This window comes from Pongo abelii, chromosome 13 (assembly GCF_028885655.2).
Source record: "Pongo abelii isolate AG06213 chromosome 13, NHGRI_mPonAbe1-v2.0_pri, whole genome shotgun sequence".
NCBI lineage: Eukaryota > Metazoa > Chordata > Mammalia > Primates > Hominidae > Pongo > Pongo abelii.
The window spans coordinates 119187996-119325582 of NC_071998.2; the positions used below are offsets into that span (position 1 = coordinate 119187996).

At 54.2% G+C, this 137587-nt stretch overlaps 6 protein-coding genes, 1 long non-coding RNA gene and 1 other non-coding gene across 31 annotated transcripts; 2 read left to right on the forward strand and 6 right to left on the reverse strand.

Moving 5' to 3' along the window:
• Window positions 1–1427: 1427 nt before the first annotated feature.
• AK1 (adenylate kinase 1) lies at window positions 1428–20632 on the reverse strand. 4 transcript variants are annotated; one of them, XM_063713836.1, is made up of 7 exons: window positions 20481–20632; window positions 9491–9529; window positions 7906–7941; window positions 7570–7733; window positions 6706–6822; window positions 3245–3436; window positions 1428–3002 (listed from the first exon to the last, which is right to left on the reverse strand). In XM_063713836.1, the coding sequence occupies exons 2-7, from the start codon at window positions 9495–9497 to the stop codon at window positions 2934–2936; spliced, it is 585 nt and encodes a 194-aa protein (XP_063569906.1). In that variant the 5' UTR covers window positions 9498–9529; window positions 20481–20632; the 3' UTR covers window positions 1428–2933.
• ST6GALNAC6 (ST6 N-acetylgalactosaminide alpha-2,6-sialyltransferase 6) lies at window positions 20615–43709 on the reverse strand. 9 transcript variants are annotated; one of them, XM_009244881.4, is made up of 7 exons: window positions 36603–36746; window positions 35044–35098; window positions 33345–33435; window positions 31622–31801; window positions 27722–28128; window positions 22764–22871; window positions 20615–22072 (listed from the first exon to the last, which is right to left on the reverse strand). In XM_009244881.4, exons 2-7 carry the CDS (start codon window positions 35067–35069, stop codon window positions 21760–21762), a joined length of 1125 nt encoding a protein of 374 aa, XP_009243156.3. In that variant the 5' UTR covers window positions 35070–35098; window positions 36603–36746; the 3' UTR covers window positions 20615–21759. The 9 variants fall into 9 exon arrangements, with proteins under 9 accessions (XP_009243156.3, XP_009243155.2, XP_054376676.2 ...); XM_009244880.4 differs by having other exon boundaries at window positions 20615–22076; window positions 36603–36740; XM_054520701.2 differs by lacking the exons at window positions 35044–35098; window positions 36603–36746 and adding an exon at window positions 42996–43709 and having other exon boundaries at window positions 20615–22076.
• Window positions 28942–30538, forward strand: LOC129048023 (uncharacterized). Of its 2 annotated transcripts, none has more exons than XR_008510023.2 (3): window positions 28942–29536; window positions 29868–29944; window positions 30161–30538. It is a non-coding gene; the product is annotated as an uncharacterized LOC129048023 (long non-coding RNA). The 2 variants fall into 2 exon arrangements; XR_008510022.2 differs by having other exon boundaries at window positions 28946–29536; window positions 30164–30538.
• A 1173-nt stretch (window positions 43710–44882) lies between the features above and the next one.
• ST6GALNAC4 (ST6 N-acetylgalactosaminide alpha-2,6-sialyltransferase 4) lies at window positions 44883–54152 on the reverse strand. Of its 8 annotated transcripts, none has more exons than XM_002820240.6 (6): window positions 53906–54152; window positions 53487–53573; window positions 51758–51940; window positions 49395–49807; window positions 47075–47182; window positions 44883–45578 (listed from the first exon to the last, which is right to left on the reverse strand). In XM_002820240.6, exons 2-6 carry the CDS (start codon window positions 53496–53498, stop codon window positions 45389–45391), a joined length of 906 nt encoding a protein of 301 aa, XP_002820286.2. In that variant the 5' UTR covers window positions 53499–53573; window positions 53906–54152; the 3' UTR covers window positions 44883–45388. The 8 variants fall into 8 exon arrangements, with proteins under 8 accessions (XP_002820286.2, XP_063570533.1, XP_063570532.1 ...); XM_063714463.1 differs by having other exon boundaries at window positions 54009–54145; XM_063714462.1 differs by having other exon boundaries at window positions 53290–53573; window positions 54009–54132.
• Window positions 54153–58592: 4440 nt separating this feature from the next.
• On the reverse strand, window positions 58593–67890 carry PIP5KL1 (phosphatidylinositol-4-phosphate 5-kinase like 1). Of its 3 annotated transcripts, XM_002820241.5 has the most exons (10): window positions 67831–67890; window positions 66796–66993; window positions 65566–65616; window positions 65198–65352; window positions 64785–64909; window positions 64433–64467; window positions 64289–64344; window positions 63000–63112; window positions 62235–62388; window positions 58593–59177 (listed from the first exon to the last, which is right to left on the reverse strand). In XM_002820241.5, the coding sequence occupies exons 1-10, from the start codon at window positions 67858–67860 to the stop codon at window positions 58910–58912; spliced, it is 1185 nt and encodes a 394-aa protein (XP_002820287.1). In that variant the 5' UTR covers window positions 67861–67890; the 3' UTR covers window positions 58593–58909. The 3 variants fall into 3 exon arrangements, with proteins under 3 accessions (XP_002820287.1, XP_054376682.2, XP_054376683.1); XM_054520707.2 differs by lacking the exon at window positions 62235–62388; XM_054520708.2 differs by lacking the exon at window positions 65566–65616 and having other exon boundaries at window positions 58760–59177.
• Window positions 67891–71886: 3996 nt separating this feature from the next.
• Window positions 71887–74756, reverse strand: DPM2 (dolichyl-phosphate mannosyltransferase subunit 2, regulatory). The gene is made up of 4 exons (XM_024252683.3): window positions 74617–74756; window positions 74233–74322; window positions 73353–73455; window positions 71887–72583 (listed from the first exon to the last, which is right to left on the reverse strand). The coding sequence occupies exons 1-4, from the start codon at window positions 74617–74619 to the stop codon at window positions 72525–72527; spliced, it is 255 nt and encodes an 84-aa protein (XP_024108451.1). The 5' UTR covers window positions 74620–74756; the 3' UTR covers window positions 71887–72524.
• A 2883-nt stretch (window positions 74757–77639) lies between these two features.
• EEIG1 (estrogen-induced osteoclastogenesis regulator 1) lies at window positions 77640–118020 on the reverse strand. Of its 3 annotated transcripts, none has more exons than XM_003777459.5 (11): window positions 117013–118020; window positions 90793–90913; window positions 90563–90592; window positions 87171–87287; window positions 85123–85169; window positions 84826–84980; window positions 82420–82524; window positions 82137–82332; window positions 81547–81668; window positions 81385–81454; window positions 77640–80010 (listed from the first exon to the last, which is right to left on the reverse strand). In XM_003777459.5, the coding sequence occupies exons 1-11, from the start codon at window positions 117156–117158 to the stop codon at window positions 79965–79967; spliced, it is 1155 nt and encodes a 384-aa protein (XP_003777507.2). In that variant the 5' UTR covers window positions 117159–118020; the 3' UTR covers window positions 77640–79964. The 3 variants fall into 3 exon arrangements, with proteins under 3 accessions (XP_003777507.2, XP_054376687.1, XP_054376686.1); XM_054520712.2 differs by lacking the exon at window positions 117013–118020 and adding an exon at window positions 92813–93329; XM_054520711.2 differs by lacking the exon at window positions 87171–87287 and having other exon boundaries at window positions 117013–117999.
• LOC112135087 (U6 spliceosomal RNA) lies at window positions 89458–89564 on the forward strand. The gene has a single exon (XR_002916385.2). It is a non-coding gene; the product is annotated as a U6 spliceosomal RNA (small nuclear RNA).
• Window positions 118021–137587: the final 19567 nt, after the last annotated feature.

A 137587-nucleotide genomic window follows, 5' to 3' on the forward strand; every position in this document is an offset into this window, starting at 1 on the left:
CCCCGTCTGCGGTCTCAGCTCTCCCCACACCCACACGTCCTTTGCACCTCTGTGGCCCTGCAGAGCTGTTCCCGCTGTCCTTCCTTGCCCTCTGTCTTGTGGTGAGCTCCCAGGTGTCTTCAGGGCCTTGCCCCAGAACTCTGGCTCAAGGAACCTCCCACCACTAGGTCTTCTCTGAGCTTGGTGCACTCAGCTGCCCAGAACTGGTCTTGGTTGAGTGGGTCTGATGGGATGTTGCGAACAAGCCCTCTCCTCGTGCTGGGAGCCATATCGCAGCAGGCCAGGGGCCTCTAAGCCTCTGTCTTGCTGGCCCGGCAGGTGCTCCAGCAATGTTTGCAGAACAAGCAAACATGCATGAAAGAAATTTCCGAAGGAAGGTTTACGGTGGCAAGGACGGGGTGGTGGTTCCCAGGACTTTAAAACTTTTTGTGTTTCCAAGTTTTCAGCAAAGAGGATATCTGCATCTAGACAGATGAGAGAGGGAGAGAGATGACAGGTAGGTATTGTTTACGTGGATAAAGTGATTCTGTGGTGAATCGTTTGACAATTTGAATCAGCTTAGGTTTCACAAACTGGAACTCACCCGGATGAATGAAGCTGTGATCAAAATAAAGATAAGGTAGATGATAAAAAACTAGGACCCACCCACCAAACCGCCTCCTTATCTTTATTACTTTGTCTTCATCCTGAGACAGAATGGATGTGTGAGACAGTGTGTGTACGTGTAAGAGTGAATGTGTGTGAATGGTTTGTGTGTGCACGTGTGTGTGGTGTGTGCACTGTGTGACTGTGAGTGTGCAGATGTGTGTGTGAATGTGAGTGGTTTGTGTGTGCACGTGTGCGAATGTGTGCATGTGTAAATGTGTGTGAATGTGTGTGCATGCAAGTGTGTTTGTGTGTGGGAGTGCAAGTGTGTGGGTGAATGTGTGTAAATGTGTGTGAATGTGTGTGCGTGCAAGTGTGTGAGTGTGGGGAGTGGGAGTGCAACTGTGTGGGTCAGTGTGTGTGAGTGCATGTGGGTGACTGTGTGTAAATGTGTGTGGTTGTGTGTATGAATGTGAGTGGTTTGTGTGCGCATGCGTGTAAATGTGTGTTTATGAGTGTGTGCATGCGTGTGCATGTGTGTGAGTGGGAGTGCAAGTGTGTGGGTCAGTGTGTATGTGTGAGTGCATGTGTGTGCGTGCATGTGTGTGAGTGTGTGAATCCGGTTTGACAGATGCAGGACCCAGGACAGGGAGCCTGCAGCGTCCCTGCGTGCCCCACGCTGCCGATGCGGAAAACTGAGGACCAGCTGCAGAGGCCTCCACACAGCCCCTACCCTCCACAACCCCCTTGGGACAGGATGGCTCCCCCTACATGCCTGTCTTCTGCTAGCTCCGCTGAACTCCTGTTTATTTCGTTCATGTTCTTCTTTCAATAGACTCACATTTTATAACTTAAAATCGTTTATTTTAAAGGAAACTTTAAATAACCAATGGAAACGAAAAACCAGCCCCACTTGCCATTAACAGCCCCAACTGTTCATTCGGGCAGATTTCATTCGGGCAGGCGGGGTCCACAGAGGCTCTCTTGGCTTTAAAGGGAGCCCAGCTTGGGCCAGATCAGGTGTTAAGGACACGTGAGCACCAAATTGAGCCTTTCTCAGTGATGAGGTCAAAAAATGAAAGCGCGCAGGAAGGGTTCTCCCCAGGGGATTCTGGGGTGTCCCCAAGTCATCCGGGGCCCTGCACGCTTCGAGCCAGGCTGTTCTGGTCTCCAGCCCTCATGGCCGTGGCAATGGACAGAGTACACTCCTCACTCAGTGTGTTCTCCTCCTGACCTTGAGGTGGGGGTGAGGGGGACTTTGAGTCTGTTTTAGAATTGGAAACGGCTCAGAGAGGGTGGGCTGTGTCCAGGGCCACACAGGGGGCGGTCCTTCAGGTCTCACCCCTGACCATGACTCCCCCAATTCAATTTCTTTTCTTTTTTTTTTTTTTTTTTTTTGAGACGGAGTCTTGCTCTGTCACCCCAGGCTGGAGTGCAGTGGCGCAATCTTGGCTCAATCGGGTTCAAGCGATTCTCCTGCCTCAGCCTCATGAGTAGCTGGGAATACAGGCACATGCCACCATGCCTGTCAAATTTTTGTATTTTTAGTAGATAAGGGGTTTTGCCATGTTGGCCAGGCTGCTCTCGAACTCCTGACCTCAGGTGATCCTCCTGCCTCAGCTTCCCAAAGTGCTGGGATTACAGGCATGAGCCACCTCGTTGGGTCTCCCCCATTCAATTTCAGTGACATGACTCCCCACCCACCCATGCCATTGAGATGCCCTTTTCAGACCCTCAGAGCCTCTTGCGTCAAGGAAGCCAATTCACTGCCCACTGGGCCGGCTGGCGTGGGCCGCCCCAACTGCCCAGGAAGCCCCACTCAGCCCATGACCTTGCTGCTTGCAGTCCAGGCCCCGGCAAGGGCCAGGCATGGAACATATGCTCAGAGCAATGGGGGTCAGGGCCAAGGCCACAGAGCAAGATGCAGAGGAGCCCAGGCTGGGACCGGACATGAGCCCCTCGGAGCAGGGGCCCCGCCACTCAGCGCCGGGTCCTCAGGCCAGACATGCCCTGTGCGAGGAAGGGCCCTGGGCCCCCCACCAGAGCTAGAGGAGGGGTGGCTGGCAAAGGGAGGCTGAGGAGGAATGGAGGGTTGAGGTGCTGGGGACTCCCGGCCAGGTGGGTACAAGCACATGAATCAACTCCAACTGGAAGCAGAGAAAAAGCAGTAAAACCAAATGTCCTTAGAAATTCCTTTAGTGCTCAGCTGTCCATGAAAACAGGATAAGCGGCTTCCTCCATCTGTGCTCAGCCAGGCAGGGTGGAGGCGCTGTGCTCAGGCCAGGAGGACCTCAAATCAGGACAGGGGTGGGGCGGGGCTCTGAGCTGGGGAAGCGGCTCCAGCGTTGCTACTTTAGGGCGTCCAGGTGGGTGCAGACCTGGGAGAAGACACTGTCCACGGAGCCCTCGGCGTTGACCTGTGGGGAGATGGGCCGTGAGGGCTGAGTCACTAGGTGGAGCGGGGTGGGCCTCACCATGGCAGGCCCCAGAGGCCAGGCCTGCCTCCCCCAGCCCAACCTAATTGACAGCAGCCCCTCATTGAACCAGTGGGGAAACCAACGCCCAGAGAGGGGCTGGCCTGAGGCCACACAGTGAGCTGAGGCTGAGCCACATAGGAACCCGTTTTTCCTGGAGCTCCCCCTGGGCCCGCGGGGCCCACCTTGCGCACAATGCCACGTTTCTCATAGAAGGCGATGACGGGTTCTGTGGCCTTGTAATAGGTCTGCAGCCGCTTTTTGATGGTCTCCTCATTGTCGTCCACACGCCCGCTGGTCTCTCCACGTTTCAAGAGCCGCTGGGTCATGGTCTCAGGGCCTGCGTCCACATACAGCAGCAGTGTGGGCTGTCCAATCTGCAGGCGGGCACCATGTCACAGGGACCCCATTCCTGCCCCCTAGGGCCATCTCCTCCCCATCTTCCCATCTATGAAGCCCCAATAGATACCCCCTCAGACCTTCAATCCCTTCCCCAAGGCAGCCTGAAAGACCTTCCTAAAACCAATCTTTCCTGCCACTCCCCTGCTCAAACCTATACCATGGCTCCCCAGTGCCCTCAGGAGAAAGTCCACACTACTTGCCAGACTTAGAGAGCCTGACTCTGTCTGTTCTAGGCTCTCATCAACCTCCTTCCATGCCAGACCTGTGCTCATGCTGTTCCCTCTGCTAGGAGCCCTCTCCCCCGAGCCTGATCCTAACTCGCCTTCACCTCAATACCAAGCATCAGGTTTCAGCTCGAAGCTTGCTTCTTCAGGGCAGTCTTTCTGATGCCACCCCCTGCCCCCCAGTACTCCCCGCCCCCTGCAACAGGCTCTTCCAGTGCCTTTATCTTTCCTTGAGCAGGTCTTCCAAGGGCCCCTGAGGGCAGGGAGGCACCTGTCTCACAATTTTGGGGTCCTTTGACAAAGGAACAAGGGATGAGGGAAGAGGTGAGCGGCTGCTGAGTTCTGGGGAGTTCTGAGCAATGTCTGTGTCCATTGGAACAGCATGTCATCCATGTCATCCATGGGACGCCTTGGAAAGGCAAGAGGAATAAGGTTCTGCAGCCCCTGCCTCACTGAATCCGGCCACCACAGCTGCCTGGCTGGCCGGCAGAGCCACCCCAGAGTCACCCATGACTGCCACAGCTTTAGGAATGGGATTGGGACCTTCAAGCCCTGTCTCCTGCTTCCAGCTGCCTGGGCCAGCCCCCAAGGGTTTCAGCACAGCTTTGGCCTTGGACCCCTGTCAAGGCCTTGGGGCGCTGCCTCTCAGGTCAGGCTGTTTCGTCCCTCTGTCCAGCTGTGTGACCAAGAGGCTTGTCCAAGGCCACACAGCTGGACAGAGGCGAGAAGCAGCCTGACCTCCGGCGTCAGACTGACCTGGACCCAGGCTCACGCCTGCCTCCGTGCAGCTGCGTGACCTGGGGCAAGCTCTTTGTCCTTGCCTGTGATACCCATCCTAATGCTCATCCCTAGCTCCTGCGTAGTTAAGGATTCAGGGTGACAGCGTCAGCTGCCTTCAGGGAGATGACCCGCACCACCCAGCAGCTGCTTCTATCTTGCAGATTACCATGGGGGCAAAGGCTGGGCCTGGATGCAGCAGTCTGACCTCAACTTCAAGGCCACCCACCCCCCCGTCATCATCCATCAGCTGCTGAGCTCCTCCAGGGCACAGACTCACAGTCTCTTGTTCATCTGGGTCTCCAGGACCAAGCACAGTAGGCTCTTTACACATCCCCAGCAGAGGTGGTAAATCTGGGAGAGCCAGCTCAGCCTCTGGGCTTGAGATTCTGGCTGTGGGGCCTCAGTCTCCCTGTCAGGACAATGGACATTTAGCCCGGGGAGTCCATAACGGGCACTGCCAGTCTCCAGAAAAGCTCTGGGTGTGAGCCAGCCACACTTCCAGGCTGACCCTCCCTCCTTCGGTGAAGCCCTGGCGCCCCCTGGTGTCCAGAGCCAAGAAGACCAGCTGCCCGGACACCTGGAGGCCACAGCAGGGATGGGACCAGGGCTGAGCCTGCGGCCCTCAGCGGCACCTACAACGGTTCTGGAAGGGTGGGGACTTTTTTTTTTTTCTTTTTTTGAGATGGAGTCTCATTCTGTCATTCAGGCTTGACTGCAGTGGCGTGATCTTGGCTCACTGCAACCTCCGTCCAGACGGGTTCAAGCGATTCTCATGTCTCAGCCTCCTGAGTAGCTGGGATTACAGGCGCCTGCCACCACGCCTGGCTAATTTTTGTATTTTTAGTACATGAGTTTTCGCCATGTTGGCCAGGCTGGTTTTGAACTCCTGACCTCAAGTGATCCGCCCTCTTCGGCCTCCCAAAGTGCTAGGATCTCAGGCGTTAGCCGCCGCACCCGGCCGACTTTCATTAACTCTATTTTCTAGATGTGGCCCTGAGGGTCACAGGTGATACCACACAGATGGTATGTGTGAGCCAGGCCAGGACATCCTTCAGAACTGTGGCACCTGACATAGGGTCAGGGGTCTGAGGTCTGAAGGAATCCAGCTAACCCCCATTTCAGATAGGGAAGGTGAGGGGCAGAGTGGGGAAGACACTTTCCTGAGGTCTTGCAGCCACTCATGCAGCCACTCAGAGATCAGAAAATATGGCCTCCTACCCCCAGATGAGGTTGGAAGCTACGGAAGCCCAGAAGGCCCCACGGAGACGGGGCATGGGAATGGGGCATGGGGATAGGAGTCTTATCTTGCCCTAGCCCACCGGGATGCTGGTTAGGCTCCCCCTAGCCCTTGCCGACCTCTCCCTCCTAGGCCTTGCAGTCCTGTTTGTTTCTCCCATACAGCCTTGTGACACCGAGGTAAAAGTGTATGTGTGTGCACAGGGCCATGTGTGCTGCGTCCATGTCATGCATGTGCAGGAGTGCAGCATCCACTGCCGTGTGTGTGCATGCGTGCACACGCCCCTGGCCTTGTGTGTATGAACTTGTGGGCCTTGTGCACGTGTATGTGCAAGTGTCCACCTGTGTGCGTGTGGGGGGTGCCCCGTCCTGGGGAAGGTGTGTCTGCAGGACGCTCGTGCTAGGAAGCTCAGGGCCATCATTTTCCAGGCCTACTCTTTCCAGCCAGGATCCTCATGACCCCTGGAAGGAGACTGATGTCCCTCCATGGCATTTGCAGCCTCCAGCCAGGCTGGAACCTCCCTTGTCGCCCTGCCCACATATTCTGTTCTCCCCACACTGGCCTGGCCTTTCCAGCCCTGCCAATTCTGTTCCCTGCCTCTCTGTGTGTTTATGGGGAGCCAAGGCCCACACTTGAAGGGCGCATCCTCTCCAGTCCCCACACTGCCCCTTAAGGCAGCTGTGACCTGGTACTCCCACTCCCTGTATTTTGCAGATGGGAAAACTGAGGTTCAGGAGGCAGAATGACTGGCCCAAGATCTCAAGCCGTTGAGCTGGAATCTGAGCCCAGGTTTGGCAACTCCCCCACCTGGTGCTTCCCCTTCTACACATTTTCTTCTACACTTCCAGAAAGTCTTCCTGGTTTTCCTCCTCACCCACACTCCATGAATCAGCCTCTGCTCAGAGCTCTGACCTGCATCACAGCCCCCGCAGGCCCGCCCATAGGGATGGGAGTCTTATCCTGCCCCAGCCCGCCAGAATCCCCACTTGGGTCAGTGCCTTACCCGTCGCTCAAACTCTTCTCCTTGCTGCACCTCCCGCGGGTAGCCATCAATCAGGAAGCCTTTGGAAGTATCGACTTTGGCCACCATGGCATCCCGGAGCATGTCCAACACTGTCTCCTGGGGCACAGCAAAGGAGGAAGGGGCCATGAGCCTCTCTTCCCCATCCCTTCTCCCAGCCTCTGTTCGCGCTGCTCCTGCCACCTGAAATGCCCTCTCCCCAACACAAATGTCCCAAACAAGCCTCCCCCTCCAGGAAGCCTCCTTGGAATTGTGGAGACCTGAACTGAGTGAAAGAATGAATGAATGATGCATTCACTCAACAGTATTCACTGAGCCCCTCCTTCCAGCCAGGTGCTATCCTGGGTCCCAAGGACACGGCCATGGACCAGTTAGGCCTTCCCTGCCCTGGGGAGCTCAGGGGCTGGTGAGGGGACAGACACATTCCACAGATGATTTCTCCATTTCCAAGCATGGCACAGGTTGTACGGGCAGAGAAGTGGGGCTTCTGGAGTAGAAAATTGGGGGGGGTCTTAGGCCAAATCTGGGGCGTTAGGGAAGTCTGAAAGCTGAAGAGGAAAGAATATTCCAGGCTGGAAGGAGTATGGCTAGTTTGAGGGGACAGAGGCCAGGGTGGCTGAAGGATGGAGGGAAGGGGGAGACGGGGGGGCAGGGCAGAGTCCTGCAAGGTCTTGGGAGCTTCTGGAAGGAACTTTCGGTCCAGGGCAATGGGGAACCACAGAAAGGTTTGGAGCCGGGGGCGGTTACGGTCAGCTTTGCCTGTGTGTCGTGGGCTTTGCTGCTGGTGGGACACCCACTCAGGGCTACTGTCATCCCCTGCCCCTCACCCCGCCAGGGCCCACTCACCAGCGGAACCAGCTGCCCCTTTTCCATGATTTCCGACAGCTTCTTGCCCCTGGCCGAGCCTGAGCTGACCTCGGCCCGCAGGAGGTCCCCGGTGGAGAGGTGTGTGTAGCCATACTTCTGCACGATCTTCTCACACTGGGTGCCCTTCCCTGAGCCAGGCCCACCTGCAAACGCCCGCCCATTCATAAACCCCGAGACACAGGGACCCAGGAGGGACAGGGGCTGCCAGGGTCTCCCAGAGAGGGAGGGGCAGAGCCCAGGGTGCAGCCCCAGGCCCGGGCTCCCTCCAGCGCCAGTGAAGACCCTTGCTGCACCGCCCGCCTGCCCGCAACTCACCCACCACAAAGATGATCTTGGTTTTCTTCAGCTTCTCTGCAGGAGAGAAAAGGGGAGCAGGGCTCAGTCACTCGCTGGACCCACAGCCAGAGGCACCTCTGGAGTCCCAGGCCTGTGCTGGGCCCCAGGCGGAGGGACAGACACTGCTGGCGCGCCTGTCAGGGAGGCAGACAAGTCACAGCCCAGAGTCAGCAGGGATGTGATGAGCTCGGGGCCTGGGAGAGGTCAGGGAAGGGAGGGCGCTCCAGGCAGCCAGATGGGCAGAAGCAAAAGCCTAAAGGCTAAGTACTCTCCGCACAGCCAGTAGGCTGGGCCGCCAGCCCTCATGGCGCCTCCCTGTGGGTGCCTGGACCCCAGGGGCCGGTCACCTCTGGCCCTCAGATCGTCTTCTCTGCGGGGGTCACTCGAGGAGCAGCAGCCCATGGTCCCGTCCTGCTGTGTCTCCTATGTGCCCTGCCCTTCCCCTCTCAGGCCCTGGGTCGGCCCATCACCCGCCTCCCCCGGCAGTGCCAATGTGGGCTTAGCAACCACAACAGATGTTGCCATGGAGACGGTTGCCGGGGTGGAGGGCTGTGGTGGGCATGTGGAACTCTTGCCCAGAGAGGGCGGCGAGCTTGGCTCCAACCTCTGTCTCGTCCTGCCTGCTGTTAGATCCCAGCAAGGCCACAGCCCCACTGGGCAGAGGGAAACTGAGCTAGAGAGAGGCAGGGCCTGCTCAAGGGATGTCAGAACCAAAACCGGAACCCAAGCTCCCCCCTGGGCTTTCAGGCTCCCCCGCTTCCCAGGGAAATAGAGGACCAGGCTGTATCCCACCTTGCTGTGTGACTTAGGAAAGGCCTGCCCCTCTCTGGTTCTCTGCCCCTTCCCCAGGGAGGAGGTGGGCTGGGCGGCTCCCAGGGGCCCTCCCAGCCATGAGGCTGGAGCTCTACAGGAGCTGTCAAGAAGGGCTCCTCCTGTGGGCTCCTGTCCCGGGGGTGGGGTGGCCGCAGCCCTGTGGCTGTTGATATTTGGAGCTCAGGCAGAGCAGCAGCAGCAGCAGGCCCGCTGAGCGTCTTTAAGAGCTGCCCAGGCCAAGGCACAGTGCCAGGGACTGGACGGATGGTGCTGCCAGCAGCTGAGGGCAGGCCCGTCCTGGACTCTCTGCCTGCCTGTGTCTCCCTCTAAGTCCCAGCCCATAGGAACCAGGAGGGTCCAAGACTTCCTCAAGGCCCACCCTCACTGGATGATAGGGAAACTGACTCCCAGAGAGGTACGGGGACTTGCCTTGTCCTCATTAGACCTGGTGTTTTGTGTATCTGTGGCCTCTCCATGGGGCAGGGTCTCAGCTCTATAAATCCAGCACAGGGGGTGTGCGCTGGGGCCCTCAGGAGCCTTGGGGAGGCCTCGTCACTTCTAAAATTAATCTTGGAGCTGGCACATTCCGTGAGAGGCCAGAGGAGGATACTGGAGGCTCCCAGCCAGGCCCCCTCTGGCAGCCCCAGAGCCTCCTCCAACCCCTCCCAGAATGTCTCCCTGAGAGCGCACCCCCTTAATAGTCAGGCACACTGAGGCCCAGGCAATGGGCAAAAGGAGAGGAGGCTCATACCTTCCATCCTGCCGAGGTCCTGGGAGCCGCGTCAGTGCTCTGCAAGACAAGGGCACAGGTTGGGGAGGGATTTTCCTCCTCACCCTGACTCACCTTCCGCTAAGCCACACCCAAGGCAACTGGTGTGTGCCAGGGCCGACATGCAGTCTGAGGGCAGAGGGGGCTGCTGGGGGCAGGGAAGGCCCAGGACCCCTTCCCTGAGAAAGCCACCTTGGGCAAGTGACCTTGGAAAAGTCACCTTTCCTCTCTGGCCTCCATGGCCTCACCTGTCACAGAAGGGCAGTAGCCCCCTCCCATCCACCTGGGTTCCCGCTGGAGGGGCTGGGACGGTGAGGATGGCACCGAGGGACATAAACAGCAGCCACACAACTGCAGAGCTGCTCCCCTCGAAACTCCCAGAAAACAGGGCGCAAGGCCAAGCGTCTGCCCAGACACCTTGACAACGCTCCCCAGGGCCAGAGGGAAGCTGCCAGGAGGCGGGAGGTGGCCAGGAACTATGTGTGTCTGGGATGAGGTTTGGATGGGGATCCTCTAAGGGACAGAGGCCTGGGGTGGAGGAATCTACAGGAGCCGCTCGCATGAACACAGCCCTTCACAGTTGTCAAAGTGAGGCGGTCCCAGGCTCTTCACCTCTACAGGCCCAGCACCCAGCCCCACGCATGGCCCCTGTACCCCCACCCTTTGAGGACCTGGCTTTACTGCCCCCACCTTGCCTTCAGCCTGCCCATGAGCCCAGTCATGCCTGCGACCCCACCTTGTGCTACCACAGCCCCCAGGACCTCCCCCACCTCCCCCCCCATCTCAGAACTGCCCTCTGGACAACTTTGGCCTCCACTTCTTCACTCCCAGCCACCAGCCCTCCCCAAGGCCACTCGCGACCACCACAGCCACACTCCCCTCCAGCCTTGACCTCCAGCCAGCGACCCCACCCGCACCGGGACCTCCACCCAAGGCACCCACAGCACCCCCTCTACTTGGCTTCAGGCTCCAAGGACCCCCATCCCTGTGCAGGCAGCCCAGGCCTCTCTCTCCAGCCCCAGACATCCATGTCCCCCAGACAGGCCCCAGAAGCCCCACAGGCTTCTCAGGCTCTGAACAGCCCTCCCCAAGTCCCAGCTCCAGGCCCCTAGGGCCAAGCCACAGGCTGAGTCAGTGTGAAGGCTCCCCTCTCCTCTCCACAGCCCTGCACACCCACTGCCCAAGCCTCCCCTCCCCAGGCTCTCTCCGTCTGTCTCCTCACCACTATGTCCTGTGCTAAGTAAGGGGCCTGGGCCACTGCCCCCGCCTCTACACGGGCCTTGAAGCCTCCACACCCTGCCAGGCAATTTGCAGGATTTTCTCTGGCAAGTATCAGACCACATCACACACCCGCTTACAACCTTGCATGTGTGGCCCTCTCGGCTCCCAGACAAAGCCTGGGCCCCTTGACATAGTGGATGGGTCCCAGTGAGCTGACCTCTGCTGCCCTCTGCAACCCTATCAGCTGCCACTGGCAGATGTTGTACCCAATGCCTGGATGCCTTTCCCCACCTTGCTATTGTGTGGGACTCAGCTCAGGTGCCGCCTCCTTCAGGAAGCCTTCCTGGACTCTGCCTTCCACTCCCACACTGGCAGGTGCCTCCTGGAAACCTGCCCTGCACTGCACAACCACGCTGTACTGGGCCCCTCTTCTGTGCTGCGGGCCTGGGGTCCCATTGACTGGGCCTGGCATGGGCTGAGCGCAGGGCTGGGGAGCCTCGTTCCATCCTCACTGCCATCTTGGGAGGAAACTGAGGCATGGGGAGGAGGACAGACTGGTTCGAGGGCCGGCTAGGGTCCAACTCAGCCCTGAGTTTCTGCTACTCTGGGCCTGGCACCCAGTAGGAGCTGAAGTGGCTTTGCTGATGCCCCTGCTGCACCAGGCAGGAGTGGCAGCCACTTTTCCTGCTGAGTGTGCTTCAGCGGGGGTAGGAGCTGCCAGGTGCCCCTCAGCAGCTGCCCATGGGAGGGGGAGCGCCCTGGGCCAGGGACAACCACAGTGAAGCCCTGAGAAGTGGCCTGGACCCCGCCCTGCCCCACCCCCCTCCTGGTAATCTAAGCCCCTCCGCCCTGCTGGCACCTGCCACTTCCTTGATCCAAAATAACTTGGGTTGTTAGGAGGCCTCACAGAGGACAGGGGTCTAGGATGGAGTTGGGTTACGGGCTAAGCACCCAGGCCTTATAAGGCCCCTGGGTCAAGGCCCCAGCAACTCCTAATATGACTGGATGGTCTGCTAAGGGGCCTGTGGGGCCAAAGCCCAGAGGGACGGTGACTTAACCCCAATCACAAGGCAAGGCCAAGGCAAGCCCAGGTCTCCCAGCTTCTGACCCAACCTAGTCGGTTCCCAGTGGGTGGCAACTGACTAGGGTTCGAATCCCAGCTCCATCACTCAGCTGTGTGACCTTGGGCAGTTGGTGTCCCCTCTCTGGGCCTGTCCTGCTGCTGCTGAGGAGTAGCAGGTGGCCACTGAGCAGTGCTGTGGGAAGGCCCCAAGCACTGGCCCTGGGGCTCCGGTCAGGAGGCTAGGGCAAGCTCTGAGCATCCAGGGGGTGTTCTCCAATGCAACCAGCACTAGAAGTGGCGTGACACGATAGCCCTACGGAGCACAGAGGCTGCCCCTGTCCAGGTCCTCTGGGGCAGGGAGCCGGGCCACAGCTCTCCCTCTCTGGGCCCCAGCTGGGACATGCCAAGGGCAGTGACCTGGAGCCCCAGGAGTGCCAGCCGGAACAAAGGGGTGACTATCTCGGAGACTGGAATGGGCTGCAACACACACAAACGCACACGCACACACACGCACGGATCCACAAAGGTACAGGCAGGGAGGCACAGATCCCCAGCGCCCGGGGAACACAGCCACGCAAACACACACGGATCACAACCACGGACACACAGCCGCACAGCCCCCAGGGAGCCCCGCACCAGCACGCCCCCGCCCTCCCTCGGTGCCGCTGCCCCTCCCCGCGGAGGCGCCCCCCAGACACGCGCGGGCACGCACTGACCTGGGGAGGGGTGCGGGTGGGCGCCGGGGCCAGTGCGTGCCCTGCCCGTCCTCGAGGCCGCCGGCAAAGGCGACTATTTATAAGGCTGTCAGCGCGCGGCATGCCGGGAGCCGGCGTTCCCGAAGGCAGGGAGGGCGGGAAGGAGGGAGGGAGAGCGGACCGGGGACCGGCAAGCGGGGCGGGACCGAGCCCGAGCCCGGGTGCGCGGCGACACCGCACCCGGCACCGTGCGCCCCGCACCGTGCACCCCCAGGTGGCTGTGCCCACACACGCGAACTACACTTTACAGTTTGCCAAGAGTTTCCCAATGCGGTACCCCCACTGTGCTCAAGGTACACTCCAGGGTACAAGGCCAGGCTTTCCCTATGATAGCTGGAGAAACTGAGGCTCAGAGAAGAGCGGCTCTTTGCGCAACATCCCACAGTGCATTGGTGCCAGAGAGAGGCCAGACCAGGGAGCGAGGGGACTGAGGCATGGACTCAGGGGCTTTGCTGGCCACAGTCCCCAAGCCCGCCCTCAGAGCCTGCCCAGAGGCCCTGGCCGAGACCCACCTGGGATTCCTCTTCCCCTGTTGGGAGGGACCCTTCGAGCTCCTCTGGGACTGGAACCCGCCAGGACCCCAAAGACCACCCAGTAAGGTAGAAGATTATAGAAAACCAGCCCTGCTCCCCTGGAGCTGCCGGGCAGCTCACTCATCCCAATGAGTGAGCGCTAGGGTGTGGGACATTCAGAAGGCTGTGGATAGCCAGAGAGGGGATTTGCGGTCTTGATAAGAAGAATAGCTCCCATAATGAGCACTCACTGTGCTAAGCAGCAGACTCCAGCCGCATTTGTGACTCCTTAGACACAGCAGAGCAACGGGAGGCGAGCATGTCAAATACCTTGCGCGAGGTTCCCTGGTAGAAAGCCACGTGTTTATCCAGCGTTTTGCAGGGAGACTGGCACATAGTAGTAGGTGCTCAGTGATGTAGCCGGGCAGGAATGGGAGTCCAGGCAGCAGCCCCAGATGGTGAGGTGGGTTGAATTTGGAATTTGTATTATAGGCCCTAGGGAGCCATAGAAGGTATTTGAGCAAGAGAGTGAGACTACCAGGAGACTGAGACCACCTTCAGTGGTGGTGCCTTAGCAACCACAGCAGCCAGGAGGCCCGGGTCTCTGCTACCTGTGATGTCAGATAAGTCCTTACTTCTTGGGACCTTAGTTTCCCCATCTGTGCGGGGGCAGGTGCAGTGGGGTCAGAGGTTCGGCTTTAGAAGCTGTTTGAAAGGCCCTCTCAAGGGTGTGTGCATTGGCACCTTTGGGGAAAGCAATTGACAAAGTAAATCAAAATTTCAAATGGACCGGGCATGATGGTCACTCCTGTTAACCCCAGCACTTCAGGAGGACGAGGTGGGAGGATCACTTGAGCTCACTTGAGCCCAGGAATTCTGAGACCAGCCTGGGAAACATAACGAGATCCCGTTTCTAAAAATAAAACACACACAAACACACACACACACACACACACACACATACACACATACACTCTCTCTCTCTCTTCAAATGCGCTCTTCTACTTTAAGAAATTTGTTTCAAGGAAACATGTGGGCACAAATTTGCATAGGAGGGTTTTAAAGTGCCAGCAGGGACTCACTGGGATGATGGCACAGCCAGGGTGGGTGAGGAGTTGGCAACTTTCCCATAGGGTCTGAGTGAGAAAGGAAGTCCAAGTTGTTTGTGGTTAATGGGACAAGAGGCTTCAGACACCCATAGCACTGGTAAGAAACAGGCAAAAAGGCTGGGCGCGTTGGCTCACACCTGTAATCCCAGCACTTTGGGAGCCTGAGGCGGGTGGATCACCTGAGGTCAGGAGTTCGAGACCAGCCTGGTCAACATGGTGAAACCCCATCTCTACTAAAAATACAAAAATTAACCAGGCGTGGTGGTGCATGCCTGCAGTCCCAGCTACTAGGGAGGCTGAGGCAGGAGAATAGCTTGAACCCAGGCGGCGGAGGTTGCGGTGAGCCGAGATCATGCCATTGCACTCCAGACCGGGCAACAGGGCAACAAGAGCGAAACTCTGTCTCAAAAAAAAAAAAAAAAGAAAAAGAAAAAGAAATAGGCAAAAAGCCCCACTGCACTCTTCTGATCCCACCTGCATAAAAATGACTTGAGGCTGGGAGTGGTGGCTCACACCTGTAATCCCAGTACTTTGGGAGGCCGACACAGGAGGATCACTTGAGGCCAGGAGTTCAAGACAGCCTGGGCAACATAGAGAGACACTGTCTCTATTTTTTTTTTTTTTTTTTTTTTTTTGAGACGGAATCTCACCCTGTCTCCCAGACTGGAGTGCAATGGTGTGATCTCGGGTCACTGCAACCTCCATCTCCCGGGTTCAAGCGATTCTCCTGCCTCAGCCTCCTGAGTAGCTAGGATTACAGCCATGCACCACCACACCCAGCTAACTTTTTGTATTTTTAGTAGAGACGGGGTTTCACCATGTTGGCCAGGCTGGTCTCAAATTCCTGACCTCATGATCCACCCGCCTCGGCCTCCCAAAGTGCTGGGATCACAGGCATGAGCCACCATGCCCGGCCTCTATTTTTTTTTTAATAAAAGAAGTAAATTTAAAAAAGACTCTAAACATGCAAATGTGTGTGTGTGTGTGTGTAAAATATATTCTCAGACTTTTTTTTTTTTTTTTGCATCTTAACTCTACAAAGTTAAAATTACATTGTCTTACAATCAAACTGACAACATCTTAGAGTGGGTGAAATGAAACAGGTCAGAGAGGGCAGGTGTGTGCCTATGACCACCTGGCTGGAGATGACACTTCCACTTCCTACTTAAAGGCTTCCCCAGGCTTTTTTTTTTTTCTGAGATGGAATTTCGCTCTTGTGGCCAAGGCTGGAATATAATGGCGTGATCTCCATTCGCCACAACCTCTGCCTCCCGGGTTCAAGCAATTCTCCTACCTCAGCCTTCCTGAGTAGCTGGGATTACAGGCATGTGCCACCACGCTTGGCTAATTTTGTATTTTTAGTAGAGATGGGGTTCCTCCATGTCGGTCAGGCTGGTCTGGAACTCCCGACCTCAGATGATCTGCCAGCCTCGGCCTCCCAAAGTGCTGGGATTACAGGCATGAGCCATCGCGCCCAGCCGGCATTTTATTATTATTATTATTTTATTTTATTTTATTTTATTTTATTTATTTTTTGAGACGGATACTTGCTCTGTTGCCCAGGCTGGAGTGCAGTGGCACAATCTTGGCTCACTGCAACCTCCGCCTCCTGGGCTCAAGCGATGATCTCAAGACCCCCCAGTAGCTGGGACTACAGGCACGTGCCACCACGCCCGGCTAAGTTTTGTATTTTTAGTAGAGACAGGGTTTCACCATATTGGCCAGGTTGGTCTCAAACTCCTGACCTCAAGTGATCCGCCTCGGCCTCCCAAAGTGCTGGGATTACAGGTGCGAGCCACTGCGCCCAGCCCCCCAGGCTTTTTTTTTTTAAAGAGACAGGGTCTCACTTTGTTGCCCAGGCTGGAGTGCTATGTCGGAATTATAGCTCACCGCAGCCTAAAATTCCTGGGCTCCAGCAATCCTCCTGCCTTGGCTTCCCAAAGCGCTGAGATTACAGGTGTGCACCACAGTGCCCAGCCACCCAAGCATTTTTGTTTTTCCATACAACAAGTGTCTATTACTTTATATATATTAAAAAACAACTTTAACATGGATAAATCTTGGGGACATTATGTAAGTGAAATAAGCCCGTCACAAAAAGGAAAATACCGTATGATTACTTTACACTGAAGTATCTAAAGGAGTCAAACTCATAGAAAAAAGTAGAATGGTGGTTGCCAGGCACTGGGGAGAATGAGGAAGGGAGAATTGCTGTTTAATGGGTAAAGTCTCAGATCTGCAAAATGACAAAGTTTTGGAGCTCTGCTATACAATAGTGTGAAAATTGTTAAGGTGATTAATTTTATGTTACATGTTTTTTACCACAATTTTTTAAATAAAATAATTTTTTAAATTAAAAAATCAATTTAAAGTATCTGTTTTATTTGCATGTGAACTATGGATTTTCTACCAATTCTGGAATATTAACGTTTCAGAATTTTATTTCCCAGGTATAACCTAAAGAAAGAAAAAAAAGAGAGGGAGAGAAAAACTGGAAGAGTGAAAGAAAAAAGAATTGCATGAAGCCCGGGCGCCGTGACTCACATCTGTAATCCCAGCACTTTGGGAGGCTGAGGCAGGAGGATCACTTGAGCCCAGGAGTTTGAGACCAGCCTGGGCAACATAGCAAGACCCTGTCTCTACCAAAAAAAAAAAAAAGTTTTAATTATCCAAGTATGGTGGTGCCTGCCTGTAGTCCCAGCTACTCGGGAGGCTGAGGCGGGAGGATTGCTCAAGTGCAGGAGGTCAAGGCTACAGTAAACCATGATCACACCAGTGTACTCCAGCCTGAGCCACAGAGCATGACCGTGTCTCAGAAAAAGAAAAAATTGCATGGAGGAAAGATCTGGAAGATTATACCCTAATAGGACTCGGCAATACCCTCCTTTTCTATCTTATATCATTTGCATTATTTGTTTTATGGTAAAAAAAATCTAAAAACAGAAACATATAGAAATGAAACTAATTTAAAATTTAAAAAAAAATATTTTGTAGCTTGTGACATTTAGGAACAAAATTAAAATGAAAATATTTTGGCTAAAGAAAAAACTCCAGCCAGGCTCAGTGGCTCATGCTTGTAATCCCAGCACTTTGGGAGGCCGAGGCGGGCAGCTCACTTGAGGTCAGGAGTGTGAGATCACCCTGGCCATCAAGGTGAAACCCCACCTCTACTAAAAATCTAAAAAGTAGCTGGCTGTGGTGGTGCACGCCTGTGATCCTAGTTGCTTGAACCTGGGGGGCAGAGGTTACAGTGAGCTGAGATCGTGCCACTGCACTCCAGTCTGGGTGACAGAGCAAGACACCATCTAAAAAGGAAAGAAAAGAAGGGTAAGAAAGGGAAGGGAAGGTGGGAAGGGGAGGAGAGGGGAGGGGAGGGGAGAGGGGGAGGGGAAGAAGGGGAAGGGAAGAAGGGAAGAAGGGAGGGGAAGAGGGAAGGGAAGAGGGAAGGAAAGAGGGGAAGGGAAGAAGGGAAGGAAAGAAGGGAAGGGAAGGGAAGAAGGGAAGGGAAGAAAGGAAGGGAAGGGAAGAGGGGGAGGGAAGAGGGAGAGGGAAGAGGGGAAGGGAAGAGGGGAAGGGAAAAAAGGAAGAGAAGAAGGGAAGGGAAAAAGGAAAGAAGGAAAGGGAAAAAGGAAAGAAGAGAAGGGAAGAAGGGAAGGGAAGAGAGGAAGGGAAGAGGGGAAGGGAAGAAGGGAAGGGTAGGGAAGAGAAGAAGGGAAGGAAAGAAGGGAAGGGAAGGGAAGGGAAAAAAATTCCAAGGCTTGAAAACAAGCTGGCATGGGGGTTGCAGGAGATGTGCCGGGGCCTCCTCACTCTGAAGTTCACATGTGGACCCACCCGTCAGCACGTAGTGGGATTGGGGATTGCCCCAGGGAGCCTGGCTGGTGGGGCTGAGCTCAGTGGGAACCATTGAGCATCCGCAGGAAACAAATGGATGCAGGAAACAGCTGGACAGGAAGCCCAGAGAGGAGCGGCTGCCACTCATAGGTTTGCAGCTGGTGGGAGGCGCCCCCTCCCAAGGAGGGGTGGGGGTAAGGCCCTCTGCACAGAGGTGAGGAAGCACCAGCCTCACTAAGGTACCCGGGAGAGGGGTGCAGGTGCAGATGGAGGTGCAGGAAGGCCTCAAACGCCAGACAAATCTATAAGTTTGGAGCTGGCCAGTGAATGGGGAGCCAGTGAAGGTTTCAGGGCAGAGGGCTGTGATGAAAGGGGCTTCAGGAAGCTCACTTTAGCAAGGAGTGGGCCAGTCTCCACTGGGTCCCACTGAGGGGGTGAGAGATTGAGGAGTTGGGGTCTAGGCCCACCAGAGGCCCACCTCCTGATGCTCCACTGAACATCCCCCTGGGGAACCGACCCCCTCTTGATGCACCTCTTACTGACCTCCCTCTCCCCAGTGGACAGACAGAAGAGCCACAGCATTCTGGGAGAAATTCTACCTCGAAACCTCTGCCGGGGCTGGGTGTGGTGGCTCACGCCTGTAATCCCAGCACTTTGGGAGACCAAGGTGGGTGGATCACTTGAGGCCAGGAGTTCAAGACCAACCTGGGCAACATGCTGAAACCCTGTCTCTACTAAAAATACAAAAATTAGCCAGGCGTGGTGGCAAGTGCCTGTAGTCCCAGCTACTCGGGAGGCTGAGGCACGAGAATCACTTGAATCCTTGAGGTCAGGAGTGGGAGATCACCCTGGCTCACACTCCTGAGGGGAGGCAGGGGTTGCAATGAGCCAAGATTGCACCACTGCACTCCAGCCTGGGTGACAGAGTGAGACTCCATCTCAAAAAAAAAACAAAAACAAGGAAGGCCAGATGTGGTGGCTCACACCTTCACACCTGAAATCCCAGCACGTTGTGAGGCCGAGGTGGGTGGATCATGAGGTCAGGAGTTTGAGACCAGCCTGACCAACTTGGTAAAACCCTGTCTCTACTAAAAATACAAAAATTAGCTGGGCATGGTGGTACGTGCCTGTAATCCCGGCTACTTAGGAGGCTGAGGCAGGAGAATCGCTTGAACCCACGAGGCAGAGGTTGCAGTGAGCCTAGATTGCACCACTGCACTGCAGCCTGGGTGACAGAGTAAGACTCTGTCTCAAAAAAAAAAAAAAACCTCTGCCTGGACCCAGGTTCCCAGAAGCCTTTGCATGGGGTTGGATGGGTGCCATATTCCCATATCCCCGTGCCCACGCACAGCTTTCTGCTCCCCATGTAGACTTTACACAGAGTCCCAGTCTTTCCAGCCCCCCAGCCCCACTGCCACCATTACTGTGTCTGGCGGCCCCTGGGCCCTGGGCCATGCCACCTGTCAGCCTCCTGCCCATCCTGCTGTGGTCCCATTTGACTTCTCTACGCAAGAAAGATCAAGGCTCTTGCCCCCCTCAGACTGACATTTACGGCCTTGCCTTGTGCCATCTGGCCCTGGGCAGTCTCATCTCTCACTGCTCCCTCCTGCTGTAGCCTCACTGCCTACTGGGTGAAGCTGGGGATCCCACCATGAGGCTTCTCTGTGGTCCACTCCTCCCACCAGACACTCTCGCTCTCATCAACTGTGCCTAATACAGTGCACGGCATGCGGCTGCTTACTGGCTACGTGAACTGAGAGGCAGATGCAAGGTGCCATTGATGCCTCTCAGCCCCGGTCACCACCATCCTGGCTGGCCCAGTGCCCAGAAGGGTTCTCTTTCCTGTCCCCAGCAGCTCGGGGGCCCTGGGAGATCCCAGCAGGCTGCCTGCCCATGTCTTACACAGTCACTCTTTGTTAGGCCTTGCCCCCGAGGGCGTCTTATCTGCCCAAACAGTTTGTAATCTCTGGAGTCACAGACCCCCTGCCTCCTGCCAACCTGGAGTATACAGCCCTTTTGCAGAGAGGCTGGCGGCAACTTGGAGACCACCGCTCACCACACCCCTGCCAGCATTGCAGCCCCGCCAGGCTCCCTCCTACTGGGTTTGACAGGAAATCTCAGCTCCCAGCCATCAGGTCCCCAGACCCTTAAGGAGCTGAGAGACCTCTGGCTCTGTGGCCTGGGATGTCTTCCCCCCACCCCTTCTGCACTCACTGCTCAAACTCTTCTCCCAGCTTCTGTGGGAATTCTTCCTAGTGCACCACGGGGCTCCTCCCTCCTGGAACCTGAGCTCCTTGAGGGCGGTGTCTGGTCCCCTTTTGCCCTTGAAGGAACTGGGGCTCTCAGAGGTGAAGTGACTTGCCCATGGTCACACAGGCAGGGTGAGGTGGGGACAGGAAAAGCCAGATGGGCCTGGCTCCACATGCCCCCACCATCCCCAGAGCCCCCAGGTCTCCACTCAAGACGCAAAATACACACCTCACTGGCCACTGGCTGCTGAAAAAGCTGAGGATCGCTTTACCGGGAGCCCCCAACCAGAAGACACGGTCCTGAGGCCGCATGCAGCATGGACCAGAAGGCTGTGCTCGACCCAGGAGACACAGGACACGAAGCCGGAGCGTAGGTGTGTTTATTCCTGTACAAATCATTACAAAACCAAGTCTGGGGCAGTCACCGCCCCCACCCATCACCCCAGTGTGCAATGGCTAGATGCTGGCCTCCTCCATCTGGTCCCTCCGGCCTCACAGCCTCCTCCTGAAGCCCTTCCCTTCCAGGCTCCAGAAGAGCAGGAGACGAACACACCCCACTGAGACCCAGCTTTAATAAAGTGCCTGATACAGAGCCAGGGGACAGAACCCAGGCGATACAGCTCCCGGCAGCCATCCCAGGACGACAGAGGGTCGAGGGAGACCCTCGGAAGCCCCCAGTGACTCCAGACAAAGGGGCAGCCCCAAAGGCACCTCCAACAGTTGGAAAACTTCCCTGCTAGAGGGCAAAAAAGGAGGCCTGGCCCTTTAAGAGCCAAGCTAATGGCAGCTGGCTGAGGGGCTAAGAAAACAGCTTAAGGTTTGTCCCGTTTCCTTCAGAGTCCCCCAACCCTGGAGGAGTTTGAGAAAAAAATACCCTAAAGTTTTCCAGGAGGTGGGGAGGTCACCCCAGACCCCCCAAAGAGCTGAGCCTTCCAACAAGGGATAGTGGCTGGGAGGGTCCAGACGGGGAGGACAGACCCTAGGGCACTTGTAGGGGAGGTGGAAAGGGTCTCAGACTCCGCACTGGAAACTGGTGTGGGCAGAAGGGGGGCCAGAGAGGGGGAAGGGTTTGTCCAAGGTCGCTCAGGGCAGAGCCAAGACCTGGATGCCAGCCTCCCACCCCTGGGACCTCCCCACCACCCCCACAACCTCCACAACCCTACAAATTCTCTGGCCGGGCCTCCAGACAGCTTCTACCCCCACACAATCTCTCTTTCCGGTGCTTGAAATTGAGGGGGCAACACCAAGTTCTCAGCTCCTTGGGACAGGACCCCATTATCCCAGCAGAGTGGGGAGTGATTGGGGGGTCCATTCCTGGGGCTCTGAACCAAGACCTCATGGGAAAGGATTAGCCTCAGATTGACTCAGAAATACCCCTCTACCCTGATTGACTGTGCGCAGACCCTGACTGCACAAGAAAGACACCCCTGATTAACCACATAGACTCCCAAATCCCTGATTGGCCAACAGATTCCCCAGGCCCTGATTGGCTGGAGGATGCATCCTCCTCAAGGCCCTGATTGGCTGGGAGACACTCCAGCGAGCCTTGATTGGCCAGAAGATGGTCCCTGGCCCAGCGGCTGGGCGGAGGCTGCTTCTCCTCTGACCCTCCTGAGGTCCCACAGGCTGGGTGGCCTAGGTCCAGGAGGGGTGGGAGAAGGTAATGCCATACAGCTGGGCCCAAGACGAGAAGACCTTTTTCTCGGTGATGAAGCGGTGGTGGTTGCCCTTGCGACTGTGCTCATTCTGGATGTAGGTGACACATTCGTCCGGCCCCTTGGGCTCGTAGTAGTGGTAGGGCATGCGCCGGAGGCGGGGCCGCTGGCTGGGACAGAGCAGACGGGTGTCATCAGGGCAGGGTGGGCGCTGGCAGGGTCCTTGCCCTTTCAGCCCCTCGCCTACTATAGGACCTCAATAGGAGAAATCCCCACGCCTCCTGGGGCCTCGGTTTCCCCATCCATAAAATGGGTGCAGGGTAGACTAGGTTTGTAACCACCAAACTTTTTTTTTTTTTCAATGCAGTGGCACTTTTTCCTTTCCCCAAGACGGCGGCAGTGTGGAGCAGTGGTGAGGGCTGTGAGCACTGGAGCCTGGCCCCTCTTCCTGCTGTTTGGAGGACCTCTGGCTACTCATAAAACATACTCCTCAGTTTTTCTCATTTAATAAATGGGAAGAATAACAGTTCTTATCCCGTAAGGTTGCTGTGAGGAGTAAGTGAGAGACTACATGTCTTGGTACCTGGTCAGTACTCAGTAAAGTACAGCTGTCCCCTAGTGGGCTTTTCATATAATGCTACTACTAATAGTTATTATTAATAAATAAACTCTGACTAAGCTTGGAGTGGAGGCCCCTGAGGAAGGAGAAGAAGCCTAGATCTCTGCAGAACAGTTTGAAAACAATGAAGCACAGGCCCTCAAAGGCACCTTCAGCCAAGGTTTCCAGCCCCCAGAGCTCCATCCTGCGGCCAGTGCCTGGGTGTTGTCCTGGGAGGGCGCTGGCAAGGAGGGCTCACCTGCAGTAGTTGGGGGGGACCATGCCATAGACGTGCACGTGGTCACACAACTCCACCGCGATCACCATGGTAAACCAGCCTGTGCTCAACCACGAATGAGACTTCTCCCTGGGGATGGAGAGGGGTCACGATGAGGGCTCATGCAGGGAGAGATGGGAGCAGGTGACCCCGGGTCACCCACGTGGAGTTCCCTGGAACTCCTCCCATCCACTCATCAGGGCCCCACTCCCACTTTGGTTACCCCAAGTCCAGCCTCGCTGTGGGAGCATGGCATGTGGCACCAGGCAGAGGTGAGGGGTGTGGAGGGAGCTCCTTTGAGGGGAAGAACGGGAACAGGGCATGCTAGAAATGAACTGTCTCCTGGGGAGCCAGGTCACAGTCGGGCAGGCTGAGTGGCTATGATCATAGAGCATGCTAAAAACAGTTGTGCCCATGCTAGAAGCAAACTCCTAAGGGGAGACTAATCAGATAAGTTCATGCTGGAGTGACTGCAGTTCAGAGCAAGGCCTGAAGGAGTAGCCCAGAACCAAGAGCTGTGCTCACACTACAGTGGCCACCAGCCATGTGTGATTGAGATGGGCTGTACGTGTAAATACACACTGCATTTCTTAGGTTGTATGGAAAAAAGAAGGGAGGCCAGGCGTGGTGGCTCATACCTGTAATCCCAGGACTTCAAGACCAGCCTGGGGAACATAGTGAGACCTCATCTCTACAAAAAATTAAAACTTAGCCAGGTGCGGTGGCTCATGCCTGTAATCCTAGCACTTTGGGAGGCCGAGGTGGGCGGATCACCTAAGGTCAGGAATTGGAGACCAGCCTGGGCAACATGGCGAAACCCGGTCTCTACTAAAAATACAAAAATTAGCCAGGCATGGTGGCATGTGCCTGTAGTCCCAGCTACATGGGAGACTGAGGCAGGAGAATTGCTTGAACCCAGGAGGTGGAGGTTGCAGTGAGCCGAGATCGCACCACTACACTCTAGCCTGGGCAACAGAGTGAGACTCCTTCTCAAAAAAAAAAAAAAAAAAAAAAAAAAAAAAAGGCCGGGCGCAGTGGCTCATGCCTGTAATCCCAGCACTTTGGGAGGCCAAGGCGGGTGGATCACAAGGTCAGGAGTTCGAGACCAGCCTGACCAACATGGTGAAACCCTGTCTCTACCAAAAATACAAAATTAGCAGGGCATGGTGGCGCGTGCCTGTAATCCCAGCTACTCAGGAGGCTGAGGCAGGAGAATTGCTTGAACCTGGGAGGCAGAGGTTGCAGTGAGCCGAGATCGTGCCATTGCACTCCAGCCTGGGCAACAGAGCGAGACTCCGTCTCAAAAAAAAAAAAAAATGTATATGTATATAAAATTAGCCAGGTGTGGTGGCACGTGCCTGTGGTCTCAGCTACCTGGGAGGCTGAGGTGGGAGGATTGCTTGAGCCTAGACGGTTGAGGCTGCAGTGATCTGTGATCATGCCACTGCACTCCAGCCTGGGTGACAGAGTGAGACTTTATCTCAAAAACAAAAACAAAATCCTCTGGCAAAATGACAAAGAAAAAGAGAGAGGACATAAATCATCAATATCGGAATAAAAGAGAGAAAATCACCACCATAGACCCTATAGACATTAAAAGGATAATAAGAAAATTCCACAACCACACACAGACATTTGACAACTTAGATAGAATGGGCCAATTCCCTAAAACCCATAAATGACCATAACTTACTCAAGATGAAATAGATAACCTGAATATCCTATAACTAATACAGAAATTGAGTTTACAGTTTAAAATCTTCTGAAGAAGAACTCTCCAGGCCAAGATACTGTCACTGGCAAATTCTACCAAACACTTAAAGAGAAGTAAGCACGATTCTACACAGTCTCTTCCAGAAAATAGAAGAAGGAACATTTCCCAATTCATTTTCTGAGGCCAGCATGACCCTGATACCAAAACCAAGCAAAGACAGCACCAAAAAAACCTACAGACCAATACCTCTCATGAACACGAACACAAAAATCTCTGATGGATATGATTTGCTAATATTTTTGTATATATATAAATACATCCCTTGGCCAGGCGTAGTGGCTCCCGCCTGTAATCCCAGCACTTTGGGATGCCGAGGCAGGTGGATCACCTGAGGTCAGGAGTTCGAGACAAGCCTGGCCAACATAGTGAAATCCTGTATCTACTAAAAAAATACAAAAATTAGCCAGGCATGGTAGCACGCACCTGCAGTCCCAGCTACTTGGGAGGCTGAGGCAGGAGAATCGCTTGAACCCAGGAGGCGGAGGTTACAGTGAGCCGAGATCACGCCACTGCACTCCAGCCTGGGCCACAGAATAAGACTTCATCTCAAAAATAAATAAATAAAATAAAAAATAAATACATACATCCCAAAGAAGTGATGTTTATTCCAGAAGTGCAGAGCCAATTCAATATTCAAAACTCTTAGCCTGAGCAACACAGTAAAACCCTGTCTCTACTAAAAATACAAAAATTAGCCAGGCATGGTGTTGCATGCCTGTACTCCCAGCTACTAGGGAGGCTGACGTGTGAGGATCACTTGAGCCTTAGAGGTGGAGGCTGCAGTGAGCCATGATCATGCCACTGCATTCCAGCCTGGGCCTCAGAGGGAGATCCTGTCTCAAATAAAACAAAACAGTCAATATAAGCCACCATAGTAATAGTCTTAAGAAAAACCACATGATCATATAAATTGCTGCAGAAAAACATTTCATAAAATTCAATATTCTGTAATAATAAAAATTCTCAGCAAACTAGTAAGAGAAGGGAACTTCCTCAGCCTGATAAAGGGAGCTACAAAAAACCTACAGCTAACATCATATTCAATGATGAAAGACTGAATACTGGCCGGGCACAGTGGCTCACGCCTGTAATCCCAGCACTTTGGGAGGCCAAGGCAGGTGGATCATGAGGTCAGGAGTTCGAGACCAGTCTGGTCAACATGGTGAAACCCCATCTCTACTAAAAATACAAAAATTAGCTGGGTGTGGTGGCACATGCCTGTGATTCCAGCTGCTCGGGAGGCTGAGGCAGGAGAATCACTTGAACTTGGGAGGCAGAGATTGCAGTGAGCTGAGATTGCGCCACTGCACTCCAGCCTGGGCGACAGGGCAAGACTCTATCTCAAAAAAAAAAAAAAAAAAAAAAAAGACTGAATACTTTCTCCCTAAGACTAGGACCAAGGCAAGGAAGTCCACTCTCACCATTTCCAATACAATTCAACATTGTACTGAAAATCCTAGCCAGTGTAATAAAGCAAAAAGAAGAAATAGGCATACAGATTAGAAAGGAAGAAATAAAATTGTCCTTATTTGCATGCCACATGATTATCTGCATGGAAAATCCCAAAGAGTCTACAAAAATCTCCTAAAATCAGGCTGGGCACGGTGGTTCACTCCTGTAATCCCAGCACTTTGGGAGGCCAAGGCGGGTGGATCGCCTGAGGTCAGGAGTTTGAGACCGGCCTGGCCAACACAGTGAAACCCTGTCTCTACCAAAAATACATAAATTAGCTGGGTGTGGTGGCGCACGCCTGTGGTCCCAGCTACTTGGGAGGCTGAGGCAGCAGAATCACTTGAACCCAGGAGGTGGAGGTGCAGTGAGCCAAGATCACGCCACCGCACTCCAGCCTGGGCAACAGAGCAAGACTCCCTCTCAAAAAAAAAAAAAAAAAAAAAAATCTCCTAGAACCAATAAGTGAGTTTAGCAAGGTTACAGGATACAGGATCAACACACAAAAATCAATTTCTCTTTTTTTTCTTTTTTTTTTCTTGAGATGGAGTCTCGCCTTGTTGCCCAGGCTGGAGTGCAATGGCAGGATGTCAGCTCACTGAAACCTCCACCTCCCGGGTTCAAGCAATTCTCTTGCTTCAGCCTCCCGAGTAGCCGGGATTATAGGCGCGCGCCACCACATCCAGCTAATTTTTTGTATCTTTACTAGAGATGGGGTTTCACCATGTTGGCCAGGCTGGTCTCAAACTCCTGACCTCGTGATCCGTCCACCTCAGCCTCCCAAAGTACTGGGATTACAGGCATGAGCTACCACGCCCAGCCACAAAAATCAATTTCTATATGCCATTTCTATATATTAGCAATTAACAATTGGGAACAAAAAAATATTAATACCATTTATAATAGCTCCAAAATTTTTTAAATATTTAGGTATAAATCTAACAAAATATGTACAGGAGCTATATGTTGAACATATTGGGTTAAAAATATATTAAAGTTGCTTTTACTACTTTTTTTCTTAAAGAGATGTAAGATGTAGTCTCATTCTGTCACCTAGGCTGGAGTGCAGTGGCACCATCATGGCTCACTGCAGCCTCGACCTCACGGGCTCAAGTGATCCTCCTGCCTCAGCCTCCTGAGTAGCTAGGACTACAGGTACAAGCCACCGCACACAGCTATTCACTAATTTTAAAATGTGATTACTATGAAAATAAATTACATATGTGGCTCACATAGATTTCTATTGGGCACCACTGGCCTAGCTTTCCTAGGGAGATTAGTCACAGCAGGGCATGCTGGGAGTGATGCATCCCTAGAGCAGAGCATGCCAGGAGCAACTGTGTGCTTAAGGCAAGACATGCTGGGAACAGTCAAGACTTTACGTTGGGTACACTATGGGGAGCTTCTCTCAGAAAGATGCTAGGAGCGACTGTGCAACCTCAGAGCAGAGCATGCTGGGTGGGGGCCCTTGTGCCCTCAGAGCAAGGTATGCCAGGAGAAAGCCCTCTTGGACAAACCAGGCCATGCAGAGCATGCTGGAAAGGACCCACGTGAACAGCTGGACATGAAGAGAACTCTCCTAGGAGGCCCAACCAGAGGACGGCAGGACTTGACTACCCCTCAGAGCAGTGCATGCTGGGAGCAACAGGCCCTCTGGACGGGGCATGCTGAGAAGGAGCACAGGGCTGGCCAGAGGGGGCAGGCGGGAGGCTGGTACCTGTCCTTGCCCGTCTCACCCCGGAAGAGGTCGTCAAATTGCCGCATGCGGCCGGGAGAGACGGCATATGCTTCCATGTTGGGGAACACCAGGCCCGCCCGCTGGATCACACGCACGAGGCTGCCCTGGGGCTTCTGCATCTTGCTTGGGGGCCCCCAGAAGATGAACACGGTTTCAGGGGTCCGGTTGACAAACTCCTGGGGCCTCCTCAGCACTCGGAACACACTGGAATGGGCCACGACGCGGTAGGTGGTCTTGTTGCCCACATCAGCTGAGTAGCCAGTGGTAGGTGCATCATTCATGCGGATTGTACACTCAGCCCGCTCGATCTCAGGGCCCAGCTTGGTGCCCAGCAGGTGGCTGGAGCTGCTGACAATCACACACTGGTGGCACCGAGAAGGCAGCGTCTGGGGGATAAGGAAAGTCAACATTATCACGGCCACTCTGTGCTGGCCCTGTGCTCCATACATCCAGGCCTCCAGGACCCAGGAATTGTTATGCCCATTTTAAAGACAGGGAAACTGAGCCCATTCATTCCACATTCAACACACATTGATAGCAAGCTGGTTAACGGCCAAGTCCTGGGGCAGAGCAAGGAGCAAAACAGACCGGGCTTCTGCCTTCAAGAAACAGGTGGGGGGACAGATAAGAATGCACATAATACATGCCAGGAAAAAAAAAGAAAATAGTGGCAAATGGCTAGGCACTGTAGCTCATGCCTGTAATCCCAGCACTTTGGGGAGGCTGAGGCAGGCGGATCACCTGAAGTCAGAAGTTCGAGACCAGCCTGGCCAATATGGTGAAATCCCATCTCTACCAAAAAAAACAAAACTTAGCCGGGCGTGGTGCTGAGTGCCTGTAATCACAGCTACTCAGGAGACTAAGGCACAAGAATTGCTTGAACCTGGAGGCAGAGGTTGCAGTGAACCTAGATTGTGCTACTGCATTCAAGCCTAGGTGACAGAGCAAGACTCTGTTGAAAGAAAGAAAGGTAAGAAGAAAGAAAGAAAAGAAACAAGGAAAGGAAAGAAGAAAGAAAAGAAAAAGGAAAGGAAAGGGGAAAAAGGAAAGGAAAGGAGAGGAGAGGGAGAAGGGGAGGGGGAGAGGAGGGGGAGAAGAGAGGGGGAGGGGGAGATGAGACGGGGAGGGGACAGAGAGGAGGGGAGAGGGAGGGGAGGGGAAGGGAGGGGAAACAGGGGCAAGTGACCAAAGAGCGACTGCAGCCGGGGCACTTTAGGAGTGGTGGCCTGGAAGTCCAGGTGCAGTGGCTCACGCCTGTAATCCTAGCACTTTGGGAGGCTGAGGTGGGCGGATCACCTGAGCTCAGGAGTTCGAGACCAGCCTGACCAACATGGAGAAAACCCGTCTCTACGAAAAATACAAAATTAGCAAGGTGTGGCGGCGCATGCCTGTAATCCCAGTTACTCGGGAGGCTGAGGCAGGAGAATCGCTTGAACCCAGGAGGCAGAGGTTGCGGTGAGCCGAGATCGCGCCATTGCACTCCAGCCTGGGCAACAAGAGCGAAACTCCATCTCAAAAATACAAAAGAATCTAATTTGTGAGAGGATTCTAACATAACTGACTCCATCCTGTTTCTGACCTCACAATCTAACCACCCTTGCTCATTCCTGTCCATAGGCTAAGCTAACTATGAGAGGAATTTACTTTATAGTTTAACTCTGAAGCAAAGATGATAACAGCCCCTTCCCAAAACTGAACTCCACCTTGTTTGGGGACTAAAACTGCCTTTGTAAAGTTAATAAAAGGGCACAAGGTAACAACTGAGACAGAGGCTTGGACTCTGCTAGGATACAGGTGTAGTAAAATCATTTGTTTTACTTATTTTCCTTTTCCTTCGGCCTTCTCTTCCTAGATGCATGATTGCCTGCATATAGTCAGTTCGATAGAAGGTAGTCACTAATAATTGATTATCTCACCCCCTGCACACCTTTCTGTCAAGCTGTAGGCATAAACTATAACCAGTCATTATCTCTTAGCTTGCTTTTCTGCTAAGATGTAGCTATAGTTGAATTATAACCAGTCATTGTTTCTTAGTTTGCTTTTTAAAATATAGATAACATCATCATTGTTTTTAACATAGATAACATTGTTATTGTAAAACCTGAGTGCTTGAGATATTTTTCAGACCTTGCAATCTGGTAGATCAATGGATGCCAACCAGACCAGTGACCCATGGCCCCCACCCAGGAACTGACTCTGCAGGTGAAGACAGTTTTAACACCCCTATGATTTCATCCCCAACCGTTCTCTAGTCCCCCTGCCTGCCAAACTATCCTTTAAAAACCGTGGCTTCCAAATTCTGGGGGAGGCAGATTTGAGAAATATCCCGCGTCTCCTCATTTGGCTGGCCCTGCAATTGTTAAACTCTTTCTCTGCTGCAACACCCGCAGTCTCAGTGTATTGACTTTTTCTGGGCAGCAGGCAAGAAGAAGCTGTCGGGCTGTAACAGAGATGCCTCCCTGAGCTGAGATGTGAAGGATGAAGAAGGACCACCTAGGGAAACATATTCAAGGCAGGAGAAACAGCCAGCACAAAGGCTCCAATGTGGAAATAAAGGTGGTACGTTGAAAACCAAAAGAAGGCCATTCAGTTGGGGCAGAGTCAACAAGTAGGAGAACAGAAGGTCACAAAGTCTATGTGACCACAGATCCCCAGCTCTCCAAAGAGGACATCTTCCAAAAAGCACCCATGACATTTCCACAGCACCCAGAAACCAGAACCACCTTGTTATTAAGGAAGGTGTGAAAGCCACTCTGGGCTTGTTTCTCCATGGCTGAAATGAATGGGTTGGAACCACATGCTCTCTGGGGTCTATTTTTTGCCCATGGAATTCCCATTCACCCTTTAAGGCTAAGCTCAAATGCTACCTCCCCCAAGGCAGCCTTCCCTGAGCCCTTACTCCAAGATCCAGCAACACATCCCACGTACCTCGACTGGCGCTCCCACTTTTCTGAGTGCTAGTTTTTCTGGCTTCCCCTGTGATGCTGGAAGCACTGCAAGCCAGGCTCTGTCTCTCCTTTCCACATCACCCACACGCAAGCTGTCCCATTTTTATTCCGCTTTCAAGGGTTCTTAGGGTAGAGAAAGACTCACTTAGGTGTTAACCTGTCTCCAGACACCTGCTAATGTGTCCTTTCCTAGTGAGGGTGTGTCCAGAGGCCGGGCTCTACACTCTGCATGCAAAGGCCTTGAAGAAAATATAGGAGGGTCAGTGAGGAAGGAGAAAGAGGTACTACAGTGTGAACTCCAGAAATATAACCTGAATTTCATGGCTACCCAAGGCCAACAGAAGTCCCCAGGAATGACTGTGGCCTCTCTGTGCAGCTGCATCTTAGCAGGGGGTAGGAAAATACCATCTTCTTCTTTCCCTCACTGTGTGGCCTTAGACATGTGACTTCACCTCTCTGAGACTTGGTTACTCCATCTCATCAAGGAAGATAATAATGCTGCCCTCACAGGGCTTGTCTGAGGATTACTGGTGATCAAAGTGCCTGGCACACACAGGCACTTGATAAAGGGCAGCCGGTATTATTACTGCTTTTGTGTTGTCAAATGTCCCAGTGCTCTGCTCCCAAGCCTGTGTGGGCTCCCCAGCAGAGACAGAGAGCAGTGAAAACAGAAACACATTTTCAAAAGGATTCTGATTCAGGAGATGGTAGGATATTAGCAATAAGGGTGGGGACTTGGAGAGAACTGAGGCCCAGACAGGGGCAGTGCACTTATCCAAGGTCACACAGCAAGCAGCGAGCTGAAATCACCGGAGGCAGGGCCTTGACTCCCAGGGTCCACCTTTCCTTTAGGAAAGAACAGGTGGAGGGAGTGGTGATGCTGGGCAGTAGGGAGGAGCTCCCAGGGAGCTCCCCAAAGCAGCTGCGCTACCTTGTTGCCGAGAATGGGGACATAGCCGTCAGTGATGCTCCACTTCTTGAGGTTGACAGGTCGGCGGCTACGGCCCCGCAGGGAGCCGTAATGGAAGACCTCACTGGCACTGTTGGAGCTGTAGAGGATGAGGATGGTGATGAGGGCAAAGAGGATCACGAACACTGCTGACCGCTGCTCCTGGAGAGAGGAGAGGTCAGTGAGGGCCCAGTTGCCGGGCAGGCTCAGCGCCCCACCTCCTTGCCACCTACCATGCCTGGTTAACTCCTGCTTTTTGTTGCAGACCAGTTCAGGCACTACTTCCTCCAGGAAGGCCTCCTTCAGCTGCCTCAGTCCCCCCATCACAACACTGATCATACTGCATTCAAACTCCCATCCCTCCAATTAGACCGTGAGCTCTGGGACTAGGTCAGCCTTGCTCCCCACTGTGTCCTAGATCCCAGGGCAGGGCCTGGAACATGGAAGGTTCTCCAGGAGGGTTTGCTGGACTGGATTGAATATGTCAGGATTCCCTATAGCTGCTGCTAAGAGGATGTCTAGAGACAGGTGGGACATCTGAGTGAGAGGGTCTAGGTCTTCCCCTAACAGTAACTCTCCAATGTATTGCCTCTAGCTCCAAATTTATCCTTTTTGTCTGCTCTGTGGAAATGGATCTGGGCCCTTTAAATATTTTCCCTTGTCAGTTAGCTGCATATTAAACTTTGTGAGTAGAGGGTGCTGGACAGACACTGCAGGAGGAAAAGCATTTGCTTCTTGGTTCTGGGAGGCTCCTTCAGTGCACACGGCCTCTCCAGTAAGGGCATCTTACCCACTGCCCAGAGGCCAGCAGTGCCAGCATTACCAGCAAGTCAGGCATATTGCCTCTGGCTCTTGCTGTGATCACAGCTTCTCCGAAGTCCAGCTCCTACAGTGCACTCAACCACCTGCAGCACCCGGAGGCTGGCAGCTTCCCCTCCCCAGGCCAGTTCTGTACTGGAGCCATCCAGGGGGCCATAGCTGGGCCTTCTTCAGCAAGGCCCGGATCTCAGCCTTTATGGGGGCAGGGGTGCTCCTTATATTAATATCTGCTATTCCTGTATTCCTCAAAATTCCAATCCCTTGTTACTCTAGTGTCCTATTATAGTCAATAATTTTTTGCATTAAACTTGTCCTGTTTAATCACTGTGTAGTTTCTTTCTCCTGATTAAACTCAAATTAATAAACCACCCCATCCCATTTCCAAACCTCAGGCTCCACCAAGGCTGCAGTGGATCCTAGGGAAGGGGCATGCAGGGCCAGTCATGTAGTAAGTGCTTAGGAAAGAATGAATGAATGAAAGAACGATGGGGAATCCTGATATTCTCAGGGTCATGCTCGGGCTGTATCACCTTTGACTCTGATCAGTGCACCCTCACCCCACTTCCCGCTCACCTCCACCTGCCCCCTCACCTCCTGCACAGCACTCCACAGTCACCTCGGCTAGTCCTTGACCATCACAGACGGGCCGTCAGGCCTGGGAAGGCAGAGCTGACCCTGGGCCCGGGAACAGGCAGGAACTTGCCCTAAGCCACTCAGAAGATCAGTGGCCAAACCAGGGCTTAAACCTGGGCCTCCCAGGCATGGGCGGCTTCTTGAGGGGAAGAAGAGACTTGTGGTGGCTGGGGTCTGAGACAGGTCCAAAGGAACCCGTTCCATGGAGGGAAGTGAAAGGCTCAATGGGGTTAAGAAATGAAGGGAGACTTACTTTGTTGCTACTCATTTCTCTCCGGCGTCTGCTGAGGGGTAGGTGTCCGCGTCCTGCAGGTGGCCCTGGGGGCAGGGACGTGGGTTCACACCTGCAAGCCACCAGAAAGGGTTATTATGGCTTCGGTGTCCTCCTTTGGGTCCAGCAAGCCAAAGGCTACACCTTCTCTGCCCCGCACTAGTTCTTCTATGCACCCAGAACTTTAAGGCTCAGGACTGTATCCCTTTTGCAGACGGAGACACTGAGGGCCAGAAAGGCCAGGAATCTGCCTGAGGTCACACAGCCTGGTGGCAGCAGAGCCCTGCCCATTCTCCTCCCTAAGCAGGGGACTTCCCACACCAAGGCAGCTGGCAGGGCCAAAGCTGGCTCCCCTGCTGGAGGACCTGACCTCCACACAGTAGGAGCCCCATTCACACCCTGCTCTAAACCCTGCCTTGGGTCCCTGTGGTGTCAGAATAAAACAACACCGCTTGTAGGCCCCCAAACTCCTCTGCTCTGGCTCCCTCTCAGGTTGGCCTGGAACGCTCTCCCTCCTATGGCCTCCTGACTCCCACTCATCCTCCAAGCCTGGCATGGACCAGGAACTCCCCTAGGTCCTCCCGTCCCCCCAGGCTAAGAGCTGCCTGAGGGGTACAGCCCACCCAGGTCCTCACTCAGTTTCCCCTGTGCCTCCACAGCCACGGAGATTCAGGAATATCGCTGAATGAACTAATGCATTAACAAGTAGGATCTCTCGGGGAGCTAAGGGCACAGACTCAAGTCTGAGAGGCTCGGTTCTAGTCCAGGCTTGGCAGTCTCTGCCAGGGCTGACTCCTCATCTGTCAAATGGCCGTAATCACAGTTTCAGGGGCTGGCTGGGGGGGCCTTTGGAAGACCTGGCAGTGAGGAGGCCGGCCCAGCTCTGCTCCGCACACCCCAATCGCTTCCTCTCCCACCACCAAAACCCAGCTCCTTTCCAGAGTTCCCCACCTGTGAAAGGGAAAATGTACTGTGTCCAGCCTACCTCCAGCAGACAGGCCAGGGGGCAGGGCGGGCAGGAGTGCAGAGGGAAGAAAATGGGGCTCAGGGGGCCCTCCTCAGCTCCGTCCCCTCCTCCAGGGGCCTCTCAGTTCCTGTCATTCTCTGAGCCCTTTGACCTAGCCGCTGTTTACTCCTACACGGCCACCAGGAATAGCCAGAGAACCGCGGGCCAGAGGAGGCTTGGCACACACTTCTCGCTCCTGATTGGTTAGATCATGGCCCCGCCCCTCCCCAACCCCGCCCCCTCCCCGTGGGAGCTCCCCTCATCCCGAGCTCGGCTTCGGGTTTCTCCAGCGGCGGCCCCTCACAGCCGGTCAAGGAGGCCCGGACTCCCATCTAGTCCAGGCCCTGCGATACACAGCAGAAAACGGGGCCTCATCAGAAGCAAGGAGCGGCCCGTTCTTGACCTCACAGACCGTTAGAGCAAAAGACAGGAGTCCAGAATCCTGGGGTGGCATTCAAGGTGCCCAGGGGTCCAGCCGCCTCTATCTTACTACGCGTGGCCACCCTTTCCTGCGGATGCCCCCTGCCCGCCCCCCACTTTCCCACCTTTGCCGGAGCTGTGCCCTCAGCCAGGACCACCGTCCCCCTGGTCCGCCCCGTCACAATCCTGCTCTGAGAAGGCCATGGTCAGTACAGCATGTCAGCTGCCAGTGCGAATCCCGGTTTCACCACTTACTGGCTGGGGGGCCTCGAGCAAGCCATGTGACCTCTCTGAGCCTCAGTTTCCTCATCTGTGAAATGGGAACAATAAGAGTCGGTAACTCAAGGGGTTGTTGGAAGGATTCAAGCAGATGTGGCAAGGGACACACGGGGCTTGAAAGTGCTCCCACATTGGCCGGGCGCGGTGGCTCACGCTTGTAATCCCAGCACTTTGGGAGGCCGAGGTGGGCAGACCAAGAGGTGAAGAGATCGAGACCATCCTGGCCAACATGGTGAAACCCCGTCTCCACTAAAAATACAAAAATTAGCTGGGCCTGGTGGGGTGCTCCTGTAGTCCCAGCTACTCCGGAGGCTGAGGCAGGAGAATTGCTTGAACCCGGGAGGCGGAAGTTGCAGTGAACCAAGATGGTGCCACTGCACTCCAGCCTGGCGACAGAGCGAGACTCCATTTCAAAAACAAAAACAAAAATAAATAAAAGAAAGAAAGAAAGAAAAGAAAGTACTCCCACAACGCCAACAGCTGTTAGTCTTGTGGTTAATCACTGTTCAAGGCCCGCCTCTCCAATGTGTCAGTGAAACACTCCTCCCCTAACCCCAGTGCGGCGACTTTCCCGGAATATCGAGGATTGTGTGGGAATACGTTCTAAGCATCACCCACGCACTGAATCCTCGCAATGCATGGTAGGAGCTCTTGTTGCCCATTTCACAGATAAGGAGACTGAGGTTCAGAGAGCCAAAGCGCCTTGCGGGGCCGCCCAGAGCCGGCTCCAGAGTCTTGTTTATTGTTTACAGGCTCGTTTACAGGGAGCAGCCCAGGGCTGAGCCCGACTTCGTCTCCCTGGAGGATCCCTCTCGGCTGGAACGGGTCAGAGGCCATGGAGTGTGTGCCCAGGACGTGGCTCGGCACCGGCACCGGCACCGGGGCGGGGGTCTAGGGGTGCCGGCCTGTTGGGGAGCGGCTTGCTCAGGCTGGGGAGGCGGCAGCCCCGAGCGCTGGGCCAGGAGCATGGACTCAGCCCAAGGCTGGACGTGCAGGAGAGCTGAGCAGGAGCCGAGGGTGGGGGCCACACCCTGCCCTCTGTTTGCGGGCTTTCCTTCTTCCAGCCTCGGGAGTCCTCCCGCAGATCGGGACGCCCCCACGAGCCCGCGTGGGAGGAGGGATCCAGGGAGAAGGGGGAGGGGGTGCTCCTAAATCCGAGACGATGAGGGACGCTGAGCCCGTGTGTCCACCTGGTGGGGGGCTCACCCAGCGCGCGCCTCGCGTCAACCCCCTCCCCAGCTCCTGCACCCCGGGGGTCCGGAGCCCTAACACCAGCTGGGAAGAAAAGAGTGGCGGGACCGCTGACGGGGTAGTCGGCGGCAAGAGGCCCAGCGGACCCCGCGACAGCCCCTGGGCGCGAGGACCGGAATCTCGGGGCGCGGCTACCAAGGGGGAAGGGTTCTAGGGGTGCCGCCGGGGAACCCGCATCCATTCCCATCCCCGGCGATTAGCAATCTCCTCTCCTGGCGCCCTCCGCCCCAGCCCCCGCCCCCGCCCCCGCCCCCGCGGCCCGCTCCCGCGCGGCGCCTGCTCACCTCCGGCGGGGAGCGCCCGGCCCCCCGCGGCCCCCGAGCCCCCTCACATGGCGCCGGGAGCCGAGCGCCGGGGTCCGCGCTCCTCAGGCCGCCCAGGCCTCGCCGCACCCGCGGCCCGCCGGGTCCTAGCGCCGCCGTCACGGCCCGGCCCAGGCCTGGGAGGTGGGCGGAGCCTCGGGGCCGCGGGTGGCTCCGCCCACGGGCGGCGCGGGCGGGGAAGAGAAAAGGGAGGCGAACCCGGGTGCCGCCGCCGCGTGAGCGCCTCGGTCACCCCACTGGGCAGCCCGGGGTGACCACCAAAATACAACAGCCTTTAGGCTCCCTGCAGTGTGGATCAGGCCCACTTCTAGCTCTCTTTATTGCCACCATGACCCCGGATGGGGAAACTGAGTTCCGGAGCACGCTGTGCTTGCACTCAGTGGAGTTTCTCCCTGGGCTCCCCACAGAGGGCCTCCAGCTCCCTGCCTTGCACCCTGTAGTCACCTGGGCAAACTCAGTGTTCACCCTCAGATTCAAGTTTCGCTCTGCCATTCGCCAGCTGCGCAGGCTTAGCGCATAACTTCCCTTCTCCTTGCCTCTGGAAAATAGGGAGAGGAACAACTTCACAGAGCTGGGAAAACTTAAGATGTTCCTTCTTGTAATTACCAGGACATCCATGACATCACTCTACGTGATAGGGAAAAATAACTTAAGTAGCCATTGCTAGGGGACTGCTTAAGTTAAGGCACAGCCTGCCGAAGCGCACGAGGAGGCTGTTAAAATGAAGGATGCGGGCCAGGCGGTGGCTCACGCCTGTAATCTCAACACTTTGGAAGGTCGAGGCAGGTGCATCACCTGAGGTCAGGAGTTTGAGACCAGCCTGGCCAACATGGAGAAACCCCGTCTCTACTAAAGATACAAAATTAGCCTGGCGTGGTGGCGCATGCCTGTAATCCCAGCTACTCGGGAGGCTGAGGCAGGAGAATCGCTTGAACCTAGGAGGCAGAGGTTGCGGTGAGCCAAGATCACGCCATTGCACTCCAGCCTGGGCAACAAGAGCGAAACTCCGTCTCAAAAAAAAAAAAAAAAAAAAAAAGAAGGATGCAGGTCAGTATGCCTTGGCAGGAAAGGATGGCCAGGATATTTATAGGATATTCACGTGAAGAAAGCAAGTTAAAGAACTGCCAGCCAGGCCCAGTGGCTGTAATCCCAGCACTTTGGGAGGCTGAGGTGGGTGGAACACCTGAGGTCAGGAGTTAGAGACCAGCCTGGCCCACATGGTGAAACCCCCTCCCCCAACCCCCCCATCCCACCCCGCCTCCAGTCTCTACTAAAAATACACAAATTAGCGTGGCGTTGTGGCGGGCACCTGTAATCCCAGCTACTCGGGAGGCTGAGGCAGGAGAATCGCTTGTACCCAGGAGGCAGAGATTGCAGTGAGCCGAGATCATGCCATTGCACTCCAACCTCCAGCCTGAGCAACAAGGGCTAAACTCCGTATCAAAAAAAAAAAAAAAAAAGGAACTGTCTTGGAAACAACGTTGTAAACATTTGCATTCCACAGCTGAGTAAACATGCCCTGGAGAAATTCTTGCAGATGTGCCCAAGGAGGTTCATAGCAGCATCGCTATGGGGAAAAACCCCAAATATCCATCAACAAGAGAATGGAAGTGTTTTATACAATGGAAGGTTCACACTGTGGAATAATATGTAACAGGGTAAAATGAATGATCTACAATTACATGGATGAATCTTAGAGACACAAGGAGTGAAAAAGAGGTCTTGGAAGATAAGTAAAAACTACACAATAGGGGCCGGGCACGGTGGCTCACGCCTGTAATCCCAGCACTTTAGGAGGCCGAGGCGGGCAGATCACTTGAGGTCAGGACTTCGAGACCAGCCTGGCTAACATGGTGAAACCCCGTCTCTACTAAAAATACAAATAAATTAGCCGGGCGTGGTGGTACATGCCTACTTGGAACATGCTACTTAATCCCAGCTACTTGGAAGGCTGAGGCAGGAGAATTGCTTCAACCTGGGAGGCGGGAGGCAGAGGCTGCAGTGAGCCGAGATCGTACCACTGCACTCCAGCCTGGGCGACAGAGAGAGACTCCGTCTCAAAAAAATAAAATAAAATAAATTAAAATTAAAATAGGCCGGGTGCGGTGGCTCATGCCTGTAATCCCAGCACTTTGGGAGGCCAAGGCAGGTGGATCACCTGAGGTCAGGAGTTTGAGACCAGCCAGACCAACATGGTGAAGCCCCGTCTCTACTAAAAAAATACAAAATTAGCCAGGTGTGGTGGCGCATGCCTGTAGTCCTAGCTACCCTGGAGGTTGAGGCAAGAGAATCGCTGGAACCTAGGATGCAGAGGTTGCAGTGACCGAGATCGCGCCACTGCACTCCAGCCTGGCAACAGTGCGAGACTCCGTCTCAAAAATAAATAAATAAATAAATAAATAAATAAATAAAAATAAAAGCAAAAGTCAAGAACAATGGCGGAGGAATCAAAGAGGTATGCAAGTTACAGTAACTGATCTTTAAGTGGGGACTGAGTTCAAGAGGTTCATGATATTTTTATGCTTTATCACTTTCAAATATGACACTGTATCACAATATTTTAAAAGATGCAAAAAAAAAATAAGGAAATGCCTTTTGCCTATCACGGTGATTAGTGTTTTTAGTTTTTTGTTTTTTATTGAGATAAAGTCTCGCTCTGTCACCCAGGCTGGAGTGCAATGGCTCAATCTTGGCTCACTGCAAGCTCCACCTCCTGGGTTCAAGCGATTCTCCTGCCTCAGCCTGCCGAGTAGCTGGGACTACAGGCGCAGGCCACCAGGCCCAGCTAATTTTTTTTGTATTTTTAGTAGAGATGGGGTTTTGCCATGTTGGCCAAGCTGGTCTCGAACTCTTGACCTAGGTGATCCGCCTGCCTCAGCCTTCCAAAGTGCTGGGATTACAGGTGTGAGCCACTGTGCCCGGCCAGTGTTTAGTGTTAATAGTGGTTATTTCTGGAATGATGGGATCTGGGGCTGCTTTTTTTCTTTTGGTTTAACTGTATTTTTCCAAAAATTTTAAGATAATGGTCACATTATTATTATTATTATTATTATTATTTTGAGACGGAGTTTCACTGTGTTGCCCAGGCTGGAGTGCAATGGCGCGATCTCGGCTCACTGCAACCTCTGCCTCCTGGGTTCAAGTGATTCTCCTGCTTCAGCCTCCTGAGTAGCTGGGACTACAGGTGTGTGCTACCACACCCAGCTAATTTTGTATTTTTAGTAGAGACGAGGTTTCACCATGTTGGTCAGGCTGACCTCAAACTCCTGACCTCAAATGATCCACCCCCCTTGGCCTCCCAAAGTGCTAGGATTACAGGCATGAGTCACCGCACCCAGCCCACACAATATTTTTATATATTTAAAAATGTATTTTTTAATTTCTAAAAACAAACTGCAATATATAGCATAATTTTTTTGCTTGCTTTTTTTTTTTTTTTTTTTTTGGAGATGGAGTCTCACTCTGTTGCTCAGGCTGGAGTGCAGTGGCATGATCTCGGCTCACTGCAAGCTCTGCCTCCCGGGTTCACGCCATTCTTCTGCCTCAGCCTCCCGAGTAGCTGGGACTACAGGCGCCTGCCACCACGCCTGGCTAATTTTTTGTATTTTTAGTAGAGACGGGGTTTCACTGTGTTAGCCAGGATGGTCTCCATCTCCTGACCTCGTGATCTGCCCGCCTCGGACTCCCAAAGTGCTGGGATTACAGGCATGAGCCATCGCACCCGGCCTTTGCTTGCCTTTTAAAAATATATAACTATGCATAATATTTGTAAATGCACACATAAAGTGTCTGGAAGGACCCACAAGGACCACCGGCAGTTGATTCCCTGTTAAAGTGAAGGTGGGGCAGGACGGTTGGGTGCTACCTTCACTTTTCCCTTTATAAACTTCTAGGTTGTTTGCACTGTACTTATATGGGAAGTTAATACCACTTTGTTTCCAATTAAAACAAAAGTCAGCAGTACCCCAGGGTCCCGCCTTTAGGCCATAAAGGCACTACCCACCAGACAGGGAGGGGGTGGCCCGCAAGGGTGGATTGGAGGCTTCCTGTCCCTGGTGCCCACCTCCATCCACTTCCTGAGCCTCAGACCAAGCTCCGCCCATGGCACTCTTAGGTCGATGACCCCGCCCTACAAGCGACAGGATGGAAAACCACGGAGTGAGGGCAGGGCGGTCAGGCAGGAGGCCTGATGAACTTGACTTCTAAGGACTCAGAGCCTCTAGCCCAAGGCCACCCAGGGGGTTGGGGGCTGCACCAGGGAAGGAAACATCCTGTCCCCAGCCCTTCCCACTAACCCAGGCCAGTGACCCGAATCAAACACCCAGAAGTGAGAGGGTGCTTTGGCCCTGCTCCTGGACGGTATCTGGACCTGGAGCTGCCTGTCCAGCCTGCCACGTCTCTGGGCCCAGGCTTACTCCAGCAGGATTTGCTTCAGGGCTGACTTCCCTTCTTGGGCCCCAAGAACGACAGCAACCATCTCAATAACAGTGATAACAAGGATGAGAAACAGAGCAGCTTACTCTTTGCCAGGCATTTTGCAAACACACCTCATTGAATCCTTATGGTGGCCTATGAGTTGGGTACTGCGGTTAACCCACTTTCCAGAGGAAGAAAATGAGGCTCAGAGAACACGCAGGTGGCAGGGTTGTTTCCACTAGGCCTGTGTGTTTAATAACCACAGACATATTCTACACGGAAGCCTTGGGCCTGTGAGAGCCAGGCCAGGCCACACCAGGATGTTCCTGCATGGTGGCTGCGGCCAGTCCTTGTGGGCCTCCCCCCCAGCCCTTCCCCCACAGTCTGGGAGAGCTGGCCTCTGCTTTGACCCTTCCTGCCTCCTATACGGGTAGGAGAGGCCTGTGTATCCCCTGCTTCCTGACCCTTAGCAAACTTCTTTGAGCTGTTAGGATTTTTCCCTTCCATGGTATTCTGGAAAGAGCTCTAAGGGACCCCTTCACTTGCCCCAGCTCCCAATCCAAAGAACAAGATCAATGGCCAGAGAGAGAATAGAACTTGCCCGACTCTGCAGCGGGTCCTGGGCAGAGCCAGGCTGCGAGCCAGGCCTAGGGACTCCGGCCTCTCTCCCTCGGGGCTTTTATCTAGGGGAGGGGCTTCTGGAGAGGGGAGGCCTGTGAGAGTGGCGGGCAGGTGGGGGCCTGCACACAGGGGCTGCTCCATAGCCCAAGACCTAGGCTCCTGGCCAGAGGGTCTGGAACGAGGAAGTACTGCCTCTTCCCCCACAGAGGCTGGAGAGGGCAGACAGGCCTAGATGAGCCTAGACACTGGGGCCCACCAGTCCCCCAAAGCCAGATATTCCTGTTCTCACCTGGGTGTTTGAGGTTTTTTGTTTCATTTTGTTCCTTACAAGGTGAAGGTGTGTGAACTGTGAGCGTGAGCTCTGGGCCTGGCTCCATGGCCCTTCTAAGGAAAAGGCCCCTTAGGACACCTCCGGGCTGTGAGGCTTACCTGGCTTCCCCTCTGGGCTTGGAGGAAGTAGGGTAGGTCCTCAGCTAGTCTGCTGAGGGGCAAAGGAACCAGGGTATGAACAGGAAAACAGAGGCCCAAAGAGTGGCTGCAGATTCAGGTGATCCCTGGGGCTGTGGGGAGGCTCCTGCCCTGGGCTCACCTCAAGGAAGCTGCAGGAACTGCTGTGGCAAAAGCGGAGAGTCTTCAGTTTCCTGGTCAAGACAGCCTTCAGCAGACCCCGAGCCAGCCACCAGACCTGTCAAGGATCATCTCCATCTGCCTGGAGGAAGTGACTGACGCATCACTCCTGCCAGGTCACCACCCCCAGAAAGACATACGATTTGGGCCAACCCAGCAGTAAATACCCCACCCGAGGGCAGGGCCAGGTTAGAGGAGCCTCTGTGTCCTGGGCCCAAGGGCTGGGTCAGCCTTTTCCCAGGTGATAGAGAGGGAAGAGGAGGCAGCCTCCCAGGAGGGAGTGGAGTTCAAATCCCATCAGAACCAGCAGACCCTGGGCCTTGAACACCCAGGATGAGGCAGGGAGTAGGGAGACAACTGATGGGGCAGGGGCTTCCTGCCATCTGTCACCACCAAGGAAGGGCAGGGCCAGCCGAGGGCAGATGAACCCCACGAAAAATGCTGGCTCCACATGTCAAGTGCCTGTTATGTCCTAAGCCACGGGGATAGTCCACTGTCTGAATCCATGAGGTGGGGACTATTTTAACCTTTTACAAATGACAAAACAGGCCCAGAGAGGGGCACTAATCTGCCAGGACCACAACAGCAGAAAGTGGGGCCAGAAAGAAGTCAGGCCTTGACTCCAGGGCCCTCCCTCTGAGCCCGGAAACCCCCTCCACCTCCGCCTACCAGACTCCATCCTGCCCTTACCTCTGCCTGACACCTGTTGAGAGCTCTTCGCTCTGTGCTATGGCTCCGCTGCCAGCCTGCTCCTTGCTTTGCCAGCTCGGGGCTCTCCTCCCCCATCCCATTCCTGCAGAAACTTCTGGGTCCACCTGGCACTGGGCAGGAGGAGGCCGGGCACAAAAGCGGTGCCGTGAACCAAGTGCCAGGTCTCAGCCCCCTTTGTGAAAGCCAAGGGCAGGAGGGAGAGTGCGCCGGGTCACCGAGAGCCCCCAGGACTACTGGCTACATAATTTCTGGGATCCAGTGCAAAATGAAAATGCAAGTCCTCTTGCAAAAAAAAACAAAAAACAAACAAACAAACAAAAAACCTAAGAATTTAAAGTTGGCAACAGCAGAGCATTAGCATAGGGCCCTGATCCCTGGAGCTGGCAGCTAGAACCCCAGGGCTGCATCCCAGCTGACAGCCCGAGGCCCTGGCCCAGTCCTCTGAGTCTTCCAGTCCCCAGATGAAGTAGTGATGCCTGGAAGGCAGACCTGGTATTGCACCCTGGCCCAGCCGCTCCACAGTTGTCCGGCTTCAGCTGAGTGGCCTCAGCTCATCTGTAAAACCGGCTAGCACCAGCCCTCCTCTGAGGATGGCAAGGTTCCGCTGGTGGGACTTTTTTTTCTCACTTTACAGGTGACGAAAGTAAGGCCTGAGCCAGGCTAGACTCCCTCACAGCAGCCACCCAGGGCTGCCCCCTCTGCCTTCCTGTTTTGCAGGGAAACCAAACCCACTTTCTTTCTTTTTTTTTTTTTTTTTTTTTTGAGATGGAGTCTCACTCTGTCGCCCAGGCTGGAGTGCAGTGGCATGATCTCAGCTCACAGCAACCTCCGCCTCCCGGGTTCAAGCAATTCTCCTGCCTCAGCCTACCGAGTAGCTGGGACTACAGGCACCTGCCACCACATCCTGCTAATTTTTTGTATTTTTAGTAGAGACGGGATTTCACCATGTTGGCCATGCTGGTGTCGAACTTCTGACTTCAAGTGATCTGCCCACCTCAGCTTCCCAAAGTGCTGGGATTATAGGAGTGAGCCACCGCGCCTGGCCCACTTCTTTTTTTTTTTTTTTTTTGTAGAGACTGGTTTTGTCACGTTGCTCAGGCTGGTCTCAAATTCCTGGTCTTAAGCAACACTCCGGCCTTAGCCCCTACTGTGCCAGGCCCAACCCCAGATTTAACAGCTAATTTGTCATTTGACCCAGGACCAGGGAAGCAATATGGGTGGAGGAATTTCCCTCCTACTCAGAGTCGCTTCCTCCTGGCCCTGGCTCTCCTCTCACTGGGTACAGAACGGGGTTCCCAAAGAAGCCTCCGACTTGGGGTCAGTTTCCTGGGCCAGAGCAGTGAAGGGACCAGCCCCCCGGAGGAGCCCTGACCTGCTGGGGAAGGGGCTGGGCTGGGGCCACCAGCAGGAGGTTGTTGGGGAAGAAATTGAAGCCCAGCCAATGTGGGCCCAGGTAGGGGCCTCAGGGATTCCAGTCAACAGCTTCTGGGACAGCCGGGTGCGGTGGATCACGGCTGTAACCCCAGCACTTTGGGAGGCCGAGGCAGGTGGATCGCCTGAGATCAGGAGTTCAAGACCAGCCTGGCCAACATGATGAAACCCCGTCTCTACTAAAAATACAAAAAATTAGCTGGCCGTGGTGGCACGCACCTGTAATACCAGCTACTTGGGAAGCCGAGGCAGGATAATTGCTTGAACCTGGGAGGCGGAGGTTGCAGTGAGCCGAGATCGCGCCACTGCACTCCAGCCTGGACAATAAGAGCAAAACTCCGTCTCAAAAAAAAAGCTTCTGGGACTGTGACAGGGAAAGAAGCCCTCGTCTCCACCCCTAGACACATTAGACACATGACCACGCTAGAGACAGTGTCCAGAAAACACATGTTTACCCGTACGTTCCTGATACGGCCCCGGCAGTCACAACTCCAAGGCCCCTTCACCAATGAACCCCAGGCTCTCGGCTGCCCCAACCAGGGCGGCCAGCCTGAGAAGTGTGGCACCAAAAGGTGGTAGGGGCGGCTGGGGAGGGAGGACCAGGACTGGCACAAGGTCATGATGCTGGTGAGTTGGGGGCCATCAGCCCCAGGGACAAAGGCCACTTGACAGACCTGGAGGTGGGGTGAGCCCCCAAATGCCATGAATTACTCAGGGAGTGGAGTGGGGAGACAGGGCTCCCCACTCCACTCCCCTTCAAGTCATGAGGCCTGAGATGGCTCCAAGTGTTGCCGGAATGGGGCGGGAAGGAACCTTAGGTCCACCCAGCACATGGCAGGAGGCAGGATCCATAAATTAAATGTTTTTGTGGAGTGTGATGGCTTGGGATGGGACATCCCGGAGGCCTCGCAACGGCATGGCGGCTGGCAGGGCGACGGAGGCTACTCAGTCCTCCAGGACGGATGGGCGAACACGATGGGCCTCTTCTTGGCCCAGCGGGAGAAGACCGCCTTCTCAGTGATGAAGCGGTGGGCGCTTCGGGGCGCCTGCTCGTGTGCCAGGTACATCTGACATTCATCCAGCCGGCCCTTCTCGAAGTAGTGGTAAGGCACTGAGGGGTGGCTCTTCTCCCTGCAGGGTGGGGAACAGGGCTGGGGTGGGACAGAACCCACTCGCCTCCGGCCATACCCTGCCGCTTACCTTGACCACCCCTCGCCAGGCCCATGGGCTCATAAAGACCCACGCCTGATCCCTGGGGAGGCCAAGACACACCCAGGAGTAGCAGATCCCAAAGGCCAGGGTTTGAGTCCTGGCTCTGCCTCTTGCAAGCTGGATGACTCTGGGCCAGAGATGGACCCTGTGAGCCTCAAGAGCCCATGTGTAAAATGCAGATGGTCACATCCACCTTCCAGAACAAATGCGTAGATCAAGAGATGGAGACTGCAGGCACCCTGCTAGTGGTCCTGGGCTCCTGGTGAGGGAGGAGCCCCTCATTCCCATGTCAAGAGCCACCAGCCCTGCACGCCCACCTCCCCATCAGCATCACGGGGGCCAGCCGTGTGGCCAGGGCCATGGCTGGGGCACAGGGACACCTGTCACCTGGGTGACCTGTTCTGAACTCGTTAGATTCCATAATATTGAAATATAATAATATAGGCCGGTGCAGTGGCTCACACCTGTAATCCCTGATCCCTGAGGAGGCCAAGGCAGGCAGATCACCTGAGGTCAGGAGTTCCAGACCAGCCTGGCCAACATGATGAAACCCCGTCTCTACTAAAAATACAAAAAATTAGCTGGGCGTGGTGGCACGCGCCTGTAATCCCAGCAACTAGGGAGGCTGAGGCAGGAGAATCGCTTGAACCCGGGAGGTGGAGGTTGCAGTGACCTGAGATCGCACCACTGCACTCCAGCCTGGGCAACAAGAGCAAAACTCCATCTTAAAAAAAAAAAAAAAAGAAATATAATAATATAACAATGGTATAAAATCATACCATAAACATATCTGAACTTGATCGCATGCTGGTATTATAATAGCAAATATTATATGTCAAAAATAATATATAATATCAAAAATTAAAACATATAAAACATATCACTGATATATAAAAATATATATAAATATAGAAAAATATAAAAATATATAAATATATAAATATATATAAATATATATAAATATATAAATATGTAAAAATATATAAATATATATAAATATATAAAAATATAAGAAAAACAAATATATATATATATTTAGGCCCTATATATATAGGCCCTGACTGTGGTAAGCACTTTTGTAGATTATTCCCTCCCTAAATGTTTCAACAACCTTCCAAGGAAGATGTGGTTCTTTTATCTATTTTCCACATAAGGAAACAGAGGTTCTGCGGGGTGGCATGACTGGCCTGTGAACAGCCTATGGCCACAATGGCAGCACTGGGGTTGGTAAGGCAGCCTGTTTGACACTGAGCTCTTTCCCAAGGCCCAGAGCCCAAGGGGTATCTGTGCTATGGTCACCCACCATGAAGCCCACACACCCTGTCCCCCCACAGCTCCCAAATCCTCTGGTTTAAGGCCTGGGAGGGCTGACAGTCCTCCCCGCGTCCCCACGTGCCCGGCCTGGCCGGTCTGACCTGCAGTAGCTGTCGCTGACCATCCCATAGACCACGATCTCCTCACACAGCTCCAGCGCGAGGATCATGGTGAACCAGCCGGTGCTGAGGAAGGAGCCCGACTGCCTCCTGGGGGTGGGAGGGGACGGGGGGGGGACGCTGTCAACAAGGGGCCATGTGGTAGCTCTAGGCCTCGGCAGCACTTGGTACTTTGCCAGCCCAGGGCTACGCACCTCAACCTCTTGCGGGGGACCCTGGGGGAGGCTGGGGAGGGGGCAGAGCCAGCCCAAGGCCAGCAGTGGGTGACAGGCAGAGCAGCACACAAACCCAGGCCTGATCACCTCCTCAGCACCCAGCAGGGTTCGGGCCCAGCTACGCTTTGCAGGGTTTGAGCAAACCCCTGGATGATGGGTGTGGGGGCTCTGGCCACATCCTCTCCTCATCTAAGGGACCAGGCCTGGGGAGACAGCACGAGGCAGCAGGGCACCATGGTTTGAAGTTGGGTGGGGGTTCTCTAGAGTCCAAGGATCTTCCACTTGAACCCCGGCTCTGCTATGGGCATCACATTTGCTCGTGAACCTCTCTGAGCCTCATGACCGGTCTGTGAAGTGGAGATAATTCTAGGGGGTTATAGGGAGGGAACACTGTCAGCCCAGCCCCTGCCCGCATGCCCCCATGCCCCACTCAGAGCAAGGGGCTAGGTGGTGGCCCCAGCCTCAGCTCCCTGGAGGCAGCAGCCCTGAGTACTCTCGCAGCCGAGGGCCACCCCTCTCAACCTCTACAGAGCAGGTATGAACTGGTTCATTCATTCAAACTAAGCCCCACCCAGGCCCTGTGCTGGCCCAGAACCTACCTCATCTGGTGCTAACATTCCAGGGAAGCACCAGATGGGAAGGGAAGGAGACAAATAGATAAACAAGTAGCTAGCAGACAAATCTATAAGCAAGATGATGGCAGAGGGTGACACCTGCTGCCAAGACAAGGAAACAAAGGAATGGATAAAGAATGCCAGGGCGGGAGGCACTCCTTCCGATGGGGTGGTCAGGGTGGGCTTCCCTGAGGAGGTGACCTGAGTAGCAAGAGGAGCCTGTCACGGGAAGATCTGGGAGAAGAACATTCCAGGGAGAGGGAACAGCAGGTGCAAAGGCCTGCAGGTAGAAATAGGCATGGATGTCTGAGCCCCAGATGGCCAGTATGGGTAGAACAGGGAGAGTGAAGGAGACACAAAGTCACAGAGGCAGGCAGGGGCGGGCTCACGCAGGGCAGGCAGGCCAGGAGTGGTGGGGGTGGGAAGCCTAGGTCAAGGTGGCAGCCATGGGCCATTGTATGTGGCAGATGATGGTACGAGGGGAGTCAGAGGCACAGCCCCATTTTCTGGGGGATACACCAGAGGCTGACTGTTCTATCTCCTGAGCGCAGAGGCCAGTGGAGAGCAGGTGTGTGGAGGAGGGGCCGGCAAGAGTCATGAGTGTGCTTTTGGGTATGACATAAAATGAAACCTTGAATGCAGAGTGCTTCACCCAATGCCTGGTGAGCAAAGAGGGCTGTTATTGCTCTGTTTTGTTTTGCTTTTTGAGACAGAGTCTCGCTCTGTCACCCAGGCTGGAGTGCAGTGGTGAGATCTTGGCTCACTGCAACCTCTGCCTCCATGTTCAAACGATTCTCCTGCCTCAGCTACTCTCCCGAATAGCTAGAATTACAAGTATGCGCCACCACACCTGTCTAATTTTTGTATTTTTAGTAGAGATGGGGTTTCACCATGTTGGCCAGGATGGTCTTGATCTCTTGACCTCGTGATCCTTCCACCTTGGCCTCCCAAAGTGCTCGGATTACAGGCGTGAGCCACCGCGCCTGGCCCTAATTTTTGTATTTTTAGTAGAGACAGGGTTTCACCATGTCGGCCAGGCTGGCCTCAAACTCCTGACCTCAAGTGATCCTCCCGCCTTGGCCTCCCAAAATGCTGGGATTACAGGTGTGAGCCACCGCACCCGGCCTCTAACATTTATTATCCAGAAGGGATATCAGAGACCAAGTTAGACAGACCATTCCCTCCAGAGAGAAGTGCTCCCTCATGCCCCCACACACTGGCTAGTGCTTCCCATCAGGTGCTCAAAAGGCCTGCCAGCCCTCAACACCATCTGGGATTCTAGATCTGCGTGACAGTTTCCTGAGTGACATCCCCTCTGCCTCCTGCCCCCCATTAGAGGGCAGGAACATGTCTGCCTCCATGAGTGCTGACCTCCCGGGCCTGACAGAGCAGCCCCCTGACGGACAAGAGACTCCCAGAGAAGGAAGGCCCCCAGCTGCCAGAGAGACCCCAGCAGGCAGGCCCCAGGCTCACCGGTTCTTGCCCGTCTCATCCTGGAAGATCTGGTCGCAGTAGGCCATCATGTGCTCGGTGAAGGTGTACACCTGCAGGCCGGGGTACATCCTGGTGAGCTGCAGCAGCGTGCGGTAGGTGCGGCCGCCAAGCACCCGGTCCATGTGCCTGCCCTGGCCCCACACCACGTAGAGCGTGTCTCGGGCCTTCTGGAAGTAGTGTGAATAGTTGCGCAGCAGCAGCGGCACGCTTGTGTGTGAGATGACACGCAGGGTGCTGCGCTGGCCCACGTCCGCCTCAAAGCCCACGGTGGGCGCCTGGTTCATGCGGAACACGCACTCAGCACTGTCGATCTCAGCACCCAGGCCTGAGCCCAGCATTTGGCCGGAGCTGGACACCACGGCACAGCTGCGGCACGGCTCGCGGACCAGTGGCTGCAGGGCAGTCAGGGACAAGGAGACAGAGAGGCATGAACATGCAGCTTACACCCCCTGCACCTCCCCCAGGAATAGCCAGCAATCTTGCTTGATCAGGTATCGGCTCGAAGGACTGTTATTAACCCATTTTGCAGGCTGGGCAGCAGGGATGACATTCCCGAGATCACAGTGATACCCAGTGTCAGAGCTAAGGTTCTGCACTCAGCCCCCACTTCCTCATCAGCCTTATCTGTGGTCCTCATTCCTGTTGCTGCCTCTGAGGCCCTGTCTCTATGTAATGAATCCTTATGAGGTTTGCTTGAGCAAATATTTATAAAACACTTAGAACAGTAGCTGGCATAGGCTGGAGGTCATATAAGTATTTGTTAAGTAAACATGGACCTCAGCTCTTCAGAATCATTCTTAGGCCACTCCCTAACCTGCGCATACCTCACCCACACTGTGCCCAGTTTCTAAGTAAAAGCAGGGTCGTCAGCGCCCAGGACAGCTGTGGGACTCCTTGGTCCTGAGCCTGAATCCTGGCTCTGCCCCCTCCTAGCTATGTGGCCTGAGGCCAAGTCACCGGCCTCTGTGTGCCTCAAGTCTCTCATCAATAAAATAGGGAAGAAAACAACATCTGGGCCGGGAGCAGTGGCTCACGCCTGTAATCCCAGCACTTTGGGAAGCCAAGGTGTGTGAATCACCTGAGGTCAGGAGTTTGAGACCAGCCTGGTCAACATGGCAAAACCCCATCTCCACTAAAAACACAAAAATTAGCTGGGCGTGGTAGCACACGCCTGTAATCTCAGCTACTCAGGAGGCTGAGGCAGAAGAATCCCTTGAACCTGGGAGGTGAAGGTTGCAGTGAGCCGAGATTGCGCCACTGCACTCCAGCCTGTTGACAGAGTGAGCTCTTGTCTAAAATAAATAAATAAATAAAAATATAAATACAACAAAAAAGAAAAAGAAAACAACATCTGGCCGGGCGCGGTGGCTCACACCTGTAATCCCAGCACTCTGGGAGGCCGAGGTGAGTGGATCACTTGAGATCAGGAGTTCAAGACCTGCCTAGCCAACATGGTGAAACCCCATCTCTAAAAATTAACCAGGTGTGGTGGCATGTGCCTGTAGTCCCAGGGCAGGGCTAGGGCAGGCACATGGACTGGGTGCTCGGCGGCCGCACCTACCGCACACTGCTGCAGCTCACCTGGATGTACCCCGGCCTGCAGGTGTAGGCCTTCACCGAGCACATGATGGCCTACTGCGACCAGATCTTCCAGGACGAGACAGGCAAGAACCAGTGTCAGGAGACTGAAGCATGAGAATCACTTGAACCCGGCAGGTGGAGGTTGCAGTGAGCTGAGATCGCACTACTGCACTCCAGCCTGGGTGACAGAGCTAGACTCTCTCTCAAACAAACAAACAAAAAAACATTTCTTGGGCGGGCGCGGTGGCTCATGCCTGTAATCCCAGCATTTTGAAAGCCCAAGGCAGGCAGATCACCTGAGGTTGGGCGTTCGAGACCAGCCTGACCAACATGGAGAAACACTGTCTCTACTAAAAATACAAAATTAGCCAGGTGTGGTGGTGCATGCCTGTAATCCAAGCTACTTGGGAGGCTGAGGCAGGAGAATCGCTTGAACCCGGGAGGCGGAGGTTGCGGTGAACTGAGATCACACCATTGTACTCCAGCCTGGGCAACAAGAGCAAAACTCCATCTCAAAAAAAAAAAAAAATTTTCTTTTTAGAATCTAGGGCTCAGAGCCTAGATCACACCACTGCACTCCAGCCTGGGAGAAAGAGCAAGACTCCGTCTCAAAAAAAAAAAAAAAGAACCTAGGGCTCAGAGAGGTGATGTGATTGGTCAGGATCACATGGCTGGTGAGTAGAGGGGCCAAGCTCAAGGTCCGGTTTGGGACAAGCCCAGCTCTCACTACCCACCCCGGATGCATTGCCTGGCCCACTCACCTTCCCATCTGGCACACTGCTATATCCACTGAAGTGCAGGGGGCCCGGCACGGTGGGCCTGGAGCCTGTGGGGAAGTGGTCCAGGCAGGTGGCCAGGCAGAGAGGCAGGCCGGCCCAGCAGCACAGGAGGATGTAGACGGCAGAGAAGACCACGGAGCACAGGATGATGAGCACGAGCCGACCCTGAAGGAGATAGTGGCCATGGGGGGTGTATGTGGGGAGGGGCTCCCAGAAGCCTCTTCAGCGCTGCACCTGGCCTCCTGGGTCTAGAGCAGCTCCTAGAACAGCAGCAGAATCCAGTCTCCATCCACTGGGCCTTACCTGGGGATGCCAAGCTCTAGGCACATAAGGCCCTGGAGATAACACTGTTATCATCCCCACATTCTAGATAAGGAAAGCAATTTGGGGTGAAGTGTGTAGTACAAGGCCATACAGCAAAGAAGCAGCACAGTGGGGACTTAAATACCGGCTGGAAAGCCCATATTCCTAACTGGAGGCTGGGGTGTACTGTGCGACCTATGGCTCTCCATCCCTCTGGGCCTGTTTCTTCCTCTACAAACTGGGGACTGATAATGCCCACCGTGTGAACTTATGGGAGGGGGGTAGTGAAAGCGTTCTGTATACTGTAAAGTGCTATGCACATGACAACGGGAAAGTGGTGCCTCAGAAGGGACACCAGCCCCTTCAGCCTAGGACCAGGGCTGCCTAGTGTGGCCCTGCCTCCTCCCCACCCCCAGCTGACTCGGTGGCCATCCCCTGGTGATCCGGATCTGGGTCAGCAGGCCAGGTGGCACAAGGAGATTGGAGCAAAGGTCATTCAAGAAATGGTTTTAATAATTGAAAAGCTGGTGCCTGGAGGCTACCGCCTCCAGAAACCATGTGCCAAAGGCCATTGGAACCAGGAAGCTCTTCTAGCCATCTGGCCTAGACTCAGCCTGGGTTGGCCTTGCTGGCAGACTTAGTGAATGCCCCCACCACCACCAAGCCTCCCAGAAGGGGAGGGACTTGGTGGCAGCAGAACTGTGGGCTAGTCACTGGGTAGTGGGCCACCCTGGTCAGCACCTGTGTCTCTCTGGGCTCCAGTTTTCTAGACTCGAGGCACAAGTCCCTAGGCCACCCTTCAGAAGCCACCGAGCAGTTGGCTGGTGCTCTCCGAAAATCAGAAGTGGGAAAGCGGCCCCCACCCCCTACCCCATCACCCCACCTGCCCCGGTGCATCCTGCCCGAGGCCCACCATTTTCTGCCCGCAAGCTATGTCAGTTTCTAAAAATAAGTCTTTTCTGTGTGGCCAGCTGTGCAGGGGAGGGAGTTCTGCCTGGCACCTGCTCCCCTGCCCATGAGGAACCAGAGACCTTGACTCAGGCAGTCGAGATGAACTGCCCCCCACATCCAGCTCTCTCTCCCACAGCCCGGGGCTTCTGCAGTAAAGACAAGAGGGGCTGAACTGAACTTCACACCCCCAGTCCCAGGTAGGCTTTGCCTGGTGAGCCCGCAGTGTTATCTCCGTTTTACAGGGATAGCAAGGTACTGACCCCGCAGAGTGGATGCCACCCGCCTGGGGCCACACGGTCTGCAAGAACAGGGCTGGACTTTGAGGCCATTCTGCCCTTCTCTGCTCGGCAGCAGGGAGGTCGGAAGTGGCAGTGGGTCCTGAGGTGGAGAGGCTGCTGAGCTGCTCCGCCGGTCGGGGCCTCTGCGTTCCCTGGAAGTCCTCCTTCTTCCCACTTACCGGAGCCTTCATGCTGTTGCTGTCCCTCAGTAGTCTAGGGGCTGCTGTCTCCAGGGCTGGGGCTGGGAAGGGGTGGGAGCCGGGCACCTGCCAAGACCCAGAAACTCAGAGCCGGGAGGGGTAAGACAGGAGGGGTTCTAGGCTATAGGGAAAACTGAGGCAGGAGAGGGTACAGGCCGGGGTGAAAGCACATGGCACCCGGGAATCCAACCCCTTGACGTCTCCAAACACCGGAAGGCAATGTCCCCATCCTAAAGGAGCAGGAATCAGCGACCTTTGCGAGACCTCCCGCCAACCCAATTCCCAGTGCGCAGATGGGGAGGAAGAGGCAGCGAGGGGGCGCCCTTAGCTCAAGGTCACCAATCAGGTCTGGGGGCAGAGACAGCCAGAAGCCCGGAATTCCACCCCATACATCCTACCTCTCTACCCGGGGGACGAATGGAGAGGCCGGGGGAGGGCAGGACGTGGGTTTTTCACCGCCCTTCCAGATTCCACTGCCGCATCTCCCGGCCGAGTGCTAACCGGGCGTGCAGGCTGGGGTTCGCAGGAGGCTCGCGATCCGCTGCTCGGAGCTCCATGGCCCCCGGGCCGGGCCGACTGGGCTGGAAGCTGATCCGCGCGGCCAGAGGTAGGGGGCGGGGCCGGGGCCGGGGCCGACGAGGAGGGGCGGAGACTCGCGCGCCGGGGGCGGAGCCTGCGCACCGCAGGCGGATCCTACGAGCGCGGCCTGCGCGACCTGGGGAGGGCTCTGCGCGGCCGGGACGGGGCGGGACGTGAATGGCTGGCGGCTAGGCCTCCGGCTAGGGGCGGGGTCTCAGGGCCGGGGGCGGGGCTTCAGAGCCGGGGCGGAGTCTGAGTACCAGCATCTGCCTTTTCCGTCCTCCCGAATTTCCAGCAGGCTCCTGCCTGGGCGAGGCTGTCGGGCCGCAGGGGAAAGAGACCTAGAGGATGTCGGGGGCCACCGGGCAATGGCGGCCTGGCGGTCCGGACTTGAGTGTCTCTATTTCTGAAGTGGTGGTTGGGGAGGGAAATTAAGCGGGGCTTCGGGTCAGGCAGCCCACGTTTCAACCGGTAGGGTTGCTGGATTTATCAAGTAAGATACAGAACACCCAGTGACACTGGAAATTCAGATAAACAACGAATACATGAGTTATTTTCAATATGATTATTTTATTATGATTACGTCAGTGTGACAGTCACCTGAGCCTGTTTTTCTCCTCTGAGACACATGTGTAGAGGCAGCTCCTGTCACAGCCAGGATTCGAACCCAGGAAGTTTCACTCCAGACCCGGGGCTGTGACCACCTACTCTTACCTCTCAAAGGCTCCCTCGCTGGAATGTCCTCCAAATCCAAGTCAAGTTAGCCCAGGCCCCAGGCAGATGCTGCAGTGTGTCCTATTGGGGTCCCTTGGGATCTCAGAGGCAACTGCCTTCAAGCGCCAGGCTGGTGGCGGAAAGCACTGGGACAGTAGCAGGGGTGGGCATATGGGGAAGTGAGAGGGCACACTTCCCGTCTAGGATTTTTTTTTTTTTTTCTTTTGAGACAAGAGTCTCTCTCTGTTGCCCAGGCTGGAGTGCAGTGGCACCATCCTGGCTCACTGCAACCTCCGCCTCCTGGGTTCAAGCAATTTCTAGCTAACTTTTGTATTTTTAGTAGAGACAGGGTTTCACCATGTTGGCCAGGCTGGTATCGAACTCCTAACCTCAAGTGACCTCCCTGCCTAGGCCTCCCAAAGTGCTAGGATTACAGGCATGAGCCACCACGCCTGGCCCTTGTTTATGATTTTTTGTGCAAAATATTGCATTGGCCAGAAAGATCATTTCACCATCCCCACCACACCCACCTCCTCTGCAGGGCACTGGCCTGGGAACAAGCTTGGGCTTCTGCCCTGGTCTCCGTTTCAAACTCCTTTTTGCTTTTTCTCAGAGGCTCAGGCCTGGGCAGGATGCCAGGGTATCTGTCCCCAGCTCAGCAACCTTCCCAGTCTACCCTGCTCCAGGTTCAAAGCCAAATCACCCCTGGGCCTGGTGCTCTAGGCCTCAGTGCCTTCCCTATCCAGGGGCTGGGAAGAGGGCTGCTGTAGTGGCTCTGCCCACTAGGGGCCTCCTTTGAGCACAAACTCTCCTGTCACTGCCACTCCAGCCTGGACACACACGGGGAGTAGTGGTTCACGCTCGGTCACCATGGCCCCTCACTCACACAAGGCAGTGGGTCCCCAAAGCCAGAGCCCTTTCCTCTCAGTCCTCGTTCTTCAAGTTTCTTTCCTTATCGGCCCAACCCTAAGGGCACAATGGTGAGAAGTTCCCTGTGGATTCACTCACTGCCCACAATGGCTGGTGAGGTGATGATTCCTTCCCCAGAGAGGCAACTCCATCCTTGCTAGGGCCACATGGAGACAGGGGCATGCTCAAATGGCCCAGGCTCCCAGGGTAGATGAGGATCATAAGTCTACAGTGGAACTGTGACCAGGAAGTCCCACAGCCCCAGATAAAGATCTTCACTTTGCTTTTGGCAAAAACCTACTCTGCTTACCACAACCTACATGATCCTACACGGTGTGAACTCCTTCAGTCACCTTCCACCTGCCCTGGCCACCCTCCCACCACCAATCATACAGAAGCCATTCGTACTGCAGGGCGTCTGCACTCACTGTGTCCTCTGCTGGACTGCGCTAGTCATATGGTGGCTCCTCTTATCATTCAGCTCAACCATCACCTCCTCTGAAAAGCCCTTGCCCGCCACCCTACCCAACACTGCACCCCAATCCCTCTTGCCTCACCCCAACTCAGTTTTTCATAGTATTTGTCACACTCTGAAATTGCCCTGTGTATTAACCGGTTGCCTTGTTTATGGTCCACCTGCCCCACAGACTCTAAGCTCCATGTGGGCAAAGTCAGACCAGCCGTGTGCTCAGGGCACCTCCAGCACCTGCACAGTGCCCGGCACACACTAGGTGCTAGGTCACGTCTATCAGTGCATGAGTTAGGAGAGCCTAGGTCCCATGAGTTCTTGGACAAATCACTTTCCTTTCCAGCCCTGAGGTCCCGGCTAGGCTCACGGCCAGAGACCCAAAGGTGGAGAGGGGCTGAGTTATCCTTATGTGTGAGAGCGGGACTCTGTGGTGCTGACTCAGCCCTGTGGGATGCAGACAGGTGGAAATGTGGAGTCAGACCCCAGTTCCTGCTGCAATTCCCTGCCACCTCTGAGTTTCCCTGGCCCATCACCTCCTGAGTGATGGGCATGACACACTCTATGTCACAACTTCCTGCTAAAGTAAGGACAAGAAATTTCCACTCAGCTCATGCCAGCACAGAGAGGTTGAGAAATCAGGCAAGGTCACCCAGACAACTAGGAGTGATATCAATATTTAAAGTACATATATTCTGGTGAGGTGCAGTGGCTCATGCCTATGGGCCCAACACTTTGGGAAGATCAAATCAGGTGGATTGCTGGAGCCCAGGAGTTCGAGATCAGCCTGGGCAATATGATGAGACCCTGTCTCTGCAAAATAAAATAAAATAAAATAAAATAAAATAAAAGTAGCCGGGTGTGATGGCACATGCCTGTAGTCCCAGCAACTTGGGAGGCTGAGGTGGGAGGATCACTTGAGCCCAGGAGGTTGAGGCTGCAATGAGTTATAATCCATGTCACTGCACTCAAGCCTAGGTGACAGAGGGAGGCCCTGTCTCCAAAAAAACCAAAAACCAAATATTCCAGGAACCCTGCAGCCAGAGCTCTCTCCTTCCTCCCCCTTCCCCCTCGGCCATCTTTCTTTATTTGTTGTTGTTTTGTTTTGTTTGAGACAGTCTTGCTGTGTTGCCCAGGCTGGAGTACAGTGGTGCCATCTTGGCTCACTGCAACCTCTGCCTCCTGGGTTCAGGGAATTCGCCTGCCTCAGCCTCCCAAGTAGCTGGGACTACAGGCACCCACCACCACACCTGGCTAATTTTTGTATTTTTAGTAGAGACGAGGTTTCACCATGTTGGCCAGGCTGGTTTCAAACTCCTGACCTCAAGTGATCCACCCACCTTGGCCTCCCAAAGTGCTGGGATTACAGGCATGAGCCACTGTGCCTGGCCCCTCAGCCATCTTTCTTTGGTGGGATCTGATGGGTCAGTGGAGTGGCAGTGTGCATTGCAGCTGAATGGCTTCCCCGAGGTCCTGCACTGTCCAATCCTGGGGGTCCACTCTTGGCCCACATGGCCCCCTCCCACTCTGAAATGTTTTCCTTCTCTCACCCCAGGCCCTTGCTGTGCTCTTAGCCTGGGACCCTCCTAGGGACGTGTCAGACTCTTCTCTGGTCTCAGAGTAGAAGTTAAAGCCCTTCCCCCAACACTATCCATCAAATGATTGGATAGGGGTCCCTTCCCCCAGACTGTGAGTTCCACGAGTTCCATGAAGGCAGAATCTGTGCCACTTGCTTCGTCCCCAGGTCCCCATTACCCAGCAGAGGGCCTGTCACATGGCAGGTGCTCAACAAATATTTAATGAGTTAATGAGGTCTGTTTCCATTCTTTCATTTTACAGATTAGACCAGCAAGGCACAGAGAGGTTTAGCACCTTGCCCCAGTCACACAGCCAGGCAAGTTCTGGAGGAAAGGCCCGCTTGGGCTTGGGCATGGTCGGATTGAACTGGGGTCAGAGGCCAGGCTGGAGTTTCCTGGAGGAAGGAGGAGTGATCAGGGGCCATGCAGGCTCCTGGTGATGTCTGTGAAGCCAAGGCCTTGGTCAGACCACGGACCCTTGTCCCCATTTCACTGATGAGAAAAGTGACTTTCAGAGGAGAGCAGAGCTCACTTGAGATCAATAGTAGACCCCGTTCAGAATGCCTCCCAGAGCTCCAGGCAGCCCCCCAGGACCTTAACTTCTCCCACCTGCATCCCTAGAGTATCAGGCCAGGAGCAGGGGGTCGGGAGGCCTGGGTACTCAGGGCCGACCTTGCCACTTACCCGTGCATAAGCCCCTTAAAGTCTCTGGGCCTCAGTTTCCCCATCTGGACGACAAGAGGGCTGCAGCCTTCAGCCTCCCCCCTTGCCTAGATCATGAGGACCAAGCTGCAGGAGCTGGTGGTTAAGAATACAGGCTCCGGAATCCAAAAGCCATGGTTGAGTCCTGGTTCCAGCATTTATTGCTGAATGATCTTGATCAGTCCCTTCACCCCCTGAGCCTCCATTTCATGGTCTGTAAAAAGAGAATAATAGCATTTTTTGAGGATTAAATGAGCTAAAGTAGGGGAGTCCTTGGCACGATGCTGGGCACGGCACCACCGTCAAACGAGACTGCGCGGTTACGGCATTAGTTAGGGGATGCTGCCCTCTGGCGACCATCAGGAGGAAGCGCAGGCGAGATGCCCGGGCCCGGGGGAACCGGCGTTCCTGGCGTGAGCCCATCATCCAGACCGGAGAGTGGGGCCGGGCGCCCGTCACTCCGTGTGCGCCTCCACCCACTGGCAGAGGCGACGGGCGTAGCGAGCCGGGCTGACAGTGGAGAAGGTCCGGCCCGGGTAGCGCAGTGTCTTCCACAGGTGCTCCAGCCGCTTGCGGAGCCCGTAGACCGTGGCGAGATCCACGACGCCCAGGAAATAGCGCTGCTCGGGCCCGTCCAGGATGTGTAGGGCGTTGGGGGCGTCGGGCAGCAGCCGGCGGTTTTGGGCTGCCGACTCTTCCGGGCTCTGTGCCCCTTGCACAGACCTGGGGGCCGACAGGAGGGTGAAGCTGCCAGCTCCTCCAGGAAGCCCCAGCCAGTCGGCTCTGCAAGCCTGGCCAGGCTGCCCACCCCTCCACCAGCTCATTCCCACACCTCCTGTGTGCCCAGGTTTGTGAAGTCAGGTAGACTGAGAAAAGCGAAAGTGTTGGGCTAGAGGTGCACTGTTTAGTACTTAGACATTGGCCACAGGTGGCCACTGAGCCTTGAAATGTGGCTATTGCCAGTGGGGATGTGCTATACGTGTACAATACATACTCAATTCCAAAGACAGGATGAAAAAAAGGATGTAAGGCCGGGCGCAGTGGCTCACGCCTGTAATCCCAGCACTTTGGGAGGCCGAGGCGGGCGGATCACCTGAGGTCAGAAGTCGGAGACCATGACATGGTGAAACCCCATCTCTACTAAAATGCAAAAATTAACTAGCCGGGTGTGGTGGCAGACGCCTGTAATCCCAGCTGCTCAGGAGGCTGAGGCAGGAGAATCGCTTGAACCCGGGAAGCGGAGGTTGCAGTGAGCCAATATCTTGCCATTGCACTCCAGCTCGGGCGACAGAGCGACAGAGCGAGACTCTGTCTCAAAAAAAAAAAAGAAAAAAAAAAAGAAAAAAAAAGAAAAAGAAAAAGAAAAGAAAAAAAGGACGTAAAATATCTTACTCATTTTTATGTTGATTCGATGAAATGAACGTTTTGGATGTATTGAGTAAATGAATTATAGTATTTCACCTGTTTTTACTTTTTAAAATGAGGCTACTAGAAAATTTTAAATTACATGTATGGCTTGAATTATATTTTACTGGGTAGCGCTGGTCTACAGCCTTTGGGTCACACAGACCCTGAAATCTGCACTTTGGTGCTACATGACTTCAGGTAAGTCTATTTCCTAAATTTCTGTTTGGAGTCATCCAACCCTGGAAGTCTCAGGGTCGTGGAGCAGAAGTTTTGTGAACAAAATCCAGCAACCCCAGTTTACAGATGGTGTGTGTATGGTTTTGCCTCAAAATGTCTTCCATACCAGAAGGTACCTTTGGCAGGGCGCCCAGTCCCAGCAGAAGCAGGTTCAATTCCCTAACTTTGTCCTCAGGCGTCGTTGAAGGGCTTTAATCCTGTCCTGTCTGGGTCTCGGGGTAAATATACCAATGAGAAAAAAGCCCCACCCGGCGCTGGCCAATCAGAGCTCAGTGGCCTGAGAGTCTGAGCAGAATGCTGGTACCCTGTGGGCTACCTGGATGATGGGGAGATGTGGGATGGGGAAGTTCTGAGTAGGGGCTGGGAACTGGGTTGGGGTGGGGCTGGGACAGCCCACATGAAAATATTTCAATGTCACAACAATTCCATGCGAACCAGGACTCACTGACTGAATGACAGCGGTGGCCTAAGCACCAGCTAGGGGAAGAGGGCAAGGGAAAAGCTGACCTCTCTTGGATGGGCAGATGTGGGAGGCTCCCGTGACCCATGGCAGGCTTGCCACCATCCGGTCAGGACGTGTCCAGCCTAGCCACAGGCCAGTGACTCCAACTTCTAACCAAGCCTCACCCATACTAAGTTCTTCCTCTAAGGGGCAGGAACGAGGCAGAGGATGGGAGGGGTGGTGGCTGGACCTCCTCTTTCACTCCCCTTGTCCACCCACTGGATCAATGGAGTGCCTGTCTTAGCTCCTATGTAATTCTGTTCGACCGCAGGGGTGGGCCTGAGGGAACTGAAATGGAAGTAGCTGGCCAAGTACTAACATGAGTCCTCAGAAGTCATTCTACAACCTCATGTCTGCTTCCCGAGCCTCAGTTCTCACATTTCTCAAATGGGGATGAGTCTACCCTCCCAGTGAGGCTCCCAGTCAGCGTGAAGGAATGATGGTTACCACAACTGAGATGAGGACGGGAAGACGGTGCCAACGATGATGACCTCAGGGTCCTGGAAGTGGAATGACCAGCTAAAAAGGGCAAGGACCCTTTCTAAAGCAAAAATTAGGCTGGGCACGGTGGCTCACGCCTGTAATCCCAACACTTTGGGAGGCAGAGACAGACGAATCTCTTGAGGTCAGGAGTTCAAGACCAGCCTGGTCAACATGGTGAAACCTCATCTCCACTAAAAATACGAAAATTGGCCAGATGCTGTGGATCACGAAAATTGGCTGGATGCTGTGCCTCCCAGCACTTTGGGAGGCAGAGGCAAGTGGATCATTTGTGGTCAGGAGTTCAAGACCAGCGTGGCCAACTTGATGAAACCCCGTCTCTAATAAAAATACAAAAATTAGCCGGGCATGCTGGTGTGTGCCTGTAATCCCAGCTACTCAGGAGGCTGAGGCAGGGAGAACTGCTTGAACCCGGGAGGCAGAGGTTGTATTGAGCCAAGATTGCACCACTGCACTCCAGCCTGGGTGACAGAGTAAGACTCCATCTCAAAAAAAAAAAAAAAAAAAAAAATTAGCCAGGCATGGTGGGGATGCCTGTAATCCCAGCTACTCAGGAGGCTGAAGCAGAAGAATTGCTTGAATCCAGGAGGCAGGAGGTTGCAGTGAGCCGAGAGGGCACCACTGCATTCCAGCCTGGGTGACAGAGTGAAACTGTCTCAAAAAAAAAAAAAAAAAAAAAGCAAAAATTTTAAAAATTAAATGGGTCTTTCTCTCTGCTCTGAAACCTTCAATGGTTCCACAGCCCCCTGGAAAATGGGCAGTTTCTTCAAATAGTCACCAAAGCTCTTCTCCAACTGGACTTCATCTGTTCTGTCCTCTGCTGCAGTCCACCTGTGCCCCTCCTGCCCTACCAGCCAGGCTTCTCCAGCCCTCCCCTCTACACACACACACGCACACGCACGCACACACACACGTGCATATGCACACCCACACACATGCACCCACACACACGCATGCACGCATGCACACACACGCACACACGCGCACACACACACAAAAACTCTGCACTTTCCAGCCTTCATGTCTTTGGCTGCACTGCTCTTGGCAGAGGGAAGGCACTCCCATGCCCCCATGTCTGTCTTTCCCTTACTCTCACCACCTCAATCTCGCTGTTGCCCCTGTGGGGGGCTCACCTGGCCGTGCGGAAGATGAGGCTGCTGCCCGGGCCCCTCTCATCCTCGTGGAGATATTGGAAGGCCATCAGGAGGCTGTAATCCAGCACGTTGAGCTCCCGGAGGAAGGTGGTATCCAGTTCCATCTGGCGGAGGAACCAGCTCCGCTGGGGCCCTGCCAGAGCATCAGTGCCCCCACCTGAGCGCTTATCATGTGCCAGCCACGGTGCTCCACACACTCTGCCCCATGACAGCATGTGGCATTACTGTCCCCATCTCACAAATAAAGAAACACATCTGTAATTTGCCTTGGTCACCTAGCTATGAAGTCATGGAGCCTGAATTTGAACTCTGCTCTGCCTGATTCCAGAATCTGGGCTCTTTTATTTTTATTTTATTTTTTGAGACAGAGCCTTGCTCTGTCGCACAGGCTGGAGTGCAGTGGCGCCATCTCGGCTCACTGCAACCTCTGCCACCTGGGTTCAAGCGATTCTCCTGCCTCAGCCTCCTGAGTAGCTGGGATTATAGGTGTGTACCACCACGCTTGGCTAATTTGTGTGTTTTTAGTAGAGACAGGGTTTCAGCATCTTGGCCAGGCTGGTCTTGAACTCTTGACCTCGTAATCCACCTGTCTCAGCCTCCCAAAGTGCTGGGATTACAGGCTTGAGCCATGGCGCCCAGCCGAATCTGGGCTCTTAATAACTCAGGCAGAGGGCAGCAGGGACACCCTTCTAAACTTCACCCTGAATGAAGGAGGAGCAGGCAGTGGCCACCCCCGTGGCTCACCCAGGTTGATGGTCTTGCCCTGAAAGTTGAGGTCCTTCAGCACCAGAACAAGGGGGCTGCCCTCAGGGGCGGGATCCACCCAGCGGCTCACCTCGCAGCCTTTGATGTCATACCTGGGTGGGGGGACAGAATTCAGCTTTACATAGATTTGAGACACACAGAGAATCTCACAAGAGCTTCCAGTGACTACTTATGTGCACTGAACTATTACATAGCTCATCCCCAATCCTCAGCACAACCCTGGCCTGTCTTTTTCTTTCTTTCTTTTTTCTTTCTTCTTTCTTTTCTCTCCTTTCTTTCTTTTTTTTCTTTCTTTCTTTCTCTCACTTCTTTCTTTCTTTCTCTCTTCTTTCTTTCTTTCCCTTCCTTCCTTTCTTTTTTTTTTTTTGAAATGGAGTCTCACCTGTTTCTTTCTTTTTTTAGAGAAGGTCTTACTCTGTCACCCAGGCTGGAGTGCAGTGAAACAAACATGGCTCACTGAAGCCTTGACCTCCTGGGCTCAAGCAATCCTGCCACCTTAACCTCCCAAGTAGCTGGGGCTACAGGACTACCCAGCTAATTTTTTCATTTCTTGTAGAGACAGGGTCTCACTATATTGCCTAGGGTGGTCTCCAACTCCTGGGCTCAAGTAATCCTCCTGCCTTGGCCTCCCAAAGTGCTGTGATTACAAGCGTGACCCACCGTGCCCGGCCCTATAGCTGAACCCCGGCCTATTATTGTTTCTGAGTTAAAGATAAGAGCAGAGCAGGCATTCACACTCAGGCCACTCATGGCTCAGCCCAGGCTTGAGCCCTGCCTGTGCCTGCCTCTGGACACCTTGTCACCCCTGAGGGTGTCCCACACACAGGGATCCAACCCCAGGCGGCGGCAACAGGAGGGCTTGGGGGCAGCCAATGGCCAGGGGGGCGGGGAACCTGTGGGTAGAGTCAGCGCTGGAGGGCACAGGGGGCTACGCGCAGTCAGAGGCTGGGTCTGAGTCCTTGCTCCCCAAATGTTAGCTGTGTGGCCTTCTCCTTCCTCGGTTTCTTATCTAGGAAGGAGGATAAGAGCTGCCCCTCAGCATCCTTCTGGGAATTAAAAAGCATGCTAAGGGCCCAACACGGCGCCTAAAGCACACTGAGTGCTCCAGAGATGCTGGGCGTGGGCGTCACTGTCTCTGACCCGCCAGATCTTGGGAACGCCCCTTCTCCTTCCTGGGCCTCGGTTTCACCGTCTGGCTAGTGAGTGTGGGTGCTTCGGGCCGCGAGTTTCGGCTGGGATGGGGCCCCAAACCTGCTTAGGCCACTCACCTCTCGGAGATGCGACCGGCGGGGTAGAAGACGCTCTGCATGACGATGAAGTACGTCTGGGGGCCGGGACAGGGAGTGAGGGAGGCCGGCTGTCGCCCTCCAGCCGCCCGCTCCGCCCAGCCACCTCTCCTCGGCTTCACCCACCTTCTTTCCCCGGTTCACCCGCAGACTGTGCACTCCTGGAAGGGGAGAGGTCGCTGGATGAGGATCCCCAAACTCCACAACCCGGGGTGCATCCGGCGCCAATCCCAGCGCCAGGCCACGCCTCCTTCTCAAGATCCGCGGCACCTGGACACTTCCTTGGCCAGGGTCCGGATCCCGACCCGATCTCACCCCTAAACACAGCCCCAGTGGTGCCCCGCCCCCACGCATGGCTCCACCCCCATGCCTACAACCCCAAATCCGCCCATTTGGGCCCCGCCCACATACCCCGCCCTCCGCAGGTATATTAGGACCTAGGACCCGCCCCCACCAAGCCCCGCCCCCAGCCAAGTACCCAGCAACCGCGCCAGCAGCGAGTGCGGGTGCCGCTGCAGGTGCTGCACATAGCGGGGCAGGTGGGCGAGCAGAACCTGCACTTCTCGGCGCCCCTGGGTCTTCAGGAAGAAGCGCTGGTCGTGGCTGGGAGGCAAGAGAAAGAAGTCACTGCCCAGGCCTGGCTGGAGCGGCTCCCACCCGGCCGCCTTCCCCGACCTGTGCATGTGGATCTCGCTCCCAGGTCTCGGCACCGCCCCTCTCGCCTTCGGCCCTCGCCCTCCTCTCCTCCCCCATCTGTCCACCATCCGGCCCTGACCCTCCCAGATTAGGGCCGCTCTGTTTCTTCAGGGGGCCTTCCCCGCCACTGGGAATTCTGCCCTCCCACCCAGGGGTACCACTCCCACCCCTGCCCCACCCCTGCCGCAAGCTCACGACAGGAAGAAGCTGGCCTTGCTCTTGGAGGTGCTGAGGAACTGCAGGTAGGGGCCGCCGGGGCCCAGCGCAGCCTGATAGTCCTCCTCCGCCAGGCCCAGGGAGCGGCGCAGCCAGGCAAAGGCGGGGCCGGCCAGCGTGCCCAGCTCGAAGCCCTGCAGGGGAGGAAGAGCCTCCTCTGGAGTGTCTGCGTGGGCCCGGGTGTGTGCAGTTGGTCCTGGGACAGGAGGGTCAGGGTGACTACACCCTTCCTGCAAGGCTCAAGGCTCAGGGACAAGCCTTCACTCCCACTGCACAGATGGGAAAACTGCAGAGGAGAGAGCAAGACCAGCACACGTCCCTCCCACACGGGAGTCTGGGCCTCCTACCTCATGAACCTGGGTTAGGACCTCCGAGAAATCGTCCCGAGAGGGCGGCCCCTGCAGGGAGAGGTAGAGGAGCTCAGGGCAACCCTCAGTCCCCTGCTGCCTGCCCCAGGGTCTCCAGATGTCCTGCACCTGGCCCGCCCCCCACCTCTTCCAATTGGATTCCTTCAGCAAACCGGGACAGGAGTTTCTGGGAGTGCCTGAGTTGGGCAGATGCGTTGCTCACCTCCCAGGGATGCCCGGGGGACAAGAGTGACCCACAGCAAGGCCTGAGTGTATCTCATCCACTCTGGGTTACCAGAACCAGGCCAGGAGTTCAAGCCAGGCATGTTCCCAGACTTACAGGCTGGCCCAGTGAAGCCAGATTCTGTCCAGTACAAGGGGATGGCCCTGAAGCCAAGGGACCTACCTGATGCAACCTGGGACGGGCAAAATCAGAGAAGGCTTCCTGGGGGTGGAGACCTCTAAGCTGAAATCTAAAGGGTAGTGGAGAGGAGGAGCAGGGTGCTCACACCAGTAGAAACAGCACTGGTGGCTGCCGGCAAGGGAAGGAGGGCCCAAGTGGCTGAAGCCAGTGAGGGAGGGATGGAGTGTGAACAAGGCTGGATGCAGCTGGATCTGGAGGTCATGCTGAGTACTGGGGAGCCATGGAAGCTTTTCAGCAAGTGATGAGGTCAGTTTGTGATTTAGAGAACTCCCTCGAGCCTCTACACTTTCCCTGGATCTCCAGGTCCCTGTGCCCAGATGTGATCTGTGGAATGTGGTCCCACTGCACACACATGCACACCCAGGCCCGCCCAGCTGCTGAGCTTGCAGTTGGGCCACCTTTCTGCTGAGCCAGCCCTGCCTCAGCCTGAGCTCCAGAGAGGATGGGCCAGGCCAGCAGGGTGGGGGTGGGGGTCCCTTTTCAACCATACACCCTGGCAGGGCTGGGAGGGCCTCAGAAACCAAGGAGTATAATCTCCCCCCATTATACAGATGGGGACACTGAGGCCCAGAGAGAGGCAGAGACCCACCTAGAGTCACACAGCAACCACCTGAGTCAGGGGGTTTCTCACACCCCCAACGCACCCCAGACGTTCCAGCTCCCACACCACAATGTTCCTCCCTCTCTGCCTTTCTCCCCTTGATATCCCTCTCTGATCCCCACACCTCCAGTTTCAGCCAGACAGGGCATCGGCCAAGTCTTGCCATTGCTGGTGTGGAGATTCGTGGGACAGATGGGCCACTCACCGTGGGTGGGTGGTCCATGGAGACCTGGGTGGCAGCCCACAGCCCTGCCTGCATCATGCACATCATCCCATGCAGTTCGTGCCCCGGGCTGATCTCAAACAGGCCCAGGCGAGACTGCTTGTCTCGGAGGCGCCAGAGAAGCCCCCGGCGGCTGGAGGTGACTGCTCTGCATCCAGCCTCAGGGGAGGGGGCCAGGACCTGGTGGGAGGAGGCACAGGACACAAACAGCCTGTGGCAGCGTCACAGAGGAAAAAGATCAGGGTTCAAGTCCCACTTCCACTGCTTGTGAGACTTCCCCTTATCTCTCTCTGCCTCAGTTTCTTCAGCTGTAAAATAGAGATGATGCTGGTACCCAGAGGGGCCACACGGTGCCTGGCACGCAGTCAGCACCCAAATAGAGCAATGGTTATGATTATCAGTAGATAGGGCGTGCACTCTGCAGTCAAACCTGGCCTGAGATGGACCGTCTGTCACCAACCTTGTGACCTTAGGTAAGTCACCTAACCTTTCTGTGCCTCATTTTTTCATCTGCAACGTGAAAACTAGAACAGCTTCTTCGTGGTAGGTATGAACTCTTGTTACTTTTGAGTTTGAGCTCCTTGCACGGGAGCCCTTGATAGTAGGAGCTGTGATGCCGGTGATTCAGTCACATAGGCGATCTATTCCATTCGCCTATGCTGTGCGCCTCCAGGCCAGCACGGAGGGGCCAGCACGATGCTTTTCGTAGCCGCTGACCCACCAGTAGTGGGCATCCACCGTGTGCCCGGCACTGGATGAGAGCTTGACCTCCTAACAGCCCCCTGAAGGAGGAGCTTTAGCATCCTCTCCATTTTCCCAATGAGAAAACTGAGGAAGTGTTGAGGGATATCCGCCAGGCCGCCCCTCGGGATACCTGGCGCCCCGTGTGGGGCGTGTCCCGGTCTTCGCCGGCTGCAGGGCCCCTCCCAGGCTTGGATGGGGGCGTGTCCGCGCCGCTCGCCGAGGGGAGGCCCACCAACCCTTCCCTCTCCTGTCCTCTCTCGGGTCCGCACCTACCTCGCGGGGCCCCGGGCTCGGCGCAGCCATTGCCCCCGCAGCAGCTTCCCGGGCTTTGGCCGCGTTCCCCGCCACCCCACTGCAGGAGTCAGGCCCCGCCCCTACCTCGCGGCCGACCAATAGCATGGCGCCGACCGCGGCTGCATCCAATCCACGCAGGAGGCGCTGGCGATCGCCTTCGGGTCCCGCCCTCGCGGCTGCAGCATCCTTCAGACCTTGGTCCGGCTGGGGCGGGGCCGCCGGACGTTGGCTGGGGTCCCTCGAAGGGAGCACCCCCATTTTCCGCCCTCGGCGGGGGGACTCGGGTCGCTAGGGCCGCCTGGGGAGGCGAGTAACCTGAATCCTGTGCCACCCACCCATTCCGGCGTGAAATCCCCATTGCCCGTCTTTTGGGTGAAAAAACTGAGAGATCTAGAGAAAGAAGTCACTACCTGTAGGTCACACAGCAAAGTCGGGGACATCCATTCATTGAACACATAGATAGTGAACACCCACTGTGGGCCAGCAGTGCTAGGCCCTGGGGATTTAGTGGTGAGCGAGAGGGAGGGGCTCAGCTGCCTGCGTGATCTTTAAAAGCATAACTTGGATGATGTCACTCTCGTGCTTAAAGCCTCCAGTGGCTCCCACGGCAATGGAACAAAACCCAAACCCCTCACCCTGACCCCAGGCCCAGCTCAAACCACTCACCCTACACTTAACCATTCAGCCGCCCGGCCCCTCCTGTTCCTTAGCCGCCAAACTCTCCCATTCAAGCCTCTGCATTTGCTATTCCCTCTGCTTGAAACTCTTGACCCCAGACTGCTACTCGCCTCGTTCTTTCGTTACCTTGCCAGACTCCAACAGAGCGCTCCCCTCCCCCACTCCTGTTCACATCACCTTTATTTTCTTCACCACCCTAACACTGTCAGAGACTGTCTTGTTTATTGCTTATCACGTCTCCCCCTGGAGTGGGAATGCCATGAAAGCGGGGTCATGTCATTCCTGCTTCCTGACTGAGTGCCTGGCACAAGCCTGTGCTGGATGAGTGTCTATGGGACCGAGGTGAGTAGGACGTGCAAAGGGCCTTGGCGAGTCCAGGAAGTGAAAGGCCAGAGTGGCTGGAGTGAGGAGGGGAAAGCAGGCTGAGAGGCAGGGCCTTGTGGGGACCCAGAGAGGTATTGTGGGTGTGGGTGTGAGTGTGAGGCACCAAGGTTCGAGGGTTTTGTTTGTTTTAAGACAGAATCTCCCTCTGTTGCCAGCGCTGGAGTGCAATGGTGCAATCTCGGCTCACTGCAACCTCTGCCTCCGGGTTCAAGCGATTCTCATGCCTCAGCCTCTCAGGTAGCTGGGATTATAGGCACGTGTCACCATGCCCAGCTAATTTCTTTTTTTCAATTTTTCTGAGACAGAGTCTCGCTCTGTTGCCCAGGCTGGAGTGCAGTGGCGCGGTCTCAGCTAACTGCGACCTCCGCCTCCCAGGTTCAAGCGATTCCTCTGCCTCAGCCTCCCGAGTAGCTGGGGCTACAGCTGTGTGCTACCATGCTGGGCTAATTTTTTTTTTTTTTTTTTTTTTTTTTTGAGACAGAGTTTCTCTCTGTCACCAGGCTGGAGTGCAGTGGCGTGATCCCGGCTCAGTTCAACCTCCGACTCCCTGGTTCAAGTAATTCTTCTGCCTCAGCTTCCCGAGTAGCTAGGATTACAGGCATGCACCACCACATCCAGCTAATTTTTGTATTTTTAGTAGAGCCAGGGTTTCACCATGTTGGCCAGGATGGTCTTGATCTCCTGACCTTGTGATCCGCCCACCTCAGTCTCCCAAAGTGCTGGGATTACAGGCATGAGCCACCGCGCCCAGCCATTTTTGTATTTTTAGTAGAGACCGGGTTTCACCATGTTGGCCAGGCTGGTCTCCAACTCCTGACCTCAAGTGATCTGCCCACCTTGGCCTCCCAAAGTGCTGGGATTACAGGCGTGAGCCACCATGCCTGGTCAAGGTGTGCATTTTTGAAGGACACTGGTTGTTATGCATAGTTGGACTGGTGGGGCCAGAGTGGGCAGAAGCAGTGAGGAAGCCATCTGTGACTTAGGGCAGAGGATGGTGGCTTTGCATCAGGAAGGTGGCTAGAGGCCAGGAGAAAAGGGGAGGGAGAACTGATAAAGCTCAGGGTCCTGTGGATGGGGGGGTAAGGAAGAAAGCCAGGTTAGGGACACGGTACACCAGTCACTAGAGGGGACAGGGCATCAGGGGGACAGCCAGATTTGGGAGAAGTCTGAGAATTCAGCTCATGAGAGGATGCATTTGAGTTTCCCACCATGGCATCTGATGAGGATATCAGGTGGGCAGCTGGGCCATGTGCAGCGCATCGGGCCAGAGGTGAGCCTGGCGAGGGTGAGAAGGCTTGTGACACATCCCTGAGGAGCCCAGCATTACATGGCAGAAGACGGCATGAGTGAGACATCAAATAGCAGAATGATCATCACAGCCGGGCATGGTGGCTCATGCCTGTAATCCCAGCACTTTGGGAGGCTGAGGCAGGCAGATCACCTGAGGTCAGGAGTTTTAGACCAGCCTGGCCAACATGGCAAAACCCCATCTCTACTAAAAATACAAAAAATTAGCTGGGTATGGTGGCAGGTGCCTGTAATCCCAGCTACTCGGGAGACTGAAGCAGGAGGATCACTTGAACCCAGGAGGCAGAGGTTGCAGTGAGCCAAGATTGCGCCACTGCACTCTAGCCTGGGCAACAGGGTGAAACTCTGTCACAAACAAACAGAATGGTCATCACAGACATCAAGAAAGCAGCTGACAGTGGATCAGGGGATGTCACAGGCCAAATGCAGCTGAGAGTCAAGCAAACATCCTTTGGATTTAAAGAGTGGACATCAACTGGGCACGGTGGCTCACGCCTGTAATCCCAGCACTTTGTGGGGCCAAGGCAGGCGGATAGCCTGAGGTCGAGAGTTCAAGACCAGCCTGACCAACATAGAGAAAGCCTGTCTCTACTAAAAATACAAAATTAGCTGGGTGTGGTGGCACATGCCTATAATCCCAGCTACTCGGGAGGCTGAAGCAGGACAATCACTTGAACTTGGGAGGTGGAGGTTGCAGTGAGCCGAGATCATGCCATTGCACTCCAGCCTGGGCAACAAGAACAAAACTTTGTCACACAAAAAAAATTAAAAAAAAAAAAGAGTGAACACCGCTGGTGGCCTCAGTGGCTGGAGCCTGCCTGGAGAGATGGGGACAGATGCTGAGTGTGGCAGGAGGTGAAGAAATGCAGGAGACAGATGCGGACCCCCTTTGGGGAAGCTTGGTGGTGAAACGGACAGACGGAGATACTTAGTGGGAACTACTGGATTGACGGAGGGCCCGTAAGTGGGATCCCAGAGCACACTCAGGGAACAATGGGAGGATCCTGTGGAGACCTTTCTCACAACAGGGGGGGCCATCTGTGACCTCAGGCTCCCACTACAGTAGTTGGGGGTTTAGGATCCAAAGCTCAAGTGGGCAGTTCTGCCTGGACTGGAGGACAGAGCGTGGAGCAGGTGGGGACAGGGCAGATGTCTGCAGTTGGCCTCTTTTTCCTCTGTGATGATGAATATACCTCTGCCAACTGGAAGAAAAGTGAGGGTCTCGGGTTTGAGGAATGGGGGTTTACACTAGGTGCCGTGGCAAATGGGAAAGCCAGCTGCCCAGGCACGGTGGGACTGCTGGAAGGCTGGGGGCTGGGCCAGTCCAGCCAACCTGAACACAGAGCAGCCTTCGCTGCTCAGGGCCACGTTAAGTTGGGCTGTGGGGCTTTTAGGGGAGTGGCCCAAGGGTCCCTAAAGTAAATAAATCCAACCCAGCCAAGCTGGCACAGGGGAGGCATGGCAGAGGGGTGCCAGGGCCTCCAATGACTCCCAGCTGTGAGCTCCATTGGGTAAGAAGCACATCTGTCCCAGTCCCTGCTTTATCCCCAGGGCACAGGGTCAGGGCAGAAGGCCCCCGAGTCACCCCTACTGTACAGGATCTCCTGACCCAAGACCACTCCCAGCCCGCTCCAGCCCCGACTCTGGGTAAACATGGCACAGACACAAACACACAATCAGTGTTTATTGGTCAGCTGTCCCAAACAGGCCAGCCCTGGGGCTTTGGGGCTGGGCCTCCATGAGGAGCAGTCGGTCGGTCAGCGGCCCAGGGTGGCTGCCCTGAGCCCCAGGGCTGGTCCTGGGGTCTGTCAGTCCTTCTCCAGGCTTTCCAGGTCCAGAAGGCTTTGTGGGGTCTGGAGCTGTGTCAGGCTAAGGAAAGCTGCCTTGGTGGAGGAGCAGGATTTGTGGAGAGAGGTCAGAGAGGTCACACATGCGGCCTTAGAACCTGCTAAGTCCAACGTCAGCAAGTGACAGGAGGGGAAGTGAGGCAAGATGGCAGAACCCAGGGAAAAAGGTGGCAGGGAGTCTGAGAGTGAGGTTGGGAGGACCAGCAACTTTTAGGCCCTGAGCAAGAAGGGGGTGACCGGAGTCTTCCAGGTATCCCTCCCTCCTAGCTTCTGGAAGTGGGAGTCGGGGAGGGGGCTCCAGTCAGTCAGGGGTAAACTCCATGCCATGGGGACTCTGCAGGACAGGCAGGCTTGAGGAGCCACTGTGCCTGGACAGGTTCTGCAGGCTCCCCAACTTGGTCCCTGTGCTGGAGGGGAAGCAGAGAAGGGGCTGGCAGCCTCATCCCCGCGGGACCTTCACTGAGCCTTCTTGGGCACTCTCTTGCTCTTCAGCATCACGTAGGAGATGAACAGTCCTGGAATACATAGACCAGAAAGGCCACATAAGATCTAAGCTTAGGGCTGCTGGGAGGCCAGGGCATGACATGGCAGAGCCACCCACACGCAGGGCTGTGAACCTACCCAACCATCCTCCAGGGAACCTGCTCATCTCCCTAGTCATTCATCAAGCCATACGTCTACTCACATTCACTCAACAAACACCCAACTGAGTGCCTGCCTCAGGCAAGATGCTGCATTTAGTGTTTCAGATTCCAAGGGGAAAAAGATCCACCCATCTATCGATCACCCAGTCAACCACTTGTCCACCTACATACCTACCCACCTCCTCCTACACCTCACCCACCCACCCATCCATCCACCCATCATCCAGGCACCCGGCTGTTGACTGACTCATCCAAATGACTTTCTGAGCACAACCTCAGTGCCACAGCCCGTTCTAGATGTACAGTAATGATGGAGACACAGTCCCCATCCCTAGGAACCTTGAGAGAGAGAGGTGCAGGAATTAGAAGCCAGGGTGACAAGAGGGTGACTGAGGTGTGAGCAGAGTGATGATGGGGTTGGGGGCAGGAAAGAGGGGGACAGGTCATTGGAGTCCAAAAAGCCTGGGGCACCAGGAAACCCAGAGGTTACTGACTGGCAGCCTCGAAGGATGAACAGGAAAACCCCACGGGTGAGTTTGGGGCAAGCAGCTTCCAGCACTGCCAAAGTGTGGAAGCACGTTCAGAGGTGGGGTCTTCCCGAAACCCTGCCCAGGGTCAAGGGGAGGAGGTGATGACTTACCCACAAACAGGAGCAGCAGGAGGCCTGCAGCCAGTGGGATGGCGACAGCATAGGCTCGAGGCAGGAAATACTTGTGGATGACATGCTGACTGTCGATGAATGGCTGGCGTCGAGGGCAGAGCTCTGGTGAGCCTTGCTTGCCTTGCCCAGCCCCCAAGCCCAAACGTCCCACCTCCTCCATCTAAGGGGCTGACCCATTCAGAGCATTGGGACTGCATTTGCTTTTCTTTAAGATTATGGCATTTGGGTGTCGTGGTTTGTTTCCTTCCTTAATTTCTTATTGGTATTTACCGGGCACTTGCTTTGGTGCCTGCCATAGGTTGGTGGTGGGGACAAGAGAACAGGGCACAAGAGACCTGCCCTAAGGCACCTCACAGCCTAGCAAATGGTACATGAGGAATCCTCAACTGACTCCCAACCTGGGTCTCCAGGGCTTCTTCACTAATATTTTTTCTCTAAAGGATACCAAGTTCTGCACTTTCAGACACACTGCACTTCTTAGGCAATAACCAACAAGTTTTCCCACAAGAAAAAAATATCCTAAAGGCCTTCACAAATATCACTGGCGCTCGCCATGCCTAAAGTCAGCAGGCTAACCCAGAAGGAACAGAACTCCCCCAAAAGTCAAAGCAAGCTGGAAACAGAGTTTTAAGTGTAGCGGCTAAGGATGCAATCTTGGGCTAGATCCTTCTCCCCTAGCCTCAGCTATCTCATCTATAAAATGCGGTACCACTGGCATCTTCCTCATAGAGTTGTTCTGGAGATTTCAAGAGATGAGGCAGGCAATGAAGCCAGCGCCGTGCCTAGAGCCTATATAGTAGTTGCTCGGGCGGTGCCAGGGCTCGGGGAAGGTGAGAAGCGGACGGGGAGAATGACATACCAAGAGAATCACCCAGGCGGTGTAGTAGGTGAAGATGATCAGGCTAACGGCGACGAGGCCGAGTCCCACCACCTGGTCTGTCCCCGTGGCCTGGAGAAAAGGGAGGTCTCAGCTGACGAAGTGACCCTCTATTTCGGCGCACTAATGGAAGCGGGGCGTCGCGGCCCGATCACGGTCTAAGCTTCCCATTCAACAGATGCTAGAGGGCTGACTAGGGATCAGTTTCTAGGCTGGGAGAGAATGCCAGGCCTCCGCGTTGTCGTCCGTACAATAGTGGGGGCGGGAGAGCAATCCTCGTTCCAAGTGCCCATGCCCCAGCTCCTGAGCAGACCCGGGACCCCACCCCCAGACGCCCCTATCTCCGGCACTCGGTGCCAATCTCACCATTTCCCCGCGCGCTCGGCCACCGGAGCCGCAAGCCACATCCGGTTCCGGGTCCACGCTCTTCCGGCTTTGGACTGCGGAGCACGCCGGGAGTCGTAGTCCCCAGGCCTGCTCGGGCCCACGTCGTCGGAGACTAGCAGGAACCGCCTCCTCCCCTTTGCATATCGGGGAAGTGTAGTTCTCAAGAGCATTGTGGGGCCGGTTGCTGCCCGAATCTCCCTAGGGAATGGGACCGAGTTGGGGACCCAGACCCCCTGGCCTTCATGGCCACAGTCCTGTCGCCGCCCCACCAAAAGCCAATCTCTAAGTATCCCAGAGTCCCGGGGCCAGAGTGGATGGGAGTGCGGGATCGGAAGTTCCATTTTTCAGATGGGAAAAGTGAGGCTCAGAGAAAGGTAGATCCCAATTCGAGTCAGTGGTGAAGCCGACACGGGAACCGGGGGCCCTACCTAGTCTGTAGGTGGGAGAGGTGCAGAAAACGTTCACTTTCAAGCCCAAGGTGGGCGGGGGAGGGTCTGTCCCTATCCCGCATGGATGGGGAGGATTTGGATTGGTGGAGAGGAGGCGCCCTCCTTACCATCTCCCGGCCTCCCTGGCCACCCTTCGGATGTCCCCTCCCTTCCTTCACCGACTACCTCTCGCAGCAGCCCAGACACGTTTCGGACCGGGACCCACGCACAGGCCCCTCCCCGGTCTTGGAAGGCCCTTCCTCTGAGAACAAAGGGATGTTGGGCCAGATCATCTTCCACGCTTCTTCAGCTCCAAGATAGGAACGCGGTCCCCCATCACTCACTGGCCGGCTGCTCCTCACCCATCCGGTCTCACTGGGACGCCACGTTCCTCAGGGAAGCCAGCCGGGAAGGTTTTTTTGTTTTTTTGTTTTTTTTTTTGAGACGGAGTTCTATGTTACCCAGGCTGGTGTCGAACTCCTGGGCTCAGGCGATCCTCCCAACTTGGCCTCCAAAAGTTTACAGGCTTGAGCCACCGTGCCCAGCCTCCTGTGCCTTTTAATTCACTGATGCACTTGTTGATCCGGCCCTGTCAGCTCTGAGGGTCTGAGGTTGCTGCTGTATCCCTGGCACTCAGTGGAGGCTTGGCCCAAAGAAAGAGTTTTTTTTTTTTTTTCCTCCCCGAGACGGGAGTCTCACTCTGTCGCCCAGGCTGGAGTGCAGTGGCATGATCTCAGCTCACTGCAACCTCCGCCTCCTGGGTTCAAGCGATTCTCCTGCCTCAGCCTCCCGAGTAGCTGGGACTACAGGTGCGTGTCAACATGCCCAGCTAATTTTTGTATTTTTAGTAAAGATGAGTTTTCACCATGTTGGCTAGGTTGGTCTAACTCCTGACCTCAGGTGATCCGCCCACCTCAGCCTCCGAAAGTGCTTGGATTACAGGCCTGAGCCACCGCGCTCGGCCCAAAATAAGAGCTTTGAACCAGTCAGCTTTAAGATTCAGTGATTGTTTAGATCCTGGAGTACAGCATCTGGACTCCAGGCCTCCCTGAGGGGTTATGTGGAGGACTTTGGCCTGCTGTCCCCACCCGGGGGGTTTGGGGAGAGATGTGCTCTGAGCCTGGCATGGTTCGCTCCCTCTGGCATTTATCTCCTTGGTTGGTTGGAAGCCCATCTCCAACTATGGAGTCTGCCCTCCCAAAGCTGACAAGAGCAACTTTTTTTTTTTTTGAGACGGAGTCTCGCTCTGTCACTCAGGCTGAAGTGCAATGGCGCGATTTTGGCTCATTGCAACCTCCACCTCCTGGGTTCAAGCGATTCTCCTGCCTCAGCCTCCTGAGTAGCTGGGATTACAGGCACCCACCACCACGCCCAGCTAATTTTTCTATTTTTAGTAGAGACGGGGTTTCTCCATGTTGGTCAGGCTGACTTCAGGTGATCTGCCTCCTGCCTCAGCCTCCCAAAGTGCTGGGATTATAGGTGTGAGCCACTGCGCCTGGCCAAGAGCAACTTTTTTAAACCTACAGTCCAATTCTTTTCCCTTATCTCTCAGGAGACTTTTACCTCCCACCCCTGTTGTGCATATAACAGAGGAAGGGGCAGAATCAGCCTTCAGGGTTTAAAGGGGCCATGAGTGGGGGTCGGCCCTGAGGAGGAGCGGGGTGAATGCTATCCTGGGATAGAGATGGAGCCCTGCTGGCCTGATTCCTCCTGGCCTGGCCAGTACCACTGAAGCTTCCTGCCACCTCCAAGCTTATTAAAGAACCAGAGTGACTTGCCTGTCCCAGAGAGACTTGGGACAGTCAGAAACAGGGGTGAGGGGCCCAGGGCAAGCCAAGCCTGTAAACGATGGCAGCCTGGGGCTTTAGTTTGGGAACACACTCACACCTCCTACAGGTCAGGCTGCACACTCGTTATTTGATAACCCCATCTGCAGGTGAGGAAACTGAGGCACAGTTATTTGTCCTCAGGCATGCTCCTTAGAGGCCACTTGATTGCAGAGGTCTACAGGGCAGTGGTTAGAACTTGGCCCTGAGGACAGAGCTTTTGCTCCGTATGAGGCTGGCAGGTAACGGTCTTCTCAGTTTTCTCCCCAGGAATCTGGAACGATGAAGGTGGTGATGATTGTGCCTGTAGCCAAGACCGGGAGAACCCTGGACCCCTACATCTTCCCCACCCCTGGAATGTCACTATACATATCTGACTTCCTTCTGATGTTGCCTTTGACCCTAAAGTCAATATGATAAAGTAACAAGGTAAAAACAAAACAGCAAAAGAAACAAAAACCGAAACATTTAATTTTTTCTCCCCAAACCAAGACACTGACACTAGGCTGATTTCCCCTAACAATGTTATTTTCTACAACAGAAGCTGGGACAGAGGAACAAACACAGCCCACTCACGTAGTGGTGGCAACATTCTGTTAGAAAGGAGGGGAGTCAAATAAAAAAACACCCCTCCCCCAATTTCCTTGATCACCTCCCTAAAGACAGAGGAGAACATGGACACCCTCCATCCTGGCAGACATGCCGTGTGGTCAGTTTGTGCGGTAAACAGGAAAAAAAAAACCCTAAAGATATTGTAGACCTTTATTTTCTTTAAATTTCCTAATAAAAACGTTAAACTTTCAAGAAGATTCCAAACTGACATTGCATAGACCAATTCCTTTCCAAAAATATCTCTGATATACTCTCCATCTCTCTCAATATATAGAATTTGAAGTCCAGGAGCCGTGGGCACCTGGTGGGAATTCACTGAGCTCAAGGGGACAAGGGGGCTGAGGACAGGGCTCCCACATGGGGACAACAAGGCCAGGCTTTCTGGCCTCTGGTTCCAGCCAGCATCAATTTGGTTGTGGCCAAATTCTCAGTCCAATCACCCTGGCCCAGGGCCTGGCGTGGAAGGGTGTGGCAGGCTCTGTCTCCTTCTGGGGTTCCTGGTCTGGAGGAGTCTCCCCAACAGCGCCAAAGCCGGCTGTTTTCTGCCCAAAGCCCCAGAACTTTGAATAAGAGGCAAATCTACCCTGAATGCACCTCCCTCCTAGGCTGGGTGAGGTCACGCAGACACAGAAGGGCAGGACAGAACTCCCCATCTTCTGGGGGCCAATTCGTCTGGACACAGTGCGGTCAGCTTCCTTTTTAAAGTGCCAGTATCTGTGGGGCAGGAAGGGACTCTCAGGGCTGAGAAGAGCCTTCTCCAGCCAGAGCAAACACTCTGTCTCACCTCGGCAGGCACCTTCTAACATTCATTTTCTAAGGGTTAGGTGAGTAAAACAACAACAACAACAAATGCTAGAAATGCTCTGGTCCCAATGCCAGGGAGTTCCAAGACCAAGAAGCCCAACTCTCACCAGCGGGGACAGATGGGGAACTAGGGAAGGAACCCTCCCAGCCTGGGGAGGGCACCTGCACCCCTCCCAGAGAGAGAAGCCCCCATCCCGGCCCCCCAGCTGGGCCCCAGCGCTGCTGGAACCAGCCGGCAGGTGGGGCAGAAAAGCAGCACCTCCCCTCACCAGGGGGAGGAGGCAGTATTGAACCGTGAACTCAAGAAGAAAGACGGAAAGAAAAAATGAAAAAAGCTATAGGGCTAAGTAAACACCAGCCTGCTGGGTTTATACAAAATGAGTGAAATTTAAAAGGGACAGGAGAGTTTGTCCAGGGACTGGCTGACAGCCAGAACCCACCTTCAAGCAAGTTACAAGGACTTGGGGGAAAGTGCTGAGAGCAGAGGCTATAGTAGGGGGCAGGGCCAGACTGCTCCCCGCTGGGAAAGCACACCCCTTAAAGGAGCCCTTCCCCCTTGCCCAGAACGGGGGATGCTTCCAGAGGAAGGCTGAGGCTTTTCTGGCAAGGAAGCCAGCTCCGGACCAGTCCAGCCACAGCCCACCTGCCTCTCTGGCATCCGCCCCAGTCTGGGCAGCTGACCCTGAGGGCAGAGAAGGACTTTGCTTGCTCCAACCTTCCTGCAGGAAAACCAGCTGCTCAGGACCCAGCCCTGGGCAGAGGGCACGGTTGGTGCTCAGACCTTTCTCAGCACGGGTCTCAGACCTGAGCTGGAGCTAACTGGAGGGAGAGGCAGCACCCGTTCCCGCCGGGCTGCTGGACCCTGGGCCTCTGACTGCACAGCAGGCAGTGACCAGGAGTCCTTGGGAAGGGGCTCAGGGAAGGGGAGGTGAGGGGCCAGCGGGACTGTGCTGGGGGTGAGCATGTGCAAAGTGCAGGCTGCAAGGCAGCGGGAGGACATTTGCCGGGGAGAGGCAGGGGTCTCGATCTGGAGTGTGGGTGGGGTCTGGATCTGGAGTGTGGGTGGGGTCTGAGGTCATGGCTCCCAGGAAGAGGCTGCCAGCAGGTCCCCCAGGACACAAGGAAGGGACAGCTGAAGCACTAAGCAGTCAGACAGTCACAGGTGGCAGGATTCCAGAGGTGGTCTGGCCCCCCCACCACCAGGGCAAGGGAACAATGGAGCAAGGCCCCGCCGCTAAGACGTGACCAAAGCCAGTGCTCCTGGAGTGAGTGGGGACACAGCCACAGGCATCTCTACATTTAGGAGCCGCTGCATGTCCTCAGCCAGAGGGCTGGGTCAGTCTCCAGCAGCGCCTGTCCTAGCCAGCTCCTTCTTGCCCACAAGCTGCACGGGCCCGCCTGGCCTGCCTAGCCTGCCCTCTAGTGGTTCAGAGGAGAATATTCACAGTGGTGCCTGGGCCTTGGTGGGCCAGGAGGGTCCCAGCATGGATGGGAGGGCAATGGAATGATGCTATGGGGAGTGTGGACTGGAGTGCATGGAGGAGGCATAGATGAGATGTGGCACAGAGGTGATCTGAAGGGGAAAGTTCCTCATGGAATGATGCAGGTCTGGACTCCAGAGAAAGCAGGACTCTTCTCCAGCCCGGACACCTGCTCCTCAATGGCTTTCAATCACAACTGGCTCGTAGACCCCAGAAGAGACCCTGCAGGTGAGAGACAGGTAAGCATGTCCCCCTAGATACCCCATTTCCTGAGCGCTCCACTGGACCAGGCCTCTGGAGGTGTTTCACAAGCAGGTACTGTTAACCAGCCCCGTGTTGCAAAGGGGCTAAAACTGAGCTCCAGCGATGGTAAGTCCCTTGCCCACAGTGACACAGATAGTAAGTATCAGAGTCTGTGGGGCCTGCAGAGCCCTTCTGGGCACGTCTGGCTGTGCCACCCCATCCTCACGGTCACCTTGGTAGGGAGTGATTGCACCCTGCCCCACTTGACAGGTGAAGAAACTAAGGCTCAGAGGGATGTGAGGGTGACCAAGAGGGCAGTGGGATGTCAGGAAACCTGGTCAGCTCCTTTCCCTGCCGAGCCCAGGCCCAGCCCTGGAGTCGGGGACTCTCGGGGCTCAGCATGTAGCTCTGCTGTGATCTCGCTCCCAACCAGATTGGTTTCTTTCCCCAAGATGCTTCCTCATTTTCAGAGGGGGCCAGGGAGGGGTGTGTTTACAAACCCGTAAGGAAGCCAGCCCCTCAGTTTCCTTCTTGCTCACCGCCCCCTCACCCCCACCCCAGAGCGGCCCAGGAGGCTACTGGGAGATGACGGCTGCCATTCCAGGCCGTGGCCAGCAGGAGTCAGCAGAGCAGTGTGAGACGGTAGCCTCTGCGCAGGGGCCTGGCCATGCCTCTTCCCTGGGGATGTGGATGTTAGGTGGACTCCCCACCTGCCCTCAGCAGCCTGCCCGTGGGAAGCTCATTCGCTCACTCGCTCATTCATTCGGTTAGCCAAAGCACATGGAGAGCCAGGCACACAGTCAACGTGCTCCAAATGAATGCCTGTGACGCAGCACTCTATAAACTGTCGTTCCTGCAACTTTGGTCCCATCTACCCCCGCCATCTGTGGATGCTGTGTAGGCAGCAGCCTGCGTTGAACCAGGCCTTCGCTCAGGGCCCAGTGCCTAGCTGGTGTTAGGGAAAGATTTGTTCAGTAAACCCATAAGGCATCACCACCACCATTCTTCCCGAGTCCCTGGAGCTGGGAGGAAGGGGAAGGGAGGGTTCTAAATAAACTCATGAGGCCCCTGCCATGTGCCGAGCCCTGCGCCAGGCATTGCTGGAGGTGACCCTGTGAACTGTGGAAACCCACCGAACCTGTCCGTGCCCTCACTGCCCCAGGCTCCCAGGTGAGGTGGTGGTGTCCACACCGCCTGACAGATGGGGAAAGGGAGGTTGAGACATGACAGGCACAGGGTCACACTGTGGTGACAAGATTTGGCGTTCAAGGCCAGGTGAGTGGACTGTGGGGACTCTGCTCTCACCCCCAAGCCCCAGCCGCCCCTGACGACCCCTCCCTAAGCCTGCCCTACCTGGTGGCAAGCTGGATGCCGCTCAGCGTGGCGGAGCCATCGCGGCTCACGAACAGCCGGAGGTTGCTGTCTGTGGGGACACAGGGGAGGATGGAGGCTGAGCGCGGCAGGGCCAGCCCTTGGAGCAGGTGGCCTCACCCCCACCAGCCCGGCACGGCTCACCCTCGGTGTTGCTGCCGTCTGTGAAGTCCTGGCTCTGCATGATCTTCTCCACGATGGCATCCGCATCGATCCGCGTGTCGTCCACCCAGGTCGGGTGGCTCTCCACCGAGTCCTTCTTCCGCCTGGGTCGGGTTGTGGGGGGACAAGTCACAATGGTCAGGGCAGTAACAGGTGCAAGCACAAAACGACGACAATAATGCCAGTCAGCTGCAGCGGCGCTCAGAATGTCCCTGTGCGCTCCGTGCTGTAATTCACTGAAACCTCGCGTGCACAATAGGGTACAGCTGCCATCATGAGCCGGTTTTATAGACGAGGATGCCAGGCAATGAGCAGGTAAGTCAGCTTCCTAAGGCCACCCAGCAGATCGTGCTCTTGTCCGATCCGCAAAACCGCAAGAACAGCCATGAACAGAACCTGCTGCACGCCGGGCATGGCTGCACCCTTCAGGGACATCAGCTGGTGGAATTGTCACCACCCAACCCTCTGAGGTGGGGATCTTACGGTCCCTGTGTTACAGGTAAAGAAGCAGAGGTTCAAGGCACCACCGGGAGGGGTCTGTTCTCCAGGGGGCACTAAGCAGTAGGCCTCACCTGAAAGAGCGATCGGACAGATGCAGGGGCCGGGGTGGCCGCGGTGGCTTCTCCAGGGGCCGGTGCTCCCGCTCACTGCCCTCAGGGCCCTCCACGGTCATACCAAGGCCCCCAGAGGCGCTGCTGCTGGTGGACGTGTTGCGGCGGTGCGTCAGGTCTGAGAGGCTGGAGGAGCGCGAGTGCTCTGTGCTATAGCCTGTCAGGGGAGACGCAGGGGAGCGTCATAATGGGGGATCCCAAGGAAGGAGAAGGCCGCGGGGGGCAGGGCCAGGCAGCCACTCACCGGAGATCTTGGACTGCTGGCTGGCATAGCTGGAGTTGCGGGAGTGGCCAGAGTGGAACACCTCCTCAGGGCTGGACAGGTTCTGGTCGGGTTCCTCTGGCAGCCCTGGAAGGCAGGAAGGGGCAGGGGGTGAGGTGACAGGAGTCACCCAGTGCTGCTCACTGTCGCCCTTCACAACGTGCCCTCACAGAGGATCCCATGGCAGGGCGCCATTTAACAGACTGAAAAACAGGTTGAGAGGAGCAGCAACCAGCCTGAGCCATAGGTCACCCTCCGAACCCAGGTCCCTTCATTCCACAGAGGGCACACTTGGGTGGGGTGCCCACCACAGGTCAGCGAGGAAGAAGAACGCTAAACAAAAACTGCCTCCACTACCCACAACCGCAGTGAGAGGTGCAGAGCAGGGAGCAGTGCTTACTGGGGGTCTGGCCCAGTCTGGGGACAGGGGAGGCTTCTCCAAGGAGACGGCCTTAATGGCAGACCTCCAGGACACATTGCTGGAGGGAGCCAGCTAAGGCCTCAAGAGGGCAAGGGCCTTCCAGGCACAGAAAACAGCATTGGCAGAGGCCCCGAGGCTGGAAGGGGCCTGGGTCAGCGGAGTTGGAGTGGAAGGGACACGGTGAGGGGGAGCAGTCTGGCCCAAAGGGACAGGCCCACAGTCCTGTCCCAAGACACCCATAAGCCCAACTTCAAAACAGACTTTCCTGGCACTCCCCAGCAGGAGGCAAAAGGGACTAGGTGGGACCTACCCAGGGCTCTGAGTACCCACCTGCCTTCCCACCCAACACACCCCAGGCTGGCCTGTGTGCCCATCCATAACTATGTGGCTTTTCAAGTCCCCAGCAGTTCTCTGCATATGGGGGTAGGCCAGCTCCAGAGGCAAGTGGGCACTCAAGTCCCACCCTGCCTGGGGAAGGGGCCTCTTCTACTTCACACGAAGGCACCACCTGCGCTGGGGTGGCTTAGTCCCCAGACACATCTCTCTTCTGGGGAACCCCATCCAGGGGCTGGAGAGAGTAATTGTGCTGGGAAGCCCCCAGCTTTCTGTTCTGGGCCTCAGCTGGCTGGGTCTGCAGGGGAAAAGGGAGTGGAGGAAGGCTGGGCCCTTGAGGTCAGAGGATCCCTCACCACTCTCAGTTCCCAGAGGCAGAATCACTCGGCAAGCATCTGCTGGGCCACACGAGGCCTGTGCTCTAACTGATTCTGTGGGACAAATCAGGGTTGTCACGTGACACCTTGCTCACTAATCAGCCTGGGGGCGGTCCAAGGCTCTTATCTCTGGGGGCCCTGCTTAGGGTTGAGGGGGCCCGGCAAACACTTGGGGGCAGGCCAGAGCCTCCTGTCCTGGCAGCACCCCCTCCTCCTAATTGCCATGCCATCTCCTCTGGGGGCTGGGGCTCATTCGCATTTTTCATAACATTAGTACCAGTGATAATTTAATAAAAACAGAGTGCCCGGCCGGGCGCAGTGGCTCACGCCTATAATCCCAGCATTTTGGGAAGCCGAGGCAGACAGATCATGAGGTCAGGAAATTGAGACCATCCTGGCAACCATCCTGGCTGATATGGTGAAATCCTGTCTCTAATAAAAATACAAAAAAAAAAAAAAAAAAAAAGATTATCTGGGCATGGTGGCACTCGCCTGTAGTCCCAGCTACTCGGGAGGCTGAGGCAGGAGAAATGCTTGAACCTGGGAGGCACAGGTTGCAGTGAGGCAAGATTGCGCCACTGCACTCCAGCCTAGCGACAGAGTGAGGCTCTGTCTAAAAAAACAAAAACAAAAAACAGAGTGCCCACTGAGTGCTTACCATGTGCTGGGCAGGTGCCCACATGTGGACAGTTAATCCCCAAAGTGACCTGGGATGTAATTGCTATTACCAATCCCATTTTCCAAAGAACACTGAGACAGAGAGACGCAAACTGGCCAGTCAAGGTCATAGAGCACGTAGGAGAGCAAGAGCTCCCAGCACGTCCCTCTGCCAGGTATACTGTGCCTCACCCGCCGAATGCAGCTCAGACACCACATCCTTAGGGAAGCCTTCCCTGGCCCCGGATGGATCCCACCTTCTGGGCCTGTCTTCCCCAGCTTTTATCGTGTTTGCAGGTAGACATGCATTTATCTATGGCTTGATTGAGGCCTGTTTCTCCTGCTAGACTGCAGGGCCCTGAGGATAGGGAGGCCACATCAGTCTCAGTCCAGGGCACTGCTGTGATCTCAGGGCCGAGCACCATAGCCAGCACGCACAAGGTGATCAGATCTCATCAGCCCAGCAGGAGCATGCAAACACCCTCCCACCATCACTCTCCCCTCAGTCAGCGTCTCCCTGGGGACCTGGTTATGACATGGAGGTAAACCCCTCAGGCCGCTAGCAGGGGAGGGGCGGGGTGGACAGATGAGGAACTGTACCTGAGCTGAGAATAGTGGGCCGGGCCTTGGGGGGCCGGGACCCAGTCAGGGAGTTGGTGCTGCTGCCACCACTGCTGGTCCCACCACCCTTACATGTCAGCTGCAGGGAGGAATCCTGGCCTGGGATGGAGATGGACTTGGCAGTAGATGGTGGCCTTGGGAAGACAGACAAGTGTGACTAGGGTGCCCCGCTTCAGGACCAGACGAAAACAGAGGACACCCAGAGTCCCAGTTCCTCCACCCCTAGTGCCCAGGACTGGGCTCCCACCCGCTCCCTAGGCCTGTGCCAGCACTCACGTCTTGAAGCAGGGGTCTCCAGAGAGCAGGAACATGCCAATGGTGACCTGTGGTGAGGGGAGCAATCAGCCATGCCCCGGCCACCCACAGCCCGCCCAGGCGCAGGGCCCCCTGCAGCCTTCCGGCTCTGGCCTCAGAAGGGCTTGGACTCCAGTCCTGTCTCTCTGCCCCCTCCTGGCTTGGGGGCTCTGGCAAAGCCACCTAACCTCTCTCTGAGCCCAGTTTCCCTGTGTGGAGGACAGAGATGGTACCAAGGCCTGCCTGGCAGACCAGAGGGGAGGGCATAGCAAGGTGAGGCCTGGGCTCAGCCCTGCACCTGGCAGAGTAAGCGGACTGCCGTCAGCTAAAGGCCAAGACAGTGAGCTTCTCCACGGTGAAGCCACACACTCACCCCCGGCCCTGTGTAAGGAGCACAGAGCTCAACCCAGCAGGCAGGAGAGGGAAAAGGGCTCATGGGGCCTGGCACAGCAGGTGGTGGGCAGGGTTTGGTGAAAGTCTGATGAAAAAGCATGAAGCCATTGCAAACTAACAACAGCCCAAATGTGGCAAGATTTGGGCCCTAAAATCTAGGCTGAGATGGAGTGACAGGCAGCGGATGAGCAGGTGGAAAAGAGGGGCACAGATCCTGAGGCCACCACTTATGAAAGGGTGACCACTCGGTTGAGGCTTTCGGCCAGGCGCTGTGGCTCACACCTGTAATCCCAGCACTTTGGGAGGCCGAGGCGAGTGAATCACGAGGTCAGGGGATCGAGACCATCCTGGCTAACATGATGAAACCCCGTCTCTACTAAAAATACAAAAAATTAGCCAGGCATGGCGGCAGGCGCCTGTAGTCCCAGCTACTCGGGAGGCTGAGGCAAGAGAATGGCATGAACCTGGGAGGCGGAGCTTGCAGTGAGCTGAGATTGTGCCACTGCACTCCAGCCTGGGTGACAGCGAGACTCTGTCTCAAAAAAAAAAAAAAAAAGAAAAAAGAAAGGGTGACCACTAGATTGAGGCTTTCTATGGCTTATTCACTCGGCCATGAAAGCATCCTAGCTAGCCCAAGGCTGTTGATGAGGGAACCAAGACTCAGGGAGGGGAAGTGACTCCCAAGACCTTGCAGACAGGACGTGGGGAAGCTTCCCTTGAACCCAAGGCTACCTGGGCCCCAGGCTCCCTTGATCTGGCCTGAGGTGCACAGGGCTACTGTGCCTGTGCTCTTCAGCCTGACTGAGGCTGAAAGGCTCCAGCTCCCAGGACAATCAGCCTGGACCCTTTCTGGCATCTCCGGTTCCCTCTGCAAAGGGTCTAGGAAGCCCCAGAGCCCCTGCTCACCACCTCCTGCCCAGCTCTGCTCTCCCTGGGTCCCCTTGCAGAGGCGCTGTTAGGACAGCCTGTTTTCCCGGCCAGGTGGAAGGTGTGGAAACAGAGGAAGAGAGGTGTGCTGGTGACGGACACCCAGACATTTCTGTTCCCAAAAGGCCAATGAGGCAGCTGCCTGGGGGTGGGGCTGCCCTGTCCATAGGAAACCTGCCCCCAGGGCCCTCAGCAGCCATCATTTTCACTGATAATCCACTGGGGGCCAGGCTACTGCGTGTCACTTGGGGAAGGGTTAGGAGCTGGGCCAAGAAGTCAACTGGCTGGTGGTCAGGTGCCAGCTCTGTCTGTGACTCCAGGCAAATGACTTAACGTCTGTGCCTTAACTCCCTCCCATTTGAAGCTGGGACTAATCAAAGATACCACGGCTCGTGGGGCTGCTGTCAGGGGACCACCAGAGAAGAGAGAGCATGCAGTCGGCATGACATGAACCCACTGCAGGCGCTTGCCAAACCCTGGAGACTGTCAGGGCCCCCTCCCTGACCTTGGGGGGGAAACTGAGGCCAGCAGTGGAGCCAGGCCTCCCTCTGATAGTGGTTTTCTGATTCCAGGGTTCACACCTTCCCGATGTCTACCTGTTCAGGTAAGGTCTGTATTTTTAACAACCCTCCTCCAGGGGGTTCTGATGAGCAGCCTGGTTTGTCCCCATCCCGTGGTCAGGGTGGCAGAGGTGGCAGGATCCCTGGTACCTTAAGGATGGAGTTGTCCTGGCGAGTGTTCTTCGTGTCATATCCCTCGAGCAGGCAGCAGCGCACCGTGGAGCCCGAGCCCGCAAACTCGGCCAGGTTCAAGTCAGCGAAGCCCAGCTAGGAGGTGAGAGGAGTGTGTGGGAGGGCTGAGGGAGTGTGGGCGCCTGGCTGGTGGAAGCCCAGAAGGGTAACTTGGCAAAAATTGGGGAGGGAGACAGACAAAGCCCCTGGGCCCGCCCCACAGCCTCGACTGACTGTTGCATAACTCGGACCCAAGGACAGAGGCCCCGGGTCGGCAGCACCAACATGGCAAAGCCAGGAGCTCACATCCCTGAGCTGCACAAAGCACCCTTTGTGCCACATCCCGGCGTGCACCGGGGCCAGTGCTCCTGACATGAAAGGACATTGTTGTCCGTGACACAGATGCATTGTTCCCTGGGAAACAAGGCCGTGCTGTCGGGAGCTGCCGGGTCAGCAGGCAGGGGAGGAGGGAAGGCCTGTGGGAAGTGGGTGCTGGGGAAAGTGATGGGACACCCCCACAGGGGTTGGGAGGGGAGGGGCACTGCAGGATGAGCAGGAGCCCCAGGGAAGGCGCCCTGGTAGAGGCCAGAGTGAGGGGCTGCTGGGCAGAGTTCAGGGTCTGAACAGGCCCTCAGGAACTCTGGACAGAGGATTGAGGGATGGGGAGGGAAGTGGGATTAAGTGCAAAGAGGGCGTGCACTAAGAAGGCCCTGTGGATGGAGGCCAAGTCTGCTAGACCTGGAGGGGAAAGTGAGGTTGAGTCGAGGTGGTGCCAAGCTTGGGGACTTGGAAGACATCTCCGGTTCCCTCTGCAAAGGGTCTAGGAGGCCCCAGAGCCTCTGCTTACCACCTCCTGCCCAGCTCTGCTCCAGATACAACAGGCTCAGAAGAGATAGATAACGAAATGTTTGAACCAATGTTTGAACCCAACCGAACCAATCAGGGATGGGTGTCAAGTACCTGCTGCCTACAAGTCTCTACTGCAGTGTTCAGGGCACACACTCCAGAATCAGGGAATTGGATTCAGATCCTAGCCCCGCCATGGACTCAGACTGATACCCATTTTACAAATGAGAAAACTAAGTTCACAGAGGCTGGGCGCGGTGGCTCACGCCTGTAATCCCAGCACTTTGGGAGGCCAAGGCAGGCGGATCACAAGGTCAGGAAATCGAGACCATCCTGGTGAACACGGTGAAACCCCGTCTCTACTAAAAATACAAAAAAAATTAGCCGGACGAGGTGGCGGGTGCCTGTAGTCCCAGCTACTTGGGAGGCTGAGGCAGGAGAATGGCGTGAACCTGGGAGGCAGAGCTTGCAGTGAGCCGAGATCCGCGCCACTGCACTCCAGCCTGGGTGACAGCGAGACTCCGTCTCAAAAAAAAAAAAAAAAAAGAAAAAGAAAACTAAGTTCAGGGAGGGGAAGAAGCTTGCCCAGGGCCAAACAGCTAACCCAACAGAGAGAGGACTGAAACTAGGCCCAATCAGCGCCACATCCAGCCACTTCTCAGGGCCTCAGTTTCCTCCTCTGTATAATGGGAGTAAAGCCTGCAGTGGGAGTTCAATTATAGAAAAGAAGGGAAGGGGCCTGGCAGTGCCTGCCACGTGCTGGGTGCCTGGTAAATGTTTGCCAGTGGAGGCGAGATGCTCCCAGGTGTTTGCTGGTAATTCCTTTCCTGGCTGCACAGCTGTCCTCACCCGTGTGAATCAGAAAAATTTCCACTGTGACAGCACCCTCCACAGCCTGGTTCTAGCCATACTGTCCTCTGCTTCTGGAGAGGGACATCAGTGCCCCGGGCCAGGGCAGAGTGCACGGCCCAGCCGGCTGAGTTCCTGAGCTCTGGTCAGTGGGAAGGGCCGCGCCCTGTATAGCACCTCCCTCGGGTGAGAGGTGAGGCGAAGGCATTTCCCCTCCCGGCTGATGAAGCCCACCCTCCTGCCACTGGGCTAAGCCTCCCAGGAGCTGAGGAGGGGAGGCCAAGAGTCCACCATGGAGAAGAGGGATGGAAGGCAGAGCAGGCTTATTCAAAGCCAGAGCTGTCTTCTCCCTCTTTGCCCAGTAGAAAAGCTCTTATTAATACTATGTAGGACTGAACTGTCTGTGGGTACAGTGAAACCCTGGTAACAACGCACATGTCCAGCAGCAGGGCTGGCTGAGTCAACCATCGCCAGCTATGCCACGGGACGCTGCTGCCATTAGAAAGCACGTGGAAATTTGTGATAACACAAAAAGATGCCCAGGATGGATTAAGTAAAAAACCAAGCTGCAGTGCTCGCTTCGGCAGCACATATACTAAAATTGGAACGATACAGAGAAGATTAGCATGGCCCCTGCGCAAGGATGACACGCAAATTCGTGAAGCGTTCCATATTTTTTTCTGTTCTTCGTAATTTGATGTACTTCTGATAATTTTTGGAAAATAAACCCACACATTGCATTTTAAAATAAAAAGTGACAATCAGTAAAAAAAAAAAAAAAAAAAAAAAAAAAACCAAGCTGCAAATCTGTTTATTTATTTATTTATCTGGAGGCAGAGTCTCGCTCTGTCACCCAGGCTGGAGTGCAGTGGCGTGATCTCGGCTCTCTGTAACCTCCACCCTCCCGGGTGCAAGCGATTCTTGTGCCCCAGCCTCCCGAGTAGCTGGGATTACAGGCGTGCACCACCACACCTGGTTAATTTTTTTTGTATCTGTAGTAGAGACGGGGTTTTGTCGTGTTGCCAAAGCTGGTCTTGAACTCCTGAGCTCAGGCAATTCGCTTGCCTCAGTCTCCCAAAGTGCCAGGATTATAGGCGTAAGCCACCATGCCCAGCCATACTTGGGAGGCTGAGGGAGGAGAATTGCTTGAACCCAGGAGGGGGAGGTTGCAGTGAGCGAAGATTGTGCCATCGCACTCCAGCCTGGGCGACAGAGCAAGACTCTGTCTCCAGAGAAAAAAAAAAATCATATTATTTGCATGCACTTCAGTACATACAGAGGGTGCTCATTTTGCATTTCTTTAAACCACACGCATACATTTTATTTGCTGCTGTCTTTGTATGGTATATTTCCTTTTTTTCTTCTTACAAGGTCTGGAAAGGTCTTAATCTATCCCAATAATGGGGTCCCAGAAAGAGGCCTGGAGAGAGGAAAGGGGACAGAAACTGGCCCTTTTGCTCTGTGAACTTCTGTACCATTTATATTGCAACAACCATATGCTGCCTTTATACTGAGTGCAAAGGCCATCAACAAAGATGTTTCTAAAAAATAACACATCTCAGGTAGGGCTGAGTGTCTCTTGCTTGTGGCAGAGAAGGGGCTGGAGGCTTCCCTTGTGCCTGTCCCGTGCCGCCCCCCCATTCCATCCCACTGCCCCTTCACACAGCCCCTCTTACCTTGGAATAAGCCTTCCCGCCTTTCAGCTCCTGCACAGGGAGGGAGACACGAGCAGCAAGTTGACTGCGGAATCCCAGGGACCTCATGCATCTCCCCCAGTCCCCCCAGATCTGAGGGGAGGAGGGCAAGGGGCAGAGCAACTCACCCCATTTTCAGCTGGGGGTGCGGACTCATGAGGGGAGGGGCCTACAGCCCAGCCCAGCAGCCCCACACGCGCCCTTGGCCTCACCTTGCGCACAGACACGCGGAAGACACAGGGGTCCAGCAGGCCGGTGGCCGGGTTAGCACTCATCTTACACACGAAGGTGAACCTCTTTCGCCACCGCACGCAGTTCTCCTGTACCTCCTCCCTGCGGGCCAGAGGCGACAGGTGAGCACAGGCACACACATCCGCGCCAGGGGACCCCATGTGGTACCAGGGACATGGCAAGAGCCCTGCCCATTGGGAGTGAGGCGGTGGGAAGCTTCACTTTCACTGTGTCACAAAGTAGCTGTGTTTTCACCACAAGAATGTACTCGTGTAGTTGTTGTAAAAACAACAGCGAAAACGTAATAAAAATGAGACAAACACAAGGCAGGGGTGAGGTGAGCTAGGGCAGTCGTCCCTCCCTAGGAAGCCTGGCAACCTGCAGAGCCTCCCTCTGCACCCAGCGCTGCTCCCGCCACCTTGCTCTGAGACCTTGGGCAGTTCCCTGCACTGCCATTACCTCCTCCAAAGCCAGGCTCTGCCAACCGCCTCGTGACCCTCACAACAGTCTTAGGCTGGACTACTCAGCCCATTTCACAGATGAAGAGACCGAGGCTAGGCAAGCTGCCCCACACCTCTCAGCCAGCAGATAGCTGAGCTGGGCCTCAAGCCTGGTTCCTCCTGACTCCAGAGCCCCCTTCTTCATCACTAATAACAACAATGGCAATAGTAACAACAGCCGATACCCACACAGTGCTTCCCATGTGCCAGGCGCTGTTCAAAGAACTTCACAAGAGCCAGCAGGCCCTGGAGCCTGCTCCAAGTGCCAGAGAAAGGTGGTCATGCCAAACCTTTCCAACCTCTGTCTGGAGCAGCCACATCATCAGCCCAATCCCCAGTCAAAGAAATCGGGGGCCCGGAGGCTAAGACCCTCACCTGAGGCCCACCACAGGTAAGAGCAGAATGGGGATTAACCCAAGCAGTTGGACTCTGGGTACGGAGACAGCTACCTGGGGGCTTCAGCTTCACCAACACTAAGCAGAGGGCTCTGGTCTTCTAGTCCCCCGGTTCCTCCTGAGTTGGAGAGCATGACCATGCTGAAAAATTCTGCACCCCTTTACTGGAGAGATGCTTTGTGCTCTGGGAGTGAGTGGGAGCCAGTGGCAGCGCTCATCCAAGCCCCTCCCAACTGCTGCGGGGGCCTTGGCAGGATCTGGGGGTGGCAGCGGCACGTGGCAGAACCGAGCTCTGCATCCCCAAGCAGCTCCCCATCTCCATATAGCCTGCCTGACAGAGCCCGTACTCAGGAAGGGGCGGCCAGGGAAGGGAGGAGACAGTGTGAGAGACGTCATCTCCAGCTCATCCTACCTAACCAGAACCGCCAAGGGGACAGCTAAGGAAGTGACCCGAGGAGAGTGGGTTAACTGCCAGATCGAGGCCTCAGGGCAGAGGGTCAGAGAGGGCTGCAGCCAAGCCTCCCCTGAGCATCGCCAGGTTTGCTTTGCATGGCAGCCTTGCAAGGTGGGCTCTATGCCACCCCTTCTACTGCTGAGGGCACTGAAGCTCCAAGAGAAGGCCACCCTACCCGCCACTTGAGCTCACATCCCCAGTGACTGGCAAAGTACGATTTAAACCCAGGACTGTATGACTTCAGAGTCAGGGCTCTCAGTCACCACTTTGGCTCAGGAGCCCGGGAAAGCCTGGCAAGGAGAACCTGTGGCGTTGTGGGGCCTGCAGTACCCTGCTCTGCCCCAAGGCACCGCCCAGGTCTCTGAGGGCCAAGCAGGTGCTGGGATGAGCCACTGCAGACTGTATTTACCCAGTGGTGACTCAGTGTCACCAGGAGAGGGCGGGGGAACGGGTGAATCAGGGAAGGTGACATTCAAGCTCAGGATAGAATGAGCCTGGGGAGTAGCCAGGTGGAGGAGACAGTTCCAGAGAGAGGAAACAGCATGAATGAGGGAGTCCCGTTTCCTTAGCCAATGAAAGCCCCTAAGCCTCACTTTCTATGAGGAGCCCCCTCCAGGCTCCACAAGGCTTTGAGGATGTGACCAAGGCTTACCTTGTGCTCCTGCCAAGGCGGTGACAAGGGCCAACAGGGCAGGCAGACCTGGGCCACACCCTGCACACTCACTGGGGCACACCGCCCCTGTCGTGGCTGCTGTTGTGGGAGCACTGAGTGAAATGAATCCTGCAAAGTGCCTGGCCTGGTGAAGGCTCTGTGATGTCACCAGAATGCACCTAGCTTGTTAGAGGAGGGTGAGCTCCAACAACCCTCTGCAACCAAGACTGCGGACAGGCAGAAAGGTCAGGGCTGAAGATGGGAGGAAGAGACAGATCTAATCCCTATAGGCAGGTGCCACAGGAGTGGGGGCCCTAGGCTCGGGGCATCACCTGAGTCCAGTCATGCTGGCTCCACTTACTCATTCATTCACGATGATGATTCATTCATCATCAAACAACTGAGCACCAGTGTGTGCCAGGCCCTGTTCTAGGCACTGGGACCACAGCAGTAACCAGCTTACATTCTGGTGGGAGGAGAAAGAAGACCAAATAAACAAGAAAAATACCTAGTAGTGGAAAGGAAGAACTAAAACTATATTAACAGACGACTTGATCTTTCATACAGAAAACCCTTAAGGAATCCACTAAAAAACTATTTTATTTATTTTTTTGAGATGGAGTTTCACTCTCGTTGCCAGGCTGGAGTGCGAGGGCATAAACTCTGCTCACTGCAACCTCCGCCTCCTGGGTTCAAGCAACTCTCCTGCCTCAGCCTCTCGAGTAGCTGGGATTACAGGTGGCCACGACCACGCTCGACTAATTTTTCTGTTTTTGGTAGAGATGGGGTTTCACTGTGTTGGCTGGGCTGGTCTTGAACTCCTGACCTCAGGTGATCTGCCCCCCTTGGCCTACCAAAGTGCTGGGATTACAGGTGTGAGCCACCACACCCGGCATTATTATTATTATTATTTTTTGAGATAGAGTCTCACTCTATCACCCAGGCTGGAGTGCAGTGGCACGATCTCGGCTCACTGCAACCTCCACCTGCTGGGTTCAAGTGATTCTCGTGCCTCAGCCTCCTGAGTAGCTGGAATTACAGGCATGTACCACAACACCTGGCTAATTTTTGTGTTTTTAGTAAAGATGAGGTTTTGCCATGTTGTCCAGGCTGGTCTTAAACTCCTGGCCTCAAGTGATCCATTTGCCATGGCGTCCCAGAATGCTGGATTACAGGCATGGGCCACAGTGCCTGGCCTCATACATGATTACAGGTGTGGTGGCTCATGTATGTAATCCTAGCACTTTGGGAGGCCGAGGTGGGCATGGATCACTTGAGGTCAGGTAGCTATAGTTCCAGCTACTCGGAAGGTTGAGATGGGAGAATCTCTTCAACCCAGGAGGCAGAAGTTGCAGTGAGCCAAGATCAAACCACTGTACTCCAGCCTGGGCAACAGAGTGAGACCCTGTCTCAAAACAAACAAACAAACAAAAAAAGAACAAAAATAAATAAATAAAAATAAAAACGCATGAGTTCAGAAAAGTTGCAGGATACAAGATCAATATACAAAAATCAATTCTTTCTATATACTGGCAAACATTCACAGTGAAAAGAAGAATGCAATTCCACATGCAACAGCATCAAAAAGAAAAAATACATAGGAATAAATTTAATAAAGTACAAAATACATACTCTGGAAAACTACAAAACATTGCTGAAAGAAGTTAAATATCTAAACAAATGGAAAGACATCCCATGTTCATGGATCGGAAGACATGTTGTTAAGATGATACTCCCAAATAGTTCTAAAATTCATCACAATCCCTATCAAAGCCCCACGCTGGCTTCTTGGCAGAACTTTGACAAGCTGATCCTAAACTTTACACGGAAATCCAAGGGACCAGAATAGTCAACATAATCTTTAAAAAGTAAAACATAATTTAAAAATTCACACTTTTGATTTCAAAATATCTACAAAGTTACAATAATCAAGAAAAGGTGGTCCTAGCACGAGGACAGACACAAATGGAATACAACTGAGATTATCCAGTTTACAAAGGTTTAGAAATAAACCTTAGAGATCAGCCTGGCCAACACGGCAAAACCCCATCTCTACTAAAAATACAAAAATTAGCTAGGCATGATGGCGTGTGCCTGTAATCCCAGCTACTTGGGAGGCTGAGGCACAAGACTCACTTGAACCCAGGAGGCGGAGGTTGCAGTGAGCCAAGACGGCACCACTGCACTCCAGCCTGGGCGACAGAGGGAGACTGTTTCAGAAAAAAGAAACCAACCTTCACTTTTACAGTCAACTGATTTTTGACAACAGTGCCAAAATAATTCAGTGGGAAAAAGAATAGTCTTCTCAACAAATGTTGCTGGGACACTGGATATCAACATGCAGGAGAATGAAGTGTGTGTGTGAGGGGGGTGGTGCGGGGGGCTATCTATCTCATGCTATATACAAAAATTAACTGAAAATGGATCAAAGATCTAAGTGTAAGAGCTAAACTATAAAATGTTGGAAAAAAAAGCATATGGGTAAATCTTCATGACCTTGGATTAGGCAACTATTTCCTGGATATAATACCAAAAGTAGATGTGATAAAAGAAAAATATAGATATATTGAATGTCATCAAAATTAAAAACTTTTAGTGGGGCACAGTGGCTCACACCCGTAATCCCAGCACTTTCGGAGGCCAAGGTGGGAGGATCACTTGAGGCCAGAAGTTTGAGACCAGCTGGGCAACAAAACAAGACCCCATCTCTATAGAAAATTTTAAAATTAGCCAGGAGTGGTGGTGCATGCCTGTAGTCCCAGCTACTTGGGAGGTTGAGGCAAGAGGATGGCCTGAGCCTAAGAGTTTGAGGTTACAGTGAGCTGTGATTACACCATTGCACCCCAGCCTGGGTGACACAGTGAAACCCTATCTTAAAAAAAAAGAAGAAAAAACAAAACAAACAAACAAAAAAAACCTTTTGCCCTCCAAAGAACATCATCAAAAAAGTGAAAAGACAAACCACAAAATAAGAAAAAATGCTTGCAAATCAGATATATGAGGGACTGGTATCTAGAATATATAAAGAGTACCCACAACTCAATAAAAAGACAAAAATCCAATTAAAAATGGGCAAAGGATCCAAATAGACATTTCTCCAAAGAACATACACAAGTGGTCAACAAGCACACAGGAAGATGCTCAACATCATTAGCTATTAGGGAAATGAAAATCAAAACTAAAATGAGATACTACTTCACACCTACTAGGATGGCTAGAATCAAAGGCGAAGACATAGAGAAACTGGAACCCTCATACACTGCTGGTAGGAATGTAAAATGGTGCAGCCCCTTTGGAAAACAGTATGGCAATTCTCCAAAAGGCGAAACATAGAGTTATGATATGACCCAGCAATTCCACCCCTAGGTATATATCCCGGAGAAATGAAATGTGTCCACACAAAAACTTGTACACAAATGTACATCACAGAATTATTCAGAACCAAAAAGTGAAAGCAACCCAAATGTCCATCAACTGGTAAATGGACAAATAAAATGTGTTCTATGCATACAATGGTGTATCATTCAGCAATAAAGAGAAATGATACACTTCTAACTGGGCATTAACCTTGAAAACATGAAGCTAAATCAAAGCAGCCAGCCAGAAAGAACTATAGAGTTTATTATCTCATTTATATGAAATGTCCAGAATAGGCAAATCCATAGTGACAGGAACTAGATTGGTGGCTGCCAGGGGATGGGGGATGATATGATCTGGCTCTGTGTCCTCACCCAAATCTCATCTCAAATTGTAATCCCCACGTTTGTCAAGGGAAGGACCTGGTGGGAGGTGATTGGATCATGGGGGTGGTTTCCCCGATGCTGTTCACATGAGTGAGTGAGTTCTCATGAGATCTGATGGTTTTATAAGGGGCTCTCTCCCCTTTGCTGCTGCTTCTGTCTCCTGCTGCCATGTGAAGAAGGTCCTCGCTTCCCCTTCGCCTTCTGCCATGATTGTAAGTCTCCTGAGGCCTCGGCACCCATGTGGGACTGTGAGTCAATTAAACTTATTTCCTTTGTAAATTACCCAGTCTTGGGTATTTCTTTATAACAGTGTGAGAACAGACTAATACAGGGGACTTGAGGGGAAAAGGAGTAACTGAGTAACTGCTAATGGGTACGGGATTTCTTTCTGGGGTGATGAAAATGTTCCAAAATTGGTTGTGATGATGGCTGTGCAACTGTGAATATACTAAAAACCACTTAACTGTACACTTTAAATGGGTGTATTGTGTGGTATGTGAATTATATCTCAATAAAGCTGTTAAATACATGGTAAGTCAAATAAATAGAAAAATGGAGAACACCACAGGGAAGGCGAGTGGGGAGTGCAGGTAGCGATGAGGTGTGGTTGCTTCAGGTGGGGGGTTAGGGATGGCCCTTAGGGCAGTGACATCTGAGCAAGGCTTGGACTGAAGCGGCGACTGAGCAAAGACGGGGGAAGAGCCCTCCAGGTGAGGGAGCAGTAAGTGCAGAGGCCCTGAGGCAGAAACACACTTGGCAGGTGGAAAACTAGTGCAGAGGACAGTGGCTGAAGAGGAGCTGGGAGGAGATCAGAGGGGATGAGATGGGTGAAGGAGCAGGGGCAGGTCCTGCCAGACCTCAAGGGTGTGAGAAGACTGCATCTGATTCTGACAGTGGCTCTGTCTTGCCCCCGTGGACTGTGGCTTAGGCAGAGGCTGAGAACAGCCGCACAGGAGGAGAATGGAAGGGCAAAGAGAGCAGAGACACTTCCCAGGCAGCCAGAGGAGGCCCAAGCTTGAAAGGGGGAAGGCTGGGGAGTGGCCATGGGTCCCCGCATTTCACCTAGGGTTGGAAGCAGCTGCTGGAGGCCTGGGTAGGCAGCTCGGTGCTCTGGGCGTGTTGAAACACCCAGTGGAATTGGGATTAGTGTCTGGGAACAAAAGCTCACAGTGAATTGTGGGCTTTCTCCCTTTCCTTTTGAGAGTTTGCTGTGGGAACGCCAGCCAGGAAGCCTAAGGCCCATTTGCAGTTCCAGGGCCAAGCCAGAGAAAGCCACCTGGAACCCTCCTAGCTCAGGTAACAGGCATATTCCCCCCTCCACAGGAAGAGCTCACAGGGTCAGCACTGGGCCTCCCTCCTGTTTCTACAGGGCTCTGAACAATCACCTATTAGAAGCCACCACTCCCACGGGAAGAGGCAAGCAGCCTCACCCAGCCCATGGCCAGAGGTCACAGCAAGGGTAAAAAAAACACAGCAGCAGCGGCCACCTCCTGAGGGCCTACTGTGTGCGGCCCAGAACTCTTCAACACTGAAAGGTGACTGCTACCACAGCCCACTTTACAGATGAGGAAAGTGAGGCTCAGAAACGCTGCGTAACTCATCTGAAGTCACAGCAGAGCTAGCCTCGACCCCAGCCCCATCTGTGTCCAGACCCTGTGTCACAGCTGGGACACAGCTGTGCAGCTGCCTCAGGGCCCACACTGCCTCCCCCTCAGCCCCGGGGCCCCTCTGGTGGGAAGCAGCTGGGCACCCCCAGGCAGGTGGCATGAAGTCCCATGCATGGGGCAGGGATCATGGGGGGAGATGAACACAGGCTCAGGCAGGGTGGGGTGAGGGATGCGCGTGACGAGAGGCGGGAATGAGGATGCCAGGCAGGCAGCCATGAGCCCCAGGTTGGGAGCTGGCCAGGTCAGGATTGAGGACATCTCAGAGCCTTGATCCATTCAGAAACCTTTTCTTAAGCCCCCAACAGGTGCCAGGCACTGCTGAAGGCTCTGGGAACACAAGCAATAAACAGAGAAGACAGAAATCCCTGCCTTCAAGGGGCTTATATTCTGGCAGTGGGTGGGAGACAGACAAAACCAGGCAAATGCATGCCAGCTAGCCTGGGGTGCAACAGAGAAAAAGGAACCAAGGAGGGAGGCAGACAGTGCCCCAACAATGGGGGCACCAGAGAATGAGGGCCAGAGGAGGTCTTCATGGGAAGGTGACATCTAAGCAAAGACTGAAGCGAGTAGCCACAGATATCTAGGGGAAGAGCAATCCAGGCAAGAGGAACAGCAAGTGCAAAGGCCCTGGGGTGGGAATGTCTGTCGCGTTCAAGGAGGAGCTGGGGGCCAGTGTAGCTGGGGCGGAGGATGCCGGGGCGGGCATGGGCCAGGGAGACTGGAGAGGCAGCCTTGGTCCTAAGCTTACAGAGGGGTTTATGGAGGGGCACTCCCCACGATGTCCACGTGTATGCGACTGGTCAGAGCAGCAGAAGTTGGGCAAAAGTGGGAAGTAATGAGGACTGCTCTGATGGCACCCGGCAGGCAACGCCAGAAGGGAAGGAGGGGAGGGAGGGCAAGCTGTGCTCCCCAGCAGGGAAGGACGGCCCCATCAGACCTGCAGGAAGGGAACATGCAGAAGGGGATCTACATGACCCCATTTTTATTTAATTTTTTTAAGTGACATATGTAAATGCCCACAAGCACACAGAAAACAGGAGATGCCCACATCAAATTGCAAATGAAGGCCACCTCTGGCCACTGGAGTGTCTGGAGATTGGGGTGAGTAGGGAAGAACAGAAAGGATGAAGATGGGGGGCATGGTGCTCCTTTTTTCCTTCATTTTGAACAGAAAGTATCCATTGTGGGCATTTCTTAAAGCACACCTGACCGAAGGGAACCCACTCCCCGGCAGTCCTGCGGACTGCACTGTGGCCCGGGGTGGAAATGCCACTCTGCAGAACGACCCCACCCCAGCACTATGAGACCCTGGAGGGAGGGCCCAGGGTCCTGAGAGCTAAGTGCCACCAGAGCCGGCTGTGACCTCCACGGTCTGCAAGTGCTGACAGGGCAGGCCTGGGCTGCTGGGTGCTGTGCACGCCAGTACCCAACACATGTCTCCAGTGACCAGAGGCACAACCAGCTGCCTGTCTCAGAAAGAGAAAAGTGTAAAAAAACCAAAACGAGCAGCTATGAAGAAAAATTATAAATAAGATGTTTATTAAGAAAACAGGCCAGACATGGTGACTCATGCCTGTAATCCCAGCACTCTGGGAGGCTAAGACAGGAGACTCACTTGAAGACAGGGGTTGGAGACCAGCCTGGGCAACATAACAAGACCTCACCTTGATTAAAAAAGAAAAAAGAAATTACAGGATCACGGACCCTCCTTACTGCCCACCACCACCTACTTACCCTAATGTGGCCCAGGTCTGGACTAGAGAACTGAAATTTTAAAATGATAGAACCAAGGTCCAGAGAAGGAGATTGTTTTAACCCAGAATCCTGGACTTCAGGCTCCCTGGCCAAGTGGCTTATTCACACTGGTATGAGGGGATAATGGCCAGAAGGCAGTGAGGGAGCTCAGAGCAGGTCTGACCAAAGGTGGGGTGGAAGGGTTATCAGAGACTCTTTCTTCGTTTCTGTCCAAGAGTTGTTTCCATAATTGAAATTTAAATTGAAAATGAGAAAAGGGTACGGGTTAGGAAGGCTGCTTATAAGCAAAAGGGATCTGAACCCTCAGCCACCTGGTTCAAGGCCTGGGTCCTCCCAAGTTACCAAGTGGAGTCACCCCATGCAGTACATGGGACCTGCTGGCAGGGCTGGCCTCCCGCCTGGTTAGAGACAGTGATGAATGGCCCTCCCGGGCCTGGGTTTGCAGGGCGTGCTTCCCCAGCTCCCTGCTGCCAGGAACAGGTAATTACAGAGACTGGGTTTCATTTTTAGCTTTAAGATATACAATTAGACATGTAAATCTCAGCAAGGCGGGACAAGCCCCGCACCCACCACAGCCACTGTGGCCATCCCAGCAGTGGAATTGGGCTATTTCTGGGCTGTCTGGAAACAGCAGAACACCCCACCAGGCTGGTGTCCTTGGCCTGGCAGAACTCTCCAGGAGCTCTCCCGGCCCTGGGAAGGCTGCCCAGTGACCTGACCACCTTCTGACCCATCCCAGGAAGCACACCAGGTGGTGTGGGAGGACACAGGGACCTGTATCCCAAATCGGACTGGGACCTCCACAATGCATCCACGAGGACTGACTGTGGTGCCGGCTCGGGGTGCGGGACACAATGCGAGCAACCTCCTGGAGGAGCCCCTGGTTGAGAGGGGGAGACAGCCATTACACAGGAATGACTGCAGTCACCGCCAGTCTCCCAGGAAGGAGAAGGAACTACAAGGGCAGTGAACAGAGCAGGCTGGGGGAAGGAGGCTGAGAAGTCTCCCTGGATAGTGACATCAGAGCCGGGACCTCAGGCAGAAGTCAGCTGGGTGAAGACCTGGGGAGAAGGAGGTCCCAGGCAGTGGGAACAGCACAGGGAAGACCCAGAAGGAGGGAGGTGGCTCCCAGGAAGAGCCTCCCTGGAAAGCCAGGGGGTGAATGAGGCTGGTGAGGAGGAGAGGCCACCAAGTGACTCGGGGAGCCCCATCTCGGTGAGCCTCAACTTCTTCATCTGTAAAAGGACAACCTGCCCATCACATGGGGCTGTTGGGGTGACTCTGTGGTCCCACAGCACCTCTCTCCACTGCTCCACAGAGGGAGGATGCAGAGAATTCCGCCTCTGTGGTCCTGAAGTCAGTTTGCTGCCACATCCCCAGCACCTGGCCCCAGCCTGATCCAGCATTACTGCCCAGTAGGTGCAACAAGAAGATCCCAGAGCCTTGACAACCCCAGGTCTCCATCACCAGGGTGACGTGGGGCCAGGTGCCGTAGGGCTGTGGGAGCCACCTCCTGGCCTCAGGCTGCCAGGCTCACAGGATCCCTACAGACAGGGGTCAAATGGGCCCATCAGGGGCTCTCCTCAGAGTTGGAGCAAAAGTGCATGCCTGGCTGGCAACCCTCACAGGAGCAGAAAGTCAGGAAAAGGGAATCCGGGTATCAGTGGGGTAGTCCAACCTCTGTGACAGGGCTCCAGCCTGACCCACATCCACTCTCAACACTTCGCCTTCCCAGTTCCAGTACTCAGAGACACACGTCTCACCTCCACTGGGTGCCCAGCACGAAGCCCTGGGGAGGCAGGTGCTCAAACTCACAAGCAAAGAGAGAGGGGTGAGGTCCAGCAGAACAGGGGTTCTCAGATAAAAATATCCACTGGCAGCCAGGTGCAGTGGCTCACACCTGTAATCCCAGCACTTTGGGAGGCTGAGGCGGGTGGATCACCTGAGGTCAGGAGTTCTCGACCAGCCTGGACAACATGGTGAAACATGAACCACCACCTTTACTAAAAATACAAAAATTAGCTGGGCTTGGTGGTGGGCGCCTGTAATCCCAGCTACTCGCGAGGCTGAGGCAGGAGAATCGCTTGAACCCAGGAGGCAGAGGTTGCAGTGAGCCAAGATCGCGCCATCACACTCCAGCCTGGGTGACAGAGCAAGACTCCGTCTCAAAAAAAAAAAAAAAAAAAAAAAAAAACCAAAAACCAAAAAACATTCCACTGGCTCATGACAAACAAAGATTGCCAGTGAGCCCTGCCAGAACCAGGGACTCCGCAGGACAGGGTTTCTCTTTGTGAGGGGCTGTCCTGCGCATTGCGGGATGTTCAGCACACCCTGCCAGTAGCACAGCCCCAGGTGTGACAACGGAAAATGTCTCCAGAGATCGCCAAATCAACCCTGGTTGAGAGCCACTGCTGCAGGCCTTAAAAGGGCATTTTAAACAAGCTCCCAGGTGATTCTGATGCAGGGAGCTAGGCACCCAGCAAGAGACAGTAGTGCTGTGACAGATGTGTGGAACTCCAGGTTCCAGCTGTGCTCCTGGGTTCCTGACAGTGCTGGTCCCCCAGAGCAGGGCCCCATCACTTAAGTCCATCACTTAAGTCCCTCGCCTGCCATCCGTCTGCCCCTCCCTCAGCCACGCTCACTCCCACCCTGTCTGCCCTCCCAGCCCTTGGCCTGGTTCCTGGAGGAGTGAGCGGCAAAGTGATGCAATCAGAGTTCCCGGCTGATGAAACCCAGCCCAGGCCGGAGAGCGAGAGTCTAATAAGGAAACAATTTAAATCGACAACATCTGCCTTGTGCTTCCCCGAAGAGAAGAGAATACAGCCGCCTGGGAGGAGCCTGCCCCGGGGACCAGCCAAGGCGTCCGTCCAGGGGCTGAAGAGCCAGCGTGGCAGCACAGCAGCGTCTGGCTCCTGCCAGGGGTTCAGGGGGAGCAGCTCACAGTCCTAGCATGGCCAGCACCTCCTCCTGCAAGGAGACAGCAAGAATTTTCTGGAAGCCAAGTCACTCTGGCCAACACTGGAGCACTCAGAGCAGCCACTCGGCAGCCCCAAAACACTCTTTGTTCCCCTGCCAAAGACACCCCTATTAGTGGTGGCCTGGGATTGGCGGGTGGGCCGGCAGGGAGGCTGGCATCATAAGTGACCCAAAGAAGCACAGAGTGGACAGCCCACTGGGGCTTCAGAAACTCCAAGATGGAAAAGGGGCAGGGCATGGGCACAGGGTGGAGGGAAGCCAAGTCATTCAGGCTTGCTGGGAAAGCGTCAGGGTTAGGTGAAAGGATTCCAGAGTCAGACACATCTAGGTCTGAATCCTGCTGCTCACCAGTCAAGCAGCAACCTTGAGACTGATCTTCAAGGGAAACCCCACACAAGCTGGGCATGGTGGTGCGTACCTGTAATCTCAGCTACTCAAGAGGCTGGGACTGGAGGACTGCTTGAGCCCGGGAGTTCAAGACCAGCCTGGGCAACATAGCAAAACCCCATCTCAAAAAAAAAAAAAAAGTCCATGCAGGCAGGTGTGGGCATCCCTATTTTACAAGCACAGGCAAGTGGCTGCCCTGCTCTGTCCTCTGTACCGAGTCAGGTTGTGCAGATGGCTTGAGCTACTGCCCAGGCAAACGCCCTGTTAACGCCATTCTCCAGTGATGCAAATGATCACTCTCTCTTGCTCTTACAGCCCAAGAGGCGAGCAAGCCATTGAAGGAACCCAAAGTAAACTACTGGCTTTAACCAAGAATCTCATGCACCTGGGCAAAGATGCCCCTGGCACCCAGCATGGCCCAGCCTGGCTCCTGTTTCCCAGGCACCCTCCTGCATGCCAAGTGATTCTCAAGCATCATCTTCCTGCTTCTACTTCACAGATCAGGAAACAGACACTTGGGGAGTCCAGGCAGTCGCTGCAGGTCACATGGGAGGTAACGGGTGGTCTGTACCCCCAGGACCCCCTTCAGGAACACACCCCCATTTCCTGATCTTGCAGAATCCCTGGGAAATGTGCCAAGGCAGTACACCCATTCTCCGGAGATTGTGGCATGGGCATCTGTCACGCTAGCGACCCTAGACCCTGTGCTGTGTGGGCTGACCCTTCTCCTCGAGTCACAATCCCAGGGAAGAGGCTTTGAGACCAGGTTTATGCCAAGGGAGGGATGGTCACTGGGTCAAAGTCTGGGGCCAATGGGGTGTGGCTCTGAGCCAAATCCGTCAAGATCTGCTGGTGTCGGGGACCACGTTAGGAGGTCCCAAGTTAGGAGGGAGAAGTGGGAAAAGGCCCCCCAGCAGGCAGGCCCTGCAGAAGTTCCAAAGATGAGCCCTCCATCTCCTGAATACTCGCTGCATGTCAGGCACCGAGCCAAGCACTCTCCCTGACCCCAAGAATCCACACCCAGCCCTAGGAGATGGGTGCTGTCAGCCCATTATCCCATCGCAGCCAAGGAAATTGAGGCCTCAGAGCAGGGAAGTCACCTGCCCAAGGTCTACTGGCCAGGAGAGGGCTGCGACCTAAAGCCACAGCTGTCTGACCCCAGAGCTGCAAGCTGGGCTCCCATGCCAGGGTTGGGCCCAAGACCCCAGCAGTTCAAAGCAAGAAGACACAATGGGTGTCACGCTGGGCTGTGGTAGCAGCTTCCCCTCCCCAGGATCCATGCCTACAGCAAACACAGAACTTCGGGGCTGGCTCTGCTTGGGGGACTTCCCTTCCTGCACCCACCAGTCTCCCAGCAGGCTTGCCCACGAGGCATCGGGAAGCAGAGACTGGGGCTCAAAGCCAGGCGCTGGCACCCACTGGACACTTGACTTTTCTGGGCCTCAATCGCGGTTCTGTCCCTGTCTCACGGAGTTGCTACAGGACCTGGCACAGTGGACACCCATGCTGAATGGGGGCAGGGACTAGACCTCCAGAAGTAACTACTGAGAGGCACCTGGAGTTCCCCTCTGAGGCAGATGGTCTAGCAGGAAAAGCTGGTCACGTAGTCCCCCACCCTCTTCTCCACCCCAGGATCATAGATCAGGATATTTCCCCGGGTCTTTTTTTTTTTTTTTTTTTGAGGTAAGGGGTCTCACTATGTTTCCTGGGCTCAAATGATCCTCCTACCTCAGCCTCCTAAGTAGCTGGGATTACAGGCATGAGCCACCACGCCTGGCTTCCTTAGATCTTAAACCTAGCTGGGACACCCTGGTTGGGACATCCAGGAAGGGGGACCAGCAGGTGGCCTAGGCATGCCTGAGCCACTCCTGGCTGACTCATGCTGGGTGGTGGTTGATTCACCCAAGGAGGAAGGGGAGAGAGAAGAGGAATGGATTCCCATCCCCAGGGCCTGGCTCCTTGAATGACTAGACTGAAGTCATGGGGCTGCCTCTGTCCTCTCTATCCTTACCCTCCATCCCAGCCCATCCTAAGGGCACCCCCTACACACTGCAGGTTTCCTCTTCTAGGCCTAGGTCTTAGGTTCCTGTCTCCCAGAGTGTGGAGGTCCTGGAGGAAGGGCCTCTGTTTTGCTCACTGCTGCTTCCCCTGTCCCAAGGATGGTGCCGGGCACACGGTAGGTCAGTAACTAATGACTAAATGAGCGCCCTTCACAGCCCTGCTCCCGTAAGGGCTCCCCTAAGCCTTCTTGTGCCACCTTCATGGAAGGGCAGGGCCATATTCTCTGCAGAGTGTAAGGGGCCAGGGGTCACTGCCATTGCTGGCTCTGCCACCCAGCTGTTCCTACTGATCCATACAGTATGCCCTAAGGCTCCCTGGACTTCTGAGGTGACCAGGAGATAATCATGAACCACTCCGCCAAAGTCACTTTTCCTCTTAGCCCTGCACAGACTCAGAGCTGTTTTCCTAGCTGTCTTCATCAGTTCCCCAAGATTCCAACCACCACGGGCTAAGCACCAGGCTGGAGCGTGAGGCCCTGACTCACTGGTCTCCACCTCCTCCCCAGACATGTGATTCCCTGAAGACTCACAGACCAATCCCGGACCAATCTTTGCCTTTGTCATTCACAGACTCCACACATATGTACTGAGCACTTACTACACGTCAGGCCTGTGCTAGACACAGGGGACACATCCCAAGAGCCTGGCCTTGGTCTTGCCTGTATCCAAGACGGGTGTGGCCAACATAAAAAACCCTTAGGGACTGCTACACCCCAAGGTCAGGCCTTCTCCTGGGATTTGGGGAGAGCACAGTCAAATGCCCCTTCACAAAGACAGGGTTCAGAGGGCAGAGCAGGCAGAGTGGCAATTCTCCCCCACCCCACTGTGCTCAGCACTCCTCTGAGAGATGAATGTGCCTAACAGTCTCTCCTGGCTCTAGGCCCAGGCAGGGACGGTTGTCTTGGCCAAGGCAATGGCCTGGTTCTAATCACAAATGTTTGCTGGATAGGTGAACCACAGGAAGAGAGAAGAGAAACAATTACAGGGACAGAGGGAGGAATATGGACCTTTCCTTTCTGCTCTCACCCCTAGGGCCCTTACAGTAACTGCCCTGGATGAATACCAATGCTGCCAGCCTTTACTGAGCCTGTACTCCATGCCAGGAGCTATGATGGGCACATAATAGGCATTAACCCATTTCACCCAAGCATCAAGGAGGACCTTATTATCCCATTTCACAGATGAGGAAAGCAAAGCTCAGAGAGATCTAGTTCTCTGGCAGCCTCAGGAGCCCGCCCTCCCCACGAACAGCCAAGCCCCACAGCCCAGCGGGCCCTGCTGGAGTTTGCAAGAGGCAGAAGGAAAATCTCCAGCCAGAGAAGACTGTTTGCAGCTGCCAGGATGAGTTACTGCCTCATAAACAAGACTGATGCTTATCAGGTCAGAACAGTTCAGGCTGCCTCACCAGAAAGACCAAGGAAAACACCCGAGGATCTCCTCCAGGCTTCCGGGCACCCAAAAAGGTGCCTCGTTTTTGTCTAGAGGACTCAAGCATCCACCCAGCACCACCCAAAAGTGTGGGGCATCTCGAGGCTTGTTTCTGGCACAGAGACGTGCAGAACTCACAGATTCTCAGAGAGAACATACCCATGAAACCAGCCCCCAAGCAGCAGAATATTACAGGCCCCCAGGTCCTTCCAGACATGACTCCCCTCAGCAAAGACAGCACTGCCCTGACTTGCATCAGAAAGGTTTTTGAACTCTGTATAAATGGCATCATACACTTTTTTTTTTTTTTTTTTTTTTTGAGACAGAATCTCACTCTGTCGCCTAGGCTGGAGTACAATGGCGTGGTCTCTGCTCACTGCAGCCTCTGCCTCCCGAGTTCAAGTGATTCTCCTACCTCCTCAGCCTGCTGAGTAGCTGGGATTACAGGCATGCCCCACCACGCCTGGCTAATTTTTTTGTATTTTTAGTAGAGATGGGGTTTCACCAAGTTGGTCAGGCTGGTCTTGAACTCTTGACCTCAAATGATCCTCCCACCTCGGCCTCCTAAAGTGCTGGGATTAAAGGAGTGAGCCACTGCACCCGGCCACAACATACACTCTTTTGTCTCCAGCTTTTTTTGCTCAATGTTGTTTGTCAGACTGGTTCCTGCTGTGAGTGGCGGCAGCTTGTTCATCCTCAGCACTGCACAGTATGTCTCGGGTTTTGTTTTGAGTAATTCCATGATGACAGAGGTGGAAACCCGCCCTTCTCAGCTGATAGTCACCTGCCCTTCTGCAACCTGCAGCCCCGAGCAATCAACCCCATGGCTGCCCTTGGTGGTTCTAAACTACAAATGTGACTCGGCTTCACACCTTCTGTGGCTCCCACCCCTCCGGGTACAGTCCAAACCCCTCCCCTTGACTCCTCCTGACTTCAAGCTCCCTCCCAGGCCAGCCGGCCCCTCTTTCCCGGCCCCTCTTTCCCGCTCAGCACACTCGCCCTTGCCGTGCCTCTGCCGCAGGCTGCTCTTCTCCCTCCTGCCACCTGCTAATCCTACTCATGCCCCAGAACCGAGCCCAGCATCACCTCCTTAGGGCCCGTGGCCATAGCACTGATTGGATTTGTGCACCTCCCCTCACTGGAGGGCACTGCAGGGGTGGGGGCCACATCTCCAGGGCCCAGCGTGAGCCCCACACCCAGAAGGTGCCCAAGAATTTGTCTGGGGGGAGCCTAGGGGGAGCAGGGAGCCACAGGTATGCTGCCCCACACCTGCAGAGTCTGCTCAGAGAGGAAGTGGTGGGAGGTAAGAGTGTTTAGCACCCAGACTTCCGCCCTCCCTGAGCACCAGCCGGCCACCTCCTCTCTGGGCAGGGTTAGTCTGTTTTTAGTTGCCAGGTGCCTGGCCCTGTGCTGGGTAGGGAGCCCTCCTGAGCAGCCCTGTTTGATGGAGGAGGAAGCTGAGGCTGAGAGGACAAGGCCTTTAGCCACAGTCACAGGGAAATCAAGCAACTGCCAAGGTCCAATTGCCATGCCTGGAGTCAGGCCCCAGCCCCCTCCTCCTTCCCATTCTGCTTGCTATGAGCATCCCTGCCCCATGCAGAGGAGCCCACCCCACCCAAACCATTGATGCCCCCAGTTGCCTCTCAATTGCAGCCTCTGAGCCCGTGGAGGCACCCAGCTGTCCGGTATGCAAGTGAGGGCTGCTCCTGACACAGACTGATACCTCGGGCCTGAAGAGAGAATCGGGGGGGGCAGGTCCAGCAGCTGGCAGTAGCCACAGTGAGGTCCCACACCAGCACTCACACTGGTTCAGAGCCAGGGGAGAAAAGCCTCAGCACCAGGACAGTGCCAACCCACAGCAGGAAGCCCCAAGACAAAGATGCAATGATGCAAGGACTACTGCCCACGAAGGGCCCACAATCTGGGGAATGAGCTACAGATGTGGACAGAGGCTGCAGTGCCCTGAGATGAGGGCCCACAGAGAGTGTACAAGGCCAAAAGAGGCCAGGGAAGGCTTCCTGGAGGAGATGACTCTTAGGCTGAAAAGAAATTCAGCAAGTAGAGAAGTGCTGGAAGGGAACTTGAGGAAGAGGCAACTGCAGGAACAAAGGCACAGAAACCAGAAGGGCGAGGAGCAGTGGAAGCTGACCAGGCCAGCCTGATGCTGGGAGTGGCGGGGCCTCCCATGTACTGAGGGGCCGCTGTCTCTCTCACCCACACTCCAGCCCACCAGCAGCCTGACGGCCAGTGCCCTCTGCCTCCGTGGAGCCTGTCTTCTGCCTGCCAGAGCGGGTCCCAGAGCCGGCTGTGCAGAGGGCCTCTTCCCTCACCAAAAGCCCCTCAGCCCAGCCTGGGTCCACCCAGCAGGGACGCTCCAACTCACCCTGGCTCACAGCCAAGCATCCCCCTGTGGGGCAAGTTCAAGCCAACAAGGGACAAGAAAACACGCAGACCCCACTGGGGACCCTGAGCTCAGACACCCGGTGTGCTCCTCGCCCGCCCCCACCCCTGCCCCGAGTGGAAAGTGTCCTCTCCCAGCAGCACCTCATCAGTCCTGACCCACACAGGAGTGCCAGCGGCCATGCAGGGGCACTGACCCTGCCATAACTCTGCCTGGACACAGGAGGACAGACTGTAGCACATGCAGCATGTGCACTGTATGCCAGGAGCCGCGCTGGGCGTCTGACAGACATTATCTCACCGTGTCCTCTGAGAGCACCAGGAGGCAGGCACCGGCAGCCCTGCTTCACAGGGGCGGTCACTGAGGCTTGGAGGCCAAGTCCCTGGCCCAAGGTCACACAGGCAGCAAGTGGCAGAAGCAGGATGGGAACGTCTCCTGCGGGCCTGGAGGCAGGGATGCAGCAAGGCAGAACAAGCAGGCAGAAAGGCCTCTGTCAGAGCTCTTCCTCCCAGCCACCGAAACCAGCTGGATGGCAGGACAGAGGACCGGGCAGGGTGGGGGTGCGGGCAGCTTCAGGCCTGCATGTGAGAGCTCTTCCAAGCCCTGGGTGCCAAAACAGGCTCAGGGCAAAGACCCAGGGTTTGCCACCACAGCCCTATGCAGACACAGAAGCCAGCCATAGGTTGGGCAGCTTCGGGCCTTACTGAGCCACGGACAGCAGTCTGACCTCATAGTGGGTGGCTGACAGGTCCCAGGGCATATCTGGAGTCTCCACAATCCAAAGCACTTGCCAGGGAGGTGGAGAATACAGAGCAACACCCCCTCCCCACCCTACATTAGTTCTGGGTCTCTTTCTAAGCAAATCTGGTGTCTCCCCCCTGCTTAAACCTTCCTGGGGCTCCCTGGTAAGATGAGGATACATCTACACTGGTTGTGCTTAAGACATTACTGCCTGTCCCCAGCAGCAAGTGAGTGACTGCAGGGTCACCGCACAGCAGTCACCAGACGCCAGACACAGAGTCCATCAGCTCCTGACCCCTTAGCAGACATGCCAGCAGCCATCCCAAGGTGCAAGTAAGGCCTCCCAAATGCAAGTCAGGAATCCCAGGTACTGAACAAGCAGGGTTCAAAGGGACTCAGGGCCCCTCTGCCACCCCTGGACAAGCAGGGCCCTCAGGCACATGATGTGGTTGCTAAGAGCCTCTGGCCAGAGCAGCTCCCAGGATGGAGCTTGAAGCAAGGAACAGGCCTCAGGAAATAGCCTGGCTCCACGAAGCCAGATAATCTCGGGTCAGGGCTGCTGCCAGGCTGGCAGGTAGGCAGCAGGGGCTGCCAGGGTGGCACCTGCCAACAGTGTAGCCAGCTGGCAGCAAAGGCTAGGTCCAAGGAGCAGACACCAAGGCCAGGCACAGTCACGGCAGCTTCAGGCTTCCCCGCAGCCACCAGCAGTATAGTCTGACCTCGCGGAACCAGCAGATGGCCTGGTACCACAGCCTCGCTGCCCGGGCTGGCCTCTGAGGCCACCCAGTTCTGCCCACTTCTGCTAGCAGGGCTTCTCTCCACAGGCCACTCTGCCTCCTTGTGCCCCCGGCCTGCACCTGGAAGGCCTTCTACGGCACCCAGGGGACCAGGCTGGCCTAAGGCAGCACACATCAGGCCTCCAAGGCGTGCTGCGGGGTCAGGGGAACTCGAGCGGGCAGCCCACGTCAAGAGGCAGCTGCAAAGCCCCTTGAGCCAAACGCCGCCACACAGGACTGTTGCCAGATCTTCCAACTTAAAACAAATGGGAAGTCTAGATTTTCATGCAATCACAAAACGACTGGCGTACTGCAGGGGTCGACAAACCCTGGCTACATTCGGCCACTGTGCCCCCATCCATCTCCCGGCACTTACTAAGTACTAGGCATGATGCCAGCCCTGCGGTTAGGAAGCCCACTTGCCCACTCTGCCTGCCAGCCCTCTCTCCAATCTGCCTACTCCTCTGCCTGCCAACTCCCATTGCAGGCCAGCAGTATCTGCCAACCAACTCCCATTGTCCCTCACTGGGTGCAGGTCAGGCCCCTGCACCTTCTCTACCTGGCAACCAGGCCACGTGGCTCCACTCCCCCTGGGTAGGTACTCCTGAGGCCAGGAACACACCAGCTCGGCCACCCATTACCCTAACTTACTCCATCCCCTCCTCCACCCTCCCCATACCCCAGTTCCTCGCCTGACCCTGGGAACAAGTGCCTGTTGGCCAGGGGCCTCTATGCCAAAGGCTTATCCCCATCTCTTTCCTGTCCGATTCCCCTCTGCCTTCAAGGCTCCCAGGAAGGGTCACTTCTTCCAGGAAGCTCTCCTTATTTCAGTGATGTGCCACATGAGGACAAGGACCATGCCCAGCCTGAGTTAAGTGCTCGATCCACATCTGTCAAATAAATGGACAGACACCTGGACAGAAATGCCTCCCCAGCTGGCCTGCTGGAATCCAGTGGGATGCAGAAGGATATGCCCTAGATCTGCCTTGCTCTGAAGTTTTCACGATGCCCACCAAGCTCACTGCCCCCACCTAGCTGGCAGCTCCATGGAAACAGGGCTGTCTAATCATGATCACCTCCAGAAGCCCAAGACAAAGCGTGTGTTCGGGGAAAGTGGAACAGGCGCACGTGCCCACCAGCCTCCTCTCCCTCTCCAGTGTGCTCAGCCTTCAGAGCTCCTGCTCTGTGAAGGAAAGTGGGTGCCCTGCCAATCTAAGAACCCCATCGAACCTCCACGGCCCCTGCTCCACTCAGCCCCAAGGGACAGAATTCTGTGTCCACCTCCATCCTGCCCTCCTGGAGCTCCACACTGTGCCTGCGAGCAGGCCTCCCCTGGAGGTGGATTCAAGCAGCATTCCACAGCCTTTTCCTAGAAGGGTGGGTGAGGGAGCAGGGGGGTGGAGGCTCTGGCCACACGTGTGTGGAGTGTGAGGAAAGACCCGGCCAGGCTGGCCTCCCCAGGGACTGGGCCTGGCGTGGGGCCCCCAGCGCAGCACCGACCTGGCCAAGGCCTTCTTCACACTAAAAGAACCCCACCCGTGCCTCCGGGGCCACCATCCCAGCCGTGCCATGGAAGGCAGGCAGCATCTTTGTGGTGGGTGGCCACGCGCCCACCAAAGACTGCCCAAATCAAAAGCCCACTGAGGATTCAAGCCTACCAAAGAAGAAAGGCCAGAGGAGGGGCCTCCAAGTCACAGGCTGTCTGCTTCTTGGACAGTCTGGCACCCAAGTACAGAGCACAAGAGGACCCCAGAAGGACCCCCTCCCTGTTCTGGCCCAGCCTGCCTCCTTCATAGAGAGAGTTACAAGACACAAGGGACAGAGGTCAGAGCCAGGCCCAAGTCCACTCAGTTACGCCATCAGCTCCTCCTGTAAGTGGCCCTAGCAAGTCACTTCTCTGCCGCAGGCCTCAGTTTCCCCATCTGTTGGCTGAGAAAATGCTCTCTGCCCATCTCCTCCAGAAAAGACTTGCTATGAGGTAAGTCAGTGCCTCCCTTGTACTCCTCTCCCCCTGGCACCACCAGCCACGTGCATGAGGCAGACACAAGACTGGTGCCAGCTGCGAGCAGAGATCTCTTGGGTGTTTGGGATTCTTCCTGCCCAAAGGCTGCCTTGGACAGGCTGGCAGCTCCCCGACTCACCAGACTTGGCTAGGACCTCTGCCTCCCTCCCGGGACCCCTGGGAAAGCCTCCCAGATGCCATGTGGATACATATGCCTGGGAGGCCTCCAGGCAGGGACCTTGGCAAATGCTCACCATGTCCCAGTGCCAGCCCGGGCCTGGCCCCAAATCCACAGCAGTGACTTCAGCCTCACCCCCTGAAAGGTCCTGGGGACACTTTTCCTTGGACCTCATGAAACCTACCAGGGTGCCTCCTAACTGCTCAGCTCTGGACTTTCCTGAACTACCCAATCCATGGAATGGAGCCTTTCTCAAAGGTCTGGGGCTGTCACACGGGTCTGCAGCTGCTTCCAGCCCACTGCCATCAAAGCAAGACAGGGCCTTAGAGCTGGACCTGCCCAAATTCAAATCTCATCTCTGCAATTTCAAGCTGAGTAGCACAGACCCAGTCACTTCAGTTGTCCTGACCCCAGCTTCCTCACCTGTAAGTGGGGTAATGCCATCAGTCCATGGGGTAGGTGACTGCAGGGCCTCAAATAATCATCTATTTGAGGGGCTAGGCAAGCCCCTAGCATACAGAATGCGTACAATCAAGGGTGGTTTATAAAACGATAAAAGTGTTAATTTCCAAATTGCCATTTACCACCTGGGTGACCTCTGGCACATGGCTTCACCTCTCTGGCTTTGGTGCCTCTCCGGATGGCTGAGAGGATTCATGGAAATACCATTTGCAAAACACTCAGCACCCTGCCTGGCACAGAGTGCAGGAGCTCAGAGCACAGCAGTGTGAGGATTGCTGCTCTCAAGGAGGCCTCAGGAAGATGAGGCTGAGCAACAGCCCGATGCACCACCTGCTCTACCTGTTCAAATTGGGTCAGGCGAGCGGTGTACCCAGCTGTTGCCAAGGCACCCAGCACACAGGGAAATACTCCAGCCAGGAGGGCGGGTGCTGCAGGGGTGGGGCCTTGGGCCTGCTTCACTGACACCACCCGTGCTGCCACCACCAGGTCTCTGGGCCATCTCGGGGGTTCCTGGGGGTGGGGGAAATATGCTATTGATCTGGGCCCAGGATCTAATCAGGTCCAGTTCCCCCAGACCTGGAAACAATGGGGCCTTCGCTGTCTAGAGGGGCAGACTATGAAGCGGGGTTCCCAGGCTGCAGTACAGGGTGGGTGGGGTAGGGGTGGAGGGGTAGGAACCCAGGAACCCCTGTCTACTGGGCAAAAACACAGCAAACGCCAAAGCAGCTCTAAACTGGCCTCAGGTTCCAATGTCACTGTCTGCTGTCTCCAGCCACACCTACCCAGCAGCAAACAGGTGCCTGGTGGCCACTAACTGCCCAGCTTTGCGGGAGCTCAGTGTCAGTTCCTCCCTCCTCAGCCCCATTCAGGTTGCATGCAGGACAGGGCTGGAAAATGCTTTGGGCTCAGCTGGATTCAGGCAATTCGAGGCCCCTTGCTAGGAGGGAAGAAGGTAAAACAGAGGTGAAATCCAGACCCTATGGACTAAGACCTGGAACTTCCCACACTTTTCCTAATGGGGAAGCAGGTTTTGGGCAATGGAAAGGCCAACAGGTAGGGGGACAGTGGCTCCAGGGCCTGGAGGCCAGGCAAGTCCTCAGCCTGGGGCTCAAAATTTATATTCCTCAATGGGATCCAAGACCCTGTCCCCACTCCCAGTTCACACACAGGCCCCCTGCTGACTGGATCTGGTCCCCACCCCCCGCCCACCAAAGACCCGGAAAGAGCTGGGCCCCAGTCTGGGCCCCTCTACCCACAGAAGCCGTAACTGCTGGGGCAGTGTGCCTGGGCGAGACATAACACAAGATTATCTGTACCCTAGAGGTGGGTATGACGTCCCCATTTTACAGAAAAGGAAACTGAAGTTCAGAGGCACAAAAGGGTTGATGCAGGCTCCACTGAATCAACTCAGGCAAATCATTTCCTCTCAGAGCCTGTTTCTACCTCTCTAAAATGGGGATAATAATCCTATGCGGCCCCCACCTCCACTCCTGCTCCATGACACAGTACAGGGGTTAAGTGAGAGGTGCTAGTAAAACAGGGAGCCCAGCACCAATGGTAGCTGGTTCTTGCAATCAGAGAGCTTAGGTAACTTGCCCAATGTCACCCAGCCAGTGAGTAGCCAACTCCAGGCCCTAGCTGTGAACACAGCCTTCTCTCTGAAACCTCAGACTGCTGTGTGGGTGGCCTCAGGATCACAGGCTTCCCAGGCAACCAAGGAGGCCAGCCACCCCCACCACAAGGGGCAGCCCTTGTCCAAATTCCTCAGATAAGCAGCTCCCAACAGAACAGGGAGCCAGTGCTCAGAAAAAGCACCCCACCCTGTCCACACCGGAGATTCCTAAATCTGAGCCTGGCTGTGCAGTTCTCCTCCCTTCCCCTCATCCCAGCAGAGTGTTTGACCTCTGGATTCATCCAGCAGGCCCCCAAACCAGCGAAGTTCAGTTAACAACAGACTCCTTCGAGGTCCCTGGCAAGCCACTGACTTCCTCTTTCTGGGCCTCAGTTTCTCCGCCTATAACACGCACACATGTGCTTTCAGAACAGGGAGGCAGCTCTGGCTAACAGGGCCCACAAGGAGGCCCCGGGAGCAAAGGGCAGACCAGGTAGGGAAGCAGCGTGTCCCAGGCACTCAGCCAGGCCCTGCCTGCATTCTATTTTATTTCATTTTTATTTTTTAAAAAGAGAGAGGCCAGGTGCAGTGGCTCACACTTGTAATCCCAGGACTCTGGAAGGCCGAGGGGGGTGGATCATTTGAGGTCAAGAGTTTGAGACCAGCCTTGCCAACATGGTAAAACCCCATTTCTACTAAAAATACAAAAAAATTAACATGGTAGCGTGTGCCTGTAATCTCAGCTACTGAGGAGGCTGAGGCAGGAGGATCGCTTGAACCCAGGAGGTGGAGGTTGCAGTGAGCCAAGATCGCGCCACTGCATTCCAGCCTAGGCAACAGAGTGAGACTCCATCTAAAAAATAAAGAAAATTAAAATTTTTTAAAAATTAGCTGGGTGTGGTGGTGGGCACCTGTAATCCCAGCTACTCAGGAGACTGAGATATGAGAATTGCTTGAACCCGGGAGGTGGAGGTTGCAGTGAGCCATGCTTGTGCCACTGCACTCCAGCCTGGGCAACAGAGTTAAATTGCGTCCCCCCAAAAAAGAAAAAAAAATTGAGACAGGAATTTATGTCGTCCAGGCTGGTCTTGAACTCCTGGCCTCAAGCAAGTCTTCCACGTAGGCCTCCCAAAGTGCTGGGATTACAGGAGTAAGCCACGGCATCCAGCCTGCCCTAAGTTCTAGCTGCTGCAGCTTCTCCACCTGTATTAGGCTCACTTTCCAGAAGGGGAGGCCCAGAAAGTAACAGAGTCAAGAGTCACACTCTCATCTGCAGAACTCCAAGGCTCTTCTGAGATAGGCCAGGACGATGTGACCCCAGGTGGGCCCAATTGGCAAGGGACAGCCTGGGAACTCAGTTGCATTCAGCAACAAGCTGGGCAGCTGGACCTGCCAGGATGGGGACGAACAACACAAACCAAACTCAACGGAGCCTCTTTCAGAGAGGGCAGCAGCCTCCTCGACAAGGGCATTTGCAATGCAAAGCAGCCCAGCTCCAGCCAGAGGAGGATAGTCACTCGGAGGTGGCTGGGTAGGCCAAAATCCAGCCACCTCCCTCCAGCCAGACTAGGGAGTGCCTGCGATCGGGCCTTCCCAGGCGCCTGGGGGTGCCGGGGAACCAGTGGCTGGCCTGGACTCTGAATCATATGACAGCCCCTGTGGCCAGTTCGGGTGCAAGGTGGCCTGGAACACCCCTCCCCAGCACAATCGCTCAGGGTACAAATCCCTGATAGGCTGTACATGCAAGTCTGCAGAATGGACCTACTGCAGGCGGCACGCAGGGCCCCAAGAGAAGGCTGAAAGACTAGACCCCCAGGTATTTGGCTGGCGGCTGTCTGGCACCCTGCCAACTGCCTCAGGCCCAGTCCTGCCTTGCGCAACCTGCCCCAGGCACACAGAATCCCCCGGATCCTCCTCACACCGGCCCCAAGGGGCCCTTCCACACTTGCCAACTGTCTAGAGCTCGCTTATCACCCCCCCACTGCTGCAGGCGCGACCGCCCCAGCTCCTACCTTGACGACAAGCTGACAAAATCCCCTCCATCCAGCAGCCGGACCTTGCAGAAGAGGACCCCGTTCACGAAGGGAACCGCAGTCAGCTCCTCCAGGGTGAAAGTGGTTTGGAATTTAAATTTCTTCTTCTTCATCAAGAAAGCCATGAGCGAGTTCCCTGAGTCTGAAGCCCCGAAGGCGAAAAAAGGTGGGGAGGGACGGGATTCCTTTCCCTACACCACACCCCCTCCTCAAAACACCAGAGCCGGATCCCGCCCTGATGGTGGCGGAGACGGCGGAGATCGGAGTCCGGGGCCCCAGGTCTGAGAGACCGACCAGTCCAGTTCGCGGGCCGGCGGGCTTCACCCTCGGGGAGCCGGGGCTCGGAGGGGTTCAGAGCGGCCGGGGACCTCACCGGCATGTAAACAGCAGGGCATGGCCCAGGAGGCAGAGGCAGGGGCAGAGGTGCGGGGCTGCGCGCGAGCGGCCGCGCTGGCTTGCAGCATCCCGAGCCGCGATCTCCGGGGAGCTCACGCCGCGCGGCCGGGCGGACCGGTGAGACTGAGGGCTGCGGGCGGGCCGACGGGCCGGTAAGGCTGAGGCCGGAGGGCGGCCCCGCCCCCGCCCCGCTGGCGGCCGGGGGAGGCGCCCTCGCCGCTCACGCCCCCGCACCTGGGTGCCGGGCGGCCAGCGCAGGTGAATCCAGGGAAGGTGGGGCACCCCCAGGGGGCTGCCGGGAGCTCGGGGGCCTCTCCAGGAGGCGCGTCGGGGTCGCTGCGGGCCGGGAACGTCCGGCCTCGGGCCTCCTCAGGGCAGGCACCGGGCCGGCCCCGGGCAGCGGGGGCGCCGCCTCCTCCTCGGTCCTGGGACCCGCGCCGCGGGCCCCGGCGGAGCTGAGGCGCCCTTCGGCCCGGCCGGTGGCGCCCGCCTCGCCCAGCACCCTTCGAGCAGCAGCGCCGCCCCCTGCGCCCCCGACGCTGCAGCCAGAGCCCGACGCTGCGCTGCGCCGCGCCGCGCCGCTCGGAGAATGCCTGGGCCCCGCGCGGCCGCCCGCGGAGCCGCCGCCGAGCGCGGCAGGGGCGGGGCGCCGGCGGCTCAGCCCGCCCGCGATTGGGCGGCTCGGCGAGGCGGGCGCGCAGCGCGATTGGCGGGCGGCGGCGTGGGGCGGGACTCGCGGGAGGCAGAGGCGGCTCGGGGCGCTCGGATTGGTGCACCGCGCGGCCGGGCCCGCCTCTTAGGGCAGGGCGGGGCTGAGGGAAGGGAGAGGGGCCCTGGGAAGGCAGTGGGAGGTCGCGGGGCTGGCGGGGCAGGGAGAGCGCGAGCAGAAGAAAAGAAGAAACAATGACAAGGAGAAATAGCTTGTGGCTGCAGCGGCCTTCCAGGGTCTCGCCAGACTTGAGCTCGTAGAACCCTGAAGCAGGCCCGGAAGGTAGCGAGTCTCCTTTCTCAGAAAGCTGGCACCCAGAGAGAGCCCCTGGCAGGTCTCTTGCTCGCCCTGAATCTCTGGTGCCCGTCAGCACTGAGCAGAGAAGCGTCTGGAAGGCTTCGCCGAGGAGGTGGCTCTGGCTCAGTCCATCACGCAGCCTTGTGACCCAGCTTGTAACATTCCAAGCTGTTATCTAAGCCTTCTGTTGTCCTTTAGTTTCTTGCACAGCGTGGCTGGTCTCAGTGACTAGTTAGCTGTTCTGGGGGCAGAACCCACTCGAAAGCCTCGTACCTCCCAGGCCTCTGGGCGTATTGTGGTTCATTCATCCAGTCCCCAAATGTTTCGGGGCAGTCTCCGCTAAGCCAGTCTGGGACCTAGTGGGGAACCTGGTGGGCTTGCCCTTCCCAAATGCTCCCAGCTCAAGACCACCAGGTGGGGAAGCAGACAGGGACACAGGCAGCGACAAATCTATGGGTAAGAGTTGTAACAGGGGATAAGAGACACTTGACATGGGTTGGGGCGCAGACTCAGAAAGTTTCTCGAACAAAGGGACCCAAGCCATCCACAGGATGCGTGCCCTGAGTCATGCAGGGTCCAGGCATAGGGAGCTGCCAGAGACCTGGTGGCTGGAGATCGTGGTGCCCGCAGAAAGTTTCAGGCAACTACATCTGGCTGTACTGTGGCAGTTTGAGAGAGGGGCAAGAGATGGAGCTGAAAAGGCCAGATCTCCCAGAGTCTTGTAGACCGTAAGGAGGAAGCCACAGACACGTGTTGAGACACGTGAGAGTGTACTGGTCACATTTGCTTTATTTTTTATTTTTTATTTTATATTTATTTATTTATTTTTGAGACGGAGTTTCGCTCTTTTTGCCCAGGCTGGAGTGCAATGGCGCAATCTCCGCTCACTGCAACCTCTGCCTCCCGGGTTCAAGCGATTCTCCTGCCTCGGCCTCCTAAGTAGCTGGGATTACAGGTGTGCGCCGCCACACCCGGCTAATTTTGTATTTGTAGTACAGACCGGGTTTCACCGTGTTCGCCAGGCTGGTCTCAAACTCCTGACCTCAGGTGATCCGCCCACCTCGGCCTCTCAAAGTGCTGGGATTACAGGTGTGAGCCACGAGGCAAGGCCCAGATTTGCTTTTTGTCCTAAGAAGCTTGCTCTGGCTGCAGGCAGTGTGAAGGGGACAAGGTGGGAAACGGGTAGATGAGGAGTTTGTTTTGGTGATGCAGGCAAGAGATGATGACAGTGCAACCTCAGCATTGTGGAGAAAGCAAGAGGATAGGTCTGAGGCATCTGAGAGACAGGTTTGACTGGACTTAGGGATGAGTTAGGTCTGGACATGTGGTGACCAAGGACTCTGATTTCTTCCTTCTTCCCAGCTGTAAGATGGGTGGCGATCCATACTTCTCTCCAGTTTGTCCCATAATTTAGATCACAGAGTTAACCAGATTAAAGAAAAGTGTTAACGGCAGCTTCCAGTGTGACTGTGTGTCCCCTTTGGCAAACAGGGAAGTTAAAGCCTAGAGGATTTAAAACACTTGCCTGGGGTCTTGCCCCTGAAGCACAGGCTCAGAGTGCTAAACTGTGCTGCACACAGTGTGGGGTGTGCTCTCCTCACTATCTTGGCTAGGCCTGCTCCACAAGGGCAGAGCCTGTGGCTACCTGACCCCAGGAGGGGACTTCAGAGTGGAGAGCCAGCCAAGGACATCCCAGTGCCTGGCTGGCTCCTCAGCTATGACCCTGAGTAACCTTGGGCCACCCAACAGGAAACAGGGTGGGCCTGACTGCCAGGTTTAGCTGGGGTTGGGTATTTATCTCTCTTCGGCCTGTGGCCTGGGAACCCAGGAAATTTCCCTTCCCTCATTTCCCTGATGGTGCCTGGGGAAGGGGGAGAGTGTGGTGCCAGGACAGCATGCTAGATTTGGGTGAGACGAGCCTGAGTTAGGATCCTGGCTCTGCTGCATGGTGGCGGTGTGGCCTTGGTTCAGGTCTCTGAATTGGGAAGGGGTTCGGTATGGTATGGCTGGGACCACTTGCAACAGAGCTGAGTTCAAAATCCGGCTACTTTGCCATTGACAACCGGTGCCACGCAAGCTTTGGGTGCACCTTTGCATATGTAGAAAGGAATCTTGAAGAATACCGTAAACTTTCCCATCTCAGCCACGTTTCTTCACCTGTAAAATGGGAATCAGGATTTCCATCTTTCCAGAATGTGGTGAGGACTTCAAGAGGCTGTGCCTGTGAAAGGAATAGGCAGCTCCACACTTCCCCAGCCTCCCAAATTCCCAAGCATGGCCTGTCCTACCTCCCCGAGGCCGTGACCAGACGCATAAGGAACCTAATACCAAACAAGATAATTGTTTGCTAGACCACAAGGCAAGTTGTCTGGAGAAGGAAACCCAGGGAAAGGTCAGAGGATGATTGGGTTGGAAGTCCTGATACAGATGAGGTGGTCAAGGAAGGCTTTTATGAGGTGTCATCTTAGCCAAGACCTAAGTAATAAGGCGGACCCAGGTACAGGAAGCTCTGGGGACAGAGGCATGAGCTGACATGTTTGGAGGACTCCGTGTGACTAGAATAGAGTGAGTACAGGGGACAGAGAGCGGTGGGGCAGACAGGGGCCTCTGCACATGGGCCCTTGTGGGCCTAGGAGGTGTTTTTTGTTTTGTTTTGTTTTGAGTCCCAGTCTCACTCTGTTGCCCAGGCTGTAGTGCAGTGGCATGATCTCAGCTCACTACAACCTCTAGCAGGTGTTTAGAGTTTATTCTAAGTCCCACAGGACTTGCAGCATGTGAGCAGGCAAAAGGGTGACAAGATGCAAATTAACGTTTTGTGTGTGTGTGTGTGTTTTTTTTTGAGACTGAGTTTTGCTCTTGTTGCACAGGCTGGAGTGCAATGGCACAATCTCGGCTCACTGCAACCTCCGCCTCCCGGGTACAAGCGATTCTCCTGCCTCAGCCTCCCAAGTAGCTGAGATTACAGGCATGCGCCACCATGCCTGGCTAATTTTTTGTATTTAATAGAGACAGGTTTCACCATGTTGGTCAGACGGGACTCAAACTCCTGACCTCAGGTGATCCACCCGGCTTGGCCTCCCAAAGTGCTGGGATTACAGGCATGCACCATGCGCCTGGCCAAATTAACTTTTTTTTTTTTTTTTGAGACAGAGTTTTGCTCTTGTTGCCCAGGCTGGAGTGTAATGGCTTGATCTTGGCTCACCACAACCTCCAGCTCCCAGGTTCAAGCGATTCTCCTGCCTCAGCCTCCCAAGTAGCTGGGATTACAGGCATGTGCCACCACGCCCGGCTAATTTTGTATTTTTAGTAGAGACGTGGTTTCTCCATGTTGGTCAGGCTGGTCTCAAACTGCCTACCTCAGGTGATCCGCCCACCTCGGCCCAAATTAACGTTTTTAAACACTCCTTCTGCCTGCTGAGAATGGATTGATTGGCAGGGGCAAGAACAGAAGCAGGCAAACAGTGAGGAGGCAATTGCAGCCATCCCAGTGGGAGATTGACCAGGGTAACCAGGGTGGAGACAGAGCAATGGCAAGAGAAAGGGAATCCATTTCAGAGGAAGCGCTGACAGCACTTGCTGAGCAATAATAGTTATGGAAAGTCATGGTCAAAGCTCAAGAGCCCAGGAAGGACGTACAGCCTTTTGAATATTCCCAGTTATTTTGATTTTGATTGAATGTCCCGTGGTTCTTGGAGTCGGGAGGTTAGGGAGTCTAAGCACTGGCTTAGGTGTGGGGAAGGAGTAGAGAGGAATGAAGGAATTCCATGTGACTGCAGGCTCCAGAATACAATCACACCTGGAGAAAGTGGGAGGGCCTTAGAGAATCCTTATCCTTATCTGGCCCTGGACAAACCTTGTGATGCCATTTCCCTAGCTCTGTCTGTCTTTAGATCATGAGCTTCACAGGGTCAGATGCCTCTCCTATAGAGTCCCCATGTCCAGTACTGGGCCTGCCACATAACTGATGCTCCAAAAATGGTGGTGAAAGGAATGCACGGTAGCTCACACCTGTAATCCCAGCACTTTGGGAGGCCAAGGTGGTGGATCACTTGAGCCCAGGAGTTCGAGACCAGCCTGGGCAACATGGCGAGACCCCCCCATCTCTACAAAAAAATTAAAAATTAGCTGGGTGTGGTGGTGTGCACCTGTGGTTCCAGCTACTCGGGAGGTTGAGGTGGGTGGATAGCCTGAGCCCAAAAGGTCCAGGCTCTTCTGGTGAGCACAGCAAGACCCCGTCTCTAAACAAATATTTAAATTATATATATATTTATATATATGTGTGTATATATATACTTATATATATAGGTTGGGCATGGTGGCTCATGACTGTAATCCCAGCACTTTGGGAGGCTGAGGCAGGAGGATGGCTGGATGGCTTGAGCCCAGGAGTTTGAGATCAGCTAGGCAACATAGTGAGATCCCCCCTCTTTTTTTTTTTTAATTAAAAAAGAAAAAATCTGTATGTTTAAAAAGGGAGCTGGGCATGGTAGCTCATGCCTGTAATCCCAGCACTTTGGGAGGCCAAGGGGGGTGGATCACTTGAGGTCAGGAGTTCGAGCAGCCTGACCAACGTAGTGAAACCCCATCTCTACTGAAAAAAAAAAAAGAAAAGAAAATACGGGCTGGGCCCAGTGGCTCATGCCTATAATCCCAGCACTTTCGGAGGCCAAAGTGGGTAGATCACTTGAGGTCAGCAGTTCAAAACCAGCTTGACCAACATGGTGAAACCCCATCTCTACTAAAAATACATAAATTAGCAGGGTGTGGTGGGGGGCGCTTGTAATCCCAGGTACCTGGGAGGCTGAGGCAGGAGAAAGGCTTGAATCTGGGAGGCAGAGGTTGCAATGAGTCAAGATCGTACACTGCACTCCAGCCTGGGCGACAGAGCGAGACTCCATCTCAAAAAACAAACAACACACAAAAGTTAACTGGACGTAGTGGCAGTGCCTATAATCCCAGCTACTTGGGAGGCTGGAGGAGGAGAATTGCTTGAACCCAGGAGGCGGAGGTTGCAGTGAGCATAGATCATGCCACTGCACTCCAGCCTGGACAACAGAGCAAGATTCTGTCTCAAAAAAAAAAAAAAGAATATTCTTGGATATTGTTTGATTTTTGTAAGATGAATTCGTTTTATAATTTAACAATATATAATTATAAGAATATTATAAACAAAAGCCTTTCCCTGTCATTCTCTGGATAAAATCCAAGGTTCTTAGCCTGGCATTCAGGACCCTCTGGAAGCAACTGCTCAGCCTGTCTCTGACTGCCTCCCTTGGGCCCCTGCAGCCCTGATGCCCAAAGGTCCTGGGCTTATCCCCCTGCCCGCTTGGGGACACCTACTCGATGTCTAGCTTTAGCTCCAGCATCCCTGTCCATCCTATCCCCCCATCAAGTACACTGCCCACTCCCTGCTCTGTGTGCTCATGTCACCAAAAATCTGTATGCAGAGAAAATGAGGGCTTAGCCTTCTGTCTTCTGTCTCCACCATAGCTGGTGCATATTTCATTCTCATTGGAAGGGAGGGAGGGAGGGCAGGAGGGAAGAAGGGAGAGAAGAAGGAGAGAAAGAGAAAGAAAGGAGAAACTGAGGTAGGGACAGGGAATACCACTTGCCCAAGTCACCTTGAGGGCAGCCACCCAGCTGGCCCGCTCTCTTAGGCACCTGACACCCAGCACAGTGCCTGCTTCACACTGCTTCACAGCCATGCCATGCCAAGTCGTCTCCCCAGCCCTGCTTGCCAAGGGCGGTCAGTGCTGATTCACTGGTGACTGGCCTCCAGTTATTTGCAGAACTGGAATGGCAGGCGAGCCACCGAAGCAGCTGACCAAGGGCATATTGATTTGTTCTGGGTTCCTTGCTAATATCTGAGCCAGTCACACAAGAAGATAAAGGCCACAAAGAACTCGCCCACAGCAGTCTGTCCTGATTAAGCCTCCCACGGTCAAATCCACAAGTTTCCCTGTTGATCAGCCAACTCTGCCCTTTCCAACCCAAGCCTGACCATCACTCACAGAGGGTAGTCATGGTTCAGAACACGAGATGTGGAGTCAGGCGGCCCTAGGTTCCGGTCCAGGGATTACTGAGTCAAAGAGTATTTGCATATTTACCATTGAGAGATGTTGACAAACTGCCTTCCAAAAAGATCACACACATTTATATTCCCACCAACAGTATAAGAAAGTGGCCATTCCCACACTTTCTCCATCTTCACCAATCTGTTTGACCAAAAGAGGAAAAAAAAGCTGTCCTATAGTGCTTGCATTTCTTTCATGATCATCTTTTCATATTTTTTGGTGATTTTAACTTCTTCTATAAATTGCCTGTCCACATCTTTTGTTTGTCCATTTTTAAATTTGGGAAATAATCTTTTTGTTATTTATTTGTAGTGGCTTATTACATATTGTGGACTTCAACCTCGTATATGTTAAAGTATTGCATCTACTTATTATCTTTTTTTTTTTGAGATGGAGTTTTCCTCTTTCCCAGGCTGGAGTGCAGTGGTGTGATCTCACTGCCGCCTCTGCCTCCTGGGTTCAAGCGATTCTCCTGCCTCAGCCTCATGAGTACCACCCACCACCACGCCTGGCTAGTTTTTGTATTTTTAGTAGAGATGGGGTTTCACCATGTTGGCCAGGCTGGTCTCGAACTCCTGGCCTCAAGTGATCTGCCCGCCTTGGCCTCCCAAAGTGCTGAGATTACAGGCGTGAGCCACCGCGCCTGGCTGCTTCCACTTAGTTATCTTTAGGCTTTGTTTATTTTTTATTTTATTTTTTAGAGACAGGGTCCTACTCTTGTCACCCAGGCTGGAGTCCAGTGGTGCGATCATAGTTCACTGTAACCTTGAACTTCTGGGCTCAAGCAATCCACCTGCCTCAGCCTCCTGAGTAGCTATGACCATAGGTGTGTGCCACCACACCTAGCTAATTTTTTATTTTTTGTAGAGATAGAGTCTCATTATATTGCCCAGGCTGGTCTCAAACTCCTGGCCTCCAGCAATCCTCCCACTTCAGCCTCCCAAAGTACTGGGATTACAGGTGTGTGTCACCTTTCCCGGACTCTAGACTTGGTTTATGGTGTCTTTTTGCCCCATAGAAGCCTCTTACGAAGCCCCAGCTAAGAGAGAGAAGTCAATCTACTTCAGTGGAAAGAATTCTAGATGGGGAGTCAGGAGGAGGACCTATGTACCTCCATGGGCTAGACCAGCACTGTCCAAAGAACTTTCTGCAGTGATAGACATGCCCCATATCTGCACTCTCCAATTTGATAACCAGTAGCCGCATGTGACTATTGAGCACTTGAAATGTGCCTGGCGTGACTGAGAAACTGAGTTCTAAATTTCATTTAATTTGAATTTTAAATTCAAGTAGCCACACATGGCCAATGACTATTGGGCAGCACATGTGTAGATGGCCTACATTTCTGAGCAAGCTGCAATACCTAGTTGTTATTAGGGGATGAAGAGTCCCTGTATGGCTTGGGTCAGGCACTCCATTTCCCTGGGCCTCAGTTTCCCCATTTGTTCAGTGAGGCTCAAAACAGCTCCTGCTTCCTAAGGTTCTTCTACAAATTTGGTTTGTGGGTTGTGTGTGAAGGTCTAGGCCCCGTACTTGACTCAACACCGCAAAATCAGGCCAGATTCCCAGGTTGAAACATGAGAGTATGTTGGCCCCGTTTACACTGTGTACAGAGACCCCTGGGTAGCTTTCTCCAGAGCCACCCTCCTTCAGCTGGGAGGCCAGCTTTCCCTTCCTAATCCAGCTCCAGCAGGCCTCAGCCTGGGACTCCATATCGCTGACAGGGCAACGTCCAAACTCTCCAGCCTGTGTTCTGGCCTCTGAGAGCTGGCCCTGCCCTGGCATTACTGTCATTCCTACAGTATGCAGATCAGCCCAGCAGCCTCCCCAGCCTTGTCCTGTGTCTGCCTCCTACCCCAGCCTTCTAAGGTCTGCTGAGCCACTTCATTCACTCACGTCATTCATTCATTTTTCATTCACAGGTGTTTATCCGACCATCTGCTCTGGGACTGGGGCTACAATGATGGGTACATGGATGTGGCCCAAATGATGACTGTTGTGATACACCTAGTTAGGGTGGCGGGGGCCGGGGTTCAGGGAGCAATGGGAACACAGAGAAGGTCTGCCTGGGGTGGGTGGTCAGGGCAGGCTTCCCTCAGGAAGTGACATGTAAGCCCAAGCCTGATGAGTGGATAGGAGCAGCCAGGAGAGCGGGGAGCCTCTGGAGAAGACAGTCCTAGTCGACCTGCAGCAGAAGACAGAGGGTCCCATGATCTGCAGAGGCATGAGCAAAGCTGGAAATGAAACAGGCCCAATTCCACTAGAGGGGCTTATCGGCCATATAAAGGTGTTGAGGCCATGTGAGGTGGCTCGCACCTGTAATCCCAGTGCTTTAAGAGGCCGAAGCAGGAGGATCGCTTGAGCCCAGGAGTTAGAGGTTGCAGTCAGCCACTGCACTCCAACCTGGGCAACAAAGTGAGACCCCATCTCTTAAAAAAAAAAAAAAGGAGGCTGGGCACGGTGGCTCACGCCCATAATCCCAGCACTTTGGGAGGCCGAGGCGGGTGGATCACCTGTGGTCAGGAGTTCGAGACCAGCCTGGCCAACATGGCGTAACCCCGTCCCTACTAAAAATACAAAAAGTAGCTGGGAGTGGTGGCAGGTGCCTGTAATCCTAGCTACTCGGGAGGCTGAGGCAGGAGAATTGCTTGAACCTGTGAGCCAGAGGTTGCACTGAGCCGAGATTGCACCCCTGCACTCCAGCCTGGGTGACAGAGTGAGACTCCATATCAAAAAAAAAAAAAAAAAAATTAGCCGGGTGTGGTGGTGGACACCTGTAATCCCAGCTACTTGGGAGGGAGGTTGAGGCAGGAGAATCACTTGAACCTGGGAGGCAGAGGTTGCAGTGAGCCAAGATCACATCATTGCACTCCAGCCTAGGCAACAAGAGTGAAACTCCATCTCAAAAAAAAAAAAAAAAAGAAGGGTGTTGTCCTTTAGTCCTTTCTCCTGAAGGTAATGGGGAGTCATGGAAGGTGTTGAAGGATGATGTGATTACTCCAGGGGTCAGCTCCCCACATAGCATTTGTCTCCCCCTAGAATTCAGGAATTTAGCCCCCTTCACATTTCCTTTCTCCACCTGCCACCTAGGTTTCAAAATACTTTATGTGCACACAGTTCCCAGGGAACTTCCTCCCACCTGTAGTGACCTGGGTTCAAACCGCAGCCCTGCCACACCTTGGCCCTATCACTTCAAGCAAGCCATGAACCTCTTTCACCCTTCACCCTTCAGTGTCCTCACCCGTAAAATGGAGATAATGACACCTTCTCTGCACAGTTACGTATGTTATGAGGGAACATTGCGTGCCACAGAGCCACGAGGAAATGGAGTCTAGTTGAATTCTTTCTGTGCATGGTCAACCAAAGCCACGAAGGGGGCCTGAGGGGCTTCCCAAAGGGCAAGCAGAAGTCTCATTCCTGGGAAGTGTCCTTGGGCCAGCTGGCCCCAATGGGAGTGGAGGGAAGCATTTCTGAGGCCTTTCTTGGGCAGCCTGACCGTGTGCTAGGTACCTCAAAGCAGACCCCCCCAAACCTAGAATCGGTTTTCTGCACCTTCTCAAAGCCCCCACCCAGCAGGCCAGGAGTCAGCAGGCTGGCGTGGGGCTTACATAACCTGGCAGGAGTCCCACACCTTTCACCCAGTGATCCGGGCTGTGTTTACCCAGAAGAGGAGTTGCCGGGTCACCTCCCTGTCCTCTTAGGTACCTGCACACAACACAGCCCTTTAGCCTTTGCTGAGCTCTGCTTATTTTCTGAGTTCTTAGTCATAGTCCCTGGTGTTACTGTTGGCAACGGCTATTGTTTTGTTTTTTTATTGATATATCATAGCAGGTGGTGTTTGATACACGTATACACCATGTACTGATCAAATTGGGATAACTCAGAAATCCATCACCTCAAACATTTATCATTTTTTTGTGTTGAGAACATTACAATACTTCTAGCTATTTTGAAACATACAATAAATAATTGTCAACTATAGTTGCTCTACTGTACTATTGAATACTTGAACTTATTTCTTTTGCTTTTTTTTTTTTTTTTTTTAAAGACACGGTTTCACTTCCATCACCCCGGCTGGAGTGCAATGGCATGATCTCGACTCACTGCAGCCTCCACCTCCCAGGCTCAAGCAATTCTCCTGCCTCAGCCTCCTGAGTAGATGGGACTACAGGCACATCCCACCACACCTGGCTAATATTTGTATTTTTAGTAGAGACAGGGTTTCACCATGTTGGCCGGGCTGTTCTTGAACTCTTGAGCTCAAGTGATCCACCTGCCTCGGCCTCCCAAAGTATTGGGACTACAGGCATGAGGCACAGCACCTGGTGAATTTATTTCTTCTATCTAACTGTGTTTCTGTACCCATTAACCAACTTCCTTCTTTTCATTCCCCCCGACACACCCCACAACAGCTATTTTTTTAAATGTGAAATTATCAGTAGTGGCATTTAGTGGTGAGGCACTGGAGAGTAGTGGGAGACAGAGGGAGCAGCAGGGACTGAAGATCTGAACAGAGTGTGTGTCCCAGCCTCCTCCAGCTGTTAGCTCTGGGACCTAGAGCCAGTTGCTTGAAGTCTCTGAGCCTCAGTTTTTACAGCTGAAAAATGTGTTTAGTGGCCATGCTGTCATAAGGAGTAATGTATATAAAAGGCTCCTGAATTACTTGGCAGCTGGCCATGCTCATCAAATGTTGGCTTTTTTTTTTTTTTTTTTTTTTTTGAGACGGAGTCTTGCTCTGTTGCCCAGGCTAGAGTACAATGGTGTGAGGCTCACTGCAACCTCTGCCACCTGGGTTCAAGCAATTCTCCTGCCTCAGCCTCCTGAGTAGCTGGGATTACAGGCACGTGCCACCACACCCGGCTAATTTTTGTATTTTTAGTAGAGACAGGGTTTCACCATTTTGGCCAGGGTATTCTTGAACTCCTGATCTCAGGTGATCCGCCTGTCTTGGCCTCCCAAAGTGCTGGGATTACAGGCGTGAGCCACCGTGCCCGGCCTGTTGCTGTTTTTTTACATGGAGTCTCACGCTGTCGCCCAGGCTGGAGTGCGGTGGTGCGATCTTGGCTCACCGCAACCTCTGCTGCCTGGGTTCAAGCAATTCTCCTGCCTCACCCTCCCTAGTAGCTGGGATTACAAGCACCCACCACCACGCCCAGCTAATTTTTGTATTTTTAGTAGAGAGGGGGTTTCACCATCTTGACCAGGCTGATCTTGAACTCCTGATCACCCACCTCGGCCTCCCAAAGTGCTGGGATTACAGGCATGAGCCACCACACCCGGCCTCACAGCGTTCTTCTGAGTCATGAGTGAATGGATATTTGTAAAGTACTTAGAATAGTACTTGTTTGCTTCAACAAAAACTGAGTGCCCACTCCGTGCCAGGCACTGTTGCAGACACTGGGGATATAAGCGTGAACAACAGCCCTGAGGTTTTGTTGGTGGGGGGAAGAGAAAGAAATCTACACGTTAGCACTTGAGTGATACAGCCCCAAAGCAGAGTAGTCAGCGTTGACTATTCTTGTGCTCAGGGATTGATGCTCCTGATTCTTGATGCTCAGGGTCTGGCTCTGTCACCCAGGCTGGAGTGCAGTGGCACCATCTTAGCCCACTGCAACCTCCACCTCCCAGGTTCAAGAGAGTCTCCTGCCTCAGCCTCCCAAGTAGCTGGGATTATAGGTGTGTACCACTATGTCTGGCTAATTTTTGTATTTAGTAGAGACAGGGTTTCACCATGTTGGCCAGGCTCCTGACCTCAGGTGATCCATGTGCCTCAGCCTCCCAAACTGCTGGGATTACAAGGTGTGAGCCACTGCACCTGGCCCTGATTCTTTTTTTCTAAATAACCATAACAGCTTCTGTGTGTTGATCTCACTATGGGAGCCATGCCCCGGACCAGCTGTGCTCCTAAGATCTCATTAGATGCCAATCACATCCTCCCCGTGGTACCATCACCATCCTCACTTCACAGTTGAAGAAATAAAGGCCCCCAACCCAGGGCCTGGCACATTACAGGGACCAGGGAGCAATTGTTAAATAAATGAGCAAACAAATGGACATCTGAATCCAACTGGCACTAACCCTTCCAGGGAGTAAGTGTTAAAGCAGGGGTCAGGAGGCCTTGCGCTTCTTGTGGGCAGGGAGCTCAGCCGTATGTGCTTGTGGCTTCACTCTCAGACTATACTGTTGCCACTGTCCCTTCCTCTTCCTCCTACTCACCATCATCACAGCTAACATGTTACTGAATACCTACTTAATACACACCCCTGGCATTAATCTAAGGTTTTCTGCATATGAACTTTTAAAATCCTCACAACAATCTCATGAGTTATGTCCCATTTCACAGGTGAGGAGATTGAGGCATAAAGAGGCAACATCATGCTCAGCATCACGAGGGTAGTAAATGATGGAGCTGATTTCAAATCCAGATAATTTGGATCCTGAGCCTGAACTCTTAACTACCGTGTTATCAAGATATTCTTCTCTCTCTTTTTTTTTTTTTTTTTTGAGGCGGAGTCTTGCTCTGTCACCGAGGCTGGAGTGCAGTGGCCTAATCTTGGCTCACTGCAACCTCTGCCTCCCAGGTTCAAGCGATTCTCCTGCCTCAGCCTCCCAAGTAGCTGGGATTACAGATGTGTGCCGCCACAACCAGCTAATTTTTGTATTTGTATTTGTATTTTTTAATTTATTTTTATTTATTTATTTTTTTGAGACGGAGTCTCACTCTGTCACCCAGGCTGGAGTGCAGTGGCGCGATCTCGGCTCACTGCAATCTCTGCCTCCCAGGTTCAAGCGATTCTCCTGCCTCAGCCTCCCAAATAGCTGGGATTACAGGCACATGCCACCATGCCAGCTAATTTTTTGTATTTTTAGTAGAGACAGGGTTTCACCATGTTAGCCAGGATGGTCTTGATCTCCTGCCCTCATGATCTGCCTGCCTTAGCCTCCCAAAGTGCTGGGATTACAGGTATGAGCTACCGTGCCAGGCCAATTTTTTTTATTTTTAATAGAGATGGGGTTTTGCCTTGTTGGCCAGGCTGGTCTTGAACTCCTGACCTCGAGGTGATCCACCCACCTTGGCATCTCACAGTGCTGGGATTACAGGTGTGAGCCACTGCACCTAGCCAAGACATTCTTCTCTTTTTATCACTGCTTCTCTGGTTTTAAAAATCAGCCAGGTGTGGTGGCTCACACCTGTAATCCCAGCACTTTGGGAGGCTGAGGTGAGTGGATAACCTAAGGTCAGGAGTTCAAGACCAGCTTGCCCAACATGGTGAAATCCCATCTCTATTAAAAATAAAAAATGAACCAGGTGTGGTGGCAGGTGCCTGTAATCCAAGCTACTTGAGAGGCTGAGGCAGAAGAATTGCTTAAACCCAGGAGGCAGAGGTCGCAGTGAGCCAAGATCCTGCCACTGCACTCCAGCCTGGACAACAGAGCAAGACTCCATCTCAAAAATAAAAATAGCACATATTCCACAATGAAATGAAACTAGAAATCAATAGCCGAAGAAAAACTGGAAAATTCACATAAACAACACACTCTTTATTGTTTCTTTTTTTTTTTTTAGCCACCGTGCCAGGCCAACAACACACTCTTTTTTTTTTTTTTTTTGAGACAGAGTCTCACTCTGTCGCCCAGGCTGGAGTGCAGTGGCACGATCTCGGCTCACTGCAACCCCCGCCTCCCGGGTTCACGCCATTCTCCTGCCTCAGCCTCCTGAGCAGCTGGGACTACAAGCGCCCGCCACTGCGCCCAGCTAATTTTTTTGTATTTTTAGTAGCGATGGGGTTTCACCATGGTCTCGATCTCCTGACCTCATGATCCACCCGCCTCGGCCTCCCAAAGTGCTGGGATTACAGGCGTGAGCCACTGCGCCCGGCCAACAATGCACTCTTAACCAATGGGTCAAAGAAGAAATCACAAGGGGCTGGGCATGGTGTTTCACGCCTGTAATCCCATCACTTTGGGAGGCCGAGGCGGGTGGATCACAAGGTCAGGAGATCAAGACCATCCTGGCTAACACGGTGAAACCCCATCTCTACTAAAAATACAAAAAAAATTAGCCAGGCGTGGTGGCGGGCGCCTATAGTCCCAGCTATTCAAGAGGCTGAGGCAGGAGAATGGTGTGAACCTGGAAGGCGGAGCTTATAGTGAGCCAAGATCACGCCACTGCGCTCCAGCCTGGGCAACAGAGTGAGACTCCGTCTCAAAAAAAAAAAAAAAACAGTGAAAGTCCTCTGTAATGCTCCTTCCCAGAGAACCTTTGTTAACAGTGTCAGATGGTTTTTTTCAAAGCTTGCAGTGATATTTTCTTTTTTTCCTTTAATTCTTTTATTGTGGCAAAATATACATAACATAAAATTACATCTTAGCCATTTTTAAGTATATAGGTCAGGAATATTAAATGTATTCATAATGGTGTGCAGCCATCACCAATATCCATCCCTATGACTTTTTTCATTATGCAAAACTGAAACTTTGAACCCATTAAACACTCCCCATTTCCCCTTCCCCCAAGCCCAAGCAGCCACCATTCTACTTTCTGATTTTGACAGCTCTAAGTAGTTTATATCAGTGGAATCGTACAGTATCTATCTTTCTTTTTTTCTTTGAGACAGAGTCCTGCTCTGTCGCCCAGGCTGGAGTGCAGTGGCAAGATCTTTGCTCACTGCAACTCCCACCTCTCAGCTCAAGAGATTCTCCTGTCTCCCGTTCCTGAGTAGCTGGGAATACAGTTGCCCACCACCATGCCCAGCTAATTTTTGTATTTTTAGTAGAGATGGGGTTTCATCATGTTACCCAGGCTGGTCTTGAACTCCTAACCTCAAGTGATCTACCTGCCTCAGCCTCCCAAAGTGCTGTAATCACATGTGTGAGCCACCACAACCAGCCCTATCTTTTTATGACTGGCTTATTTCATGTAGCCTAATGTCTTCAGTGTTCATCCATGTTGTAGTATGTGTCCGAATTTCCTTCCTTCTCATGACTGCATAATATTCCATTGTTTGTATATACGACATTTATCTGTTCATCTGTTGATGGACACTTGGGTTGCTTCCATGTTTTAGCAATTGTGAATAGTGTTGCCATGAACATGGGTGTATGATATCCCACTCTCAATCATTTTGTAAATCCAGAAGCAGAATTGTTGGATCATATAGTAATTCTATTTTTAATTTTTTGAGGAACTGCCATGTTTTCCATAGTGGCTGCACCATGTTACATTCCTACCACTCATGTAGAAAGGTTCAAATTTCTCCTCCTCTCCAGTACTTGTTAGTGGCGTGATCTCTGCTCACTGCAACCTCTGCCTCCCTGATTCAAGCAATTCCTGTGTCTCAGCCTCCCAAGTAGCTGGGATTACAGGCACCTGCCACCACAGCTGGCTAATTTTTGTATCTTTAGTAGAGACCAGGTTTCACCAGGTTGGCCAGGCTGGTCTCAAGCTCCTGATCTCAAGTGATTTGCCCACCTCAGCCTCCCAAAGTGCTGGGATTACAGGTGTGAGCCACTGCGCCCAGTCTTTTTTTTTTTAATAGTAACCATCGTAATGAGTGTGAAATGATATCTCATTGTAGTTTTGATTTGCATTCCCCTAACAATTAGTGATATTGAGAATCTTTGGAGAATTGGAGAATAGTCTTTTTTTTTTTTTTTTTTTTTTTTTGAGACAAGGTCTTGCTGTGTCACCCAGGCTGTAGTGCAGTGGCATGATCACGGGTCACTGCAGCCTTGACTTCCTGGGCTCAAGCGATCCTCCCACCTCAGCCTCCCAAGTAGCCACCACACCCAGCTTATTTTTTTTTTGTATTTTTTTTGTAGAGCTGGGGTCTCATCTTATTGCCCAGGCTGATCTCAAACTCCTGAACTCAAGCAATCCTCCCACCTCAGCCTCCCAAAGTGCTGGGATTGTAGGTGTGAGGCACCTCGCCTGGCTCCTTTGCCCATTTTTGAATCAAGTTATTTGTTTTTTGCTGTTGAGTTTTAGGAGTTCTTTATATATTCTGGATATTAATCCCTTTTCAGATATATGATTTGTAAATATTTTCTACCGTCTGTGGATTGCCTATTTACTCTATTGATATTGTCTTTCTATGCACAAAATTTTTTAATGTTCATGAAGTCCAATTTGTCTATTTTTGTTGTTGTTGCCTGTGACTTTGATGTCATAGCAAAGAAATTATTGCCAAACCAAATGGTGTCAAGCTATTACCCCATAGTTTTAGATCTTACATTTAGGTCTTTGACCCATTTTGAGTTAATTTTTATACAGTATACCGTATTGAGTAAAGCTCCAACTTCATTCTTTTGCACCACCATTTGTTGAAAAGACCATTCTTGGGTGCGGTGGCTCACACCTGTAATCCCAGCACTTTGGGAGGCCAAGGCAGGTGGATTACCTGAGGTCAGGCATTCAAGACCAGCCTGGCCAACATGGTGAAACCCCGTCTCTACTAAAAATACAAAACTTGGGCCAGGCATGGTGGCTCATGCCGGTAATCCCAGCACTTTGGGAAGCTGAGGCAGGCGGATTGCCTGAGCTCAGGAGTTCGTGATCAGCCTGGGCAACACGGTGAAACGCCATCTCTACTAAAATACAAAAAATTAGCCAGGCATGGCAGTGTGTGCCTGTAGTCCAGGCTACTTGGGGAGGCTGAGGCAGGAGAATTGCTTGAACCCGGGAGGCGGAGGTTGCAGTGAGCTGAGATCATGTCACTGCACTCCAGCCTGGTGACAGAGAGAGACTCCATCTAAAAAAAAAGCCAGGTGTGGTGGTGGGCGCCTGTAATCCCAGCTACTCAGGAGGCTGAGGCAGGAGAATTGCTTGAACCCAGGAGGCGGAGTTTGCAGTAAGCTGAGATCATGCCATTGCAACTCTAGCCTGGGCAACAAGAGCGAAACTCCATCTCAAAATAAATGAATTAATTAATTAAATTAATTAAATAAAACAAAATAAAATAAAATAAAATAAAAAGATCGTTTTTTCCCCATTGAATTATCCTGGTACCATTGTCAAAAATCATTTGACCATATATGCAAGGGTTTATTTCCGGGCTCCCTATGTTCTATTCCATGAGTCTATGTGTCTGTCTTTATGTCAGTACCACATTGCTTTGATTACTGTAGCTTTGTAGTAAGTTTTGAAACCAGGACGTATGAGTCCTCCAGCTTAGTTCTTCTTTTTCTAGATTGTTTTGGCTATTCAGGGTCCCTTGAGATTCCATACGAATTTTAGGACAGCATTTTCTACTTTTGCAAAAATGTCATTGAGATTTTAACAGGGGTTGCACTGAATCTATAGATCACTTTGGGGAGCATAAACATTTTAACAATATTGGGCCTTTCAGGACAGGTGCAGTGGTTCATGCTTGTAATCGTACCACTTTGGAAGGCCAAAGTGGAGGATTGATTGAGCCCAGAAATTCAAGACCAGCCTGGGCAACGTAGGGAGACTATCATCTCTACAATTAAAAAAAAAAAATTAAGTCTTTCAATCTATGATCATGAGATATGTTTCCATTTATTTATGCCTTCTTTAATTTCCTTTTTTTTTTTTTTTTTTTTTGAGACAGAGTCTTGCTGTTTTGCCCAGGCCGGAGTGCAGTGGAGCTATCTCGGCTCACTGCAAGCTCCACCTCCAGGGTTCATGCCATTCTCCTGCCTCAGCCTTCCCGAGTAGCTGGGACTACAGGCGCCCACCACCACGCCCAGCTAATTTTTTGTATTTTTAGTAGAGATGGTGTTTCACTGTGTTAGCCAGGATGGTCTCAATCTCCTGACCTCGTGATCCGCCCGCCTCGGCCTCCCAAAGTGCTGGGATTACAGGTGTGAGCCACCACGCCTGGCCACCTTCTTTAATTTCTTTCAGCAATGCTTTGTAGTCTTCACTGGACAGTCTCACCACCTTGGTTAATTCCTAAGCATTTTATTCTTTTTCTTTTCTTTTTTTTTTTTTTTGAGAGGGAATTTTGCTCTTGTTGCCCAGGCTGGAATGCAATGGCGTAATCTTGGCTTACCACAACCTCCGCCTCCCGGGTTCAAGAGATTCTCCTACCTCAGCCTCCTGAGTAGCTGGGATTACAGGCATGCGCCACCATGCCTGTCTAATTTTCTGTTTTTTTTTAGTAGAGACGGAGTTTCTCCACATTGGTCAGGCTGGTCTCTAACTCCCAACCTCAGGTGATCCACCCACCTCGGCCTCCCAAAGTTCTGGGATTACAGGCGTGAGCCACCACACCTGGCATTTTGTTTTCTTTTTTCTTTTCTTTTCTTTTCTTTTTTTTTCTGAGATGGAGTTTCACTCTTGTCGCCCAGTGGGGAGTGCAATGGCACAACCTCTGCTCACTGCAACCTCCGACTCCTGAGTTCAACTGATTCTTCTGTCTCAGCCTCTTGAGTAGCTGGGATTATAGATGCCTGCTAGCACGCCCAGCTGATTTTTGTATTTTCAGTAAAGACAGGATTTCACCATGTTAGCCAGGCTGGTTTCAAACTCCTGACCTCAGGTGATCCACCTACCTTGGCCTCCCAAAGTGCTAGGATTACAGGCGAGAGCCACCGCACCCAGCCGATTTTATTATTTTTGGTGCCATTATAAATATAATTGTTTTTATAATTTCCTTTTGAGATTGTTCGTTGTTAATGTGTGGAAATGCCGCTGATTTTTGTCGTTTGGTTTTTTTTTTTTTTAAATGGGATAATATGATACATTTTGTTTAATTTTACCTGCTAGTGACCTTACAGGCTGCTGCTTGAGGAACATTGTCATCATGGCTGCACAGGTCTGTGGTGAAGACATCCACACTGGATTTAGCCAGTTCCATCAGGATATGTTTGGGTGTTTGCAGTTTTTTACCATTTCAAGCCACACTGCAGTAAGCACCCTTGTAAATGCTCCCTATGCACTGGTGGGAGGGGCTTCGGCTAATTGCCAGTAGTAGAGCCTCTGGGACACACGGCAAGAACATTTTTAATGTTCCCTACAGGAAGGTAAAGCCAGCTTTTCCTAGAGGGTAGAAGACAGTTGGTCCTGTACCCCCACTATTGGTGATGCTGTCTTTGCTCAGCTGATCAATAT

Coding starts and splice junctions, on each gene's coding strand:
- PIP5KL1 (XM_002820241.5), bottom strand. CDS start 67,860: ATGGCTGCGCCGAGCCCGGGGCCCCGCGAG. Junction 64,468..64,784: donor GCTGCTGGCGCGGTTGCTGG/GTACTTGGCTGG, acceptor CTCCCCTTCCAG/GAGTGCACAGTCTGCGGGTG. Junction 59,178..62,234: donor CTCATCTTCCGCACGGCCAG/GTGAGCCCCCCA, acceptor GTCGGCCCCCAG/GTCTGTGCAAGGGGCACAGA.
- EEIG1 (XM_003777459.5), bottom strand. CDS start 117,158: ATGGCTTTCTTGATGAAGAAGAAGAAATTTAAATTCCAAACCACTTTC. Junction 82,525..84,825: donor GCCCACTATTCTCAGCTCAG/GTACAGTTCCTC, acceptor CCTGCCTTCCAG/GGCTGCCAGAGGAACCCGAC. Junction 81,669..82,136: donor CTGTCCGATCGCTCTTTCAG/GTGAGGCCTACT, acceptor AACCCGACCCAG/GCGGAAGAAGGACTCGGTGG.
- ST6GALNAC4 (XM_054520704.2), bottom strand. CDS start 53,358: ATGGCCTCAAAGTCCAGCCCTGTTCTTGCAGACCGTGTGGCCCCAGGC. Junction 51,941..53,289: donor GGTGGCATCCACTCTGCGGG/GTCAGTACCTTG, acceptor TATCTCCTTCAG/GGTCGGCTCGTGCTCATCAT. Junction 45,599..49,394: donor GATGAGACGGGCAAGAACCG/GTGAGCCTGGGG, acceptor GTCCCACCCCAG/CCCTGTTCCCCACCCTGCAG.
- DPM2 (XM_024252683.3), bottom strand. Junction 73,456..74,232: donor CCGCCTGGGTGATTCTCTTG/GTATGTCATTCT, acceptor CCTCGACGCCAG/CCATTCATCGACAGTCAGCA. Junction 72,584..73,352: donor CCTGCTGCTCCTGTTTGTGG/GTAAGTCATCAC, acceptor TATGTATTCCAG/GACTGTTCATCTCCTACGTG.
- ST6GALNAC6 (XM_009244881.4), bottom strand. CDS start 35,069: ATGGCTTGCTCGAGGCCCCCCAGCCA. Junction 28,129..31,621: donor TCCCCATTCTCGGCAACAAG/GTAGCGCAGCTG, acceptor CTTATCCCCCAG/ACGCTGCCTTCTCGGTGCCA. Junction 22,872..27,721: donor GGTGAGACGGGCAAGGACAG/GTACCAGCCTCC, acceptor CTCCATCCCCAG/GGAGAAGTCTCATTCGTGGT.
- AK1 (XM_054519340.2), bottom strand. CDS start 8,328: ATGGGCTGCTGCTCCTCGAGTGACCCCCGCAGAGAAGACGATCTGAGG. Junction 7,734..7,905: donor CAAGATCATCTTTGTGGTGG/GTGAGTTGCGGG, acceptor GGGCGTTTGCAG/GTGGGCCTGGCTCAGGGAAG. Junction 6,823..7,569: donor AGGGGCAGCTGGTTCCGCTG/GTGAGTGGGCCC, acceptor GCTGTGCCCCAG/GAGACAGTGTTGGACATGCT.